The following is a 144,179-nucleotide window of genomic DNA, read 5'->3' as shown; positions in this document are numbered from 1 at the left end:
TCTCCAAGGAGGACATACAAAAGGCCCAGAAACATATGAAAAGATGCTCAGCACCAGTAGCCATCAGAGAGATGTGCATTAAAATCACAATGAAATACCACTTCACACCAGTGAGAATGGCCACCATAAATAAATCAACAAACAAGTGTTGGAGAGATTGTGGAGTAAACCAAACCCTAGTTCACTGTTGGTGGGAATGCAGACTGGTTTAGCCACTGTGGAAAACAGTATGGAATTGCCTCAGGAAACTAAAAATGAAACTGCCTTTTGACCCAGCAATCCCACTGTTGGGATTATAACTTAAGAAACTGAAACACCAGGTCAAAAGTACCTATGTACACCAATATTCATAGCAGCACAGTTTACAATAGCCAAGTTCTGAAAGCAACCTAAATGTCCATCAGTAAATTAGTATATCAAAAAAACTGTGGCACATTTACACAATTGAATACTATGCAGTAGAAAGAAAGAACTTCTGCCTTTCAAGACAGCATGGATGGAACTGAAGAGCATTATGTTAAGTGAAATAAGCCAGGTGGTGAAAAACAAATACCATATGATCTCAATTATAAGTAGAACCTAATCAACAGAACAAGCAAGCAAAATACAACCAGAAAAATTAAATAAAGAACAAACTGACAGTAACTAGAGAAGACAGGGGAGAAGGGTAGTAGGGGAAGGGCCATCAAGGAACATGTATAAAGGACATATGGACAAGGCCAAAAGGGGTAGGTTCAAGGGTGGGAGATGGGGATGGGTGGGGTTGGGGCCATGGTGGGGTGAAAATGGAGACAATGGTACTTGAACAACAATAAAAAATTAAAAATAAATAAATAGTAATTAAAAATAAAAACGGACAAAGAACTTTGTTACAGACATTTCTCTAAAGAAGGTAAACAAATGGCCAATAAACATAAAAATGTTCAGTATCACTAGACATTAGGGAAATGCAAATCAAATCTTCAATGAGATACCACTTAACACCTATTTAGATGGCTATTAGCAAAAAATAGGAAATAACAACAATTCATGAGGATGTAGAAAGATTGTAAGCCTTGTGTATTGTTGGTGGGAATTAAAATGGTGCAGACACTATGAAAAACTGTAGAGTTTCTTTAAAAAATCATAACAATTAACATAGGATGCTGTAAATCGACTCCAAGGTTTAGACACAAAAGAACTGAAAGCAGGGACTTGAACAGATATTGTACACTCATGTTCATGGCAGCATTGTTTCCAATAGCCAAAAGGTAAAAACAATCTAAATATCCATCAACAGATGAATGAACAAACAAAATGTGACACACATGCACAAGGAATATTATTCAGCCATAAAAAAGAAGGAAATTCTGAACCTTAAAAACATTATATTCAGTGAAATACCTACTTACAAAAATACAAATAGTATATGATTCCATTTATAACAGGTCCCAAGAACAGGCAAATTCAGAGATAAAAAGTAGAAAGGTGGGTGTCGGGGGCTAGGGAAAGAAAAATAGTATTAGTGTTTAATGGGGGCAAAGATTTTGTTTGGGGAGATTAAAATATTTCTGGAGATAAATGGTAGTGATAGTTGCACAAAATTTGAATGTACTTAATGCCACTGAAGTATACTCTTAAAAATGGTTAAAATGGTAAATTATGTTATGTGGATTTTAAAAAAATATTTTATTGTTCAATTACTGCATTTCCTCCAACGCCCCACCCCAGCCAAACGCACCTTCCTCCCTTGCTTCCACCCTCCCCGTTGGTTTTTTCCATGTGTCCTTTAGAGTAGTTCTTGAAAACCCTTCCCTCCACTATCCCCTCCCCCTGTCTCCGGTTATTGTTACTTTGTTTGCTTTTTTCTTTTGTTGATTTGCTTCCTGTTAAAGGTGAGATCATAAGGTATTTGTCCCTCACCATCTAGCTTATTTCACTTAGCATAATGCTCTCCAGTTCCATCCATGCTGTCATATGGGGTAGGAGCTCCCTTTTTCTCTGCTGCATAGTATTCCATTGTGTAAATGTACTATAGGTTTCTGATCCACTCATTTACTGATGGGCACTTAGGTTGCTTCTAGTACTTAGCTATTGTAAATTGCGCTGCTGTGGACATTGGGGTACATAGGTTCTTTTGTGGATTTTATCACAACAAAACAAAATTTACTAATAGGGAAGGAGAAAAAATCCAGGACCTCTGTAACTATGAAACCTGAAAGACAAAAGGGCCCACTGGGTGAGTTTTCCCTCACCTCCATCTGCACAAAAGCCCCCCTACCCACCACAACTACAAGCCTCAGTCTCCAGACCTGGAAGGAAACTCCTCAGGGAAGCAGTGGACTTGGCACTGACCAAACCATGGCTAAAAACTCATCAGAAACCAGAGATAATGGAAGATAATTTGTACTACAAGCTTCTCACATCTTCCAATGATTAGCCCTCCAACCTGTATGCTAACCAGTAAGAAAAATGTTTTTGAATAGAGGCAGAAACATCAGATCTTAACACTGAATTGCATTTATTCTGTTAGGATTTATAAGCAGAATAGTCCCTCCCAAGATATACACACCTTAATGCCAGAACCTGTGAATATGGCCAAGGGAATGAAGATTGCTAGGATCAGCTGACATTACAATGGAGATACTGTCCTAGATTAGGGGGAGACAATGTCATCACAAGGCTTCTTAAAAGTGAAAGAGAACAGTCAGAGGGAGGTGTGACTGTGGAAGAAAGGCACGATGCTGGTATTGAAGATGGAGAAAGGGAAGCAGGAGCTGAGGAATGTGGACACTGTCTTGAAGCTGAAAAAGCAAGGTGTATTCTCTCCTAGACACCTTGATTTTAGTCCATGAAACCCATGTCAGACTTCTGAGTTACAGAACTACAAGACAATAAATATGTGTTATTTTCAGAAGTATTGGCAAGGATGTAAAATGCTGCAGCCACTGTGAAAACAGCAAGAGATTCCTCAAAAATGTTTAAAATAGAACAATTACTGAACGTCCAAGATGGAGGCAATTACTCCTGTAAGACAACTGATCTCTGAATAAACAGCTTCTGAAAACAAACAAGAGAAAGAGACTGAATGGAGAGTCAGGAGCCCTCTGGGAGCTGCAGAAGGTCTCCATGGAAGGAGTGGGTGGCACAACTGTTGCCTCTCTCCCAACCCCACTATGTCAGCAGGAACAAGTCCCCCACTATGTCCCCACTATTTATGGGGACTTTGGCCCATCTGTAGGATCATTGCCTTGAGATTTTTTCTTCTAAACAAAGAGAGCAGGAACAACAGGGTGTCAGCACACCCACCTAATCTCTCTGTAGGGTGCTGCTCCACTTGGCAGATTGGTGACCCAGGTGCCAGAAGTGCCTGCTGGACTCCAAGCCCCTGAAGTATTGTCATATAGAGCCTCCCCCAACACCATTCTCCTTTCCTAGGTGAGGCCAAGAGACACTTCACAGCTGTTTTCTTGACATTTAAGCCAGAATTCTAAGCAGACTCTCATCAACCTTACCACATATTTGGGCTTAAATGCACTTCATAACTGATTTCAACCTTCATTACCAGAATAAGGACACATTCTTGAATTTCAGTCCCACACTCAAGAACAGCAGGCATCTCTTTATTCCACAAAATGTCTGTAGCAACTTACTTGCAATTAACAATAAATCAGGACCAGGGAGAATTCAGTCAGAACAGAATATCATACCAGGTGGAGAAGGGACTACTTCTACTCATCAACCCCTGCACTGATGGCAGTGGGCTCAGATTAAACACAGGGAAAATGAGCAAGGCTTCTCCTCATATTTACTTTAGCTTGGGGCTTCACTCAGGGACATCAAGAAACAGTCCACCGTGTTTAATCATGTCACAGAAGTTAAGCCTGTGATCCACAATTGATTTTGACAACAGCCTCCCTATGTCACCTCTGTTACACCAAAGCCTAATTCAATAAAGGTCACTGAGAAGGACAGGGCAATGTCCAAAAGCTACCACCTGAAAGTCAGTATAATAAAGTTCATATTTAATAAGCCACTGTGATATCAAAAGGAAGTCTCATTCTCTATGTTCTTTTCAATAATTCTTTTTCCCCTCAAGGTAGCCCCTCACCCCTGGATGAACAACCAACCAGGGTCAAAAATTCAGATAGATGGACTTGGTAGCAAAGATAAATCTTAAACCAGATGCAAGATTTTATGCACATTTCACTAGATTTTTACAATAGGCCTTGGTGCTACAAATCAGTATTTCCACTGGAAACAATGACTCTCAGCCAGGGGTTGGTGTGATATTTTTCCAGTAATAACTAAGAACCAGCTATGTGTCTTTTCCAAGAATCTTTTTCTTCTGAAGAAGAAAGAAAATGTTAGATATAAAAAAGTGGCCAAGTTCAATCTCTGAGGTAGCTCCAATCTTGTACTTTATTCACAGTTTCTCACACCTGCTCCACTATGTTGGAGGCTGGAATTCAAACCCCACACACCTGCACAAAAGTTGTCTCACTCTTTTGAAATTCCCGAATATCTAGATACCCTGGCTACATCTATATAATTATGGCCCAATAGTTCAAGAATAAACAAAAAAAGTTATGCTTTCTAGAGACATTTGTAATGCAATGCAAAGATGCTGATTCATTTATTCAACAAAATGTACAAAATGCTTAGTATGTGCAGGCCTTGTGCCAGATACCACAGACACCAGCACCAATAAGATCTAGTTCCTGTCCTCTGATTGCTTATTGAGCATACAAAAGGTGAGGCTCACAGCTCCACAGAGAATTAGCAAACCTTCATTATTGGTTTCTTGAATATTCAGTATATGTACATAGTCTCATCAGCACAAAAGAGGCTCTGTCAGTTTCACCATCTTCAACAGCAGAGGCTGGGAGGGCATCTGCTAGTTCTTCATGAGCAGCATTTCATAAACTTCTGTCACTAAGTATGTCACAGTCTTGGTATACCCATATACCATATGCTATGCATTAGTATTTAATAATTTTCTCTAAGTGCACTATTTTTTAGTTTAATTCAATGTACTTCAGAAGGAAATTTCCTACCATTACAAAACCCAGAAATAGAATCAGCTGCCATAAATGGCAGCTAATTATGTAAATAAACACAACAGAAGCAAAGTTAAAAAAGGCTTCACTTAAAAAATTGAAATTTAAAAATGTAAGTGCACATGTCTTTAAATCTGATCCATTTACAAAAATACATATTAGAAAATTAATTGCTTAAATATGAAAGATGAAATAATTTATAATTAGAAAGACCTTTTTTTTTCACAGTTGCCACTAATACTCAAATCCCATCACTTTATTCACCTTGGCAAAGTTTTAAAATTTTTATTTTCTGATATAAAGGCTTCAAAGGGAAGAAAAAAATTATAGCCCCTGAGATTCTACCTGCCAAGGTGCTTGGCTTCCCCTGGGTGCTAGGCTTCAAGGGAGGACATTTAACTCCTAGGGTGCCCACTGGGCACCCTATGGGCACAGGGCTCAACCTAGAACACCTAAAATCCCAAATGTCAGTGAGGAGAGGGTGAAGGAAACAGGTCCATGGTAATTAGTTGGGTTGAGACCTACTTCAAAGTTATGACCTTACAGGCCTTCTAACAGGTATCCCAGGAGACGGCCGCCTGGCATCATGACTCCAAACTGTCCTGTGTGACACTATGTTCCAGTCGCTAACATGTCAGAGCTTTTTCAGGGGCTTTCATGACTGATGGTTCCAAGGGATGACAATGAGCCTAAGATCATATTCCTACATAGTCCCCCCAACTCTGAAGGAGTCATGGATTCCCAGGGACTTTGAGAACCAGTCTCTTTCTCCTCACCTTTATTTCTTAATGAAGACACTCTTTTCCAGAGGAGTTTTCAACCATTCTCCAACAATATTCCTGCCTAGCCCTAATATTCCTCTTCTTCTCTATTTGTTCAGACCTTCTTTATTGTATTACTCATTCTATTAAACCAAGCCCTCATCTACTTCAGATACTGACTCCTTTATGGTTTGTGCCCCTCCTTTGGCATTTAGCATAAATGTGGTAAATTTATGTGGTAAATGTGGTGTGGTTGTCTTTGTCAGTGTAAATGGTCTTCCTTTCAACAAGGCTGTTAGGAATGTAGGACAGCAACAGTATTTTGTATGTCTTTGCATTCTACACAAGGCCTTACATCAAGCAGGAACTGATTTAAATATTTTATGTGAATTGCTTCAGTCACAGGGTAATAAGTGTGACTTTTCAGTGTGACTTATCCTGCCTGGTCAACCAATGCAACCCACAGAACCCCACAGGTGAGCCTCCATGAACTCTGACTTGGCAAGAACTGGAAATAGGGTGAGTGGAGCATTTGTAACCGAAACCCTCTCACCTGGCCAGTTCTAATGGAAACACTGAGTGTCTTTGGACTCCTGCTACATAATCAAAGGTGGAATTTTCAAGTTGTTAATGAGGAAGTTTCAGAATGTGAACTCAGGAAAAGAAATCCTAGAAGGTCTGCCAAAAAAAAAAAAAAAAACTCCCTGAACCACAAATATCAAGTTCTGAGGTACTCCAGTTCCAGACTTCTTATCAGAGCCACAAGAACATTTGCCCCTAAAGCAGACAGCCACAGTCCCCTGATTGAAGGCAGTTATCCTGTGACTAGAATAGGTCAAGTGGTCTCTGCTGAGGCAAAGAGGGGGAGGTCCCAGCACAGTAAGAGTTCAGTAAACTCACCTGAGTCAGATTGGGAACTCATACAAATAAAACCTATTTTAAGAAGTCATTGAATCACAACCTGGCTAAAACCAGAGAGATTGCCATTGTTTCATCAGACAACATCTGAATGAGCTCCCCAAAAGAAAAGCATACATCTTTGGAGGATGACAAAACCCTTCATTTAAACCCTGTACTGTTTCAAAACCACTATCAAATCAAGTGGCCTCCAGTCATTTGACCACCCCCCCATCCTTGGCATATATTTGGCTTTTGTCACATCATAGATTTGCACCTAGATTTTCATATCATTTTAGGTCCTGGCTCAGATCTTCCAAAGTACCTTGGTCTCTGTCTCCTCTTTTCCTTCCAAAAAATTCATTCAGTTGCCTTTACTGATCAGTCTGTTCTGGACTCCAAGCTTTAGTGTTAAGCCAGACACAAACCTCTAGCAGAGATGTCCAACCATTTGGTGTCTTTGGGCCACATTGGAAGAAGAGTTGTGTTGGGCCACATATGAAACACACAAACACTAACAAAAACTGATGAGCAAAAAAAAAGTTTTAGGTAAATTTACAATTTTATATTAGGCCCCATTCATAGCTATGTTGGGCTGCATGTGGCCCACAGGCCACAAATTGGACACCCTCCAAGGACTAAGCCACCCCCTCTAAAGCCCTTTCCTTCAAGAAAAGCTCTTATTGGAGCACTGGAGAGGACCCTGCGTTGGGAAACAGAAGTCTCAGAGTTCTCTTCAGTGCTTAGATCTGTTTTTGGCTGGTGAGCTGGCCGACCCCAGACACCACCATCCATGCCATCCTTTCCACAGAGCAGTCAGTCTGCCTCATGCTTTCTGCCTCATTTCTTCCAAAATGTTCCAAATGACAGCTAGTTACTGTGGGAGGAAGTCAGAAGAATCCTTTTCTCCCAAACAGGATCTCTTGTTTTCCCTTCTTCCAGATCTTCTGAATCCTCCATACTCTTTTTGTGGCTGTCTAACTAACAGAAATACTGTCAAGACAGAAAACAAAGTGAGGGATGAGGGAAGGTAACATGAGCAGACAGAATTCTAAGCTTCACAGAGAAGTTCACATAGAGGACCTGTAGCCATCATGGCCACCTGCACATTCTCAAAGCTGATGGCCACAGTCTTGACACCACACAATGACCAAAGTCTTGACTCTGGTGACAGACAATATGTACCTATCTGTGCAGATTAATAACAGATTTTTTAAATATTTTAACTGTTTTTATTGATGTTTGAATACAGTTGTCTCCATTTTCTTACCACCACTTTCCCCTGTCCTACCCACGCCCACCTCCCACCCTCAATCCCACCCCCACCCCTTGGCTCCATCCATGAGTCCTGAAGTCTAGCCTACCTTCAGGATTCGTGAAAACTGCTCTTCCTTCATTCTCTCAGAGAAAACAAAAAAGCACCATTTCCCCTAAAAGGCAAATGCCCAACTGCCTCATAGGGCTGCCCTACCATCACTATAGAAGTGATTAGTAAGGATTTTTTTTTTTTTTGGCTGGGGGGAGTTGCTTGTCTCTTCAATCATCCACCAGCACCATAAACTGTATAAGACATCTCACCAATGAGAGAAACACACCCCAAATCAGCAGCTATGTATTAGTGAAAGCTCACTGTGCAGGTGTCCTAATGTAAAAAGACTACCTCACAGTGCTAGAAAGCTCTGGTCCTGTTCCAGCCTGGGAGTAACATCCCTCTTGGCATATAGCTGGAACCCCAGTGGTATCTGAAGCAGACAACACATAACCCCAGAGGGATGGGGCAAGCATGCCTTCCTATCCTGCAAGGAAGTGGATTCCTCAAGGAAGCTGAAGAAATTAATCAGGAAATATAAAGTTCATATTAAAAGTTGCATTAGCCCTGGCTGGTATAACTCAGTGGATTGAGTGCTGGGCTGCAAACCAAAGGGTCTCTGGTTCAATTCCCAGTCAGAGCATACGCCTAGGCTGTTGGCCTGCTCCCCAGTTGGGGGCACATGAGAGCAACCACATATTGATGTTTCTCTACCTCTTTTTCTCCCTCCTTCCCCTCTCTCTAAAAATAAATAAATAAAATCTTTTAAAAAATTACATTAGCCTGCCCTGGCTGGTTTAGCTCAGTGGATTGAGCACAAGCCTCCAAACGAAAGGATTGCTGGTTGGATTCTCAGTAGGGACAAATGCCTGGGTTGCGGAGCAGGTCCCCAGCAGGGAACACATGAGAGGCAACCATGCATTGATGTTCTTCTTCCTCTTTTTCTCCCTCCTTCCCCTCCCTCTAAAAATTAAATAAATAAAGTCTTTTTTTAAAGTTACATTACTCTTACCCTTTTATTAAAAGAAATCACCATTCTCTAACTTTAGTCATGTGCTTTCTCTCTATTCAGAGGAATAATATTTCCTTTCTTCTGGAGCCTGGAAACAAGCCCCATGCACTGAGAAAATCTATGTGGTCCTATACCTTTGATATAAATCACAGGCCCTGCGCAGTTTGGCTTCCCAGTCCTCTGCACCTGTTCAATCACACTTAAATTTGCATCTTTTTCTGTTAAATTCACACATTAGGTCATGGTCACTACTTGCAAAGCCTCTCAGTGAGCCTCTTAAGGTAACCCTGATACATCAGTCTTCACACAGCCTAACCCACACAGTGACCAATAAATGAGAAAACACACCAGTCCTCTGATTTATATGGGTAGCGAATTTCCAGAGCAGTGCAGCCTGGAGCAGGAGGACCTCATCATCTCATTGATGGGATTCCCATAGGGAGTGAAATTCCACTTTGGCACTTAAAAGTCTAGACACCAGAAACATTTTATGATGACATCTTTGAAATAGTACTCAGTTAAACCAGGAGGGGCCTCAGGCTTTCCAGCACATTACTGGGGTGTTTCATGTTGGTATTATCATCCACTCTGTTTTTCAACTAATCTTAGTTGGATCACAGTGGATGACACATGGGCATGGCCATGGTGACAGATACTGTGGTGACAGATAATATGTACCTATATGGGCAGACAAATAACAGATATTTTTTATATTTTTATTGATGTTTGAATACAATTGTCTCCATTTTCCCACCACCACTTTCCCCTGCCCTACCCATGCCCACCTCCCACCCTCAATCCCACCCCCCTTGGCTCTGCCCATGGGTCCCTAATTCATGTCCATTTATGTCCCTTTCCCTGCTTTCCCACCTTACTTCCTTCTCCACTCCTCTCTGGTTACTCTCAGTTTGTTGTTGATTTCAGTTTCTCTGGCTATATTTTGCTTGCCAGTTTGTTTTGTTAATTAGGTTCCACTTAAAGGTGAAATCACATGGTATTTGTTTTTCACCACCTGGCTTACTTACTTAGCATAGTGCTTTCTAGTTCCATCCATGTTGTCACAAAGGGCAGGAGCTCCTTCTTTCTTTCTACTGCTTAGTATTCCACTGTGTAAATGTACCATAGTTTTTGATCCATTCATTTACTGATAGGTACCTAGGCTGCCTCCAACACTTGGCTGTTGTAAATTGTGCTGCTAAGAACATTGGGGTGCATAGGTTCTTTTGGACTGGTGTTTCAGGGTTCTTAGGGTATAATCACAGTAGTGGAATTGTGGGGTCAAAAAGCAGTTCCATTTTTAGTTTTCTGAGGAAATTACATACTGTTTTCCACAGTGGCTGCAACAGTCTACATTCCCACCAACAGTGGACTAGGGTTTCCTTTTTTCCACATCCTCTCTAACACCTGTGGTTTGTTGATTTGTTTATGATGGTCATTCTAACTGGTGTGAGGTGGTATCTCATTGTGGTTTTAATGTGTATCTCTCTGATGGCTAGTGATGCTGACCATCTTTTCATATATCTCTGGTCCTCTGTATGCCCTCTTTGGAGAATTGTCTGTTCAAGTCTTTTGCCCATTTTTTAACTGGGTTGTTGGTCTTCCTGGAGTGGAGTCATGTAAGTTCTTTATATATTTTGGAGACCAAACCCTTGTCCAAGATGTCATTGGCAAATGTTTTCCCACATAGTTTGTTCTCCTTTCATTTTAATGCTGTTTTCTTTAGCCACACAAAAGCTTTTTAATTTGATGAGGTCTCATTTGTTTATTCTTTCTTTTGTGTCCCTTGCTCCAGAGCACATATCAGTGAAAATATGGCTGTAATTAATATCTGAGATTTTCCTGCCTATCTACTCCTCTAGGACTTTTATGTTATCACAATTTATTTTTAAGTCTTTTATCCACCTTGAGTTTGGTTCCATATACATTTTTGAAGTTTTTGTTCTATCTCTGTGAAATATGTCATTGGTATTTTAATAGGGATTGTATTGAATCTATAAATTGCTTTGGGTAGTATAGACATTTTAATGACATTAATTCTTCCAATCCATGAATAGTATATGCTTCCATTCATTTGTGCCTTCCTTAAATTCTTTCTTTAATATTGTATAGTTTTCTGAGCACAGGTCTTTTACCTCTTTGGTTACGTTATTCCTAGGTATTTTATTTTTCATGCTGCTATATCAAAAGGGATTTTTTCCTGATTTCTGTTTCTGGTATTTCATTGTTTGTATACAAAAATGCCTCTGATTTATGACTAGTGACTTTGTATCCGCTATTTTGCCAAATTCACTTATTAGATTGGGTACTTTTTTGGTGGAGTCTATAGGATTTTCTATGTACACTATCATGTCATCTACAAACAATGACAGTTTTGCCTCCTCATTTCCAATTTGGATGCCTTTTCTTTCTTTTTCTTGTCTGATTGCTGTGTCTACGACTTCCAATACTATGTTAAATAGAAGTAGTGAAAATGGACATCCTTCTCTTGTTCCTGATCTTAATGAAAAAGCTTTTAGTTTATGTCCATTGAGTATATGTTGGCTGTACACCTTTTGTATGTGGCCTTTACTATGTTGAGGAATGTTCTCTCTATTCTCACTTTAATGAATGTTTTTATCATAAATTGGAGCTGTACCGTATCAAATGCTTTTTCTACATCTGTTGATATGGTTATATGATTTTTGTCTTTGCTTTTATGTGATGTATTACATTTATTGATTTGTGAATATTGTACCATCCTTGCATTCCTGGGATGAATCTCACTTGATCATGATATATGATCTTTTTAATGTATTGGTGGATGCTGTTTGCCAATATTTTGTTGAGGATTTTAACATTTATGTCTAATATTGGCCTGAAGTTTTCTTTCTTTCTTGTGTCTTTATTTGGTTTTGTGATTAGGATGATGCTGGTTTCATAAAAAGAGTCTGGGAGCCTTCTGTCTTCTTGGATTTTTTAAAAAGTCTGTGAAGAATGGAGCTTAACTCTTTCTTAACTGTTTTTGTAAAATTCTCTTGTGAACCCATCTGGTCCAAGGCTTTTGTGTGCTGGGAGTTTTTTTTATTACTGTTTCAATTTAATCAGCTGTTATTGGTCTGTTGAGGCTTTCTGCTTCTTCTTCATTCAGCTTTGGAAGATTATCTTTTTCTAAAAATTTGTCCATTTCATCTAGGTTTTCAAATTTCTTGGCATATAGTTCCTCATAGAAATTTCTTACAATTTTGTATTTCTGTGGTATCCATTGTAATTTCAATGCTTTGGTTTTTGATTGTGTTTTTTGAGTCCTCTCCCTTTTTCTCTTGATGAGACTGCTTAAAATCTTGTCAATTTTGTTTATCTTTTCAAAGAACCAGCTCCTGGGTTTACTGATCCTTTGAATTGTTTCTTTAGTCTCTATGTTATTTAATTCTGCTCTAATCTTGGTTATTTCCTTCCATGTACTTGCTCTGGGCTGTGTTTGTTGTTGTTCCTCGTGTTCTTGTAGATGTAGGGTTAGGTTGTTTATTTGAAAATTTTCTATCTTTTTTAGGTAGGCCTGTATCACTATGAACTTCCCTCTCATGACTGCCTTCACTGTGTCCCATAAGTTTTGGGTGGTTGTGAGATCATTTTCATTTGTTTCCAGAAATGTTTTTATTTATTCCGTGATATCATTCTTAACCCATTCATTGTTTAATAGCATGGTATTGTATCTCCATGAGTTTGAGTATTTTTGTGTTTTTCCTTGGAGGTTGCTTTCTAGTGTCAGGCCCTTGTAGTTTGAGAAGATGCTTGATATTATTTCAATTTTTTTAAAGATTTTATTTGTTTATTTTTAGAGAGGGAAGAGAGGAAGGGGGATAGAGGGAGAGAGAGAGAGAGAGAGAGAGAGAGAGAGAGAAACATCAATGTGCGGTTGCTGGGGGTTATGGCCTGCAACCCAGGAATGTACCCTGGCTGGGAATCGAACCTGGGGCACTTTGGTTCCCAGCCCATGCTCAATCCACTGAGCTATGCCAGCCAGGGCTATTATTTCAATTTTTTTTTAATTCTGTTGAGGCTTGTTTTGTGTCTTGTCATGTGATCTATCTTTGAAAATGGTCCATGTGCATTTGAAAAGAATGTGTATTTTGCTTTTTTTTTAAATTAAAGACCATTGAATATAAAGTCCATTTATCTAGGGCATTGTTCAATGCCTCAATATCTTTGGAAGATCTATCCATTTTTGAGAGTGGGGTGTTAAAATCCACTACTATATGTGTCTTTGTGTCTATATCTTTCTTGAAGTCCTCTAAAATTTTCCTTATGTATTTGGGTGCTCCTATGTTGTGTGCAGATTTGTTTATAATATTTATGTCTTCTTGATGTATTCTTCCCTTGAGTATTATGAAGTTCCTTTCTGTGTCTCTTTTTATGGCCTTTGTCTTGAAGTCTATTTTGTCAGATATAAATATTGCTTCCCTGGCTTTTTTCCCTGTTTGTTTCCATGAAATATTTTTTCCAGCCCTGCACTTTCAGTCTGTGGAGGTCTTTTGTTCTGATGTGGGTTTCTTGTAGGCAGCATATATGTGGATCATGTTTTCTTTTTTTTTTTAATTTTATTTTAATCATTGTTCAAGTACAGTTTTCTCCCTTTTACTCCCAATCCAGCCATGTTTTCTTATTTATTGAGCTACCCTATATCTTTTCATTGGAGCATTTAATCCATTTACATTTATGGCTCTTATTGATAGGTTCTTATTCATTGCCATTTTACTCCCTTTGTATCTTTGTTCCTTTCTCTCTCACTGTTTTTCTTCCTCTTCTTAAAGCAGTCCCTTTAGCATATCTTTTCAGAGCTGATTTGGTAGAATATTCTTGTCGACTTCTTTTGTCTTGGAATCTCCTTATTTGACCTTTCATTTTAATTGAGAGCCTTGCTGGATAGAGTATTCTTGGTTGCACGCCTTTGTCTTTCATTAGTTGGAATTTTTCTTGCCATTCTCTTTTGGTTTCTAATATTTTTTTTGCTGAGAAGTCAGCTGCTAGTCTTATCATGGCTCCCTTGTATGTTACTTCCTTTTTTAAAAAAAGATTTTATTTATTTATTTTTAGAGAGGGAAGGGAGGGAGAAAGAGAGAGAGAGAATCATCAATGTGTGGTTGCTGGGGGCCGTGGCCTGCAACCCAGGCATGTGCCCTGACTGGGAATCAAACCTGCGACAATTTGGTTCACAGCCCATGCTCAAACCACTGAGCTACACCAGCCAGGGGCTGTTACTTCCTTTTTCATCCCTGGCGCCTTTAAGATTCTCTCTTTGTTTTTAAATTTTGACATTTTAATTATGATGTGTTCTAAGTGGGCCTCTTTGGGTTCCTCTTGATTGGGACCCTCTGTGTTTCCTGGACTTGTGTGGCTTCTTCTTTCATCAAATCAGTTTTTCATCATTACTTTTGCAAACAGGTTTTCTATCCCTTGCTCCTCTTCTTCTCCTTCTGGTATCCCTATTAGACTGATATTATTCTGTTTCATATTATCTTGCATTTCCCTTAACCCCATTCAATCTTTTTTAGTCTTTTTCCTTTTTCTTGCTCTTTTGGGGATTTTTTTCTACTTTGTCCTCCAGCTTGCTGATTCAATCCTCTGCTTCATTGAGCCTGCTTTTGATTCCTTCTACTATGTCCTTTAATTCAGAAATTATATTCTTTATTTCTTCTTGGCCCTTGTTGATAGTTTCTATATCTGTTTTTATGCTGATATAGTTTTCAGTCAGTTCCTCATAATTTCCCTGTAGTTTTTGATAGTTTGCACTCAGCTCATTGAGCTTTCTCAGAACCATCATTTTGAACTCAATAACTAATTGTTGACTTGCCTCTATTTCATTTAGCATTTTTTTCTGAGGATTTCTCCTTTTTTTAAATTAAGAGGTTGTTTCTTTGTATTTCCATTGTTTGTGGGACTCTTCTTCTTTGCTTCTATTTCTTAAATTGATCAGTTTTGACTTTCTAACTTTGTGGTGTGAACTTCTATGGTGGGAGTCCTGTGAGATACAGTGGTACAGACTCTTGATCATCTGAACTTGATGTTCTTGGGATGTCTTTTGTGCCTTTTATGCTGGTTTTATGGATGTAATTGAGTTCTGATTGTTGTTAGGTCATTCTTTCGTGTGTCCTTCCCTATTGCTGCTTGCCTGAGGGTCACTTCGCTCACCATGTCTTGTGTGCTGTTCTGCTGGTGTTGCCTGAACAAAACCAGTGTCTGAGAAACAAACTCACTCCCATAAATATAACTTCCCCCCACAAACCCTCTATCAATATCTAAGGAACCAATATTAATAAGGGTGTACAAGATTAAGACTACTATAAAAAAAGAGAGTGGATAGGAAATGACCTACTGAAAGGGAAATTCTTTACAGAGGGTAGAGGGAGCTGAGCAAAAGGATATGAAATGACCCTTGACAAGAGAATTCATTTTGAGTGTCTGGACAGGAGAGAAATCATAAGAGTGTGATATGGAAACAAGTTGTAGCTAGAGAGAAAACCAAATTTGAAATGAGAATATTACAAGGAAAAAGGAAGGTAAGATAGGCCAAGGGAAGGGAGGGGCAAAATATGTGAATTGAAATACACTATAGCATAAAAATCTAGTGACTTACTATATACAAATTTGCTGGGCAAGAAATGAGTGTTCTGAAGATATACAGGAAAGAAAATATCACAAATCATGAAGAAGACCACAGTGGCTTTCATATCAGTAGTCTCTTGTATTTACCACTGTTTTTTTTCTTTCTTGGCCTGCCTTTGGTGATGTCAGATGTTGACCCCATCTGACCTTGGGCAGCCTGTTTGATACTTCCTGTGATCTGCTGTCACTGACTGCCTCCTTCAACTGTTAAGCTGGTCACTCTCCACTCAGCAGTCAGGTTTAAGCACCGTAGAGCAGAGCCAAATCCCTCCTGTGGTGGGGATTATTATTGTTTCCCCTCAGGCTACTGCTGCTTGGAGGGGAGTGGTCTGTCTGAGTTGGATGGCTGCTGTGTATGGGGGATGGCTCAGCATTGGAATCCCGGTGGCTACTTTCTTAGTTCTCTCCCCAAAGCCTCCATCCCCAGTCTCTGTTCAAGTCTCTCTAGTTCACTCTGCCCCACCTTTGCCAGTGATCTACTGATTCTGGCTATCTCCTTTGGGTGTTTATCTTGTCACTAGGACTCAGCAGTCAGGTTTAAGCACCAAGGGGCTGGGGAAGAGACCCTTCTGGGGTCGGAGCTATGGTTTCTCCTCAGGCTACTGCTGCTCAGAGAGGAGTGTTCTGCCTGAGCACAAAGGCTGCTTTGGTCTAGGGGGTGACTCAGCACCAAGATCCTGACAGTTACTCTCTCAGTTCTTTCCCCAAGGCTTCCATCCCCAGTGTCTCCTCAAGCATCTCCAGCCCACTCTTCCCCTGCCTTTGCCCAAGCCCCAGGTAAGTGGCTGCAAATGAAAATTTGTATGTTAGCCCTTTAAGTGGCCCTTGTTTCTCTAACCTTCTGTTTCTGGCAGAGAGCAACCCCACTGCTCTTTCCACTGGTTGTTATCTATGTACTCGTTGGGCTCTGGTGTTCTAGCCTGGGAATTCTAGCTTAGGGTTTAGACCCCAATCTTCTATGAGAGATCCAACCAGCTGCTTAACTATCTTACTGGCACTGTCACCAGTGGGCACCCAGCCAGCCCTCTCGAGTCTCCACTGCAATTCTTACCAAACCAGTTGTGCTAAAGTTGGGTCTGTATGTCTGAAATTATATGCTTCTCTCTGACTATTTCTCAGTAGTTTGTTCTAGGTGGTTTCTCCACAATTGAGTTGTAATTCCAGATTGGTCTTGGGAGGAGGTCAGTGTGACTTCCATTCACTCCTCCACCATCTTCTTTCCTCCTCATCCAAATCTTAATAGGAATTTCTTTGAATCGATAGATTGTTTGGGGTAACATCAACATTTAAACTAAAAAGATTTTGTACAGCAAAGGTAAATATCAACAAACTAAAAAGACAACCCATGGAGTGGGAGAAGATATTTAATGATACATCTGATAAGAGGCTAATATCTAATATTTATAAAGAACTTAGAAAACTCAACAGCAAAAACCCCCAAACAATCCAAATTAAAAAAAAAATGGGCAGAGGACCTGAATAGACACATCTCCCAAAAGGACATACAGATGGCCCATAGACATATGAAAAGATGCTCAATATCACTAATCATTCAAGAAATGCAAATTAAAACCACAATGAGATATCACCTTACACCTGCCAGAATGGGCATCATCATTAAATCAATAAACAATAGTGATGTCGAGGATGTGGAGAAAGAGGAAACTTTTTTGTACTGTTGGTGGGAATACAGACTGGTGCAGCCACTGTGGAAAGCAGTATGGAGATACCTCAAAAAATTAAAAATGGATCTGTGTTTTGACCCAACCATCCCCCTTCTGGAAATATATCAGAAGAAACCCAAAACACTGATTCAAAAGAATATAAGCACCCCTTTATTCACTTCACTGTTATTTTCAATTGCCATGATATGAAAGCAGCCCAAGTGTCCATCAGAAGATGAGGGGATAAGACAACTGTGGGACATTAACACAATGAAATACTACTCAGCCATAAAATGGAAGAATATTTTTACCCTTTCTGATAACATGGATAGAGCTGGAGAACATCATGCTAAGTGAACTAAGCTATTCAGAAGAAGACATATATAATATGGTTTTGTTCATATATAGAATGTAATAGCAAACTGAACTAACGAGGAAAATAGAGACAGACTGATAGAGAGCAGGATAACAGTTGGGGGGCGTGTTATGGGGTGGGGAGATTGAGCAAAAAGTAAAAACAATCATGGACATGGACAACAGTTTGGTGATTGTTGGGGAAAGTGGGGTAAGGGAAATTAATAGTAATGGGAAAAAATACAATAAAAATAAAAATAAAATTGAAAAAAATACTTGAGCTAGATCTTGTAAGTCTGAGCAGAACTGTGACCATTGGATGTAAATGAAAATGTCGTTCCACACAGTAAAAGACAGGAAGAAATAAGAAATCAAGGGGTATTCAGAGACAGAATAATGAAAGTGGCTGGACACAAGAGTTTGTGTAGGCCCAATAATGGGAGCCAGCTGATAAAGGGCCTTGAATATCTGCTTAAGAAATATGGACTTCATCCTCAAGACTTTAAGTTGTACATAGGAAAATTGTTAACTCATCATGCATTCAGAAGAATAGAGAATAGAAAAGAATGGGTAGATGAAAAAGCTATTTAAGAGATCAAAGCCAAAATTCTTGGTATGGGGAAATAGGAAAAGAAGCAACAATAGCTCCAAAGTTTCTAGGTCAAGTTACTGGGTGCTTGGTAATAGCTTTAGGAAAATCAGGAGTTCAGGAGGTATATCTCAGGCATGGAGGACTCATAGCCTCTGAGTGATGCTGGTGGAGTGCCTAGTGGAGAGCAGAACAGAGAGGACACCAGAAACTGAGGATTAGAGGTCATTAGAAAACATAACGAAGGTCAAAAATAGGAAGAACACTCCCTCAGCACCACCATCACAGCATGTATAGTGAGAGCACCATACAGTCTGGGTTGGAATAGTGGGTACTGCCAACAATTAGGGAATAATCTGAGATAAAGGAAAGCATCAGATTTATCATGCATCCCCATAATATATAATAATATATTATATATATTATTATATAAAAATATATTTCTATAATTTTATATTATATAAAATATATAATAATTTATATGTAAAAAAGCCTTACAAATACTTGCAATTGTGTAAAAGCAATGAAACTTTATTAAGTGCTTACTGTGTGCAAAGTACTATCTTAAGAGTATTCACTGACATGAAGATTATAATAATTTGTTAAAAATACCCTCAGGATTCCCAGCCAGGGTACATGCCTGGGTTGCAGGCCATAACCCCCAGCAACCGCACATTGATGTTTTTCTCTCTCTCTCTCTCTCTCTCCCTCCCTTCCCTCTCTAAAAATAAATAAATAAAATCTTTTTAAAAAGTACCCTCAGCATCAAAAGAGCCTCTTGAAAGGAGAAGGACACATGAAGGTACAAAAAATGCAAGGTTATGAGGTAAGTGAGTACACTGGGTTGAAAAGGAAGATAAGACTGGGGAAACCCCATGTGTGGCAACACAGTGTTGGTTGTGTACTGAATCTGCACTAGTCATCTCCTAACCAAAACGAAATGCAAATGGGTGTGGAGCAGGGGGTACACTTTTCAAAGTAGCAATGTGGTTGCTGTTAAAGAGTTCTACAGATTATGGGGAAACAAAAGATCAGAGAGAGGGAAGTGACATGGAAAATTCTGTTCAGTGTGACTCATGGTGGATATACCCAGTCCTTCACTCAGTCTTCCACATGGATCATGGGAAGACATTGCTACAGAAAAACAATTAAGTATAAACCATTCATGGACATGTTGGAACCCTCAAGTATACTCCCTATTTGCCTCTTCTTTCTTTAACATAATCTCTGAAGTCCTCTGCAGTGTCAAGTGCTAGAAAGCAAGAAGGATCATAGGATATGACCATGTCAAGTGCTCTGAAAGCACGCTTACCAGCAATACATACCAGCAATATTTCCCACTCTCTTTCCCACCATTCTGTATTTATATTCTGCAGAATGTAAATTTAGATTTAAACATTTAGATTTATAATTCAGATTTCAAATTATACTTTTTAAGTCCTTTCTTTTCAAAACTAATTTTCTTATCAAAGAAAAATTACACTTACCTAACAGCAATTCATGAGCTAAAAGCCACTCCCTGTTCAAGAGTCACAACCTATAATACACAATCAATAGTGTGTATGATACTTCCCTTACATGCACATGCTCACCACATATGTGATGTCTTCTCATCTTATCTATGGGTGAAGAAGAGTGTAGAAATATCCTAACGTGTACCACAATGCTCTGTTGTAGAAGTGGAAGTAACCCTCAGGTCTGCACGTTCTTATTGCAGCATTTAGCCAGAAAATTCTTACCTTCAAGATTGCTACTTTTGCAATTTTGCAAAAGCTGCTACTTTTTCATTTTGACTATGGTTTCTTTAGCTGTGCAGAAGCTTTTTTTAATTTGATGTAGCCCCATTTGTTTATTTTTTTTCTTTTATTCCCCTTACCCTAGGAGATACACTGGCAAAAATATCGCTAGGTGGGATATCTGAAATTTTACTGCCTATGTTTTCCCCTAGGACTTTTATGATATCATGATTTATATTTAAGTCTTTTATCCAGTTTGAGTTTACTTTGGTGTATGGTGTAAGTTGGTGGTCTAGTTTCATGGGGAGTTTTTTTGCATGTACCAGTCCAGTTTTCCCAACACCATTTGTTGAAGAGACTGTTTTTACCCCATTGTATGCTCATGTCCCCTTTGTCAAATATTAATTGACCATAGAGACATGGATTTATTTTTGGGCTCTCTATTCTGTTCCATTGATCTATGTCTGTTCTTATGCCAGTACCAGGCTGTTTTGCTTACAGTGGCCTTGTAGTATAGTTTTATATCAGGTATTGTGATCCCTCCAACTTCATTTTTCTTTCTCAAGATTGCTGAGGCTATTTGGGGTTTTTATCAAAATGAAAAGGGAAATGACTCTATGGGAAAACATATTTGCTAATGATATATTGGCCAAGGGTTTAAACTCCAAAATATATAAAGAATTCCTAAGACTCAACACCAGGAAGCTAAACAACCCAATTTTAAAAATGGGCAAAGGACCTGAATAGACACTTCTCTAATGAGGACATACAGATGGTCCATAGATATATGAAAAATGGTCAACATCACTAGCCATCAGAGAGATGCAAACTAAAACCACCATGAGATATCACCTCACACCTGTTAGAATGGGTGTCATCAATAAATCAACAAACAACAAGAGCTGAAGAGGATGTGGGGAAAAGGAAACCCTAGTAGTGCACTGTTGGTAGGAATGCAGACTGGTGCAGCCACTGTGGAAAACAGTATGGAATTGCCTCAAAAAAATTAAAAATGATCTACCTTTTGACCCAGTGATCCCACTGCTGGAAATATACCCTAAGAATCCAGAATCACCAATTCAAATGAACTTATGCACCCCTATGCTCAAAACAGTGCTATTTATAATAGCCAAATGCTGGAAGCAGCCTAAATGTCCATGAGTAGATGAATGGATCAAAAAACTGTGGTACATTTACACAATGGAATACAATGCAGCAGAATGAAAGAAGAAACATCTACCTTTTGCAACTGCATGGTTGGAACTGGGGAGTATTATGCTAAATGAAATAAGTCAATCAACAAAAGACAAATACTATATGATTTCACTTATAAGAGGAATCTAACGAACATAATAAACTAAGTAAAATAGAACCAGAGGCATGGGAACATGGAACAGACTAACTTCTGCCAGAGGACAAGGGAGAAGGGGAACAGTGGAAAGAAAGTGAAGGGATTAGTCAAAAAACATGCATAAATGAGTCATAGACATGGACAATGGTGTGGGGATTGACTATGGGAGCAGGGCATGGGCTGGGTGGAAGAGGGCAAAGGGGAAAAAATGAAACAACTGTAATAGAATAACAATAATAAAAAGATAAACAGCTAGTAAACACTGGGATGAATTTATGTTCAAATTTAATTGGCATGACATAAAGTTATAACATGATATATACCAAGACATCTAAAGGGTAGGGCAGTTTAACTTTTGGATAAAAAAAAATTGTTTTCCAAATTTTCCAAATTTATGTGAAAGAATAAAAATAAAAAAGTCCATGAGGTAAAATTGAAAATTAAAACAAATGAGAGTCTCCGAGGTTATGAACAGTGTAGGAAACCCAATCGACAGTTCATTAAGGGTTTTTCTCAAACCTAGAATTTATTGGAGCTGCTTGAAGAAAGGTAGCCCTTAACTTAAAGGATTGCTAGCTTCTGGATTTACAGAAAGGGAACAATATAGTTAACGGAAGCTGGTGATGATGAAAGCATGAAAGGGATTATCTTGAATCTTTATCTACATGGAAAGCACACTGTTTTTACTCAGAATCCCTGTTTATTTGGGGGTGGTAGATGGAGACTATGGGAGGAGCCATTAAGGCACTCAACCTCCTCCCCCTTCCTGTTGACAGACTTTATGATTGTAGTCTTTGCCCTAATCATTTAATTAAAAAGAAAAGTCCTATCCATTTGCTTTAGAATTAGGCGAGGTGGCATTTATATGTCAGAGATTCTGGGAGAAGAAAGCAGTAAAACTAATTGATAAAGAAAATAGAGGCCTCATGAAAACCTTGGCAGTGAATTAATAACAAAGCTTGTGCTAGCAGAGAAGGCTCCCTGGGGATTTTGGTTCCACTGTGATTATGAGCAGAGTCTCTCTGGTTAGGGTCTTAATGCCAAAGTGAATGGTCCAGAGGCTTCTCCAGCAGACTGACATGCAAAGGGGTCTCCAGCTAGTCTTGGGAATCTCCTTCTGGTGCCCAGAGTACACATTTGAGGTGGTTCCTCAGTCTGTGGAAATCTTAGAAAATTGGAGAACACAATCTTTTTGGAGACTAGTTATTGCTCTCAATTTATCTTAACTAAATTATTCCATCTCTATTGCTAATTGCTGGTACTTTGATTTATTGTTTTATACATGCTAGGCTTATCCTTTTCTAAAGTTTTCTATAAAAAAGACTTTATTTTAATACATATGTTATGATGTATATCACCTTCTGCTGCCCAGCTCTGTCTGAGATAGGCAAGGGGTAGCCTCCGGCAAGGAAACTAGTATTTCTTGGTACAGATTTACATACAGGGACAAAAATGTGACCCTCTTTGCTCCACTGCTCCCTGTGTATAACAATTATGTAAATTCTCTTGTGCAGCCTTAGAATGTGCCATGCACCTTTTTAGTGGGCCTGGAAAGGCAGCCTTTCTGGAGATGGTAGAAATATGATAATTAAATCATTTCAGATGATTTGAATGTAACATGGTGTTACTGTGCCCTCTTTGTAGTCTGCACTACTATCTTAAAGAAAGTCTTAGACTTGTGTCCTTCTCAAGATCTCTGGTTAGAACTTCTTATTTAAGAAGAGAGGTTGAACCTCTCATAAGAAACAGTTATAATTCAATGCCCCTCCATTTCCTCCAATATGTTTGCTGCTAGTGACACATCAGGAGCAGACTGAAACCCCAGATTTCAATAAAACCATCACTTTGGCAAAACAGAACAAATTAAAATTTGGCCTCAAGGAATCATGAGTCATCCCTATGATCCTTCCAGCTGTGCTTTGCAGTGGGGGTAATAAATCATGCACAAATAATAATCACCAAAATTAAATGTGTGCAAGTTGGATAATACTTTGTCATTGTCCCTCGCTAATAACAGTAATTTGGTTAAGTAAATTGTATTGATGTCAAATGTTCTTGGTAGGCAGCTTTCCATGAGCAGGTCATGCATTGCATCTCCAATGATGCAACCTTTCAATCATTATTTTTCCCCTGGTCATGTTATAAAGAATTTCTCTTCTGTTAGGTTCTTGATGGCTTCTTCTTTTTGGCTTTCTGGTCTAGTTCCCTTGTATATCAACACCTCATATGGCTGTGCCACTGTGAACAGCCCTGGTGAGCTGTCTAGCAGTATGGCTGTCACTACCCAGAAAGAATGGTACTGTGATGTAGTGCATCGTCCTCATTGCCATGCCAGTAGCCTCACTAAGAAGCATCACACTGTCACTGTGCACTATCTAATAGCTCACCCTGCTTTTCCAAGTGGGGCTTTGTTGGGAACCGCCCTGACTGGTATCAGAAGCTGAAACCCCCACCTAGGCTAAGGCTAAGGGAACGCCCTTGGAACCGTAAGCCAGCAAGGAGACAAAAGCTTATCTCCCTGGCAGGAATGCTGCTTCTGCTGCTTTATTCATAACTGAACCCCAAAAAGCTTGGTCGGTTAGCCAAAGACGGGTAAGATTCCCCACGGGGGGAACGACCTAAGACAGGTGTGATCACTTTGGGAGGCCCCCCAAAAGAAGGACTTGGGGGGCTGCAGCAAAAGGGGGTGATGGACCCTCGCTCCTTGGCTTTGACATAGCCTGAGTTCTCATCATCTGGGAGAAAATCTCCTTATCTCTTGGTTGCCTTAGTTCCCTTGCTCCACCTAAGCCTGAAACAATGACAGGGTGGTACAGCTCTGTGCTGAAAAGGGCGGATTCCCTGGGTGATCGGGCCTAAGAAAGAATATGTAAATTACTGTGAAAACTTCTTTGTTTAGAATTCTCTCAGTTGAATGAGAAGGGTCCTAGGAGGAGGTTAGCTTGTTCCTCCAAGTCTTACAGCTCTTTGACCCTGACTCAAAATAGACCGGCAGAGTTCCTTGTTTTCTGTGGTTCCTTACTTCCTTGTAATGAGTACTGTACTTGAATTATTATGCAAAACGAGCCCAATAAAAGCAGGTAAGGATGGTAAATTGGCGCGATCCCCACTAGAGGGGGTGGCCATTTGGTCCCTACTTCTCCACAGAAACTAGTTTGTCTCTGTGCATGTTTTTTTCTCACGTGTTTTCGTCGAGCCATCCGCAGTGTTCTGTGGTCACTGCTGGCCGGTGACCCATGCATCAGGGCTTAAACCCTGTCACTCATGATCACAGGTTTCACCTTTGTCCAATCCCAGCCAACAATCAGGCATAAGATTGAGTTTACTATTGAGGGCCATCTCAGGAGAAACTTCATGAATCTACAATACTTCACAGAGTACCCTTTGGTCTACATAGCAGCCCACACCTAATAGACTTTCCCACCCAGACTGGAAAGTTCACTCAAACAAGAGCTGAGCTGAACTATTTGTCAGACTCTGGTGATGCTGTTCTGACAGAAACTATGTCCCTTTTGGTCCCCAGTTCACACAGTGGCCTTTATGGCACATATCTTTCTTTACTCTCATAAAATAACAAAGGACTAGAACTGGAGGTGAAAAGATGTTGTTGCTCTGATGATTTGCTCTGAGCTACGGAGCAGATCAGAGGTGAAGAAGGAACCACACCAGGGCTTCATGTCCCGAGTACAGAGTTTGGTCCCCAAAGGTGTAAGTACTTGGGAATAACCCAAGCCATCATGTAACTACTCCTGTAGGGCTAGACAACATGTAGAAACCAGTTCTAAACTAAGTGTCTCATTTGGCAGACTCCTGGTCCCCAGCCCCACTCTTTCCTGGCTGCCTCTGCCTCCTATACAAAGTGGATCTCTGGGTGCAACTCAGGACTACCTACTTGGATTCTACATTAGGACTTCCTTTAGAAATATAATATGAGATGCAAACACATATCATAGATGTAATTTTTTAATTTTCTGATAGCCACATTTTAAAATGTAAAAAGAAATTGACAATATTAATTCCATTAATATATTTTATTTCACTGAATATATTCAAAGGAATATCATTACAAGGTGTGAACAATTCAAATATTATGAATGAGATACTTTTCATTCCTTTTTTCATACCAATCCCTTGACATCCAGTATGTAGTTTACATTTTGTAGTACACCTCTGTTTAGACCAGCCACATTTTTGTGCTCAGTAATCACAGGTGGCAAGTGACTGCCAAAGTGGAGTGCAAGGCCCAGCATTGGCTTTCCTTCCAGGAGCACAAGTGGCCTCACTGGATGCACTGGATGATGTCTACAGCGCACATGTCACCTGCTCACTCAGGAGCAGGCCCTGGCTGTTGACCCAGGAGCAGGCCCTAGCCACACTGCCCCCAGGAGATTCCTGGTTTCTAACTTCCCTTCAGGCCTTAAGAGGTCATAACAATGGTAGTAATTCTGAAACTGCTCATAGCCTGAGTCTGCTGTGAGCTGAGGCTGCTCACAACGTGAACTGTGGCTCTCCTCTATTAAAGTGTCTCCAGCTGTAAACTCTGTGGGCTACACACAGGAGGCCAAACACATCCATAACAGTCCCATTTGGCTAATCACAGCAAATATGTCCAAACCCAAATCAGAGCACTTTTGTACCATATGCGATGCAAAGACAGCAAAGGTACCTGGAGTATTACTGTTGTTTCTAATATTTTGTTGTTTTACAGTGGAAAAAAATGCTCTTCATTTCTCAATGGCACAATGGAATACAAGGGCCATCACGGGGTGAAGACAATCCATTATGTCACAGTGTAACTATTGAACTAATATTGTACTGATGTAGTGAAACTACCACCTATCTAGTCATTAATATATCTCCTGCTGTGAGAAAGCAAGACGACTTGAAATGAGTTACAGTCTATTTCAGACAGATCCCCTGAACAAAAAACTTTAAATCCATTCTGTTGGCAGTAGTGGCCCACAATACTTGCTGTTTATATGTCCTGAGACAGAGCAGTGTGGACTGGACTGGCCTGGACTGGCAGACCTTGTTTCCTTGAGAGAGTGGAACTCAGAGAAGAGAGCACAGGGAAGGGAAAACCAAGAGCCACCAGGAAGCATGACAGCTTGGAATCCAAGAAAAAAGCAGGAGAGGGGAGGGACAACAAAACAAGACTGAACACTACAGGAAACTAGTTATGAAAAAGTTTTGCAGTGGGCACTCGTAGTCACACCTCTGGAGAGGTGGGCACATGTGTCAGAATTACATAGAAAGGAAATACCTGGGAAGGGTCAGAGCTTCATGGAGATGCACCATCCCTGTGGGTTTTGGGCAGCAGGTGATGGGCCCCACTGCTCATAGTGAAAGTGACCGATCACTCTAAGCTCATCCATTCTTTCCCTAAATAGCTGACAGTTTTGCAATTACAATTATATTGCTAGCATAGTCTATGCTATTTCCTTCAAGTTCATGAGCTTCTAGTTCACTCAGAACAGCTGTGAGGCCCCATCAAAACAAAGAGCCAGAGAGAAGGGGGCTGGCCCCATATAGGCTAATCCTGGACAGATGAATCTTTCTCAGTCACCCAGGCTTCTGGGATACCTACAGTCAGAATGACCACACACTGGGTGTGCTAGGTCTGTAAAAATACATCTTCCAGGGACAGTGGTGACCTCAGTGGATAGAATGAGACAAAGGAAACCCTGTCACCCACTTTGTGACTCATGGACATCTTTCTTATCTTCAGGTCAGCTCTGGCAATACCCCTCCATCTACTTAGCAAGCGAAGAGCAATGCATTTTGAAGTTAGACTGATGATGTTACACGGCAACCTAACTAAAGAATATTTGTGAGGATCAAATGACTCCCATATGCCACATTGCTTGCACAGAAGAAGCCCTTGAGACACAGAATCCACCTTTATTTCATTCTTAGTACCGTGACTGTCACCTTCACCACTACCATTGCATTGTGCCAGTTATTTTCTAAAAACAAGGGTCTTTAGATAAGCATAGCCCAAAACTCATCCTGGAAAGGTTCCTGTATAGTGAGGACATGTGAGCCCATGGTGAACTTTCAACATGGAAGTGACAACAGGACAGGAAAATGACTGACTCTCAGGAAAGCAGGGCTGACACTCCAGCTCAGCTGGAAGGGAAGGACTAAGGCAGGACAGGGAAGGAGGGTCAAGGAAGCTCCCTGCCTTCCTGTGCTAGAGAGCCCAGCTCCAGAAGGGCCATCTGCAGCAGACTCCTCTCCTCCAGCTCTGCTGTGCCACACACCACTGCAGAAAATACAGCCTCTGACCCCTCACCTGTTGACCCCAACAGAAGTGCCCAGATATTTTGGTCATTTAAGTATTTTTAAAAATAGAAGAAAAAAAAAACAGGAAAATACATTAATATTTTAAATAGAAAATTCAAGGACTACACAATTGCAAAGGGCAGAGTGTAGCCAAGAGAGCTCTAGCCATGGTTTTGCTCAGGCCTCAGGGCAGACAGACCTGAGCACTGGAAAATCAAACCACACTGGGAGCAGAGGAGGTACAGATGGTTCTTGGGGTTTTGCCCTTTTAAATAGCAAGTGATCTTCTTGGGCAGAAACCCTACCCTGGGAGGGATCTTGCAGGGTATCCAGGCCTGAGACACAGGGTAGAGGTCCCTCTATGGTGGGAGGTGTCCCCACTGTCCAGGGCTTCTAGTGTGCTGGGAGCTCAGGATATTTCAGGTTGGCTCTGAGCACTGCTGACAAGCTGTTGGCCTCAAGATAGCAAATTGGTTGCTCTGGAGAAATAATAGAAATGTTAAATATCTGCTAGGCTCTGTTTCTCTTAGAGAATTGGGTGAGAAGCACCAAGCTGCCGAGGGGCATATTTAAAATGAAACAAGGAAAACACTTCAATCCAAAGATATGTTTTCTTTTGTGGTTTTTTCTGTATCAAAGGGAAACACTTCAGGAATGATAACCTAGTTATCAGAGCAGAAAATATAAACCCCAAGACAATGTGGGTCCTCCTAAAACTGGAAACAGTTGACTGATGCTCTGGCTCACAAAACTGCTCTAACATGTCTCTTTTTCCTTTGTTAACTATTTCAAAGTGCCTGAATTTGTGGGATCCTGGGGAAGCTGTAAAAAGACATCAAAAGAAACCATCCCTGCTCATTTCAGCCCCTCTACACCAGAGCTCCTACCCACTGATTACTGCAGGATGCCACTCACCTCTTATACCTGCTACTGAGTGGGACTGAGGTTAGCAAGGCAGAGGTGAGAAGGAGGTCCTGAGGCCAAACAAGATGGAGGATCAGGTATTCATAGCACAGGAGGCAGAAAGAGGAGAGTCTGAACACACCTCTTGCCCAGGCCCAGGAAGAACCTTGTTCCCTCCACTGAGCTCCATGGCCCTTCACACAATACCTGCTTTAGAAGTGCCCAAGGTGAGCAAAATTTCATGGATTAGATGTCTGGACCTCTGCTGGGAGCTCAATGTGTGTGGTGGGGGAATGGGATGACAGAAGGCTCCATATCTCGTGAGCCTCCTGTAGCTCAGCTCAGCCTGGATAGGCCTATTCAAAGAGTGAATGCACAGTTGACATGCTGATCAAGGGGACTTGGGAAAGTTATCCTAGGAAATCTGTCTTCTTTCTTCCTCTTTTTGAAAAATAAAATTGTTGGTGTAAGACTTCTAACATGCCTTCAAGTTTGCTGAGGTTTTATTAGAAGCAGTGCATGTTTGTCACAAAAAACATGGAGGACACTAAAGAGAAAGAGAGTGAACCAAATCCCCATATCCCACCCACCAAGACTGTGAGCCCAAGCTGGCATAGTTTCTTCCAGGATTTCAAAACCTGATCAAAACTAACATATATGTGTCCTGGCTGGTGTGGTTCAGTTGGATGGAGCATCATTCCATAGACCAAAGAGTTGCGGGTTCAATTCCCAGTCAAGGCACATACCCAGGTTGCAAGTTTGATGCCTGGTTGGGGCACATGTGAAAAGGCAAGCAATCAATGCTCCTCTCTTTCTTCCTCCTCCTCCTCCTTCTTCTTTCTTTTTCTTTCTTCTTTCTCCTCCTCCTTCTTCTTCTTCATCTTCGTCTTCTTTCTTCTCCTTCTCCTCCTTCTCCTCCTTCTTCTTCCCTCTCTCCTTCTCTCTCTCTCTCTTCCCCCAACCCTCTTCCTGCCCCTCTGAAAGCAATGAAAAAATGTGTCCTCAAGTGAGGATTTTTAAAAACTAACATTGTGCGTCCTTCATAGAATGAAATGAATGGGTTTGGGTTGGGGATAGAGTAATGTGAGAAATTTCAAGCTCCATTTAAAGAGTAATAATGTAATACCCTGCGAACAAAACCACACTGAAAAGTTAAGAAGCAGATATTTTGTGTCCCCAGAGTCATTTAATAACACTTAGGCAGCCCTCCTCAATCAGCTCAACCACAGTCTCCAAAGGCCCACTCCCACCTCCTCAAACCCTTACCTGTTACCAACTCTACTCCTCCCCACATTCACACACCACAAGCCATGGTCTCAGAGAACTTACCTTTTCTGTAAATTCAAATTTTATTCCCAGGAAATGACAAGTTGGTTCTGCCTGTTAGGTAAGATTTCACCAAGTGACTCCAACTGAGCATTGTCATGGAAACAGTGGGCCACACTTCTGTATAAAAATATGAAAATTAAGGAGACAGGCCTCAGCTCTAGGGTTCAGAGGGTATCCTGGGTTTGGGGAGCAAGGGAGAAAAAGTGGCACCAATCTAAAAATCACACCTCTTTGGTGGCACTAGATCACATTCCCTTCTAGCTGAACATTCTCCCTTTTCTAACTACTTAAGGAAAAAAGAAGTAGCTGTCTGTGTGGTCTTCCATGTCAGAATTGAGCCTGCTATCTGCCTGAAGGAAAGTCTTCCTGATTTCTCAAGCCTAACCAGTCATCATGCATTTTGCTAGACAGGCCTGACCCTCTTCCTGCATCCCATAACCCACAAGAACCCATCTCCTTAAACTTCAGATGTATGAGCATACATTTTCTCTAAGGTGAAAGCAACTTACTGGTTTCACTGGTCTTGGTGAACCCCTGGCCTTAGCACATGTGTGGCTTATAGAAGGCAATCAGCAATTTTGCTGAAAAGATGAATTAATTATAGCTTGGAAAATAAGTATACATTTTGTGTTTGCTTAAGTCTACTGTGGACTTGCCTGAACAAGTTCATTCACTTACCCTGAAAAATCTTTCCTTGTTCTAAAAAGTAAAATTTGGATCAAACTAATAATCAAATTCATTGTGTCCATAAATGGAAGGCATATTTCCTGTCTCAAAATCTGTACTACACTAAAAATAGGTCATTCATGTACCTTTCCCTCAAGACATCTGAGTGAAGAGATGGCCACCTATATAAACCCAACTCTCTATTAACAAGGTGGAAATTATCCTGAGTGAAAACAAGCTCATACTGCTTAAAAATAGACATTTCTAGATTCAGATATGTGGACATGTGTGTATGTCTGGACTATCTACATGTCAAAGTTTCTGTGGGCACTTGAAAAGAAACCAATGTTCTACCCCATCTAAATTACTTCTGCTGGTGTAAGGATCATCAGGTCAGAACACGAAGCTGACAAACAACAGCAGTAATAACTGTTTCTCCCAGAAACTAGAACCTTTGTATATGCCATCAGATAGGCTACTGAATGAACATTCATAGAGAAGTTGCTGTGGGGGCAGAACTAAACAAAAGGTGGAGTCAGCCTTGGCCAGCTGCCCTGCCCCTGCCTAATGCCTCATTCTCCCAGTCATTTATTCATTTATTTTTAAATTTTAAAAATATTTTTAATTTTACTTTACATTCAGTATTAGTTTCTATTAGCTTCAGGTGTACAGCATAGTAGTTAGACAATCATATACTTTACAAAGTGTTTCCCTAATAAATCTAGTACCCATCTGGCACCATACATAGTTATCACAATATTGTTGACTATATCTGCTATGCCATACTTTACATCCCTGTGACTACTTGTAACTACCAATTTTCACTTCTTAATCTTTTCACCTTTTTCATCCAGTTATTCAACCCCCTCTTCTCTGGCAACCATCAGTCTGTTCTCTGTAACTACAAGTCTGTTTCAATGATGTTTATTCATTTACTTTGTTCTATAGATTCTTCTTGTGAGTGAAATCATATATTCGTCTTTTACTGACTGATTTATTTCACTTAACACATTACCTTCCAGATTCATCCATGCTGTCACAAATATTAACATTTCTTTCTTTTTATGATCAAGTAATATTCCATTGTATATAGGTATCACTTTTTCTTTATCCACCCATCTATTGATAAAAACCTGGGTTGCTTCCAAATCTTGGCTATTGTAAATAATGCTTCAGTGAATATAGGGGTGCATATATTTTTTGAGTAGTGTTTTGTGTTTATTTGAATATATATCCAAGTGGAATTGGTGGATCATAAGGCTAATCCACTTTTAATTTGAACCTCCAAAATGTTTTCCATAGTGGCTGCACCAATCTGTACTCCCATCAACAGTGCATAGGGTTCCCATTTCTATACATCCTAACCAACACTTATTGTTTGTTGGTTTATTGATGATAACCACTCTGACAGGTATCAGGTGGTATTTCATGGTGGTTTTAATTTGTATTTATATGATGATTAGTGATGTTGAACAACCTCTGCCTATTTTTTAATTGAATTTTTCATTTGTTTGTTTTGGTATCGATTTGTGTGAATTCTTTATAAATTTTGGTTATTAACCCCCTATCAGGTACATCATTGGAGGATACTTCCCCCCATTCAGAATGTTATCTTTTCATTTTGCTGCTGGTTACCTTCCCTGTGCAAAAAAATTTTAGTTGGATGAAATCCCATTTGTTTATTTTTTTTCTTTCACTTGCCTTGACTGAGCAAATATATCATTAAAAAATATTGCTAAGAGAATTGTCAGAAATTTTAATGCTTATGTTTTTCTCTAGGAGTTTTATGGTTTCCAGTCTTACATTTAATTTTTTAATTCACTTTAAGTTTATTCTTGTATATGGTGTAAGAAGGAGGTCTTGTTCCATTTTTTTTTTGCATGTATGCTCCCAGTTTTTCCAACACCACTTATTGAATAGACTGTCTTTAGTCCATTGTATGTTCTTTCCTCCTTTGTCAAATATCAATTGACCATATACATGTGGGTTTATTTTGGGGCTTTCTAATCTTTTTCATTGATTTATATGTCTGGGTTTTTTTGTTTGTTTACTTTTTAAAACTGAATTTATTGTGGTTACATTGATTAATAAAATTATATGTGTGTGTGTGTGTGTGTGTATTTCAGATACACAATTCGACAATATATTATCTGTATATTGTATAGTGTGTTTACCACCCAAGTCCAGTCTTCTTGCACCATCACGTGTCCCCAGTTTTACCTTCTTTTACTTCCCCATAATCCTCTTTCCTCTGGCAATCACCAAACTGTTGTCTGTGTCTGAGTCTTTCATTTTTCCTTTGCTTAATCTCTGCATTCCTTTCATGCAGTCCCCAACACACTCCCTTCTGACAGCTGTCAGTCTGTTCTCTGTATCCATGAGCCTGTCTTTACTTTGTTTGTTTGTTTTAGATTCCATGTATAAGTTAAATGGTATGGCACATGTGTTTTTCTCACTGAATTATTTTACTTAGCATAATACTCTCCAAATTTATCCATACTGTCACAAAAAAAGTAAGATTTTCTTATTTTTTATGGCTGAGTGGTAGTCCATTATTTGAATATTCAAAGCTTTTTTATCTACTTATGTGCTTGTACACACTTGGCTGCTCCAAAATCTTGGGCATTGTAAATAATGCTGCTATGCACATAGGGATGCATATATTCTTTTGAATTAGTGTTTTGGTTTTGGTCATATAAAACCCCAGAAGTGGAATTGATGGGTCATAAGACAATTCAATTTTTAATTTTTTGAAGTAACTTAATACATTTTTCCACAGTGGCTGTACCACTCTCTATTCCCACAAACAGTACACAAGGGTTCTCTTATCTCCATATGCTCACCAACACTTGTTGTTTGTTAATTTGCTGACAATAGCCATTCTGAAAGGTGTGAAGTGATTATCTCATTGTGGTTTTCAACTGCATTTCTCTGAGGATTAGTGATGATGAGCACTCTTTCATATGTCTATTGGCTATCTGTATGTCCTCTTGGGAAGAATGTCTATTCAGGTCCTTTGCTCATATATTAATTGGATTGTTTGTCAGCTTTTTTTTTTGGTGTTGAGTTTTATAAGTTTCTTATAAATATTGCATATTAAGCCTTTTCAGATGTATTGGCAAATTTGTTCTCCCATTCAGTGGTTTTCTTTTCTTTTTTAAAGAAACATGTTTTTTGTTTATTTTTAGAGAGAGGGGAAGAGAGGGAGAAAGAGAAGGAGAGAAACATCAATGTTTGGTTGCCCCTCAAGTGCCCCATACTGGGAAATAGCCAGCAACCCAGGCACGTGCCTTGACTGGGAATCAAACTAGCAACCCTTTGGTTCACAGGCCAGCGCTCAATCCACTGAGCCACACCAGACAGGGCATCCATTCAGTGGTTTTCACTTTGTTGATGGCTTCCTTTGCTATGCAGAAATCTTTTTATTTTGATGTAGTCCCACTTGTTCATTTTCTCATTTATTTCCCTTGCCTGATGTGATATATCAGAAAAAATATTGCTACAAGAAATATCCACCATTTTTACTGTCTATGTTTTCTTCTAACATTTGTGTGCTTTCAAGTCTAATATTTAACCCTTTAATCCATTTTGAGTTTATTCATGTTTATCATGTAAGAATGTGGCATAGTTTCATTGTTCTGCAAGTATCTGTCCAATTTCCCCAGCACCATTTATTGAATACACAGTCATTATCCCATTGTATGTCATTTCTTCCTTCCTCAAATATTAATTAACCATAAAAGTGTGGATTGATTTCTGGGCTATTTTGTTCCATTGATCTAAATGTCTGCTTTTATGCCAGTGCTATGTTATTTGATTACTATGGCCTTCTAGTATAGCTTCATATCAGGTCACATGATTCCTCTAACTTTGTTTTTTATCAAGATAATTGTGACTTTTCTGTGTCATTTGTAGTTCCTTATAAATATCTGGAATATTTCTTCTAGTTCTGTGAAATACACCATTGGTATCTTGATAGGAATTGCAGTAATAATATAGATTGCTTTGGGGAATATGGGCATTTTAATGATGGTAATTCCTTCTATCCATGAATACACTATGTGCTACTACTTATTTGAATCTTCTCCAGTTTCTTCCTTCATTGTCTTATGATTTTCTGAGTATAGGTCTTTTACATCCTTAGTTAAATTTATTCCTAGATATTTTGTATCTTTTGAAGCAATTGTAAGTGAGATTGTTTTCTTAGTTTCACTTTCTGATAATCCATTGTTGGTGTGTAAAAATGAATCAGATTTCTGAATATTTATTTTCTATTGTTCTACTTTACTGAATTCACTTATCAGTCGTAGTAGTTTTTTGGTGGAATCATTAGAGTTCTCTATATACAGTAAAATGTCACCTGAAAATAATAGCAATTTTACTCCTTTCTTTCCAAATTGAATGACTTTTATTTCTCCTTCTTTGGCCCTGACTTCCATAAGTATGTTGAATAACAATGGTGAAAGCAGACATCCCTGTCTTGTTTTGATCTTAAGGGAAATGCTTTTAGATTTGTGCATTGAATATGATTTTTGGCTCTGTGTTGGTCATATGTGGCCTTTATTACATTAAGGCATGATCCCTCTATTCTCCCTTTGCTAACAGTCTTTATCATAACTGATGCTTGATTTTATCAAATGCTTTTTCTGCATCCATTGACATGATCATGTGGTTTTTATCCTCTATTTTTGTGGTTTATCAAATTTATTGATTTGTAGATATTATAATAACTGTGTATCCCAGGAATAAATCCCATTTGCTCATGTATGATCATTTTAATGTATTGCTGGACATCTTTCCTAAAGTTTTTGAAGATTTTACTATCTATATTTATTAGGATTTTGGTCTATATTTTTCTTTCTTTGCAGTGTCTTTATCGGTTTTGGGATTAAGATAACCCTGGCCCTGTAAAATGAGCTTGGCTGTCTGGTCTGGGACTTTTTTTTTTCCTGAGAGATTTTGATTACTTCTTCAGTTTTACTAGTTGTAATCTGTCTGTTCATTTAACTAATTCTTTCTGATTCAGTTTTGGAAGACTGCATGTTTCTATGAATTTATCCATTTCCTCTGGATTGTCCAATTTGTTAATATATAGTTATTTATAATATTTTCTTAGAATCCTTTATGTTTCTTTGATGCTGTTGTTACTTCTTATCCATTTCTCATATTTTTTGGATCACCTCTTTTTCCTTGATGAGGCTGGTTAAAGGTTAGTTGATCTTTTGTATCTTTTCAAAGAACCAGCTTTGTTTTATTGATGTTTTGTACTCATTATTTAGACTTTATTTCATTCATTTCTTCTCTGATCTTTCTTATTCCTTTTCTTCCACTCAGTCTCAGTTAATTTGTTGTTTTCTTCAGTTACCTTCAGTGTAAAGTTTCATTTACATTTAATTTTCCTCTAAGGGCTGTTTGTACTGTGTCCCATAGATTTTTGTGTTTTGTTTTCACTTTTCATTTATTTTGAGGTATCTTTTGATTTCTAACTTAATGTCATTGTTAACCCATTCATTATTTACTAACATTTTGTATAGCTTCTATGCAATATTTTTTCATTTTAATTGTTGCTCAAGGACAGTTTTCAGCCTTTTACTCCCATCCCAGTCCATACCTCCAGCCCTTCCCATCTCCCTCCTGTTTCCACCCCCCTCCCCTTGTTTTTGTCCAGGTGTCCTTTATACTTGTTCCTGTAAACCCTTCCCCTTTTCCCCTGAAATTCCCTCCCCACTCCCTTCTGGTCACTGTCAGCCTTTTCTCTGTTTCAGTGTCTTTGGTTATAATTTGCTTGTTTGTTTGTTTTGTTGTTGTTGTTTAGGTTCCTGTTAAAGGTGAGATCATACAGTATTTGTCTTTCACTGCCTGACTTATTTTGCTTAACATAATGCTTTCCAGTTCCCTCCATGCTGTTGCTAAGGGTAGGAAGGAGCTCCTTCTTTCTTTCTACTGCATAGAATTCCATTGTGTAAATGTATCATAGTATAGCTTCTATATGGTTTTAAGAGATTTTTACTGAATTTCTATGTTCAAAACATTGCATTCACAGAAGAGTGAAGATACTCAATATGATTTTATTTTTTAATTTTTCTTCTATCACAATTTTCCCAATTTTTCACCATTGCTTTCCCCTGCCCTGTTCAGGACCCATCCTACAGTCAAAGCCAACCCTGTTGTCCATGTCTCATGGGTCATTTATACCTGTTCATTGACTAGACCCTTCCCCTTCTTTTCCCTCTTGTCCCCTCTGACCTCCCCTCTGATTTCTGTAGCCTGTTGCTTGTTTTCATACCTCTGGTTCTATTTTGCTGGTTTGTTTGTCTTGTTCACTAGATTCTTCATAGGTGAGATCATATGGTATTTGTCTTTCACTAACTGGCTTATTTCACTTAGCATAATAGTCTCCAGTTTTGTCCATGCTATCGCACATGGTAGGAGTTCATTCTTTCTTTCAGCTGTGTTGTATTCCATTGTGAAAATGTACCGCAGTTTTTTGATCCACATATTTACTGATGGTCATTTAGACAGTTACCAGCACTTGGCTATTATAAACAGTGCTGCTATGAACATTGGGATGCATAGGTTATTTTGAATTGGTGTTTCAGGATTCTTAGGGTATAATCCCAGGAGTGGAATCAATGGGTCAAAATTCAGTTGCATTTTCAGTTTTCTGAGAAAATTCCACGGTTTTCCACAATGGCCGCACTAGTCTGCATTCCCACCAACAGTGTACTACCATTCCTTTTTTTCCACAACCTTGCCATCACTTTTTGTTTGTTGATTTGTTAATGATGTCCATTCTGACCATTGTGAAGTGGTATTTCATTGTGGTTTTAATTTGTATCTCTTTGATGGCTAGTGGTGTTGGGAATTCTTTCATATGACAATGGACCCTCTGTATGTCTTCCTTGGAAAAGTGACTGTTCAGGTCCTTTGTCCATTTTTTTAAATTGGATTGATCATCTTCCTGGCATAAAGTTGTATGATATATATTTTGAAGATCAAACCCTTGTCTTGAGTATCGTTGGCAAATGTGTTTTTTTTTATACGGTTCATTTCCCTTTCATTTTGATCATGTTTTCTTTAGTTATGTAGAAGGTTTTTAATTGGATGTAGTCCCATTTGTTTAGTCTTTCCTTTATTTCCCTTGCCCTAGATTATGTACGGGCAAAAACATTGCTATGTGGGATATCTGAAATTTTACTAGCTATGTTTTCCTCTAAGACTTTTATGGTGTCACACTTATGTTTAAGCCTTTTATCAATTTAGAGTTTATTGGTGTATAGTGTAAAATTGTGATTCAGTTTCATGTTTTTGCATGTACCGGTCCAGTTTTCCCAAAACCATCTTTTGAAGAGGCTATTTTTACTCCATTTTATGCTCCTGTCCCCTTTTCAAATATTAATTGACCATAGAGGTTTGGGTTTATTTCCGGGCTTTCTATTCTATTCCATTGGTCTATGTGTCTGTTCTTATGCCAGTACCAGACTATTATGATACAGTGTCCTGGTAATATACTTTGATATCATTTATTGTGATGCCTCATATTTTGTTATTCTTTGTCAAGATTGCTGAGGCTATTCAGGGTCATTTATGGTTCCCTATAAATTGTTGAAATATTTGTTCTAAATGTGTGAAGTACATCATTGATATTTTAATAGGGATTGAGTTGGATCTGTAGATTGCTTTGGGTAGTATGGACGTTTTAATGACATTAACTCTTCCATTCCATGAATGTAGTATATGCTTCCATATATTTGTATCTTCTTTAATTTATTTCTTCAGTTATGTATAGTTTTCTGAGTACAGGTCTTTTACTGCTTTGGTTAAGTTTATTCCTAGGTACTTCACTTTTCTTGTTACTATAGTAAATGGGATTTTTCCTAATTGCTATTTCTGATATTTCATTGTTGGTTTACAAAAATGCCTTTTGATTTCTGAATATTGACTTTGTGCTCCAGTGTTTTGCCAAATTTGCTTATTAGGTCAAGTAGTTTTTTGGCAGAGTCCATAGAATTTTCTGTGTACACTATCATGTCATCTTCAAATAATGGCTGTTTTACTATGTCCTTTAAAATTTGAATGCTTTTTTTTCTAGTCTGATCAATGTGGCTAGAACTTCCAAATCATGTTGAATGAAAGTGGTGAAAGCAGATGCCCTTGTAATTTCCCTGATTTTAGGGGGAAAGCTTTTAGATTTTGTCCATTGAGTATGATTTTGGCTGTAGGTTTCTCATATATGGCCTTTATTATTTTGAAATATGCTTGCTCTATTCCTACTTTGCTGAGTGTTTTTATCATAAATGGGTGCTCTACTTTATTAAATACTTTTTCATCACTTGTTGACATGATCATGTGGTGTTTGTCTTTCATTGTTTATGTGGTGTATTCCTTTTATTGATTAGTGAACATTATACCATCCGTGCATCCCTGGAATGAGTCTGACTTGGTCATGGTGTATGATCTTTTTAATTATTGCTGAAGGCTGTTGGCTAATATATTTTTTGGGATTTTAACATATATGTTCATCAGTGATATTGGCTATAGTTTTCTTTCTTTGTTGTGTCTTTATCTGGTTTTAGAATTAGGGTAATAGCTGCCTTCTAAAACAAGGTTAGGAGCCTTCCCTATTCCTCAATTTGTTGGAATAGTTTGAAAGGATAGGAGTTAGTTCTTCCCTAAATGTTTGATAAAATTGCCTGTGAAGTCATCCAGTCCAGGGTTTTTGTGTGCCAGGAGTTTTTTGACTACTGCTTCAATTTCACTAGTTGTTATCAGTCTGTTCAAGCTTTCTGCTGCTTCTTGATTCTGCTTTAGAAGATTATATGTTTCTAGACTTGTTTCCATTCTGCCAAGGTTGTCCAGTTTCTTGGCATATAGTTGTTCATAGCAATTTCTTACAATCCTTTGTATTGCTGTAGTATCATTTGTAATACAATTTTGTTTCTGATTTTATTTATTTGGATCTTCTCTCTTTTTTCTTGATGAATCTGCTTAAAGGTTTGTTGATTTTGTTTATCTTTTTAAAGAACCAGTTCCTGCATTTATTGATCCTTTGAATTGTTCTTTTAGTCTCTATATTGTTTAATACTCCTCTGATCTTGACTATTTTCTTTCTTCTACTTACTCTAGGCTTTGTTTGATCTGTTCCTTTAGTTTTTGTAGATGTAGGGTTAGGCTGTTTATTTGAAATGTTTCTATCTTTTTAGGTAGGTCTTTATTGATATGAACTTCCCTCTCAAAACTGCCCTCACTGTGTCCCATAGGTTTGGGGCTCTTGTTTGTTCATTTTCACTTTTTTCCAGAAACTTTTTGATGTCTTCCTTGATCTCATTGTTAACCCATTCATTATTTAATAGCATGTTATTCAGTCTCCATGAATCTGTATGTTGCTGAGTTTTTTCCTTGAGGTTGGTTTCTGGTTTCAAGCCTTTGTGATCCAAGAAGATGCTTGACATGATTTCAATTGCCTTGAATTTTTTAAAGCTTGTTTGAGTCCTATAATGTGTTCTATTTTTGAAAATGTTCCATGTGCATTTGAAAAGAATGTATAAATTGTTTCTTTGGGGTGAAAGGTTAGGTATATATCAATTAAGTTAATTTAATCTAGAGTACCATTCAATGCCACAATATCATTGCTCATTCTTTGCTTGGAATATCTATCCATTTTTGACAATGTTAAAATCCCCTACTATGAGTGTGTTGCTTTCAACATCTGTCTTGAAGTCTTCCAGGATTTTTCTTACATATTTGGGTGCTTCTGTGTTGGGTGCCCATATGTTTACAAGGGTTGTATCTTCTTGATGGATTATTCCCTTAAATATTATGAAGTGTTCTAATTTGTCTCTCTAATGCCCTAGTCTTGAAATCTATTTTGTCATACATATGTATTGTTACCCAGGTTTTTTCATGTTCATTTGCTTGGAATATTTTTTCCATCCCTTCATTTTCAGTCTGTGTAGAATTTTGGTTCTGAGGTAGGTCTCTTGTAGACAGTATATATGCATGTCTTTTTTTTTTTAATTGTTCGAGTACAGAGTACAGTTTTCTGCCCTTTCCCCCCACCTCTTCCCTCCACCCCAGCCCTCCCCACCCCCCGTTATTGTCCATGTGTCCTTTATAATTGTTCCTGCAAACCCTTGACCTTTTTCCCCCATTATCTCCTCCCCTCTCCCCTCTGATCACTGTCAGCCTGTTCTCAATTACAATGTCATTGGCTAATCATTCAACTGTCTATGTCTTTTGATTGGCACACTTAAACCAATTACATAAGGTTATTATTTTAGGTATTATTCTTGCCATTTTTCTCTGTGTACCTATGTTTCTTTTTCCCTCTTCCCTTTCCCTTTCCCTCTTCCACTCCCTCTCCCTTTCCCTCTCCCCATCTCGCTCATTCCTTCCCCTCCCTTTTTCTTCATCTTCTTACAGCAGTCCCCTTAGCATCTTTTGCAATGCTGGTTTGTAGGACATGCACTCTTTTAGCCTTTTTTTTTTTTTTTGCCTGGGAAACTCCTTATTTTGCACTCCATTTTATTTTTTTAGTTACTTTATTGTTGTTCAACTATAGTTGTCTGCATTAGCCCCCCACCATACCATCTAAACCCACCCAAACCAACCTCCCTTCCTTGCTTCCATTCTCCCCCTTGCTTTGTCAATGTGTCCTTTATAGTAGTTTCTGAAAAGCCTTTCCCCCATTGTCCCCTCCACCTTCCCCTCTGGTTATTGTTAGATTGTTCTTAATTTTAATGTCTATGGTTATATTTTGTTTGCTTTTTTTCTTTTGTTGATTATGTTCCAGTTAAAGGTGAGATCTTATGGTATTTGTCCCTCACTGCCTGCCTTATTTCACTTAACACAAATGTTCTCCAGTTCCATCCATGCTGTGGCAAAGGATAGGAGCTCCTTCTTTCTCTCTTCTGCTTAGTATTCCATTGTGTAAATGTATCATGGTTTTTGATCCATTCATGTACTTTTGGGCACTTAGATTGCTTCCAGCACTTTGCTGCTGTAAATTATACTTTTAGGGATGTTAGAGTGCATAGGTTTGTTTGGATTGGTGTCTCAGGGCTCTTCAGATATAGTACCAACAACAGTGGAATTGCTGGAACAAAAGGCAGTGCCATTTTTAGTTTTCTGAGGAAAGTCCACACTGTTTTCCACAGTGGCTGCACCAGTCTGCATTCACACCAACAGTGCAATAGGGTTCCCTTTTCTCCACATCCTCTCCAACATTTGTTGTGTGTTGATTTGTTTATGATGGCCATTCTTATTGGTTTGAAGAGGTATCTCATTGTGGTTTTAATTTGCATCTTTCTGGTGGTTAGTGATGCAGAGCATCTTTTGATATGTCTCTGGGGCCCTCTGTATGTCCTCCTTGGAGAAGTGTCTCTGGGCCCTCCTTGGAGATGTGTCTCTGGGCCCTCCTTGGAGATATGTCTCTGGGCCCTCCTTTGCCCAGTTTCTAATTGGGTTTTTTGTCTTCCTGGAGTAGAGTCATGTGCATTCTTTATATATTTTGGAGATCAAACCCTGGTCCAATGTATCATTGACAAATATGTTTTCCCATATAGTTAGTTGTCTTTTCATTGTAATGTTTTCTTTAGTCAGGCAGAAGCTTTTTAACTGATGAGGTCCCATTTGTTTATTCTTTCCTTTATACCCTTAGCTTTAGGGGACATATCAGTGAAGATGTTGATGCATGGAATGTCTCAGATTTCCCTGCCAGTGTTTTCCATTAGGACTTTTATGGTGTCATGACTTATATTTAAGTCTTTTATCCACCTTGAGTTTATTTTTGTGTATGGTGTAAGTTGGTAATCAAGTTTCATATTTTGCATGTAGCTGTCCAGCTTTTCTACCACAATTTGTTGAAGAGGTTATTTTTACTCCATTTTATGCTCCTGCCCCTTTGTCAAATATTATGTACACAGAGAATTGGTATTGTTTCTGAGCTTTATGTTCTGTTTCATTGGTCTATGTGCCTGTTCTTATGCCAGTACCAGGCTGTTTAGATTACAGTGGCCTTGTAGTATAGTTTGATATCAGGTGTTATGATCCCTCCTACCTTATTCTTTTTTCTCAAATGCTGCAGCTATTCAGGGTTGTTTATGGTTCCATATAAATTTCTAAAATGTTTTTTTCTATATCTTTGAAATATGTCATTGGTATTTTAACAGGGATTGCATTGAATCTATAAATTGCTTTCTGTAGTATAGAAATTATGATGATGTTAATTCTTTGATTCCATGAACATGGTACATGCTTCCATTTGTTTGTCTCTTTCTTAATATATTTCTTCAGTGTTGTATAGTTTTCTGAATACAGGTTTTTTACCTCCTAGGTTAGGTTTATTCCTAGGTGCTTTATTTTTCTTGTTGCTATGTCAAATGGGATTGTTTTCCTGATTTCCATTTCTGATATTTCATTGTTGGTGTGCAAAAATGTCTTTGATTTATGATATGGACTTTGTATCCCACTGTGTTTGGCAAATTAATTTATTAGGTAGAGTAGTTTTTTTGGTGGAGTCTATAGGATTTTTTATGTACACTATCATGTTCATCTGCAAACAATGACAATTTTACTTCCTCCTTTCCAATTTGGATGACTTTTATTTCTTTTTATTGTCTGATTACTGTCAGTAAGACTTCCAATACTATGTTGAATAGGAGTGGTGAAAGCAGGCATCCTTGTCTTGTTCCTGATGTTAGGGATAAAGCTCTAAGTTTTTGCCCATTAATTTTGATGTTGGCTGTAGATGTCTCTTATATGGCCTTTATTATGCTGAGGAATGCTACCTCTATTCCCACTTTTCTAAGTGCTTTTATCATAAATTGGTGCTGTATCTTATCAAAAGCTTTTTCCAAATCTATGGATATGGTCATGTGATTTTTGTCTTTCATATTGTTTATGTGATGTACTACCCTTATTGATTTGCAAATATTGTACCATCCTTGCATACCTGGGATAAAACTGTTAATGCTGTAAGATGTTTTTGACGTATTGCTGGATGCAATTCACCAATATTTTGTTGAGGATTTTAGTGTCTATGTTCCTCACTGACATTGGCCTGAAGTTTTCTTTCTTTGTTATGTCTTTATCTAGATGTGATTAGGATGATGCTGGCTTCATAAAAACAGTTTAGGAGTCTTCGGTCTTCTTAGATTTTTTGTAATAGTCTGTAAAGGATCAGGGTTAGCTCTTCCTTAAATGCTTTGTAAAATTCTCCTCTGAAACCATCTGGTCCAGGGCTTTCTTGTGTTGGATGCTTTTTTATTATTGTTTCAATTTCATCAACTATTATTCATATGTTCAGGATTTCTGCTTCTTCATTCAGTTTTGGAAGATTATCTTTTTCCAGTAATTTGCCCATTTCACCAAGGTTTTCAAATTTTTTGGCATATAAGTCTTTGTAGTAATTTCTTATGAATCTTTGTGTTTCTGTGCAATCAGATGTAATCTCTCCTCTTTCATTTCTGATCGTGTTTATTTGGGTCCTCTGTTTTTTTTCTTGATGAGTCTCCTTAAAGTCTTGTTGGTTTTGTTTATTTAAAAAAAAAAAAACAGCTCCTGGGTTTATTGATTCTTAGAATTGTGCTTTTAGCCTCTATGTTGTTTAATTCTACCCTGATCATGGTTGTTTCCTTTTTTCTACTTGTTCTGCCTGTATTTGTAGTTGTTCCTCAGGTTCTTACAGGTGTGGAGTTAGGTTGTTATTTGAAACATTTCTATCTTTTTTTGGTAGGCCTGTATCACCATGAACTTCCCTCTCAGGACTGCCTTTGCAGTGTCCCATAAGTTTTGGGTTGTTGTGAGTTCATTTTCATTTGTTTCCAGAAACTTTTTTATTTCTTCCCTAATTTCATTCTTTACTAATTCATTATTGAATAGCATGCTATTCAATCTCCTTGAGTTTGAGTGTTTGGGGGTTTTTCCTTTGAGGCTGGCTTATAGTTTCAGTCCCTGCTGGTAAGAGAAAATGCTTGATATGATTTCAATTTTCTTTAATTTGTTGAGGCTTGTTTTTGTGTTCTATCATGTGGTCTATCTTTGAAAATTGTCCATGTGCATTTGAAAAGAATTTGTATTTCATTGCTTTGGAATTAAAAGATAGATAGATAGATAGATAGATAGATAGATAGATAGATAGAGATATAGTTAAGTCCATCTCATCTAGGGCATTGTTCAATGCCATAATGTCCTTGTTACTATTTTGTCTGGAAGATCTATTCATTTTTTGACAATGGGATGTTAAAATCCCCTACTATAATTGTGCTGCTGTCAATATTTTTCTTGAAGTCCTACAAGATTTTTCTTATGTATTTGGGTGCTCCTATGTTGGTGCATATATATTTACAATGTTTTTGTCTTCTTAATGGATTCTCCCCTTTAGTACTATGAAGTGACCTTCTGGGTTTGTTTATATGGCTCTTTTTTTTTAGTCTATTTTTTCTGATATCAAAATTGCTGCCCCAGTTTTTTTTTTCTGTCCATTTTCCCAGAATATTTGTTTCAAGCCCTTCACTTTCAGTCTGTGTAGATCTTTTGTTCTGAGGTGAGTCTCTACTAGGCAACATATGTATTGGTCATGATTTCTTCTCCATTCAGCTGTTCTATGTCTTTTGATTGGGGCATTTAATCCATTTACACTTAAGGTTATTATTAATGGGTATTTATTCATTGCCTTTTATTCATACCTCTGTTCCTCTCTCTCTCACTGTTTTTCTTCCTGTTCTTAAAGTGGACCATTCAGCATCTCTTGAAGAACTGGTTGGGAGGAGGTATATTCTTTGAGGCTTGTTTTGTCTGGGAAGCTCCTTATTTGGCCCTCCATTTTAATTGAAATCCTTGCTGGAGAATGTAGTCTTGTTGCAAGCCTCTGGTTTTCATTACTTGAAATATTTCTTTCCAGTCCCTTCTGGCTTGGAGTGTTTCCATTGAGAAGTCAGCTGCTTGTCTTATCTGGGCTCCCTTATATGCTACTTCCTGTTTTTACCTTACTGCCTTTAAGATTCTCTTTGTCTTGGAATTTTGCCATTGTAATTATGATGTGTCTTGAAGTGGGCCTCTTTGGGTTCTCTTGATTGGTACTCTCTGTGTTTCCTGGGTTTGTGTGACTTTTTCTCTCATCAAATTAGGGAAGTTTTCCATCATTACTTTTTCAAATAGGTTTTCTATTTCCTGCTCTTCTTTTTCTTGTTTTGGTACCCTTATTATATGGGTATCATTGCATTTCATGTTGTCCTGCATTTCCCTTAACCCCTTTTCATTCTTACTGAGACTCTTTTCCTTTTGTTGCTCTTTCTGGGTGTTTTTTTCTACCTTGTCCTCCAACTCACTGATCCAATCTCTGCTTCATCTAGCCTGCTTTTGATTCCTTCTACTGTGTTCTTCAATTCCACAATTGTATTCTTCATTTCTTCTTGGCCTTTGTTGATAGTTTCTATTTCCTTTTTCAGGTTGATATGGTTTGCAGTGAGTTCACTGTAGTTTCTCTGTAATTTTTGGTAATGCTATGTGAGCTCATTGAGCTTCCTGATAACCATTGCTTTGAACTCAATATCTGATAGTTGAGTTTCCTCTATTTCATTTAGCATTCTTTCTGAAGCTTCCTCCTTTCCTTTCATTTGGGGATATTTCTTTGTATTCCCATTGTTTGTGAGACTCTTCTTGTTAGCCTCTGCTTCTTAAATTGATGTGTTCTAACTCCTTGGGTTTATGGTGTGAACTTCTTATGGTGAGAAAAATTTACCTCATAAATGAAAAGGGAGGGGAGAAGGCAGAATGGAATAAGGGAAGGGAAGCATACAGTATTAGATTTAAACAGAAATGTAAAAAAAAAGAGAGAGAGAAGAAAAAATATTAATGAAACTGGAGAAAAGGATCCCACACTGCACTATCAATAACAATGAGCAAAGATTATGATAGGCAGGAGGGGAATAAGAGGGGGAAAGAGAAAGAAAGAAAGAAAGAAAGAAAGAAAGAAAGAAAGAAAGAAAGAGAAATACAGAGAAAGAGAGAAAAAGGAAAGAAAGAAAGAAAGAAAGAAAGAAAGAAAAGAAAGATAAAGAGAGAAAAGAAAGAGAATGAAAGAAAGAAATAAAGATAAAGAGAGAAAAGAAAGAAAGAAAGAGAAAGAAAGAAAGAAAGAAAGAAAGAAAGAAAGAAAGAAAGAAAGAAAGAAAGAAAGAAAGAAAAGAAAGAAAGAAAGAAAGAAAGAAAGAAAGAAAGAAAGAAAGAAAGAAAGAAAGGAAAGAAAGATAAAGAGAGAAAAGAAAGAAAGAAAGAGAAAGAAAGAGGAAGGAAGGAAGGAAGGAAGGAAGGAAGACTTAAGAGATGTCTAGAGGAAAGAGAAGTGATTTCAATATGATAGAGAGAGAAGGAATACTGAGAGTGAGAAATAAAAACCAGGCTAAAATAGGGAACAATTAAAATTTAAAATAAAAACAAGAAAGGGCATGAGGAAAATGAAATGGACTAGGAGAGCGGAATGGTAAAATTGATACTTGAAATACAAAAACAGTGAAGATCCAGAAATAAAATTGGAGAAATGCAACAATAACAACCATATCCACACCTGATGAACAAAGGTTGATAAAGGTTAAGAGAGAGAAAGGGTATTTTAAGAATTGGAAAAAGTATGTGAGATGACAAATGAAGAGAAAAATGGTTTTGAGAAGGTGGAAGGCAGAGAAATAGTACAAGTGTGGAATGGAAATGAGTTATAGCAAGGGGAATATAAAATTTAAAACAAATATGAGAAGATGAAAAAAGATTGTAAAGTGGAGTAAGAGAAGGGGGAGCAAATATGAGATTTGAAATAAACTATAATATAAAAACTAGTGACTTAATATGCACAAACTTGAAGGACAAGAAAGGAATGTTAAAAAGCTATGCAGGATAGAAAAGAATGCAAATCATGAAGAAAACCGTGGTGGAATTCATCTTTGTTTTCTCTCTCTGGATCGGTCCCTAGTAATGTCAGATGGTGTGCCAGTTTGGTCTTAGGCAGCCTGCTGGAGGCTACCAGCAAGTTATTAATCTAGTCAATCTGTAATCAGCAGTCAAATTTAAGCACCATGGAGTGGGGCAGAGTAGTTCCTGTGGGTGGGGCTATAGCTTCCCCTTAGGCTGATACCACTTGGAGGGGACTGCACTGACTGAGCAAGAGAGTTCCTACAATATGGGGGATGACTCATCACAGGGATCCCCAGAATCTCCTCCAGCATCTCTAGTCCACTCTTATACCCTTTTGCCAGAGCCCACGGCAAGTGGCTGCAAATGAAATTATGTGTGTTGGCCCTTTAATAAGCTCTCTGTGACTCAAGCCATCTCTTTCAGACACAAACCCTGTTGCTTTTCACAGATGTATGTTATCTGGGTCCCTTTTCCAGCTCTGTGTTATAGGCTGGAAGCCCAGCTTGGAGTTCAGACCTGATACTTCTTAGTGGGAACCCCCAACCACTGAACTCCAGCACTTCAGCTGCCACCCATGAGAGCCCAGCCAGCTCTCTCATGTCTCCTACACATTCTGTACTGATCACATTAAGGTGAAGTGATTTCTTCCATCTGACCCTGGTTATAAGGTTTCTCTCCAGCTATTGTTCCATTGGTTATTCTGGATGATTTTTCTACTATTTATTTGTAATTCTAGGTCAGTCTTGGGAGGAGGTTAATGTAGCTTCTTCTACTTACCCCTCCATCTTGGATCTCCTGATATGATTTTAATCTTGATTTTATTGAGACTTATGTTGTTTCTTAATATGTGATATCTCCTACACAATGTTTCATAAGCACTTGAAAAGAATGTATATTCTGCTATTTTGGAGTAAAATGCTCTGAAAATATCAATTAAGTCTATCTGATCTTGTTTATTATTTAAGGCCACTGTTTCTTTGTTGATTACATACCTGAAAGTTCTCTCCATTGCTGTTAGTGGGGTGTTAAATCTCCCACTATGGTTGTTTAACTGTCAGTCTCTCCTTTTCTGTCCATCATGATTTGCTTTACATATTCAAGTGCTCAAATGCTGGGTGCATATATGTTTAAAAAAGTTATATCCCCCTGTTGAATTGCTCCCTTTATCATTATGTAGTGTCCTTCTTTGTCTCTTTCTATGACCTCTGTTTTAAAAACTATTATTCAAATATAAGTATTGCTACTTAAGTTTTTTGTTTTTAAATCTCATCTTTTATTTTCATTGTATTTTTCTTATTGCCATTTATCCCCCTTATATCCTCTTCCACTTCCACCCATTCTCCCCCTACCCACAATTACAACACTGCTGTCAGAGTCCAAGAGTCCTTTTAATTTTTGCTCAATCCCTCCACTCCACAAACCCCTAGAGCTGTGAGGCTACTCTCTATGAGTCTGTCTCCCTTTTGCTAGTTAGTTCAGTTTGTTCATTAGATTCCACACAAGTGAAATCATACGGTATTTGTGTTTCTCTGAGTGACTTATTTCACTTAGCATAATATTCTCCAGGTCCATCCATGCTGTCTCAAAGGGTAAAATTTTCTTCTTTACGGCCAAGTCGTATTCCATTGTATAAATGTACAATAGTTGTTTTATCCACTTGCCAACTGATAGACACGTGGGCTGCTTAAAAATCTTGGCTATCATAAATAGTACTGCAAGGAACATAGAGGTGCTTATATTATTTGAAACTGGTGTTTAAGTTTTCTCTGTATAAATTCTTAGAGCTGAAATTTCTGGTTAATAAGGTACAGCAATTTTTAATTTTTTGAGGTAATGCCATACTGCTTTCTACAGTGGCTGCACCAATATGCATTCCCATCAACACTACATGGGGGCTCCTCTTTCTCCACATCCTCACCACACTTGTTTATTGATTTGATGATAGTCTTCCTAAGAGATGTGAGGCGATATCTCATTATGGTTTCAATTTGTATTTCTCTAGTGATTAGTGCTTTTGAGCATCATTTCAGAAGACTATGGGCCATCTGTATGCCCTCTTTGGAGACATGTCTATTCAGGTCCTTTACCCATTTTTGAGTTGCATTGTTTATTTTTCTGGCATTGAGTTTTAAAAGTTCTTTATTTTGGATAATAACCCTATATTAGATGTATCAGCAAATATGTTCTCCCATTTTTTGGTTCTCTCTTTGTTTTGTTGATGATTTCCTTTGATGTGCAAAACTATTTTATTTTGGTGTAGTCCCATTTATTTATCTTTCTTTTTTCCCCTTGCCTAAAGAAGTATATCAGAAAAAAATATTACTAAAAGACATATCTGAGATTTTACTACCTATGTTTTCTTCCATGAGTTTTATGGTTTCAAAACTTAAATTTTTAATTCTTTTTGAATTTATTCTTCTGTGTGGTGTAAGAAGGTGATTTAATTTTATTTTTCTGCAAATATCCGCCCATTTTTCCCTACACCATTTATTGAATAAACTGTCTTAGCCCATTGTATGTGTTTGCTTCCTGTCAAATATTAATTGACTCTAAAGGGGAGGTTTATTTCTATTCCACTGATCTATGTGTCTGTTTTTATGCCAGTAGCATGCTGTTTTAATTACTATGTGCTTACAGTTTGATATTAAATAGTGTGATTCCTCCAAATTTGTTCTTCTTTCTCAAGATTGTTGTTGCTATTCAAGGTCTTTTGTGGTTCCATATAAATTTATGAAATATTTGTTCTAGTTCTGTGTAATACATCTTAGTATCTTGATAGGAACTGCATTGAATCTATAGATTTTGGGGAGTAGTATGGATATTTTAATGATGTTAATTCTTCCTATCTGTGAATATGGTATTGTGCTTCCACTTATTTGTATCTTTTTCAATTTCTTTCCTTGGTGTCATAATTTTCCAAGTATAGACCTTTTGTATTTTTAGTTAAATTTATTCCTAAGTATTTTATTCTATTTGACGATATTGAGAATAGGAATGTTTTCTTAATTTCCTTTTCTGGTAGTTCATTATTGGCATATAAAAAGGCAACTGATTTCTGGATATTAATTTTGTGTCATGCTACTTTACTTAACTTATTTATCAGTTCTAGTACTTTCTTGGTTCAGTCTTTATGGTTCTCTATGTATAGCAACTTGTCACTTACAGATAATGGTGTTATTACTTGTTCCTTTCCAATTTGGGTGCCATTTATTTCTTCTTGTCTGTACACTGTGGGTAAGACTTCCAACACTATGTTGTGTAAGAGGTAAAAGTGGGCATCCTTGTCTTTTCCTTATCTTAAGGTGAATGCTTGCAGTTTTTTGTCCCATTGAGTATGGTGTTAGCTGTGTGTTTGTCATGTATGGCCTTTATTTTGTTAAGATATGTTCCCTCTATCACCACTTTGCTGAGATTTTTATCATAAATCAGTGCTGGATTTTATCAAATAATTTTTCTGCATCTATTGGTATGATCACATGGTTTTTATTCTTCATTTTGTTTATGTGATATATCACATTTATTGATTTGTGTATATTACATCTACTTTCCACCCCTGTAGTAAATCCTACTTGGTCATGGTGTATGATCTCTTTGATATATTGTTATTTTTGAATTGCTAATATTTTGTTGAGTTTTTTAACATCTGTACTTATCACAGATATTGACCTATTATTTTTTTGTAGTGTCTTTATTTGGTTTTGAATTCAGGGTCATCCTGGTCTTGTAAAATTAGGTTGGGAGTCCTTCCTCCCCTTAAAATTTTTAAGATACTTTGAGAATAGGTGTTAGTTCTCCTTCAAATGTTTAGTAAAATTCACCTATGAAGACATCTGCTCCAGGGCTTTTTTTTTCTTGGGATATTTTCTTATTATTGCTTCAGTTTCACTAGGTATAATCTGTCTATTCAGATTGTCTGAGTATTATTTGTTTTAGTTTTTGAAGATTGTATGTTCTAAAAATTTATTCATTTTATTCAGATTGTCAAATTTTGGGCATATAGTTGATCATAATATTTTGGTGTCTGTTCTAATTTCTCTTTGCTTTATGATTTTATTTATTTGGGTCCACTCTATTTTTTTTCTTGATGAGTCTAGTTAAGGATTGTCAATCTTCCTTATCTTTTAAAAGAACCAGCTCTATGATTCATTAATCTCTTATGTTAATTTAGACTCTATTTCATTTATTTCTGCTCTGATATTTATTATTTCCTTCCTTATTTTCTGTTTGGGTATGTTTGTTGTTTGTTTTCAAGTTCCTGTAAATGTAAAGTTATATAGTTTATTTGAGCTTTTTCTTGCTTCTTTTTTCTTTACCTTTTTCATTGATTTTCAAATACAGTTGTCTCCATTTTCCCACCACCACTTTCCCTGACCCTACCCATGCCCACCTTGCACCCTCAATCACAACCACCCTTGGCTCCATCTATGGGTACCCCATATTTGTTCATTTATTTCCCTCTACCCTCCCCTCTGGTTACTGTCAGTTTGTTGTCAATTTCAATGCCTTGGGCTATAGTTTGCTTGTCAGTTTGTTTTGTTAATTAGACTCCACTTATAGGTGAAATCATATGGTATTTGTTTTTCACCACCTGGCTTACTTCACTTAGCATAATACTTTCTACTTCCATTGATGTTCTCGCAAGGGTGGGAACGCCTTCTTTCTTTCTACTGTGTAGTATTTCATGGTATAAATGTATCATAGTTTATTGATCCACTCATTTACCAATGGACATCTAGGCTGCTTCCAACACTTTACTATTATAAATTGTGCTATGAACATTGGGGTGCATAGGGTTCTTTCAATTAGTGTTTCAGGATTCATAAGGTATGAACACAGCAGTGGAATTGCTGGGTGAAAAGGCAATTCCATTTTCAGTTTCTTGAAGAAATTCCATACTGTTTTCCACAGTGGTTGCACCAGTCTGTATTCCCCACCAACAGTGCACTGGGATTACCTTTTCTCCACAACCTCTCCAACACTTGTTGATTTGTTTATGATGGCCATTCTCACTGGTGTGAAGAGGTTTTCTTGCTGTGGTTTTAATTTGTATCTCTCTGATGGCTAGTGATAGTGAGCATCCTTTCATATGTCTCTGGGCCCTCTATATGTGCTTCTTAGAGAAGTGTCTATTCAAGTCCTTTACACATTTTTTAATTGGGTTGTTTGTCTTCCCAGAGTGGAGTCATGTGAGTTCTTTATATATTTTATAAATCAAACCCTTTTCTGAATTCTCATTTGCAAATATATATTCCAAAGCATTTGGTTCCTTTTTCATTTTGCTAATGTTTTCTTCTTGTTTCTTGATATGATCCTTAATACAGTGAGTCTTTGTTCTGTTTTCTTTGTGTTCCACAGATTTTGGGTTGTTGTGTTCTCATTATCATTTCTTTCAAGGTATGTTTTGATTTTTTTCCCTTAGTTTATACAAACCTATGTCTGAGGTATTATTGGCAAACATGATTTCTGATATGGTTGGAGCTCTTTTCATTTTAATGTTGTTCTCTTTAGCTGTGCAGAAGCTTTTTATTTTAATGAGATCCCATTTGTTCATTCTTTTTTTTATGTCCCTTGCTCTAGGGGACATATCATTGAAAATGTTGCTGCATGGAATATCTGAGACTTCCCTGCTTATGTTCTTCTGAAGGAGTTTTATGGTGTCACAACTTACATTTCAGTCTTTTATCCAACTGGAATTTATTTTCGTGCATGGTATAAGTTGCTGATCAAGTTTCATTTTTTTTGTATGTACCTATTCAGATCTCCCAACACCATTTGTTGGAGAGGCAATTTTTACTCCATTTTATGCTGTTTCCACCTTTGTCAAATATTAATTGACCATAGAAACTTATGATTATTTCTGGGCTCTCTATGCTGTTCCATTAGTCCATGGGTCTGTTCTTTTGACAGTACCACTCTGTATTGATTACAATGGCCTTATGATACAGTTTGGTATTAAGTATTGTGATGCCTCCTATTTTGTTCTTCTTTTTCAAAATTCATGTGACTATTTGGGGTCATTTATGGTCCCATATAATTTTTGAATTGTTTGTTCTATATCTGTGAAATATGCCATTGGGAATGTAATAGGTATTGCATCGAATCTATAAACTGCTTTGGATAATACGTACATTTTGATTATGTTAATTCTTTCAATCCATCAACACAGTATATGCTTCCATTTGTGTCTTCCTTAATTTCTTTCTTCAGTGTTGTGTAGATATCTGAGTACAGCTCTTTTATATCCTTGGTTAGGTTTATTCCTAGGTATTTTCTTTTTATTGTTGATATGTCAAATGAGATTTTTTTCCTGATTTGTGTTTCTGATATTTCATTGTTGGTATACAAAAATGCCTTTGATTTCTTGATATTGACTTTGTATCCCACTGTTTTGCCAAATTCATTTACTAGGTCAAGCAGTTTTGGGGTGGAGCCTACAGGATTTTCTATGTACACTATCATGCCAACTGCAAACAATGACAGTTTTGTTTCCTTCTTTCGAATTTGGATGCCTTTTATTTCCTTTTCTTTACTGATTGCTATGGCTAGGACTTCCAATACTATGTTGAATAGAAGTGGTGAAAGTGGACAGCCTTGTCTTGTTCCTAATCTTAGTGGGGAAGATTTTAGTTTTTGACCATTGAGTATGATGTTGGCTGTAGGTCTCTCATATATGGCCTTTATTATGTTGAGGAATGCTCCCTCTATTCCCACTTTGCTGAGTGTATTTATCATAAGTGGGTGCTGTACCTTATCAAATGCTTTTTCTGCATTTGCTGATATGATCACGTGATTTTTGTCTTTCTTTTGATTATGTGATGTATTATGTTTATTGATTTGTGAATATTGTACCACCCTTGCATCCCTGGGATGAAACCCACTTGATCATTCTGTAAGATGTTTTTAATGTATTACTGAAAGCAGTTTGCCAATATATTGTGAGGTTTTAGCATCTATGTTCATCAGTGATATTGGCCTGAAGTTTTCTTTCTTTGTTATGTCTTTATCTAGACTTGCGATTAGTATGGTGCTGGCTTCATAAAAAAGTTTTGGAGTCTTCCATCTTCTTGGTTTTTTGGAATAGTCTGTGAAGAATAGTTCATCCTTAAGCACTATGTGAAATTTCCCATGAAACCATCTGGTCCAGCGCTTTTGTGTCTCAGGAGTTTTTTGATTACTGCTTCAATTTCATCAGCTGTTATTGCTCTCTTTAGGCTTTCTGCTTCCTCTTCATTCAGTTTTGACAGATTATCTTTTTCTAGGAATTTTTCCATTTCACCTAGGTTTTCAAATTTCTTTGCATATAGTTCTTCATAGTAGTTTCTTACAATCCTTCATGTTTCTGTGCAATCAGATATAATATCTCTTCTTTGGTTTCTGATTGTGTTTATTTGGGTCCTCTGTCTTTTTTTCTTGATGAGTCTGCTTAAAGACTTGTTGATTTTGTTTATCTTTCTGAGTAACAAGCTCCTGAATTTATTGATCCTTAGAATTGTGCTTTTAGTCTCCATAATGATTAATTCTGGTCTGATCTTGGTTATTTCCTTCCTTCTACTTGCTTTGGGTTGTCTTTGTTGTTGTTCTTCAAGTTCTTGTAGGTGTAGGGTTAGATTGTTATGTGAAATGTATCTATCTTTTTTAGGTATGCCTGTATCACTATTAACTTCCCTCTCAGGACTGCCTTCACTGTGTCCCATGAGTTTTGGGTGGTTGTGAGTTCATTTTAATTTCTTTCTGGAAACTTCTTGATTTCTTCCTTAATCTCATTTTGGACCCATTCATTGCCCAATAGCATACTTACTATTCAATCTCCATGAGTTTGAATGTTTGGGGGGGTTTTCTTTGAGGTTGGTTTCTAATTTCAGTCCCTTCTGGCCAGAGAAAATGCTTAATATGATTTCATTTTTCTTGAATTATGTAGAGGCTTGCTTGTGTCCTCACACAAAGATAGATGTGGTCTGTCTTTGGAAATGGTCCATGTGCATTTGAAAAGAATGACTATTTTGCTTCTTTGTGATGAAAGTTAAGTCCGTTTGTTCTAGGGCATTGTTCAATGCCACAATACCTTTGTTGATATCTTGTTTGGAGGAATTATCCATTTTTGACAGTGGGGTGTTAAAGTCCCACACTATAATTGTGTTTCTGTGAATATATTTCTGGAGCTCCTCTAAGATTTTCTTTATGTATTTGGGTGCTCCTATGTTGAGTGCATATATATTTACAATGTTTATGTCTTCTTGGTGGATTCTTTCCTTGAGTATTATGAAGTGACCTTCTGGGTCTCTTTTTATGCAAAAAGGGGGGGGTCCCTTCTCCCCCCTTTTTTTGATGCCTATTTTGTCTGATATGAGTATTGCTACCCCAGGTTTTCTTTCTTGTTTATTTGCTTGGAATATTTGTTTCTAGCCCTTCAATTTCAGTCTGTGTGCATCTTTTTTTCTGAGTTGGATCCCTTGTAAGAAGCAGATATGTTGGTCATGATTTCGTATCCATTCAGCTATTCTATGTCTTTTGATTGGAGCATTGAATGTATTTACATTGAAGGTTGTTATGATAGGTACTATTCATTGCAATTTTTCTTTCCTGTGTTCCTGTCTCTCTCTCTCTCTCACTCTTTTTTTTTTCCTTTTCTTATGGCAGACCGTTTTGAGAGCCTTGTTGGATGGAGCAGTCTTGGTTTCAGACCTTTGTTTTTCATTACCTGGAATATATCTTGCTAGTCCCTTCTGACTTGGAGCATTTCTATTGAGAACTCAGCTGCTAGTCTTATCAAGTCTCCCTTATATGTTAGTTCATGTTTCTCCCTTGCTGCCTTTAAGATTCTATTTTTGTCTTGGAATTTTTCCATTTTAATTATGATGTGTCTTATAGTGGGTCTCTTTGGGTTTCTCTTTATTGGGACTCTCCGTGTTTTCTGGATTGGTATGACTTTTTCCCTCATGAAATTAGGAAACTTTTCCATCATTACTTTTTCAAACGGGTTTTGTATCACTTGCTCTTCTTTTTCTCTTCTGGTATCCTTATTATACAGATATTATTATATTTCCTGTTGTCTTGCAGCTCCCTTACTACCTCTTCATTCTTACTGAGTCTTTTTTTCCTTTTCTTGCTTTTTCTGGGTGTTTTTTTCTACTTTTTCCTCCAGCTCACTGATTCATTCCATCCTTGCTTTATCCAGTCTGTTTGTAATTCCTTCTAGTGTGTTTTTTTTTTATTTCTGAGATTCTACTTTTCATTTCTTCCTGGGTTTTGTTTATAGTTTCTATTTCCTTTTTCAAACTGTTGTAGTTCTCACTCAATTCCTTGTAGTTGTCTGTGAGTTCCTTGAGCATCTTTGTAAACATTATTTTGAATTCTGTATCTGATAGTTTCCTTACCTCATTCAGCTCTTTTAGTGGGGAGTCTTTCATTACTTTTGATTACAGGTTTGATTTTTGTCTTACAGGTTCTATTTTTCTCTCCCCATTTTAAGTGACTTTTTTCTTGTATTTGTAATTCCTGTTGTCTCACTTTGCTAGTTGTCTTTATAGGGTGAACTTCTATGGTAGGAATTCTATGGAGTTCAGTTGTGTGGTCTCTTTGATCTCCTTGTGTGGATGCTATAGATTTGCCCTTTCCTCTGTTTGTGTGGGCTCTCTTGTTGTACTTGTGTTTTTACCATTTGGTGCTTCCTCTGTTGGTGGTTTCTCTGCCCCAGCAGGTATACTGATGTTCTCAGCTCCTACTTATTCCTCTATGTGATTGGTAGCAAGTGGGAGGCAAAATGAATTAAGACAATGGGAGAGTATTTTATAAGGTTTAAAGTACCAGCGAGTAGAGAAAAGATAGGATAGTCTTTGGATAAGTATAGTGTTAACTGTTATATTTCACCCAACTAGCCATTTTTTTTATAAAAGGTGAAAGAGAAATAAGACTCTTTTTAGAGGTGGGAGGATTGTGGGCTGAATCCAGAAAACAGTGTTTGTGCAAGGTTAGATGATGAGATATCATGAGAGTAAAGGATAGAAAGTAGGTGTAGTGTGAGAGAGAATAGAGTTAACCACAAAAATGATAATGTTCCAGGATTAAAGTGAAATGGGCTAAGATCAGGGAGGTTGCTGTGTAGTATGTACAATTGTACAGAACAACAATTATTTACAATAGTACTGGAACAACAATAATATGACAAGAAATATATGATTTGTACAACCAAACTAGAAAGTACACAATCAAGAGTAGTGCATTATTGGAACACAAGTGAAGTAAAAGAAGGAAAATTAAAATACAACAAAAACAGCGAATAAGGAAAACTAGTCAAACAATGCAATTAAATAGAGAAATAAAACAAGGAAAACTAAACATAAGGAAGAGAAATAAAAAATCTAATAAAAAGTGGTAAAAATAATGAAAATAATAATAATAATAATAATAATAATAATAATACACATAAACAATAAAATTCCAGCTCTATGGAATAGAAAGGTGACATTTGTCTCAGTTTCTCAATTTTGGGGGTTGTCCTTATGCTCCCTCTTTGGATCTGCCTCTGGACCCTTCATACCTCCATGTCTTATTGTCTCACTTGGGGGAAGAAAAAAAGGGAAAAAAAGGAGAGGGGAAAGAAATAAATAAGCCTCCTGCTGGCTTTAAACCCATTGAGCAAGTTCTGCTGGTCTTCCTGGATGCCACAGGAAGAGGGGGGCTGGGCTTCACTTTTCTCCCTTCCTATGGTTTTCAGAAAATAAGGACCAGGTCTGGGCTGTATTAGTCACAGTTGCCCAGCCTCTGACCCAGGTCCTCTGTGAGCTGCCAGGCTCAAATAAGGCACTCAGTCTCTGGGCATGCAGTTCCAATCATCCTCAGGGCGAGCCAGCTGCTGCTCTAGAGTTCCTTACAAAACAGCTGCCCACCATTCTTAACAAGTGAACAGCTTTTCACACAGCCCAACTTTTTAACCAGTCTGGAGACTAACCGAGTCAGGGTCTGACATGACCCAACTCTTCCCTTCTCCAGATGTCATGTGGCACCCCAATTTCTCTGGTGCCAGTGTCCACAGTCCCAGCAGATGTATACTGCCTCTGTGTGTCCCCCACTTAATTTCTATTCCCTCCAGTGACTTCCAGCATCCAGGTCCCTCCTGGTACCCGGCTACCCTCCTTAGTCTGGTAGGGGAGGGAGCTGGTGATCTAACTCTCCTCCCAGTATCCTGCAACAGGTGCCAGACCAGAGCCACATAGGCCTAGGTCCCTATGTAGATCCCAGGGACCTTACTGTCCCAGCACAATCACCTCACTTTCTGTTTTTCAATGTCCTCTGCCATTTTTGGCCTCCAAACATCATATAAGCTGGGATTTCATTGGCTCTTCACTCTGTTCCTCAGAAGATCTGCTAGGTGTTACAGCTGGCCACAGGAAGAATTGGGTTACACTCCCACCCACCTCACCACCATCTTCCTACCTTGCCACCATCTTCCCATCTTTTAATACTATATTAGTTTCAAGTTTACAGCATAATGTTTTCACATCTATATAATTTACAAAGCCATCCCCCTACTAATTAGAGAACCAAGCTGATACCATACGCAGTTATTACAATACTGTTAACTACATTCTCTATGCTGTACTTGTAACCACCAATTTGTACTTCATTTTTCTTTTGTTGTTCAAGTACAATCGTCTCCATTTTCACCCCACCTATGCCCAACTCCCACCATTGGACACACCCCCTTAGGCATTGCCCATATGTCCTTGATACAGGTTCCTTGATGTGTCCCCCAATATCCGCTATCATGCCTCTCCCTGTTCCTCTCTGGTTACTGTCACGTTGTTCTTTATTTTCAATGTCTCTAGTTGTATTTTGCTTGTTCATTTGTTTTGTTGATTAGGTTCAACTTCCAGGTGAGATCATATGGTATTTCTCTTTCACTGCCAGGCTGATTTCACTTAGCATAGTGCTCTCCAGCTCCACCCATGCTGTCACAAATGAGCTCCTTCTTTCTTTCTGCTGCATGGTATTACATTGTGTAAATGTACCACAGTTTTTGGTCTGTTCATTTACTGGTGAGCACTTAAGTAGCTTCCAACTCTTGGATATTGTAAATTGTGCTACATGAACATTGGGGTGCATAGGTTCTTTTGAATTGGTGTTTCAGTGTTCTTAGGGTATAATCCCAAAAGTGATATTGCTGGGTCTAAAGGCAATTCGATTTTTAGTTTCCTGAGGAAATTCCATACTGTTTTGCACAATGGCTAAATCAGTCTGTATTCCCACCAACAGTGCACTAGGATTCCCTTTTCTCCAACAACCTCTCCAACACTTGTTGTTTGTTGATTTGTTTATGATGGCCATTCTCACTGGTGTGAAGAGGTATCTCACTGTGGTTTTAATTTGCATCTCTCTGATGGCTAGTGATACTGAGCATCCTTTCATTTGTCTCTCAGCCCTCTGTATGTCCTCCTTGGAGAAATGTCTGTTCAGGTCCTTTGCCCACTTTTTAATTGGGTTGTTTGTGTTCCTGGAATGGAGTCATGTGAGTTCTTTATATATTTTGGAGACCAAACCCTTGTTGAAGGTATCACTGGCAAATATGTTTTCCCATACATTTGGTTCTCTTTCCATTTTAATGCTCTTTCCCTCAGCCATGCAGAAGCTTTTTATTTTGATGAGATCCTCTTTGTTTGTTCTTTCCTTTATGTCTCTTGCCCTATGGGACCTATCAGTTAAAATATTACTGCATGGAATAGCTGAGATTTTCCTGCCTATGTTCTCCTGAAGGACTTTTATGGTGTCAGTCTTATATTTAAGTCTTTTATCCATTTGAGTTTATTTTTGTGTATGGTGTAAGTTGATGATCGAGTTTCATTTATTTATTTTTTTTTTTGCATGTAGCTGTCCAGTTCTCCTAACACCATTTTTTGAAGAGGCTATTTTTATTCCATTTTATGCTTCTTTCCCCTTTTTCAAATGTTAATTGACCATAAAGACTTGGGTTTATTTCTGGGTTCTCTATTCTGTTCCATTGTTCTGTGTGTCTGTTCCTGTGCCAGTACCATACTGTGTTGATTACAGTAGCCTCATAATATAGATTTATAGTTTTATAGCATTATGATCTGAAAAGATGCTTGATATGATTTCAATCTTCTTAAATTCATTGAGATTTGTTTTGTATCCTAACATGTGGTTTATGCTAGAAAACATTCCATGTGCACTTGAAAAAAATGTATATTCTGCTGCTTTGGGGTAAAATGCTGTGAAGCTATCAATTAAATCAATTTGATCTAGTGTGTCATTTAACGCCACTGTATCCTTGTTGATTTTCTGACTCGAAGATCTATCCATTGAAGTCAATGGACTGTTAAAATTTCTCACTATAACTGTGTTTCTATCAATCTCTCCCTTTATGTTCATCAAGATTTGTTTTACATATTTAGGTGTTCCAATGCTCATTGCATAAATGTTTACTAGTGTTGTGACCTCTTGTTGAATTTTTCCTTTTATCATTGTGCAATGTACTTCTTTGTCCCTTATTATAGCCTTGTTTTTAACAGCTAGTTTTTCAGATTTAAGTATTGCTACCCCAGCTATTTTTTCCTGTCCATTTGCATGAAATATCTTTTTATGTCCCTTTACTCTTTGTTTGTGTGTATCTTTTATTCTGAGGTGGGCCTCTTGGAGACAGAATATATATTGGTCTTGCTTTGTTTTCTATTCAGTCCCTTAGATGTTTTGATTGAACCATTTAAGTCATTTACATTTAAAGTAATTATTAATTGATAGGTACATATATAGTCATTTTATTTTTTTAACTATGTTCCTCTGCTTTTCTGCTACTCATTTGATTATAACAAACTAATTTATCTTTTTCTTTTCTGGGAAGTTCTTTACTTCTTCAATTTTAAAGGATTGCCTAACTAGGCAATATTGGTGGTAGGCCCTTTTTTAAAATTACCTTGAATATTTAATGCCAATTCTCTCTTGTATGAAAGTTTCTGCTGAGAAATCAGCTGACAGTGTTATGGGAGGTCCTTTATAGGGAACTAAGTGTTTTTCTCTTGCTGATCTTAAGATTTTTCCTTTGTTTTTGATCTTTGACATTTTAACTATGATGTTTCTTGGTGTGTGCCTCCTTAGTTTCATCTTGTTTGGGACTCTCTGCACTTCCTGACCTGTGCCGCTTTTTCTTTCACAGGGAAGCTTTTAGTCATTATATGCTCAAATATGTTTTTGAGCACTTAATCTCTCTTCTCCTTCTGGTGGTACCCTTGTGATGCAGATCTTATTGGGTGTTTTTGTTTTACTTTGTCCTCTAAATTGGTGACTCAGTTCTCTGCTACATCCAGCTAACTTTTTATTCTTTCTTGTGTATTTTTTATGTAGGATATGGTATTCTTTATTTACAACTGATTTTCTTTCATGGTTTCTCTGGCCTTCTTTGTGCTCTTATAGTTCTCACTATGTTCCTTAAGTGTCCTTATAATCATTACTTTGAACAGTATATTTGATAAATTGCTTGCATAAATTTCATTTACCTCTTTTTTTCTGGAGAGTTCTACTGTTCTTTCATTTGAGGACTGTTTCCTTGTCCCCCTATTTTTGCTGCCTCTTTGTGTTTGTTTTTATGTATTAGATAGATCTGCTCTGACTCCCATTCTTCATGGGGTGACCTTATGTAGTAGGTGTCCTGTAGAACTTGGTGGCACAATTTCCTAGATCAAACAAACTGGGTGCTCTAGGAATGTCTCTTGTGTGGGTTATGTGGGCTTTCCTGTTGTAATTGACCTTTTACTGCTAATGTCCCATTCATGTGTGGAAATAACAGAGGTTTGCTTACCATAGGCTCAACCCTGACCACAACATGCAAGCTGCTCTGCAGGTGCTTTACTACCTGCTGAGATTTGCCTTTGAATACATTGTTTATGAATCTTACTGGTTCTTGCTCTGATGTTGTCTGATGTTGCACTGGGTCTTTTGATTCTGAGCCTCTTGGGAGTGACTCTGGTGCAGACCAATGTCAGATACTGTCTGTGCCTGGCCCTCAACAATTTATTTGGAGTTACAAGATGTCCACAATTTGTAGCTGCCTTCCTATATGGATGCACATTGGAAGGACCAAGGTGTGCACCAATTTTAGCTTTTATCTTCTCCGGGCATGGGGGCAAGTCAGCAAAAGTCCCTAGATATACCAATGGGATCTGCCTCCACCTGCCTCTACATATCAGTTGCCTGTTGGTCTCAGTCACTGAAAGAGCCTCTGGCAGAGATAGAATGATGGGGCTGGTGGATCTTCTGTGAAAGGTAGATGTTGTTCAGGTTTAAGGAAGGTGAACGTTGTGGCCACCTCCCCACCAAGAGCCACAAGACTCAGTCTGTCCCAAATTTTGCCCAGGCCTCAGCAGGGTAGAGCCACTAGAACTCAAATGAGAGGGTCCTTGGAGCCTGGAGGTTGGGTCTTCCAAAGCCAGGAATGTGGTTGTATTGTATCTTCCATGAAAGGGAAATATCAGTCTAGTTTGTGGGACAGTGAGGAATGGTCCCTGCCCCAAAGTCAGACAGCTCAGTCACTGACACTCCTGAGTTGCCCCCAACCTCTATACCTGGTCAAGGTAGCTGACTGCTCAGCAGGGCCTAAGCTCCATGGGGTGTGGTGTGAGTGAGAGTAAGGCAATGACTTTTCTCCAGCCTGATGTTGCACAGAAGAGATTGCTCCACCTGAGAAAAATGGTAACTGATGTGTTGTAGAATGACTCAGCACAGCAATCCTGGTGGCTGTCTTTTCACCTTCCTCCCAGAGCTAGAAACCCCAGACTTGACTCTAGTCTGCTCTGTCCTCCCTCTTCTAGAGACCAGGGTGAGTGGCTGCAAACAAAATTTTATGTGTTGGCCCTTTAAGAGAGTGCTTGTGTCTCTAGCAATTTCTGTCTCTCCCTGGCAGAAATCCCACTCCTTTTCACAGCCAGGTATTATCTGGGCACCTATTCCTGGCTCTGGTGCTCTGGGACAGAGAGCCCATCTTGGAGTTTAGGCTGCACACATTTCAGAGGAACCCCCTACAGCTGACATACTCCTCTGGAAATTTAGCCACCACCCATGAGAGCAGGACTAGCCTTTCTAGAGTCTCTTCTCTTCCTACCAATTTCAATGTGGCTTTTTCTGTAAATCTTTGGTCAAAAGATTCCTCTTTAACTAGTCTTCACTTTGTTATTCAGAAAAATTATTCTTTAATTTAGTTGTAATTCCAGTTTGGTCCTTGAAGGAGGTGATTGTAGCTTCCAACTATTCTTGTGCCTTCTTGATATCTCCAAGACACATATACAGGGTCCAGCACAAATAACATCCTTTTTTATTATAAAATCTTTTATTACAAAATCATAAGCATATAATTCTGTAACATAAGAATATCACACTCAAGCACATTATATGACATTTTAGTTGAAATGTTCAAATTGCTGTCCATCTTGTGCAAAACATTCATGTATCCTACCAACCACACTCAAGCAATCCTTACTTCTGCTGGACCCTATATATGTATGTTTTTATGCCACCATCATGCTGTTTTGATTACTATAGTTAGTATAATTTGATATCAGGTAGCATGATACCTTCCACTTTGCTCTTTTTTTTCTCAAGATTCCTGTGGCTATCCTGGATATTTTTTGCTGTTCTGTATAATTTTTTATTTATTTGTTCTAATGTTGAAGAATACACAATTTGTGTTTTGGTACCAATTGTGTTGAGTCTACAGATTGATTTGGGTAATATGGGCATTTTCATTATGTTAATGCTTCCTAACCATGAGCATGGTATATGCTTCCATTTATTAATATCTTCTTAAATTTCTTTATTCAGTGTCATAATTTTCCAAATACAAGTTTTTTACTTTCTTGGTTAAATTTATCTTATGTATTTTTGAGGAAACTGTAAATGTGATTGTTTTCCTATTTTTACTTTCTAGTTTTATAAAAGCACCATTGATTTCAGAATATTATTTTTTGCATCATGCTACTTTACTGAATTCACTTATCAGTTCTAGTAATTTTTTGATACAATCATTAGGATTCTTTACATACACTATCATGTCATCTGCAAGTAATGACAGTTTTACTTCTTCATTTCCAATTTGGATGATATTTATTTCTTCTTTTTGTCAGATTTCAATGGCTAGAACTTCTAGTACTATGATGAATAAGAGTGGTTAAAGCAAATATCCTTGTCTTCTTCCTGATCTTAGGAAATGTTTTTAGTTTTTGCCTATTCAGTATATTCTTGGCTGTGGGTTCGGTCACACATAGTCATTATTATATTAAGGTATATTTCTTCTATTCCCACTTTGCTGAGAGTTTTTATCCTAAGTGGGTGCTGTATTTTCTGAAATGCTTTTTCTATATCTGTTGGTACAATCATATGATTTTTATTTATTTTGTTTACATAGTGTGCCATGTTATTTTATTTGCAGATATTGTACCAACCTTGATATTTTTTATGTATTACTGAATTTAGATTGTTAATATTTTGTTGAGAATTTTTGTGGCTGTATTCACCAGGAATATTGTCCTATAATTTCCTTTCCTGGAAGTATTTTTATCTTGTTTTGGAATTAGGAAAATGCTGGTTTCATAAAATGAGCATGGAAAATTTCCCTCCTCTTGAATATTTTGGGAAAGTATTAGAAAAAATAAGGGTTATTTTTTTTTTAATGTTTGGTAAAACTCACTTTTGTTCTTTGGTAGTTTTTTGATTAGTGCTTTGATTTTTGTTAGTTGTAATTGGTCTGTTTACATTTTCTGTTTCTTTTTATTTAGTTTTGAAAGATTGCATATTATTACAAAGTTGTCCATTTCTTTCACATTGTCCAATTTGTTGGCATATACTTGTTTACAGTATTTTCTTATAATCCTTTGTACTTCTGTGGTGTCAGTTGTCAACATCTCTTTCATTTCTTTTTAAGTATATTTTATTGATTATGTTATTACAGTTTTCCCAACTTTTTCTTCCCATTATCCCCCTCCTCCCTGTACCCTTCACCCTCCAGTATTCCCCCACTTAATTCCTTCCTTCCTTTTGCTTCCTTTTGATCTCATAAAAGAGTAAGTGGGAGCTATGAACAGTTGTATCCCTGGAGAAAGGGGAAACCCACCAACAAAGGAACCACCAACAGAAAATAATGGAAGAAGATGAAGGAGTGAGTGAAAGCCACACTAACCTCCACCTAGGACCAATCTGGAATTACAACTAAATGGTGGAGAAATTACCCAGAACAAACAAATGAACAAGAGAAAGAGAGGAGCCTCAAAACTTTGGACAGACAGAAGAACCAGCTTTGATACAACCTGTCTGCACCTACACAGCAGCATATAAGATGTGGTGGACAGAGTGACCCTCAGTTAGCCAGCAGGAAGGAAGGACACACCAAAGACTCAACAACAATCAAAACCCAAATACAACCAAACAGCCAACATACATGACAGACGAAGAGCAGCAAATTCAAGAGATCAAGGAGAACACAACACTGAATCTCACAGCTACTCTACCACAGAAATTCACACCAAAAACCCCGGGAGTCAGAGCAGATCAATTTAAAAAGCAGCGGCTAACAAGAAGTGTCTCAAAAACAATGGGAAGGCAAAGAACAAACCTTAAATGAGTGGAAAGGAGGAAGACTCAGAAAGAATGCAAAATGAAATAGAGGCAAGCCAACTATCAGATATTGAGTTCAAAGCAATGGTTATAAGGAAGCTCAATGCACTCACAGATAATTACCAAAAACTACAGTGAAACTATGATGAACTCACTACAAACTATATCAACCTGAAAAATAAAATATAAACTATCAACAAGGGCCAAGAAGAATACAATTTCTGAATTGAAGTACACAATAGAAGGACTCAAAAGCAGGCTGGATGAATCAGAGAATCGAACTAGCAGGAGGACAAGGTAGAAAAAAACAACAAGAAAGAGCAAGAAAAGGAAAGGAGACTCAGAAAGAATGAAGAGTGGTTAAGGGAAATTCAGTAAAACATGAAACATAGTAATATCCATATAATAGGATACCAGAAGGAGGAGAAGAAGAGCAAGGGATAGAAAACCTGTCTGAAAAAGTAATGATGGGAAACTACTTTAATTTCATGAAAGAAGTCACACAAATCCAGGAAACACAGAGAGACCCAATTGAGGGGAACACAAAGAGATCCACTGCAAGACACATCATAATTAAAATGGTAAAATTCCAAGACAAAGAGAGAACCTTGATGGCAGCAAGTGAGAAACAGGAAGTGACCTACAAGGGAGCCCCAATAAGATGAGCAGCTGATTTCTCAATGGAAATGATCCAAGCCAGAAAAGGTTGGCAGGGAATGTTCAAAGTAATAAAAACCAAAGGCCCGCAACCAGGACTACTTTATCCACCAAGGCGCTCAATTAAAATAGAAGACCAAATAAGGAGTTTTCCAGACAAAAGAAGTCTAACAGAATACACATCATCCAAACCAGCTCTCCATGAGATCCCAAAGGGTCTGCTTTAAGAATGAAAAGAAAAACAGTGAGAGAGGAACATAGGTACAAAATAATGGCAATGAATAAGTACCTATCGATAATAACCTTAAATGCAAATAGATTAAAGGCACCAATCTAAAGTCATAGGGTAGCTAAATGATAAGAAATTATGACCCACACATATGCTGCATACAAGAGACCCACCACAGAAAAAAAAAATTCCTACACAGACTGAAAGCGAAAGACTGAAAACAAATATTCAAAGCAAATGGACAGGAATAAAAACCTGAGATAGCAATACTCATATCAGACAAAATAGACTTTAAAAAGGACCATAAAAATATACCCAGAAGGTCACTTCATAATACTCAAGGGAAGAATCCACCAGGAAGACATAAATATTGTAAATATATATGCACCAAACAGAGGAGCACCAAAATACATAAAGAAAATCTTGGAGGACTAAAAGAAGAATATTGACAGCAACACAATTATAGTACGGGATTTTAGCACCCCACTGTCAAAAATGGACAGATCTTCCAAACAAAATGCCAACAAAGGTATTGAGACATCGAACATTTCCCTAGAACAAATGGACTTAACTGATATATATAGAGCCTTTCATGCCAAAGAAGAAAAATACACATTCCTTTCAAATGTACATGGAATGTTTTCAAAGACAGATTACAAGATAAGACACAAAACAAGCCTCAACGTAATTCAAGAAAATTGAAATTGTATCAAGCATATTCTACAACCATAAGGGACTGAAACTAGGAACTAACCACAAGGAAAAAACTCAAAAACATTCAAACTCATGGAGATTGAACAGCATGCTATTAAACAATGAATGGGTCAAAAATGATATCAAGGAAGAAATCAAAAAGTTTCCAGAAAGAAATTAAAATGAACCCACAGCAGTCCCAAACTTATGAGACACAGTGAAGGCAGTCCTGAGTGGGAACTTCATAGCAATACAGGCCTACCTAAAAAAGATAGATACATTTCAAATAAACAACCTAACCCTACACCTACAAGAATTCAAGGAATGACAACAAAGACAGCCCAGAGCAAGTAGAAGGAAGGAAATAACCAAGATCAGAGCAGAATTAAATATCATAGAGACTAAAAGCACAATTCTAAGGATCAATATATCCAGGAGCTTGTTACTCAGAAAGAAACAAAATCAACAAGTCTTTAAGCAGACTCATCAAGAAAAAAAGACAGAGGACCCAAATAAACACAATCAGAAACCAAAGAAGAGATATTATATCTGATTGCACAGAAACATGAAGGAATGTATGAAATGACTATAAAGAACTATATGCCAAGAAATTTGAAAACCTAGGTGAAATGGAAAAATTCCTAGAAAAAGATAATCTGCCAAAACTGAATGAAGAAGAAACAGAAAGCCTGAAGAGAGCAATAACAGCTGATGAAATTGAAGCAGTAATCAAAAAACTCCTGAGACACAAAAGCGCTGGACCAGATGGTTTCACAGGAAATTTCACAAAGTGCTTAAGGATGAACTATTCTTCACAGACTATTCCAAAAAATCCAAGAAGATGGAAGACTCCAAAACTCTTTTTATGAAGCCAGCATCACCCTAATCCCAGAACCAGATGATGACAAAATGAACAAAGAAAACTCAGGCCAATATTACTGATGAACATGGACACTAAAACCTCAACAAAATATTGATGAATTGTATCCAGCAATATGTTAAAAACATCTTACAGCATGACCAAGTGGGTTTCATCCCAGGGATGCAAGGATGGTAGAATATTCACAAATCAATAAACATAATACATCACATAAACAAAAGAAAAACAAAAATCACACGATCATATCAGCAGATGCAGAAAAAGCATGTGATAAGGTACAGCACCAATTTATCCTAAAAAAAAAAAAACAGCAAAGTGGGAATAGAGGTAGCATTCTTCAACATAATAAAGTCCATATATGGGAGACCTACAGCCAACATCATACTCAATGAGAAAAAAACTTAGAGTTTTCCCACTAAGATTAAGAACAAAACAAGGATGCCCACTTTCACCACTCCTATTCAATATATATTGGAAGTACTAGCCAAAGCAATCAGACAAGAAAAAGAAATAAACTACACCCAAATTGTAAAACAGGAAGCAAAACTGTCATTGTTTGCAGATGACATGATAGTGTACACAGAAAATCCTACAGTCTCCACCAAAAACTTCTTGACCTAATAAGTGAATTTGGCAAAATAGGGGGTTACAATGTCAATATTCAGAAATCAAAAGCATTTTTGTACACCAACAATGCAATATCAGAAACAGAAATCTGGAAAAAAAATCCCAGTTGGCATAGCCACAAGAAAAATAAAGTATCTAGCAATAAACCAAACCAAGGATGTAGAAGACCTGTACTCAGAAAACTACACAACAGTGAAGAAAGAAATTAAGGGTGACACAAACAAATGAAAGCATGTATCATGCTCATGGGTTGGAAGAATATCATCAAAATGTCCATACTATCGAAAGCAATTCATGCATTTGATGCAATTCCCATTAAAGTACCAATGACATATTTCAAAGATATAAAACAAACATTTCAGCAATTTATATGGAATCATAAACAACCTCAAATAGCTGCAACAATTTTGAGAAAGAAGAACAAAGTAGGACGAATCACAATACCTAATATCAAACTGTATTACAAGGGTCACTGTAATCAAAACAACCTGGTACTGGCATAAGTACATACACATAGACTAATGGAACAGAATAGAGTCCACAAATAAACCCATGTCTATATGGTCAATTAATATTTGACAAGGGTGGAAGAAGCATAAAATGGTGTGAAAATAGCCTCTTCAACAAATCTTTTTGGTAGATCTGGACAGCATCATGTGAAAAAATGAAACTCAATCACCAACTTACACCATACACAAAAATAAATTCAAGGTGGATAAAAGACTTCAATATAAGTTGTGACAACATAAAAGTCCTAGAGGGAAACATCCACAGAAAAACCTCAGACATTCCATGCAGCAACATCTTCACTGATATGCTCCCTAAAGCAAGGGACAAAAAGAAAATAATAAACAAATGGTACCTCATCAAATTAAAAAGCTTCTTTACTGCTAAAGAAAACAGTATTACAATGAAAAGAGAACTAACTATATGGGAAAACATATTTGCCAATGACACCTCGGACAAGGGTTTGATCTCCAAAATATATGAAGAACTCACAATACTCCACTCCAGGAAGACAAACAACTCAATTTTTAAAAATGGGCAAGAGATTTGAACAGACACTCCTCCAAGGAGGACATACAGAGGGCCCAGAGGCATATGAAAAGGTTCTCAGCATTACTAGTCATCAGGGAGATGCAAATTAAAACCACAATGAGATATCACTTCACAGCAGTGAGAATGGCCATCATAAAAAAATCAACAAACAAGTGTTGGAGAGGATGTGGAGAAAAGGGAACCCTTCTGCACTGTTGGTTGGAATGCAGACTGGTGCAACCCCTGTGGAAAGCAGTATGGAATTTCCTCAGAAAACTAAAAATAAAACTGCCTTTTGACCCAGCAATTTCACTGCTGGGATTATATCCTAATAACCTTGAAACATCAATCCAAAAGAAGCTATGTACAGCAATGTTCATAGCAGCACAGTTTACAATATCCAAGTACTGGAAACAACCTAAGTGCCCATCAGTAAATGAATGGATCAAACAACTATGGTACCTTTACACAATGGAATACTAAGCAGCAGAGACAAAGAAGGAGCTCCTACCCTTTGCAACTGTATGGATGGAACTGGGGAGCATTATGCTTAGTGAAATAAGCCAAGCAGTGAGGGACAAATACCATATGATCTCACCTTTAACTGGAACCTAATCAGTTTCTCACCTAATCTTTTGTTGAAAAGGAAAAAAAAAAAACAAGCCAAATATAACCAGAGATAAGGAAATTAAGAACAATCTGACAGTAACCAGGGAGGGAGGTTTGAGGGGATAATGGGGGAATGGTTTTCAAGAACAACTCTAAAGGACACACAGAAAAAACCAAGTGGGGATTGAAATCAAAGGAGCGACATGGATTTGGCTAAGGTGGATGGTGGGGTAGTCATGGGTGGTAAATGCAGACAACTGTAATTGGACAATAATAAAATAATTTTTAAAAACAGTGTGTTTTGGTGTGGGCCTCTTCAAGTTAATCTTGTTTGGGACTTTCTATGCTTCTTTGATTTGTGTGTCTTTTTTATTTCACTAGGTTAAGTACATTTTCTATCATTATTTCTTCAAATAGGTTCTCAACACTTGCTCTCTCTCTTCTCTTTCAGGTACCCCTATAATGAAGATGTTGTAACACTTCACCTTAACCAAAAGATTCCTTAAAATATTTTCATTATTTTAATTATTTTTTTCCATGCTCTGAATGGGTGTTTTCTGCTACCTTGTCTTCCAAATCACTGCTTCATCTAATCTGCTATTGATCCTTTCTGGTGTTTTCTTCACTTTATTTATTGTGTTTGTAACTTCTGATGTCTTCTTTTTTACGGTTTCTATTTCTTTTTAATGCTACTAGCTCTTTGTTGAGGTTCTCATTGAATTCATCCAATCTTTCCCTAAGTTTATTGAACTTTCTTATAACCATTTTTTTAACTCTGTATTTGGTAGATCGCTAGCCTCCATTTTATTTAGTTCTTTTTCTGAGGATTTCTCCTTTGTTTATTTGTGGCTTGATTCTTTGTGTCCCCATTTTGGCTTCCTCTCTGTGGAAGATCAACTGAAATGATGCCAAAGGCCCTCATGTGCCACCCTGTGTAAGAAGTTTCATAACTGAAACCAGAACCTGAGCTAAATTCGTTTCCATTTTAAGCACTTTCTCTAAGAACACAGGTCTTCTCTTCTTGACATAAAGCTACAATGTTCTATTTCTGCATTCCCCAAGTGCAAAATTCAGTCACTTGTTCATTTAACTCTTTCCACTAATTCTAAAAATATGTTTAAGAACTATTTTTCTGGGAATAAATAGTAATCAAGACAACAACTCACTCGTGAATTAATGATTTGACCACCACCTACTGTAAGCACCCCTGGACACTAGGCTTAATGGCGTATACAGAACAGCATAGCCTGCATCACAAGCTCAAAGTCCAACAAAAAAGCCAGGCATAAAACAATAAACAGAAATATAGCTAGAAGCTGGATACATGCTTAAAAAGAAAACTTGTGTGGATTTTAATAGACTTCCCTACTTTACATGTAATGTGAGGAAAGGCCTCTGTGAATAAATACATTTTGAGTTGAGACCAAAGGCTGAGAGGTAGTTAGCAGGTGAAGAAGAGGAGCCTTCGGAGGTAAAGAATATCTCATGTGTATGTTTCGTAGCAGAAAAAAATCTGGTGTGCAATGACAAAGAAAGAGGAAAAAAGTGAGTCTATGAGGATGATTGGGGATATGTTTTCAACAGCCAACAGGCCAGCTAAAGCTTTCATTTCATCAGAGTGCAATGGCAAACACCATATTTTTTTTTTTAAGATTTCTATGGCCACTCCATAGAGACTGAATTGGAACACAATTATCCTCATTTAGCAAGCAGATGTCTCTCACTTTCAAATCCACCTCTCTTGCCCCTGATTGTGAAACTTGGTCTTCTTTGTCTGCTGCTACTCCCTCCACCATAAACTCTATCAAGGGAGACCCTACTGGGATGGTAGAAGGCTCAAAACTAAGGGACAGGGAAGCAGTGAATGGACTTGCCAACTTCTTGCCAGCTTGATCTAGAAACACACATCTTCAGCCCAACTCTTCAGCAAGAATTGATTTTACCTTTTTGTGCATTCCTAGAGCCAGCTTCATTTGGTCACTTCAGAGATACCTGCACCTGATAAGCAGGGCCTCCTCCTCACAGATATGAATCTCAGGATTGTTGGGGCCCATCAAGATTCTGGGTTTAATAGTGCAAATTCAGTCTTCTTTTTGTCAGTCTTGGACAACAAAAATAATGACCTAATGCATGTGCAGTTGTATCCACTGAAGGACAAACAATATTTAAAGAAAGAATGATCAAGATGTGTTTAACAAAAACATTTTTTAAAAAAGAGTCACAATAAAGATTCCCATGGCTTCACTGCTGAAACCTACTGAACAGTAAAAGTATACATTATGCCAATATTGTACAAACTTTTTCAGAAAATTGGGAAAAGGAGAACAACTCCTGGCTTATCTTTTAAAATTGCATGATCCTAATACCAAAATCAAACAAAAGGTTATCTCTTCATCCTCTCCATCACTAGGTACTTAGTGAATGTGGATTCAAAAATCCTTAACAAAATATTAGCAAATTAAGTCAAACCAATAAATATATTAAAGTGATAGTATCATGACTTTCTATCAATACATCAAGTGAATTAGGCTGAGAATATAAGTTTGGCTTAGCATTCAACAGACTATGCAAGAAAAGCCATAAGATTATCACAATACAAACATAACACCCATGCATGATTTAAAAAAACTCTCAGTGAACTAGAAATCGAAAGGATTTCCATCAGTTTGAAAAAAGGGATTATACAAAAAATATAGTAGCTAACATCATACTTAATAATAAAACACTGAATTCTATTCCTGTAGGATTGGGAGCCAGGCAAGAAGTCTCATCTATTCATTGTGGTACTGAAGCCTCAGTGCATGAAACAAAAAAGAAAATAAAATATGTAAATATTGGATAATAATAAAACTATTTATTCACTTGCAATGTGAATACAGAAAATCCTGAAGTCTATAAAAAACTACTACAATGAATAAGTGTAAAGTCATAAGACACAAGGTCAATATAAAAACTATGTGTGGTATTTTATATACCAGTAACAAATGATATGGAAATATATTTAAAAGACAGTGGTGGTAAAATGGAGACAACTGTACTTGAACAACAATAAGAAAGAAAGAATCACATTAAAGCATAAAATCTAGGAGGGATGCACTTTAAAAAATAGGTACAAGACCTATACACTGAAAACAGTAAAGTATATCTTAGAGAAATACAAAAGAAAAGACCTAAATAAATGGAAAAATATACCATGTTTTGGGGTTGAAAGATCCACTCAGTATTGCAAAAATATGAGTTCTCAAATTCATCTACAGATTTTACACAATCTTCAGAAAAATCCCAGCAAGCTTTTGCTTTTTCACAGAAATTTAAGGTCTTTTTAAAAAGTTTTATGGCATGCCAAAAAAAGAATTAGAATAACCAATACATTCTCTGTTTTTGTCTTGCTGTAAGTTAATATGTCAGTATGGCATTGAGGTAAAGATAAACAAATACACCTCTGGAAAAGAACAGAGGACAGAAACAGACTCACACAGTAAATTAATTTTCAATAATTGAGTTAAAATAACTCGATGGAGAAAGGAAAGCCATTCCAACAATTGATGCTAAAACAACTGGATATCTATTTGAAACAGATGAAGATCAATTCCTGCTTCATGTCTTACACAAGAGGTAATTTAATAAGGACAGTATATTTACATGTAGAAGCTATGGCTATACAGCTTATAGAAGAAAATATGTACGGCCTTACATAATACATAAAAATTAACTCAGAATGGATTAAAGAGTTGAATGTGAGAGCCAGAATTATGAAACTTCTTGAAGAAAACATAAAAATAAATCTCCTCAACATAGGGTTTGGCAATAATTTTTTGGATAATGACACCTACAGCACAAACAAAAAAATAAAAAGTAAGCAAGTGGCATGACATCAAAGAAAGAAGCTTCTTCACAGCAAAGGAACCATCAACAAAGTGACGAATCAATCTACCAAATGAGAGAAAATATTTGCACATCATTTCTCAGATATGGGGTTAATATTCAAAGAAACTGTACAACTGAATAGCAAAAAATTAATTAAAAAATGGACAGATCTGAATAGACATTTTTCCATGGAAGACATATAGATGGCCAACAGGTACATGGAAAGATGCTCATCACCAATCATCAAGGAAAATCAAAACAAAACCACAATGAGATACTATCTCACACTTATCAGAATGGCTGTTATCAAAAAGCCAAGAAATAACAAGTATTGACAAAATGTGGAGAAAAGGGAACTCATGTGCACTGTTGGTAGAAATGTAAATTGGTGCAGCCACTATGGAAAACAGCATGGAAGCTCCTCAACAAGTTAAAAATAAAACTACCTTATGACCCAGTAGTTCCACTTCTGGGTATTTATTCAAATAAAATGAAAGCATTAATTCTAGAAGGTATATGCACTCTAATGTTTATTACAGCATTATTTACAATAGCAAAGGTATGGAAACAAAGTGTCCATCAATAAATGACTGGATAAAGAAAATGTGGTATATATTTACATATACATCTATACAATGGAATGTTATTCAGCCATAAAAAAGAGTGATATCTTGTCATTTGCAACATCATAGGTGGACCTAAAAGGTATTATGCTTAGTGAAATAAGTCAAAAAGAAAGACAAATGCCATATGGTTTCACTTTATGTGGAATCTTAAAAAATAAACAAGTCAACAAAAACTGAACTCACAGATACAGAGAACAGATTGGTGACAACAAGAAATGTAGACAAAAGGGGGCCATGTGCTAAGCATGACAAGCTCAGGGGACGTCTGTGTGACAGCCTTGCATAGTAGGAGACCTAAAGTAACCACATAACATGGTCTGAAGTTAAAATTTTTCTAACCAAAAGCAGGTCATAATGGGTAGTCATTGTCCTAGGCTAGAATATTCTGCAATAAGTCAATCTTTTCCTTAACTGAGCCCACTGTCTTTTTGCATCTAAGATAACATATCTTTGGAATGTTAAAGTAATTTGGCTTTTACTAAATCCCTGGGGCACAACTACTGCACCAGAGAAAGGCCACAAATCCCCTTATTGCTATTGTTATTGTTATTTCATTAATTGTTGACTGTTAATGATTCTGTACCCACCTATGTAAAAGAAGTATTTGCCTATCATTTCACTTTTTATCCAATCCCAGCTGTCTCTTCACTTTACTTTCTCCCACCTCTCCAATCTATTACCAGTGTATTTCATGTAATCCACTTACACCTCCTCTTTTGAAGGTAATGGATAAAATAAAGTGCAAAACTTCCATTTTCCAGAGCATTTTCTTCATCATTGAGGTTTTACTTCCCAGAAATTGTCATCAGTTTGGCTCAAATAAACTCATAATTATTATTATAGGTCTAGATGTTACTTACTTTGACAGAGGTAAGGGTAGGGATGGGCCAAATTCATGAAGGGGTCAAAAGGTACTAACTTCCAGTTATAAAATAAGTAAGTCCTGGGAATGTAATGTATAGCATGTTGATTGTCAATAATAATACCATGTTGCACATTTGAAAGCTGCTTAGAGTAAATCTTAAAAGCTCTCATCACAAGATGAAAACTGGAATTATGTGTAGTGATGGACATTAACTAGACTTACTGTGGTGAACATTTTATAGTTTATACAAATAATCAAATCATTATGTTTTATACCTGACATTAATATAATGTTGTATGTCAATTATACCTCAATTTGAAAAATTTAGAGAAGAAAATACAGGAAACCACATTTTCAAATATCAGTTAAAAAACTCTCTTAGAACACAAAAAAACATTAACCATTAAGAAAAAACACTTCATCTACTTCAAAAACATCAGTAACTGAACAAGAAGCAGATACCAGCTTGGGGGAAACTTTACAATATGTAACAAAAGACTTCTATCTAAAATGCAGAAGAACTATGACAACTTTATGAAAATACAAATACCCCAATTAAAAGTGGATTCCTTCCCTACCTCTACAACAGCATGGATATATCTGGAGAGCATTATGCTCAATGAAATAGGCCAGGTGGTAAAAGACAAATACCATATGATATCACCTATAAGTGGAACCTAAACAGACAAAAGAGCAAAATATAACCAGAGATATTGAAATTAAGAACAAACTGACAGTAATCAGAGGGGAGGGGGAGGGATGATGGGGGTGGGGGAACAGGGAAGTGTGAAGAACGTGTCTAAAGGGCACATGGACAAAGGCAAAGGCGGGTAGACTTGAGGGTGGGAGGTGGGGATGGTTGGGGCAGAGAGAAGTGGTGCAGAGAAAATGGAGACAACTGTACTTGAACAACAATAAAAAAAAGGGCTAAAAAATAAGATGAGACACTTCGCAAAGCAAGATACATGACTCACCAATATTCCCATGATGAATACTCAGCATAATTAGTTCCTGGAAACAGGGATAGGTAGGAAAACTATAGGGAAATGCCACTGTAGGTCCTCTGGAATGGCTAAAGTTAAAAAGACTGACACCACCAGTGATTTCATGACTTGTAACTAAGACTTCCATACATTGTTGGTGAGCATATAAAATAAAATGGTGTGATTAGTGGAAAGCTGCCACTTTTTTACAAAGTTAAACATACACCTATGCTTTGACCTGACATTTCTACTTCTAGATATTTACCCATTAAAACATATGTTTTAAAAATAAAACACACAAACAAAACTTTGTGAGGGCGTAGGGGATAATGGGAGACAAAAGGGGAAGGGTCAAGTCAAGGAACATGTATAAAAAGGACCCATGGACAAGGACAAGAGTGGGGGAGGATTGAATGTGGAAGAAGGTAGGTGGGCAGGCCAGGGGAGGGGAAAGCAATGGGGGGTGGGAAATAGGGACAACTGAAATTGAACAATTTAAAAATTTTTTAAAGACGTGAAATCCTTAATACATCCCAAGTTGGAAACAACTGTAATTTCCATCAAGAGAATAAATAAACAAATTGTGGTATATTTATATAATTGACTCCACTAAGGAATAAAAGAAGAAACCAGCCCTTGTTGGTGTGGCTTAGTGGATTGAGCACTGGCCTGGGACCCAAAGAGTCGCTGGTTCAATTCCCAGTCAGGGTACAAGCCTGGGTTGCAGACCAGGTTCCCAGTAGGGGGCACATGTAAGGTAACCACACATTGATGTTTCTCTCCCACTCTTTCTCCTTCCCTTTTTCTAAAAATTAATGAATAAGATCTTTTTTTAAGACAAAACTATTAATTTCATTGATCACAAGATGAATCTCAAAAACATAATGTTGAGAGGGAAAACCAAGGTGCTGAAAGTACATAGTTCGATTTATGAGAACATCTAGACAAGGCAAAACTTATCTACATTAATAGAATTCAGTTCTATAGCTACAGCTGGAAAGAGTTTGGGGAGAGACTTAGAAAAGGGCTGTGAGAAGTTTCTGTTATAAAAGATATCATCTGTGACTGGATTGGAGGTGACAAACACATTTGTCACACTCATCAAACTGCACACTCAAGATATTGGGTTGGCCAAAAAGTCTGTTTAGTTTTTCTGTAAAATAAAAGACACATTTTTTTTATTTTCACCAATAACTTTATTGATTTGTATATTTTGACTATGTTGGCCATCTTCTGCTATTGGCTTCTAGTGGATAGAGGCCAGAGGTGCTGCCAAACATCTCCCAATGCATGAAACAGCCCCACAGCAAAGAATTATTTGGCCAAATTGTCAATAATATGAAGAAATTTCACAAACCACTTTTGATGTATTCAATCAGTGATGAATGATGAAAGATTTGTGCATCATCTCACACACTCCACAAATCTTTTTTGACTTTTCAGTTGCATTTTTACCTTTCTTGAAATAACAAATCATAATACACTGAAAAATGTTGTATATTCTTACATCTACAATGTTAAAATTTTGGCACAAAAATTAACCAATTTTGATGAGTTTTTAATCATTTTTATTAATGTTTGAATACCATTGTCTCCCTTTTCCCATATTCACTTTCTCCCAAACCCCATGCCTACCTCCCACTCTCAATCCTACCCTGCTTTAGCTTTGTCCATGGGTCCTTTATACATGTTCATTAATGACCCTTCCCCCTCCTTCCCCCACTTATCCCTCCCCACTCCCCTCTGGTTACTATCAGTTTGTTCTTAATTTCAATCAATGTCTTTATTATATTTTCCTTGCTTATTTTTCTCATTGATCAGGTTCCACTTATAGATGGGATCATATGGTATTTGTTTTTCACTGCTTGACTTACTTCACTTAGAATAATCCTCTCCAGTTCCATCCATGTTGATGCAAAGAGTAGGAGACATACTCCTACTCTTTCTTTCTTTCTGATGCTTCTTTCTTTCTGCTGAGTAGTATTCCATTGTATAAATGTACCACAGTTTTTCATCCACTCATTTACGGATGGGTACCTAGGTTGTGTTCAGCACTTCACTATTGTAAATTGTGCTCCTATGAACATTGGGGTGCATAGGTTCTTTTAAATTAGTGTTTCACTATTCTTAGGGTATAAACCCAGCAGTGAAATTGCTGGGTCAAAAGGCAATTTATTTTAGTTTTTGAGGAAATTGCATACTGTTTTCCACAGTGGCTGCACCAGTCTTCATTCCCAGCAGCAATGTACTGGGTTTCTTTTTCTCCACAACCTCACCAGCACTTATTGTTTGTTGACTTGTTTATGATGGCCATTGTCACTGGTGTGAAGTGGTATCTCATTGTGGTTTTAATTTTCATCTCACTGATGGTTAGTAATGCAGAGCATCCTTTGATATATCTCTGGGCCTTCTGTATGTCTTTCTTGGAAAAGTGTCTGTTCAGGTCCTTTGCCCATTTTTTAATTGGATTGTTTGTCTTCTGGGAGTGGAATAGTGTGAGTTTCTTATTTATTTTGGAAATCAAACACTTGTCTGAGATATCTTAGGCAAATATAGTTTCCCTTACAGTCAATTCCCTTTTCATTTTGCCAAGTGTTTCTTAGCTGTGCAGAAGCTTTTTATTTTGGTGTCTTATTTGTTTATTCTTTCCTTTATGTACCTTGCTCTAAGGGCCATATTGGCCATACTGGTGCATAGAATATCTGAGTTTTTCCAGTCTATGTTTTCCACTAGGACTTAAGATGTCACAACTTACACTGTAGTCTTTTATCCATCTTGAGGTTGCTGGGGTTTTTTTTGTTTTTGTTTTTGTTTTTTGGTTTTTTTTGTATGGTGTAAGTTGTTGGTCAAGTTTCATTTTTTGCACATAGAGCTGTCCAGATCTCCCAACATCATTTGTTGAAGTGGCTATTGTTACTCCATTTTATGCTTCTCCCCCCTTTATCGAACATTAATTGACCATATGACTTGGGTTTATTTCTGGGCTCTATATTCTGTTCCATTGATGTATGTGTCCATTCTTATGCCAGCACCAGGCTGTTTTGATTACCATGACCATGTAATATACTGTGATGTCAAGTATGATGATCCCACCTACTTTGTTCTTCTTTCTCAAAATTGCTGCAGCTATTTGGGGTCATGTATGGTCCCATATAAATTTTTGAAATGTTTGTTCTATATCTCTGAAATATGTCATTGGTATATTAATAAAGATTTTGTTAAACCTATAAATTGCATTGTATAATATGGACATTTGATGATGTTTATTCTTCCAATCATGAACACAGTATATGCTTCCATTTATTTGTGCCTTCCTTAATTTCTTTCTTCAGTGTTGTGTAGTTTTCTGAATATACCAGTAGATCTTTTACCTCCTTGGTTAGGCTTATTCCTAGGTGCTTTATTTTTCTTGTTGTTATAGCAAGTGGGATTTTTTTTTCTGATTTCTGTTTCTGGTATTTATTGTTGGTGTACAAAAATTCCTTCTATTTCTGAATATTGACTTTATACCCCTCTGTTTTGCCAAATTCACTTATTAGGTCAAGTAGTTTTTTGGAGGAGTCTATAGGGTTTTGTATGTACACTTTCAGGTCATTTGCAAACAATGACAGTTTTACATCCTCCTTTTCAATTTGGATGCTTTTTATTTCTCTTTCTCATTTGATCATTGTGGCTAGGAATTCCAATACTATATTGAATAGAAGTAATGAAAATGGACATCCTTGTCTTGTTCTTAATCTTAGTAGGAAAGTTTTTAGTTTTGTCCATTGAGTATAATGTTGTCTCTAGGTTTTCTATACATGGCCTTTATTATGTGGTTGTATGCTCCCTCCACTTCCACTTTGCTGAGCATTTTTTTAATCATAAATAGGTACTGTACATTATCAAATGCTTTTTCTGCATCTATTGATATGATCTTTGATATTTTTCTTTAGTTTATGTGATGTATTACATTTATTGATTAGCGAATATTGTACCATCATTGCATCCCTGGGATGAATCCCACTTGATCATGGTATATGATCTTTTTGACATATTGCTGGGTGCAGTTTGCCAGCACTTTATTGAGGATTTTAACATCAATGTTCATCAGCGATATTGGCCTATACTTTTCTTTCCTTGTTGTGTCTCTCCCTGGTTTTGGAATTAGGATGATGCTGGACTCATAAAAAGAGTTTGGGAGTCTTCCATCATTTTGATATTTTTTGAATAGTCTGTGCAGGGTGGGGTTAGCTCTTCCTTAAAGGCTTTGTAGAATTCTCCTGTGAGCACATCTGATACAGGGCTTTTGTGTGTCAGGAGTTTTTTTTTATTACTATTTCAATTTCTCCAGCTGTTATGAATCTGTTGAGGCTTTTTGTTTCTTCTTCACTCAGTTTTGGAAGATTATATTTTTCTAGAAATTTGTCCACTTCACCTAGATTTTCAGATTTCTTAGTATATTGCCCTTTATAGTAATTTCTTACAATCCTTTATATTTCTGTGGTATCAATTGTAATCTCTCTCCTCTTTCATTTCTGGTTTTGTTTATTTTGGTCCTCTCTCTTTTTTTTCTAAATGAGTCTACTTAAAGCCTTGTTGATTTTGTTTATCTTTTCAAAGAAACAATTCCTGGATTTATTGACCATTTGAACTGTTTTTTTAGTCTCTATGTCATGTAATTTTGTTCTGGTTTTGGTTATTTCATTCCTCATACCCATTCTGGGCTTTGTCTGTTGTTATTCTTCCAGTACTTGTAGATGTAGGTTACTTATACAAATAAGGTTACTTATTTGAAATGTTGCTATCTTTTTTACATAGACCTGTATGGCTATGAACTTCCCTCTCAGGACTGCCTTTACTGTGTCCCATAAATTTTTGATGGATGTGAGTTCCTTTACAATTGTTTCTAGAAACTTCTTGATTTACTACTTGATCTCATCCTTAACCCATTCCTTGTTTCATAGCATGCTATTCCGTCTACATGAATTTGAGTATTTTTATGTTTTTTTCTTTGAGGTTAGTTTCTAGCTTCAGATCTTGTGGTCTGAGAAGATGCTTCATATGATTTCAATTTTCTTGAATTTTCTGAGGCTTGTTTTGTGTCCTATCATGTGGTCTATCTTTGAAAATGTCCCATGTGCATTTGAAAGGAATTTGTATTTTCCTTCTTTCGGATGAAAGGTTCTCTCTCTCTCTCTCTCTCTCTCTCTCTCTCTCTCTCTCTCTCTCTCTCTCTCTCTCTCTCTCTCTTTATATATATATATATATATATATATATAAAATTAGTTAAGTTTATTTGGTTTATGACATTGTTCATTGCCACAATATTCTTGTTGATATTTTGTTTGGAAGATCTATCCATTGTTGACAGTGGGGTGTAATACCCTAGTATAAGTGTGTTGCTGTCTATACCTTTCTTGAAGTCTTCCGAGATTTTCCTTATATATTTGGTTGCTCTTATGTTTAGTGCATGCATATTTATAATGTTTATGTCTTCTTGATGGATTCTTCCCTTGATTATTATGAAGTACCCTTCTGGGTCTCTTTTTATGGCCATTGTTTTGAAGTTCATTTTGTCAGGTATAAGTATTGCTACACTGAATTTTTTTTCTGTCCATTTTCTTGGAATATTTGTTTCCAACCCTTCACTTTCATCTGTGTAGGTGTTTTGTTCTAAGGTGGGTCTCTTGTAGGCAGCATATGTGCTGGTCATGTTTTCTTATCCATTCAGTTATCCTGTGTCTTTTGACTGGAGCACTTAATCCATTTATATTTATGGTTATTATTGATAGGTTCTTATTCATTGCCATTTTACTCCCTTTGTACCGTTGTTCCTTTCTCTCTCACTGTTTTTCTTCCTCTTCTTGAAGTAGTCCTTTTAGTATGTCTTCCAATGTGGGTTTGGTGGAGGTGTATTCTTTTAGCCTTCTCTTTTCTGGGAAGCTCCTTATTTCATCTTCCATTTTCCTTGAGAGCCTTGCTAGGTAAAGTACTCTTGGTTGCAAGCCTTTGCTTTTCATTACTGGGAATACTTTTTTCCATTCCCTTTTATCTAGAAATCAGCTGCTAGCCATATCAGGGATCCCTTGTATGTTACTTCCTGTCTCTCCCTTTTTGCCTTTAAGATTCTATCTTTGTCTTTAAATTTTGCCATTTTAATTATGATGTGCCTTGAAGTAGGCCTTTTTGGGTTCCTCTTGATTGGGACCCTCTCTTCTTCCTGGACTTGTATGGCTTTTTCTCTCCTCTATTAGGGAAGTTTTCCATCATTACTTTTTCAAACTTATTTTCTATTCCTTTCTTCTCTTTTTCTCCTTCTGGTATCCCTATTATATGGATATTTTTCCATTTCATATTGTAGTGCATTTCCCTTAACCTCTCTTCATTCTTTTTGAGTCTTTTTTTCCTTTTCTTGCTCTTTTTGGGATTTTCTTCTACCTTGTTTCCCAGTTCACTGATTCAATCCTCTGCTTCATCGCGCCAGTTGTTTATTCTTTCTACCATGTTCTTTAATTCAGAAATTGTACTCTTTATTTCCTCTTGACCCTTATTGACTGTTTCTATGTCCTTTTTTATGCTGATATATTTTGCAGTAAGTTCTTCACAATTTCCCTGTAGTTTTTGGTAATTCACAATGAGCTTGTTGAGCTTCCTTATAACCAGTGTTTTGAACCAAATATATGACAGTTAACTTTCCTCTATTTCATTTAGCATTCTTTCTGAGGATTCCTGCTTTCTTTTTTATCAGGAGTCATTTCTTTGTCTTCCCATTATTTTCAGGACTCTACTTGTTTGCTTCTGCCTCTTAGATTGATCTGTTTTGACTTTACTTTGTGGTGTGAACTTCTATCATAGGAGGCCTGTGAGATTCAATGTTGCAGTCTCCTTGACCACCTGAAATTGATGCTTTTGGGATTCCCTTTATGCCTTTTATGCTGGTTCTCTGGGTATAATTGGGTTTTGATAGTTGTTGGGTCATTCTTTCTTGGGTCCTTCCTTCCACTGGTTGACTGAGGGTCACTCTGCCCACCACCTTGTGTGCTGTTATGCAGGTGCTACAAGAACAAAACCACAGTGTCTAAGAAACAAACCCACACCTGCAAATATAACTCCCCCACCTAATCCAGCTGTCAACAGAAAATGAACCAGTATTAATTAGGGCATAATGAGATATAGACTATTATAAGAAAGGAGAGTGGATATGAGATGACCTACTGAAAGAAAAATGATTTCAGGATGGTAGAGGAAGGAGCACTAATAAGACTTGGGAATTGGATCAATGGAAAGAGAAATGGTAAAACTTACCTCATGAATAAAAAAGGGAATGAAAAATGTGGACTGGAGTATGAAAAGGGAAGTGTATAAGATTAGGTTTAAATAGAAGTTAAAATAATATAATATAAAATAAAGTAATGTTACAGTACAAAAGGGGGGGCAAGGGCAGTGGAGGCAACATACTATTACCTGAAAGGAACCCCCCAGGTTTGTTATGTCCACCACCAGAGGAAAGACATCTCTCAATGTCCGAGATTCGTGAATAGGAAAGGAATTTATTATTCATTTGAAATAACACTAACTAAATTTCCCCACAAATGCACACAGTCCTCCCAGCACCCTCCACGTGGCAAAAGGGAGCACCTCCAAAGCCTCATAGTCCTGACTCTCACCCAATCCTCATGGTCCCAACCAAGACACCAAAGCTGCATAGTCCTAAACAGACGCATGGTCCCAAAAAGAGAGACTCCAAATGGCTTCTGTGCCTCCATTTAAATCCCAGCACTAATCTTCCTCTGCAGTCCCATTTTCGGTTCCTCTCACAATTAGCCACAGCTGCTCGCATTCTGGGCAGGTGTGGCCCTGTGGTGTGGAGCCAATTATCTCCAAGCTCTTCTGGACCCTATTACAAATCCCTATTTGGGACTCCCTTTTTGACTGTACCCTGTTATAGTAAGACAGAGGGGAAAAAAAGGAAGGAAAAATATTAAATAATTAATTAAAATATAGGAGCCCAGTTGGTGTGAAAGATTTACCACAATATTATCAACAACAAATCAGCTAAAGTTAATTTAGGTGTATGGGAATAATATGGAATTGAGAAACCAAAAAAGTCTAAGAGATGTTTAGAGGAATAGGAAGTGATTTTGAAATGATGGAGAAGGAAAGGAACAAAAACCAGGCTAAGAGAGGGAAAAATTAAAATTTGGGATGTAAGGAGGAAAAAGTGAAAAAAAAAGAATAATAAAAACTAAAAGGGAAGGATGAAAGGGAAAAATAAAAGGGAAGACAAAGAGAAAAAAGAAAAAAACAGACTAAGATGGCAAAATTAAAATTTGAGATGAAAAAATAAGTAGGAGAGGGGACCAGTAGAATTTGATGTTTGAAATACAGAATTTTTTAAGTTCTAGAGATAAAATTGAATAAACAAAGCAACAGCATCTACCCTACCCAAAACCAACTATCAAAGATTTTTAAAGGTGGGAAGAGAATATAGGTATTTTAAGGGCAGAGCCCTAAGATGTGAAATGACTCTTGACAAGATAATTGGTTATGTGTATCTGGACAGGGGAGAAATAGTAAGAGTGTAGAATGGAAACAAGTATTAGCTAGAGAGAAAACAAAATTTGAAATAAAAATCATGTGAGGAAGGAGGAAAGTAAAATGGGCTAAGAGGAGGGAGGGGAAAAATATGTGAATTGAAATACACTATAGTATAGCCCTGGCTGGCGTAGCTCAGTGGATTGAGCACGGGCTGCGAACCAAAGTGTCGCACATTCGATTCCCAGTCAGGGTACATGCCTGGGTTGCAGGCCATGGGCCCCAGCAACCACACATTGATGTTTCTCTCTCTCTCTCTCTTTCTCCCTCCCTTCCCTCTCTAAAAATAAATAAATAAAATCTTAAAAAAAAAAAGAAATACACTATAGTATAAAATCTAGTGATTTAATATATGTACAAACTTTCTGGACAAGAAATGAATGTTAAGAAGCTATTCAGGAAAGAATATACCACAAACCATGAAGACCACAGTGGCTTTTGTATTAGTAGCCTCTTGTATTTACCACTGGTTTTTTTTTTTTCTTTCTTGGCCTGCCTCTGGTGATGTCAGATGCTGACCCCATCTGACCTTAGGCAGCCTGTTTGATACTTCCTATGATCTGCTGTCCCTGGCTGTCTCCTTCAATTGTTAAGCTGGTCACTCTGCACTCAGCAGTCAGGTTTAAGCACCATAGGAAAAGGCCAAATACCTCCTACAGTGGTGGTTATTGGTATCCCTCAGGCTTCTGCTGCTTAGAGGGAGTGATCTGCCTGAGCAGGATGGTTGCTTAGAATGATGGTTGGCTCAGCACTGGGATCCCTGTGTCCACTCTCTCAGTTCTCTCCCCTCGGCCTCTTCCCCAGTCTCTCCTCAAGTCTCTCTAGTCCACTCTGCACCACCACCACCCCTCCCCATTTCCAAGGATCTACTACCTGACTATCTCCTTCAGTTGTTAATCTAGTCACTCTAGTCAGCAGTCAGCCTTAAGCACCACAGGACCAGGGCAGAGACCCTCCTGGGGTTGGGGCTATTGTTTCCCCTCAGGCTACTGCCACTCAAAGGACAGTGGTCTGCCTGAACATGATGGCTGCTGGTGGATGTCTGGGGGATATCTCAGCCTCATGATCCCAGTGGTATCTACTGTCTCAGATATCTGCCCACAAGCTTCAGTTCTCAGTCTCTCTTCAAGCATCACCAGCCCACTCTGCCCCTACCTTTGTCAGAGCCCAGGAGAAGTGGTTGCAAATGAAAATTTGTATTGGAACTGTACTTGAACAATTAAAATTAAAATATAAAAAGAATTAAAAAAAGAAAATTTATGTTGGCCCTTTAAATGGCTCTCCATCTCTGGCAGAGAGCAACCCTTCCACTTTTCACTGCTGGTTGTTATCTGTGTACATTTTGGGTCTAGTGCTCTAGGCTAGGAATCCTAGCTTAGGGTTTAGGCCCCCATTGTTCTCAGGGGGGTCCAACTGGCTGCTTAATTATCACTCTGGTGTTTCCACCTGTGGGCAGCCAGCCAGCCCTCTCAAGTCTCTACAGCACTTACCAGATAGGTTGTACCAAAGCTGGATTTTCTGTCTGTGTGAAACTATATGGTTTCTTTCTGGCTATTGCTCAGTTGTTTGTTCTGGGTGGTTCCTCCACAATTGGGTTGTAATTCCAAACTGGCACTGGGAGGAGGTTAGTATTAGTCTTCCATTCACTTCTCTGCCATCTTCCCCCCTTATATGTTTTTTTACTAACTGCACATTGATACGACAGCTCTCACAATACGATCTAACAAAATTGTTTCAAATGAAGTTAAAGACAACTAAGCAGTACTAGAGCCATTGTACAGAAAAAAACTAAATGACCTTTTGTCCAACCCAATGCGTGAACATCACTATATATAAATTATACCCCAAAGAATTCATTAAAAGTATGTCTAATAATTTTGAAAGGAGAATTTGGTATCTTCAAAAAGATTACAGTTCCCTCTTCCCCCAAGTCAGCTTTCAATGAAAATATCCATATGTATACCACATTCCTAAAGAATGACTGAACTGTCAACAGAAGGGTTTATCTACATCAAGTGTGGCACCCATCAAAAATATTACAGTTATTATAATACTACAAAAATAATTAATCATGTAAGAAATTCATTTGAGTGAAAATTTTAGCTTATTAAATATGATACACAGTCTGAGTCCCAATTTGGAAAATGTGTGTCCTGTATACTTACAGGAAAAAAGGTTGGAAAAATTTGCACCAAACTGTTATCTATTTCTGAGTAGTGGAATTATGTGTGATTTTAATTTTATTTCTTGATGCTTTTGGCATTTCAAAATTGTCATCCATGAGTGCATATTAACATTATAGTGAGGGGGAAATTACTTTGAAAAAGTAAAATAAAAAACAATAGTAAATACAAGAAGCTTAAACTCTGACAGTACCTAGCCTCCCCTTCTCCTACTCTTTCTGTCCCATTTTCTTCAAACTTAAAATGAAAATATCTATTATCCTCACCTACATAACAATGTTGCTGCAAAGATGACAAAATTTCAAATTATCTGCACAAGCAATTTCAAAAGCCTAAGGCATTGCAAAACTGTGAGATCAAGCTGACAGACAGCTTTCTGTGTTCCCTGTGCCATCCCCACCACTTCTGCCTGGACTATCTATTTACCCAGCTGATCCAACCACTGCTGGGTCCATTCTGAGCTTGGAACCAGCCTCTTACTTGAGTTACTGAGCTAATTTATAAGGTTTAAAGGAAAACGCATTCCTCAAAATTAATTCTGCATAATAAGCATAGATGATACACTTTTAAGACTATTGCCAGCTGGAAGGACTGGCAGGTGGGGCTGGCCACATTCTGAAAAATGGCAAGCCGACACACCTGAGGGCAAAGAAAGACTGTCAATCAAAGGGGGAAGGAGTCACTACTATCCAAATGAATGTGGTGCATATACAAGTGAGATGTCTTTTCCTGTTCCATATGAGTGCATGACATCAAAACAGATGCCATTCTCAAGACAGAAACTCTGGGAAAGCAATACAATGGTACTTTTTATTAAATAAAAAAGGAAGAGTGTTTTTGTCACATTAAATTTTCATATTAATCGCACAGTAACAAAAGGTATGGTCTTTGAAACAATGAGGTGTGGGATCAAATTCCAACATTTCCATTTTGTTTTTTGTGAAGAATATTGTTTTATTTTATTTATTTTTTACCAATTTTTTAAATTTTAATTGCTGTTCAAGTACAGTCTTCTGCCTTTTACTCCAATCCCAGCACACGCCCCCAGCCATCCCATTTCCACAACACACCCCCCCTTGTTTTTGTCCATGTGTCCTTTATACTTGTTCCTGTAAACCCTTCCTCTTTTCCCCTGAAATTCCCTCCCCTCTCCCATCTGGTCACTATCAGCCTGCTCTCTATTTCAGTGTCCTTAGTTATATTTCCCTTGTTTATTTGTTTTGTTGTTTAGGTTCCTGTTACAGGTGAGATCATATAGTATTTGTCTTTCACCACCTGGCTTATTTCACTTAGCATAATGCTTTCCACTTCCCTCCATGCTGTTGCAAAGGGTAGGAACTTCTTTATTTCTGCTCTACAGAATTCCATTGTATAAATGTCCCATAGTTTTTTGATCCATTCATTTGCTGATGGGCACCTAGGTTGCTTCCAGCACTTGGCTATTGTAAATTGTGCTGCTATGAACATTGGGGTGCATAGGTTCTTTTAGATTGGTGTTTCAGGGTTGTTAGGATATAATACTAACAGTGGAATTGCTCGGTCAAAAGGCAGATCCATTTTTAGTTTTCTGAGAAAATTTCATACTGTTTTCCATAGTGGTTGTACCAGTCTGCAGTCCCACCAACAGCGCTCTAGGGTTCCCTTTTCTCCACAGCCTCTCCAACACTTGTTGTTTGTTGCTTTGTTTATGATGGTCATTCTGACTGGTGTGAAGTGGTATCTCATTATGGTTTTAATTTGCAACACTCTGATAACTAGCAATACTGAGCATCTTTCCATGTGTCTTTGGATCCTCTGTATGTCCTCCTTGGAGAAGTGTCGGTTCAAGCCCTTTGCCCATTATTAATTGGGTTGCTTGTCTTCTTAGAGTGGAGTCATGTAACTTCTTCATATAGTTTGGAGACTAAACCCTTGTCTGAGATATCATTGGCAAATATTTTTTCCCATACAGTTTGGTTCTCTTCTTATTTTAATACTGTTTTCTTTAGCCATGCAGAAGCTTTTTATTTTGATGAGATCCCATTTGTTTATTCTTTCCTTTATGTCCCTGGCTCTAGGGGACATACCAGTGAAAATGTTGCTATGTGAAATATCTGAGGTTTTCCTGCCTATGTTATCCTCTAGGACTTTAATGGTGTCACAGCTTATATTTAAATCTTTTAGCCACCTTCAATTTATTTTTCTGTATGGTGTAAGTTGGTGCTCGAGTTTCTTTTTTTTGCATATAGCTGTCCAGTTCTCCCAACACCATTTGTGAAGAGGCTATTTTTACTCCATTTTGTGTTGCTGCCCCCTTTCTCAAATATTAATTGATGATAGAAACTTCGGTTTACTTCTGGGCTCTCTGTTTTGTTCCATTGGTCTGTGTGCCTGTTTTTATGCCAGTACCAGACTGTTTTGATAACAGTGGCCTTGTAGTATAGTTTAGTGTCAGGTATTGTGATCCCTCCTACTTTGCTCTTCTTTCTCAAAATTGCAGAAGCTAATTGGGGTCATTTATGGTTCCACATAAACTTCTGAAGTGTTGTTCTGTCTCTGCGAAATATGCTATTGGTACTTTAATAGGTATTGCATTGAATCTGTAAAGTTCTTTGGGCGGTATGGACATTTTGATGATGTTAATTCTTCTGATCTATGAACACGGTGTGTGTTTCCATTTGTTTGTGTCTTCTTTGATTTTTCTTCCATCTTGTGTAGTTTTCTGCATGCAGGTGTTTTATCTCCTTGGTTAGGTTTATTCCTACGTATTTTATTTTTCTTTTTGCTATATAGAATGGGATTTTTTTTCTTGATTTCTACTTTTGCTGTTTCATTGTTGGTATGCAAAAATGCCTTTGATTTCTGGATATTGACTTTCTATCCTGCTGTTTTGCCAAATTCATTTATTAGGTCGAGCAGTTTTTTGGTGGATTTTCTAAGTACACTATCATGTCATCTGCAAACAATGACAGTTTTGTTTCCTACTTTCCGATTTGGGTATCTTTTATTTCCTTTTCTTTTCTGATCACTGTGGCTAAAACTTCCAATACCATTTTGAATAGAAGTGATGAAAGTTGACAACTTTGTCTTGTTCCTGATCTTAGTGGAAAAGATTTTACTTTTGCCCATTGAGTATGATGTTGGCTGTAGGTCTCTCATATATGGCCTTTATTATCTTGAGGAATGCTCCCTCTATTCCCACTTCGCTGAGTGTTTTTATTATACATGGGTGCTGTACCTTATCAAATCCTTTTTCTGCATCTATTGATATGATCATGTGATTTTTTGTCTTTGTTTTTGTTCATGTAACATATTTCATTAATTGATTTGTGAATATTGTACCATCCTTCCATCCCTGGGACGAATCCCACTTGGTCATGGAGTATGATCTTTTTAATGTATTGTTGGATGTGGTTTCCAATATTTTCTTGAGGATTTTAGCATCTATGTTTAACAGCAATACTGGCCTGAAGTTTTCTTTTTTTGTTGTGTCTTTATCTGGTTTTGAAATTAGGATGATGCTGGTTTCATAAAAAGAGTTTGGGAGTCTTCCATCATTTTGACATTTTTTTGAATAGTCTGTGCAGGATGGGGTTAGCTCTTCCTTAAATGCTTTGTAGAATTCTCCTGTGAAACCACCTGATCCAGGACTTTTTGGTGTCAGGGGTTTTTTGATTACTGCTTCAATTTCTTCTGCTGTTATTGGTCTGCCGAGGCTTTCTACTTCTTCTTAATTAAGTTTTGGAAGATTATATTTTTCTAGAAATGTGTCCATTTCATGTAGGTTTTCAAATTTCTTGGCATACAGTTCTTTGCAGTAACTCCTTACAATCCTTTGGATTTCTGTATACCATTTGTAATCTCTCCTCTTTCATTTCTGATTGTGTTTATTTGGGACCTCTCACTTTTTTTCTTGATGAGCCTGCTTAAAGTCTTGTCAATTATCTTTATCTTTTCAAAGAACCAGCTCCTTAATTCATTGATTCTTACAGTTGTGCTTTTAGTCTCTATGTCATTTAATGCTGCTCTGATTGTGGTTATTTCCTTCCTTCTACTTGCTCTGGGCTGTCTTTGTTATTGTTCCTCGAGTTCTTATAGGTGTAGGGTTAGGTTGTTTGTTTGGAATTTTTCTCTTTCTTAGGTACACCTATATTGCTATGAACTTCCCCCTCAGGACTGCCTTTGCTGTGTCCCATAGGTTTGGGGCTGTTGTGTATTCCTTTTTATTTGTTTCCAGAAACTTTTTGATTTCTCCCTTGATCTCATTGTTAACCCATTCATTGTTTAATAACACGTTATTCCATCTCCAAGAGTTTTAATGTTCTTGAGTTTTTTCCTTGACATGGGTTTCTAGTTTCAAGTCCTTGTGGTCCAAAAAAATGCTTGATATAATTTAAATTTTCTTGAATTTCTTGAGGCTTGTTTTGTGTCCTATCATGTGGTCTACCTCTGAAAATGTTTCAGGTGCATTTGAATAGAGTGTATTTTGCTTTCTTTGGGATGAAAGGTTCATATATATCAGTTAAGTCCATTTCATCTAGGGCATTGTTCAATGCCACAATATCCTTCTTGATATTTTATTTGGAAGATCTATATCCATTTTTGACAATGGGGTGTTAAAATCCGTTACTCTACAGGTGTTGCTGTCAGTATCTTCCTTGAAGTCCTCCCAGATTTTCCCTATATGTTTGGGTGCTCCTATGTTGGGTGCATATGTATTTATAATGTTTACGTCTTCTTGATGGATTCCTCCCTTGAGTATTATGTAATGCCCTTCTGTGTCTTTTTTATGGCCTTTGTTTTGAAGTCTATTTTGTCTGATATGAGTACTGCTAACCCGGCTTTTTTTCCTGTCCATTTGCTTGGAAAATTTGCTTCCAGCCTTTCACTTTCAGTCTGTGTAGGTCTTTTGTCCTGAGGTGGGTCTCCTATAGGCAGCATATGTGTGGGTCATGCTTTCTTATCCATTCAACTATTCTGTGTCTTTTGATTATAGCATTTAATCCATTTATATTTAAGGTTATTATTGATAGGTACTTATTCTTTGCCATTTTTGTATCTGTGCTCCTCTCCCTCTCTCTCTTTTCCTTCCCTTCCTTAAAGCAATCCCTTTAGCATCTCTTGCAGAGCTGGTTTGATGGAGGTGTATTCTTTTAGACCTCTTTTGTCTGGGAAGCTCTTTATTTGACTTTCTGTCTTGATTGAGAGCCTAGCTGGGTAAAGTAGCCTTGGTTGTGGGCCTCTGGTAGTCATTACTTGGAATATTTCTTGCCATTCTCTTCTGGCTTGGAGCATTTCCATTGGGAAGTCAGCTGCTAACCTTATTGGGGCATCCTTGTATGTTACTTCCTGTTTCTCCCTTGCTGCCTTTAAGATTCTCTCTTTGTCTTGAAATTTTGCCATTTTAATTATGATGTGTCTTGAAGTGAGCCTCTTTGGGTTTCTCTTGATTGGGACTCTCTGTGTTTCCTGGATTTGTGTGACTTTTTCTCTCATCAGATTAGGAAATTTTTCCATCATTACGTTTTCAAATAGGTTTTCTATCCCTTGCACTTCTTTTCCTTCTGGTATCCCTATTACACGAATATTATTATGTTTCATATTGTCCTGCATTTCCCTTAATCCCTCTTCATTCTTTCCGAACCTCTTTTCCTTTTCTTGCTCTTTCAGGATTTTTTTTTCTATTTTGTCCTCCAGCTCACTGATCTGATCTTCTGCTTCATCAATCCTGCTTTTGACTCCTTCTATTGTGTTCTTCAGTTCAGAAATTGCATTCTTCATCTCCTCTTGGCCCTTGTTGATAATTCTATTTCCTTTTTCATGTTGATATAGTATGCAGTGAGTTCGTTGTAGCTTCCCTGCAGTTTCTGCTAATTCACTGTGAGCTCATCGAGCTTCCTGATAACCATTGCTTTGAACTCAATATCTGATAGTTGACTTGCCTCTATTTTATTTAGCATTCTTTCTGAGGCTTCCTCCTCTCCTTTCATTTGAGGATTGTTTCTTTGTCTTTCCATTGTTTGTGAGGCCCTTCTTGTTAGCCTCAGCTTCTTAAATTGATCTGTTCTGACTGCCGAGGTTTATGGTGTGAACTTCTAAGGTAGAATAGCTGTGAGATTCAGTGGTGCAGTCTCCTTGATCTCAGGAGCTCACTGGTCTTGGGCTGTCATTTACCTTGGCTCTGTGTTTGTCTTTGGGTGTTGATTGTTGTTGGGTCTTTCTTTGTTGGGCTCTTCCCACCAACTGGTTAACTGAGGATCACTCTGTCCACCACCTCTTGTATTTTGTTGTGCTGGTAAGGGCAGTTTTTGTTGAAGCTGGTTCTTCTTTATGCACTAGGTTTCGAGGATTCTCTCTTGCTCCTGTTCAGTTATTTGTTCTGGGTAATTTCTCCACTATTTAGTTGTATTTCCAGGTAAGTCCTGGATTGAGGTTAGTGTGGCTTCCCCTCCCTCCTTCACCTTCTTCTATTGTTATCTGTTGGTGGTTCCTTTGTTTTTGGGTATCCCCTTCCATTGGGTATCCTGGTGTTCACAGCTTTCATCTACTCTTTTTTTGTGATCAGTTGGAGGAGGAAGGCAAAATCGTTTAAGACTGCAAGAGAGTATTCTATGATATTTACAGCAATATCTGGTAGAGAAGAGATAGGAGATCCTTTGGCTATGTATAGTGTTAACTGTGATATTCCACCCAACTATCCACTTTCTGGAAAGGATGGAAAAAAGTTAAGACTCTTGTTGGGGAAGGAAGGGTTGTGAGTTGGGTCTAGAAGGCAGTGTGGTTGTGGGAGGTCAGATTCTGAGGTAAGGTGTGAGTAAAGGGTAGTAAATAGGTGTAGTGTGTGAGAGAAAAGAGTTAACCACTACAGTAATAGAGTTCAGGAAACTGTGAAGTGGGTTAAGATCTGTGAGGGGTGTTATATAGTATGTACATTTGTATGGAACAGCTATTATTTATAATAATATTAGAGCAACAATTATATGACATAATCTATGTGATCTGGATAACAAGAATAGGGAGTATAGGACCTTGAGTAGTGTGCTAATGGAATACAAGTGAAGTGAAGGACAGTAAATTAGCAATACACTATGAAAGAGAGAACAAGAGGAACCTGTCAAATGATACAATTTAACCAGACAAGCAAAGAAGACTGAACAGAAAGAAGAGGAATACAAAAATATTATTAAAATAAAAGATATAAGAATAATGAAAATAATAATAATACAAATATGCAATAAGTTGCAGGTTCTCTGTAACAGCAAAGTGAAATCTGTCTCACTGTCTCAACTGTTGGGATGCCCCCTCTTTGGGTCCAACTCTGGTCTTTTCAGTTCCAGGTTTTTTCTTTGTTTCACTTGTGGGTATTTGAAAAAAGAGGAGGAGGAGGAGGAAGAAGAAGAAAGAAGAAGAGGAAGAGGAAGAAGAAGAGGAAGAAGAGGAAAAAGAAGAGGAGGAGGAGGGAGAAGAAGAAGGAAGACGAGGGGAAGGGAGGAAAAAGAGATAAAATTGGAAAGAAAGGAAGAAGGAATAAAACAAGAAAGAAGTAAAGAGTGGAAAATGAATTGAGAGATAAAAATATAATTAAAATTTAAAAATAAAGAATTACTTTTTTTAAAAAAAGCCTCTTGCTGGTTTCAAACTGCCCAAACCAGTTTTTCTGGTCTGGCTGGCTGCTGAGGGGTGATTGGTTTCACTTTTCTCCCTTCCTGAGGTGTGCTTAGTCAGCCTCTCAGGCAGTCTCCCCAGGGCTAGCCTGGTGCCTCTCCCCAGGGATTTGGGTGTGAGATCCAGGCCTTCCCCAGAACACAGGCTCCCTGGGGTTAGGGGTGCGGGTTCAGGGCCTTTCACAGAGCGCACTCTTCTTTGGTTGCGGGCCCATGCTTGGCCAGGCCACCTTTGGTCTCTCAGGTTTGGGTGCGTACCCTTCCCAGGGTTATGGGAGTGCACACAAGGCCTTTCACACCACCTTAAGAACACTGCCTATCTGGGTGGGGAGGAGGCCAGAGTGATTGCTGCAGAATTCCCCAAACAGTGTCTGTTTTTTCACTTTTTCTTTTTGAGAAATTCCTCCTACTCAAGCCTGCCACTCCATACAATGGCCTGGCCTCTGGCACAGCCCAACTTTCCAGCCAGATGGGGGACTTTTCGGGGTCAGGGCCCTTCACAGCCTGACTTTCAACTCTCCCCCGCCACTGTCCACAGACTCTGTGGGTGTTCATAGTCCCTGTGTGTTTGCCACTTAGTTCTTATTCCACTCTCTGCAACTTCAAGCAGCCAGATCTCTCCTGGTGCTGCTCAAACTTTGTTTGGCGAGGGAGGGAGCAATTGACCCAGCTCTCTCCCAAGAATCCTGTGGCAGACCCCAAGGGCGCAGGGCCTGGGGCTGCAGCCGCCCTGATGCACTGGTCCCAGGGACCCTATTGTCCTGAAGCACACTCCTTACTGTCTGGTTTTTCAATGTCTGCTACAATTTTTGGTCTCCTATTTTCATATATGCTGGGGAACTGTTGGCTGTTTGTTCTGTTCCTCTGTAGATCCTCCATTTCCATTTTTTAACACTATGATCATGCGCAAATTACTTTATGCTTCCCTCACCATCTCAGCCTCACCATCTACAAAAGAAGGACAATGACACCTATTTTTGAGAGGCACAGGGAAGAATATGTTTGAAGTATCTGCCAGTTTTATTATCTGTCTCTCTGTTACTTTGTAAGTGATGAAACCAGGTACTTTGCTTGTTTCTCTGTAGCATCCCTAGAACTTAGAATGGCACCCTACACATGGTGGTCCTCAATTATAATTAATGAATAAATTAATGAAAATTATGCAAAAGTAGGACAAACTTGTGCTTGGACATCTAAACAATTTCACTGAAAAATCTAAAAACAAAGAGCTTATTCTTTAGCATAGGTCATAGTGTATTTGGGGGTATTTCATGGCTGCCTCCTCACTGAGGCATGACTCTGAACAGGCAGATACTTTGCCTATTTCTGTCCCTGCAGGTACCCTCAGCACCAACATGTTCCCTGAGCTGTCCAGACTGTCAATACATATATACTAAATAAATAAATGAGAGATGTTTTTTAACAACAGCAGCAAAATACCTTTGACCTTTTTGGTATTTTCTCTGTTTTTCAAACCATGCCAAGTTACCATTTCCTTCTTGAGATTTTTACTCAGATTCCTTAGATCCATCACTAGCTCCCATCACCGTAAGCCATGCCCCATGTATGAGGCTAGAGAACTGCCTAAAACTAGGCAACTGCCTGAAGAATAAGGAGCTGCCTGAAATTGAGAAGAACCAGAAAGATACACATACTGGGTGTGGATCCTAGTGTGATAGGATTATTTGATGGATGAACAAGATTGTGCTAGAATCACATGGTTATGGCTACTCATATTAAAATTATCTTCTCAGCCTTGTGTAGTCTATGTTTTCATATTTTTCTTCCCCTAAAATTACATACAAGCACTTTCTCCCTTAGCTCTAAGATCAGCCACATTTTCCCAAATTTTCCACCTTCCCATCCCCCTTGGTGCCTTGCTCAGGGTCCCTAAGCTCATTTTCATTGTCTATGTTTAAGCCTTATGACATGTTACTCTAGGTTCATGTTGATGCTTAAAGCTCACCAAAAATAAAAACTTAAAAAGAAAATGTTATAATCTCTCCAACTTTCATTAAATACTTGCCCAGCCCAGTTGTCCAGTTTAAGAAAATTCTCACTGCTGAGTATGAGCTGCCACATGTGATTGGCAGGGACAAATTTATTTATGTTTTTTTAATTATTGATAATTCTTTTATTTCTTTTTTAAAAGATTTTATTTATTTATTTTTAGAGAGGGAAGGAGGGAGAAAGAGAGAGAGAGAAGCATCAATGTGCGGTTGCTGGGGGTCATGGCCTGCGACCCAGGCATGTACCCTGGCTGGGAATCAAACCTGCAACACTTTGGTTCACAGCCTGCACTCAATCCACTGAGCTATGCCAGCCTGGGCCAGCAAGGACAAATTTAAATTGTGTAACTCTATTGCTTTTTCTAATGTGATTTTTTTAGCCAGGACATGGTAAGATGTGGAGCAGGAAAGTGAAGTGACTTTTTCATTTCAAGGTCAGCATAGTTATAAAACTGTCTCTTTTAGCTCTCCTTCTGGGAAATTTTCAATCTTGAAAATGTCAAAAATGACTCAAATCAATTGCCTAGTGCATGATAGAGATTACCCTGAATTTAAAGGCCAGTCTGGAAAATCCAAGATTGACTGCAAGAACCTTGATAGAAAGAAAAAAAACTATAAAAAGAAAATCATGAGTGTGACTGACAATCACAGATAAAATTTACAGTGACCACATACATCCTGACATGCTACCTATTTAGGATAGATTAATAGATAAGCTTCTCAAAGCTAGAAAGAGACACATTTTTGCTCAGAGACACATGGCTGCCAGCTTTGTCAAAGGACATTAATAAAGGCCTTACAGCAGCAGAATTTCCAGAATTAATGCCCAAAGATATACCAGCAATACTTCAAATACCAAGTTAGTTCTCAAAACTTTGTTTAATGTATGCCTAATTACAGACACCAAATTTATGGTGGTGATGATGCCACCTAGTCCTTCTTGAGTAGACAGACATAGAGGCAGCTTCTTCATATGTTATGAAAACTTGCACAGCAGTTCTTCCTATGTGTGTGTATGTGTGTTTTGTGTGCATCTGAGTACATGTGTGCATGTGATCATGGGTATATGGTGTGTGCATGTGTGATGTGTTTGCATGCATATACAGGTGTGTGCAGGTATGTGTTGTGTGTGCATGTGTGCTGTCTCTGTGTGTGCGCATATGTTCTGTGCACTTGTGTGTATGAGGGTGTGTGCACGTACATGTATGCTGTGTGGAGGGTGCGTTTGTGTGTTGCATGTGTGTCCCATACATGCATGCGTGTGCTGTGTGTGCATATGTTTGCAAGTGCAGCTTGAAGCAGAATCTATATATTTCTATGTCCACCCTGATAGACGGCTCTTACATATATGAACAGGTTAGCATATCCCACTACTTAAAAGGCAAATGACTTGAGGCCATGTTGCATGTAAAGGGCAGGCAGTAAATATTTATTACTTGAAAGTGAAGTAGTTTGCTCTCTCTGGGCACTGATGATCTCTCTTGTAAAATGCAAGTATCTTATCTGCACAAAGCTACCACTGCCAGACATATGTCTCATATGAAGATTCAATGTAAAGATCATTTTGAAGCCCTGGCTGGCATAGCTCAGTGGATTGAGCACGGGCTGGGAACCAAAGTGTCCCAGGTTTGATTCCCAGCCAGGGTACATTCCTGGGTTGCAGGCCATAAGCCCCAGCAACCGCACATTGATGTTTCTCTCTCTCTCTCTATCTCCCTCCCTTCCCCCTCTAAAAATAAATAAATAAATAAATTTTTAAAAAAGATCATTTTGATAAGCTTTTATTCAGACTTTCTGACTTTTAATTGACTAAAAAGTAACAAAGTGAAATCCATGAGTATAACTATGGAACGTAAACTAATATACAGGACCTTATGTACTTTCCTCCCTTACCCCCTCCCCATAACTTAGTGGTCAAGATCCACCTGCTTGTGTGCATTCCCCAGATGAATCAGACATTGAAGCAGCCCAGGCCCTTGGAGAGTCACCTCACATCAAAAGGTGCCCAAGTTATGCACAAAATGTTCTACTTAGTATCTTCTGCAGAACAATTGCTCAACTGCTGTCCATAACAGAGCCTCTAGAAGCACCTCAAAAATAAATCCACAGCATCCTTCTGAGGCCAGTCAACACCAGGCTGGATGCCAGTGTTGATACACTGGGATGTGGTCCACATGCATATATGGGCTCTTCCCTGACAGTTTGCAGCTGCTTCTACCCTCAACCATGACTCAGTAGAGTTCTCCTGAGTGTTCTCTGATGCCTCCATAAACAGTGTTCTTAGGGTTGAAAGTAATTTGGAGGTCTTGTTCATAATCTCAGAGAACAGATCACTGCATTCTCACTTGGCTATCCCCATGCTGGCCAAGATGTTTGCTTGCTGATGTTGGAGCACAGTGTTTGTCTTCTGTGACTCATTTCTGGAGCATTCTGGGAATACCTGCTGCTCTTGGCCCAAGGGAACATCAACTGTCTTCATGCAGCTCACTGAACACACAGGAAAGCAGACACAAATGATAATGCCACAAATAAGTCCAATTTCACTTTTGATCTTTCAGTTTGTTTGTATGAAGTAAAGTAATGCATTGTTGAGAGAGACAATGACTTCTCACATAGTCACCACAGAATCCTGGGGATCTAGTATCATATAGAAATAAATGGAAACAAGGACATGCTGCAATATACAATTTCCCCCTTCCACCTTCAGCAGGTGCAGCTGTCCAGGCCCAGTGTAGGAAGGAAAAACAATGGTCATCACCCATGGGTGGGCGGTCTGGAGAGGAGCGGGATGACCAGTGTGGAAAGCCTGTCTTGTGCTCACCAGGGGAAAATAAAACAGAAAACTTGAATGAACCTGTGTTCATAGTTAGAGCTTGAACATTGACTGCTAATATATGTAGCACAAACCTTAGTGAATATAAAGCTGTTCTAGACAAGGTATCTGCACTTTCTCATTAAACTTCACCCTCTTTACCTCACCTTCCACAGGAATTCTATATGATAGGTGCCCTCATTTCAAAGCAAAGGAACTCAGAATTCAGACTGGTTAGTGTAATAATTTGAATGTTTGTCCCCTCAAAATTCATATGTTGAAACGTAACCCCCCATGTGATATATAAGGAGGCAGGGTTTTTGGAAAGTGATCAGATCATGAGGGTGGAGTCCTCATGAAAGGAATTAGTGTCCTTATAAAAGAGACACTGAGAGCTCCCGTGTCCCTTCCTCCTTGTGATGATACAGGTAAAAGACTGCCATCTATGAACAAGGAAGTGGCTCTCACCACACATGGAATGTGCCAGTTCATTCCATCTTGGACTTCTTGGACTCCCTAGCCTTCAGAACCATGAAAAATAAATTTCTGTTGTTTATAAGCTACCAAGAAAATGGCATTTTTGTAACTTAACTACATCACACATTTTATAAGTAGCGGGATAGGAATTTGATCCCAAGCAGTGAAATTCCAGAGGCAGCTGCAAGGTCAGTAAGGTGACAACTGGGTCTTCCTTTGTCATTGAACATCCAGTTAAACTCCATCAGCAGCCATTTTTCTATTTAACAGGAATTTGTTAGTATAAATACTTTTTAAATAGCCTCATGATATTTGAAATAAAAGATGTGACTTATTATTTTTGCTTTTCTTCAGTGCAGATTATTAATAGGGCTAGTGTTTAAGGTTCAGCCAGCAGCCTCAGCAAAACAGGAGTGATATTTAATCTTGTTTTTAACATACTTGGGTCTTGGGAATATTTTTCCCAACTTCTGTGTATGATTCAATATGTTCACATTAAATCACAGCAGCATCATGTTTTATAAAAACAAAAGACTGTGGCCTTAAAATGGAAATAGTTACAAATACTTAAAAGAGACACAAAGAAAATAAGCATTTTCTATAATTATTTTCTATTCTGGGTGTGTGAATACATTTTTTAAAACCAGGAAGAAAGTATGGGCCAACACTTAAATTCTGTGAGGCAGAGCCATAAAGGTGTCAGTGGGTTCTTTATAGACACCAAGGCCCTTTGATTGTGAAAATAAAAAAAAAAATCATTAAAGGAAACAAATTTGGAGAATTTTATTGTGTACAGAGTATGTATATAATGAACTTATTAAATTCTACTCAGGATCACAAAATACTTTTTAGGGCAAGATTCTGTGCCATGTGGAAGCATTTCCCTGACTTGGCACCTGAAACAGGATTCACTGCAGTCCCAGCCCATGAAGTACCAGAGTACCAAGAGTTAGCAGTGCCCACTGGGGCTGGTCATCTTTGGTACACACTTGAAGAGGGGCTGTGCACCATCTGTTCTATCTGGTACACACAAGTTCCCAGAATATTGTCTCCTAGAAAAGTAACCTGTGCATAAAATCCAGAGACATGTCATGGGAAGACAACAGAAAAGGCAAATGCTTCTTCTTTGGGGCCCCAGTCATGGGGACCAGAGCATCAGGCATCATGGGTTGTGATTCCTCCAGGCAGTGTCAAACATGCACTCACTTCCAGCAAGTTGGATGCCTGTTTCACATCTAAACATTACAAGCTTCTTGCCAAGACTCCAGAGCTCACTCTGAGAACATTAACCTGACACTGATGTTCCTGGGAGAACCTGTTTGCTTCTGGAAATCTTGAGAAGCAGAGATGCAGAGAAAAAATGTTGGCTTAAATACAAAATCCTTCAGAGTTTATACAACATGAGTACCTCTATCACTGGGAAGTGTTGACTTTCCTAGTGAAGATGGTACTCTTCCTCAGAGCCACATCCTGGGTCTTTAGTTATCCTGATAATGCTGATGTGATGACAAGGATCTGGAATAAAACACACACAGCATTGGAGTCTTGTTCTACAGCCACCCTCAAAACCAAACACCAGTCATTTTTTGTTTTTGTGTTTTAGGGCAAGTTTTAGTTTACTTGGGAACAGAAATAGAAAAAAAAATGATTCTTATATGAAAGATGAGATGCACTTGAGAATAAAGAGGACAATGTTATTCAGGCTATTGCAACAGGGAGAAAGTCCATTAATGAGAAACATGGGGGTTTTATGAAGGCAACTAAATAAAAGAGTCATGGTAAGTATCATGGGAGTCACATAAGAAGGATAGAGATGGTCATATCCAAGAATGTGAGAGAGTAAGGTGGTCTTCTGTGGTTAGCCATTGATGGGAAGATTTAATAACCACAGCTGTTTTCCACAAAGCACAGGTCTTAGGTAAATTTAACATTGTCACCTACCTACAGATCTCTAGGAGCAATGAAGATGATACCTCATGTGAAGTACCTGGAATAGGACATATGTCCCAAGAAACCATTAGGTGGACCAGAGCTGGGCACTAGTCCCAATGACAATCAATGAATTAGCTGAAATGAACCTCTGTGGGTCCTAAATGAAATCTCTGTTCACCCAGGGACACAATACAAACAGGGCTAACCAGAATCTTCTTTCTTCAGGAAGTTGAACTAGAGATGCAAAGGGAGGACACAAGCCACCCAACAGAGGACACAGATACTGCAAAGCCATGTGGACAAAGGCATGAGGCAGCAAGGCCATGTGATATCTAGAGGATGCCCTCAGGAAGCAGTAGCCAAAACAGAAGAAGAGGCTGGAGTAGAAGGGATAGCACAAACAGACACAATGACATGACACTCGAGTCGCCACATGGCAGGGTACTAAACACCTCCATCAGCTAAAGGCAGAAACACTCAGGGTGCTTGTCTGACACGTGCAGTAATAGTCCAAGACATGTCCTTTAGAGCTGCCCCTCCTCTAAAATAATGTATGTAATTCTTTTAAAATAATTTTGACAACTTTTTGAATACCCACATAACCAAAAAATTTTTAAATCATCCTTTTAATTTCACTAAGGCATTTCTCCTATATTTACCCAGATATACTTAACCTGTCATGTATTTTGGTCCCTCCTTTATCAGAAGTTTAAAAAGTAAAATGAGCCCATAATAAAGTAAGAAAATGTAGTAAGCTTTACGCAATTAAAATATAGCCTATTTAAAGGATTCATTTATTTACAAATTAGGAGCCTTAGCTTTCTGAATATTTTAATGTTGAAATTGTGTTTCTTTTATGAATGATACAGAGATTATAGGTTGGAGGGGGCTATTTGTTTATCTGATTTTGGTCTGGGTTTGTTTTATTTTATTTTTTATATTTCTAACGTTTTCTATAGCAAAATTAAAAAATTGAAAAATATGTCAGTATTCTAATGTTTGGGAAATTTTACTGCTGTATGAAATCCCAAGTCTGAGAACTACTTCCCTGGACTGCTTACTATACGGAAATTGAGGACACCCAAGTGTGCTCTCCATAACAGTGTGACAATTACAAAGAAAGCTCCGAATTCCCACTCCCACATTCAAATTGGCTTTATTTCAGAAACCCAGATTTATACTACAGCTCAAGGATTTGGAGAATCAGAACCACTGCATCAAATGTAAAATATTATTTTATTTATTAAGTGTTAATGACATCACCATCTATGTGCATGCCATGATACTTCAGTGTTTAAAAGGGTCTCTTAACCATTTTGGGAAAGATGGTATATTTCCCACCTTATGGAATAAATTGCAGACACAGTTTTACCTAGAGAAAAAAAAAAGCAAGCTCAACATATCCCAAACCTTCGTATTATACCCAAAGTTTATAACTGAAAAGAAGGGAAAATTACTGAACTCACATACTAACAGGTGGTGACATCTAGCAGAGAGAAGGGAGGGGAGAGAGAGTGAGAGATAGAGAGAGAGAGACAGGAACCCCATGGGGCATCATCAATCTTTTTGAAGCCCTTTCTGAACTTTAAAAGCCCATGATTTTTCAATTAGCCATTAAAATCACTGCTGCCATGTACTATAAGTTCTTCTCCTAAAGAGATTTATAATAGATGAGGGAAAAATGGGAAGATAAAAGGAGGCCTGATGGTTGGAGTCAGCAACTGTGTCTATCAAAGGGTTAAAATTGTTCTAACAAATTATCTTCCAGGAGAGTGCAATGGTCCCAAGGGGGTTGTAGATGGAAAGCTCCTACCCCCTTTCCCCTAAGACTAGATGTGCTATAACTACTAAACTAAGCTACTCAATAGGATACAGATATTTTTTCCAGGCCAGAACTTTGAATAAGCAGCAGACAGTGTTCCATAAATTATTTTAGAGCAATTCTATTTTTTTCATCCAAACATACACAGACTTGAATTCAAATCTCTTCTTAACTTCTTTGAGCCTTAGTGTAAAATACTAAAATGCTTATCCTGCCCACCTCAAGCACAGTGTGATACTCACCCACAGGCCTGTGCCTGGAAGAAGCTTCTACCTGTCAGGAGGATTCCAAAATGGCTGAAGAATAGATGGAAGCTACACTCACCTGCTCCCAGCCCCAAATCTGATATATAGCTAAATTATGAGCAATCAACCTGAATAACCAACTGAATGCTAGCTGAAAGGAAATATAACCAAGGATTTACAGAAGAAGCCACACAGAGACTAGCAAGAAGGGTGGAAATGCAGAAAAAACTGGCCCCCCACACACATGTGTGACATCTGATAAGCCAGAAGGGTATCTCGGCTGCAAACTTCTATTTCCCCAGTAGTGTGGGGTCTCAACACCATCCAGGAATCCCCAACCCAGAGCCACAGAGACAAGAAGAGGAGCCAGCATAGCATCTGGTGGTGAAAATCAGTTGGGATTCAGTCTGCCTTGGAATAAAGGGATTCCATTAGAGACACAGACACTACCTTCCCAGAGTTGAACAGCCCTATTGTTGCAGCACCATCCTGGGGCATACACTGGTGGTTTTCCAACTACTGGTGACACCACTCTGCTGTGCTCAGGTCCTGCAGAAGGGTCTGCTGGCTGCACTCAGAAGGGACCTTTGGGGGGTTGTTTTTCTGAGGAAGCTCTTGGCAGAGCTCAATGATTGAATGGTGCAGTTTTGGAAAAGAGATCATTCTTTCCCACATCAAGTGCGTAATCAGCCCTCCCATACACACCCCACCTGTTGAATCACTCATCCTGTTTTATCACTCTGTGGCCCAACCCTATGAGTTCAGTCATGTGGGGGAATCAAAGAGCTACAGAGAACTGAAACTCTCAGAGCCCCATTTCCCAAGAAGGTTTTTGTCCAGGAGTCAGACTGGTTGGTGCTCAGTCGTGAGGCTACATCATGGGAGGGCACTCCAACATCCCCTGTGAGCTCAGACTGAGCTACTCCAGAAGAGGAGGAAGTGTCCATACCCCTTTTACAAGCTTGTCAACACCACCACCAATGGAAAACTGTTTGGATCTGCCCCTACAAGTGCTGGTGGCCCACCCCTGATGAATGCAGTTCCCAGGGGGAAGGGAGGGCTGCTCAGAGCTGAAACATTCATAGTGTGTCTCCCTCTGAGGCTATTGTCTGGGACAAAAACAAAGTATTTGGCCTTCTCCTGCCAGTTTGGCCAGAACCACTACCAACAGGAGACTCTTTTGATCTGTCTCCTCCAATCCCCGGTGTCTCTGAGCAGTTGAGTTTACTTCTGTGAAAGTGATGACTGCCTATACCCAATCTGTACATGCAGCATGTTCCTCCTAGGGAAGCTAGAGTTGAAGACTCTGGCAAGGACTGAGTGCTTTGGCTTAAGAGTAGGAGCCACTTTTCCCTCATTGAGTGCCTGAACACATAACCCCTAAATAAGAGAACCACTAGCTCTATCCTCCTGACCACAGTCACCCAGCCCTACTGAGCTCATAGCCTGTGGAAGGGTCTGTGAGGGACAGCAGCCTGGGCCTCTACAATCTTTCTTTGAAAGGCTCTGGTGGAAGACTAGGTAAATTCAGGGGAAGGTGGAGTAGCTGACAGATGAAGGCAGACCTCCAGGCCCAGAAGATATAGCTACAAACAGAAAATAGCATGGTACCTTCTGACAGGTAGCCTAAGGCTGGTTACTCACAATGTCTGACAGCAACTGGTATCTGAACCACACCCAAATGTACCTAGAATCAACACAGCCAGTGGTGGGCTTCAGACCACACCAGAGCTTGATCCAACTAGCCAAAAAGGGGATTTCAACAGGTATTTGTTAGTAACAACTCTGCTTCAAGGGTAGCCTCTGCACAGGATCTCATACATGGTGACTGAGGTTTACCCTTACAGTCAGCCAGACTGAAGGATTAATTTCATCCATGAAAAGGTCATGAGCATTCAAGACTCAACTACAACAAGAGAGTGCACATAATCCACAAGAAAATCTGCTGGAGCATGAAGCTCAGATGATCTATAAGACTGTGAGGCTGAGCCCAACAACACACATCACAAAGCTATCATAACCTGCTTGGGAGTCATAACAGATCTTCCAAATACACAGAGACAATATGGGGAGCCAAATAAATATTCCCCTAAGTGAAAGAATAGAAGAAATCCCCAGGAAAAATAAGTAAATAAAATGAAGCAACCAAACTACCAGATACAGAGTTTACAACAATGGTCATAAGGATGCTCAAGGATCCTAAAGAAAGCATAGATAATCTAAGCAAGCACTTAAACAAAGAAATAGTAAGCATTAAAAAGGACATAGAAACCATAAAAAGGGAATCAGTCTGAAATGAAGTTGATAATATCTGAAATGAAGGATACTCGAGAAGGAATCAACATCAGGTTAGATGAAGCAGAGGACTGAATCAGAGAATAAGAGGACAAGATAACAGTAACCACTCAAGGAGAGCATCAATAAGAAAAAATAACTTTTAAAATGAAGAAAGTCTAAGAGACCTCTGGATCAACATCAATAATAAAAATATCCACATTGTAGTAGTTTCAGAAGGATGAGAGAGTGAACAAAGATGTTTGAAGAAATAATGGCTGAAAACTTTTCTAACTTAATGAGAAAAAGTAACATAAATTCAGGAAGAACAAAGAGTCTCAATCAAGATAATCCCAAAGAAGCCCAAACCAAGACACATCATAATTAAAATGCCAAAGTTTAAAGACAAGGAATCTTAAAATCAGTAAGAGAAAAGAAATTTGTTACTTACAAAGAAGATCCCATAAGGCTGTCAGGTGATTTCTCAGCAGAAATACTTCAGGCCAGAAGGGATTGGCATAATGTGTTAGTGATGAAAAGCAAGGACCTACAACCAAGCTATTTTAGCCAACAAGACCATTATTTAAAATTGAAGGTGAAGTAAAGAGCTTCACAAACAAAAAAAAAAGTAAAACAGTTCCTTACCAACAAACCAAATTACAAGAAATGTTAAAGGGCCTGGTACAAGATGAGGAAAGAAAAAGAGAAAGGAACGTGGTTATAAAGAATAAAATGGCAATTAAAAGTACTTATCAATAATGAACTTAAATGTAAATGGATTAAATGCTCCAATAAAAAGACATAGTATAGCTGAATGAATAAGAAAACATGATACATATCTATGCTGTCTAAAAGAGATCCATCTCAGAGTAGAAGATACACATAGACTGAAAGTGAAGAGATGGAAACATATTCCATGCAAATAGAAACAAAAGAAAAGCTAGGGGTAGCAATACTTATATCAGATGAAATGGACTTCAAAACAAAGGCCACAACAAAAAACAACAAAGGTCACTACATAGTATTGAAGGAATCAATCCAACAATATATATAACCCTTGCAAACATATATGCATTCAACATAGGAGCACCTAAACATATAAAGAACATCTTGGTATACATTAAGGGAGAGATCAACAACAATACAATCATAGTTGGGGATTTTAACACCCCACTGACATCAATGGATAGATCTTCCAGACAAAAAAAAATCAACAGGGCAACAGGGACTTTAAATGACAACTGGACTGGATCAAATGGATTTCATTGATATTTGCAAAACATTTTATCTCAAAGGAATAGAATGTACATACTTCTCAAGTGCACATGGAACATTCTCAAAGATAGACCATATGTTACTATGCAATAAGTCTTAATGAATTCAAGAAGATTGAAGTCATATCAAGCATCTTCTCTCACCACAATGGTATGAAACTAGAAATCAACTACAATAAAAATACTGAAATACATTCAAACACAAGGTGGCTAAATAGCATATTATTAAACAATGAATGTGTAAACAATAAGATTAAGAAATAAATCAAAAGTTACTAGGAAACACCCCTGGCTGGTATGGCTTAGTGGATTGAGCACCAGCCTGAGAACCAAAGGGCCACTGGTTCAATTCCCAGTCAGGGCACATGCTTGGGTTGCAAGCCAGGTCTGCAGGTGGGCATGTGTGAGAGGCAACCACATAATGATGTTTCTCTCCCTCTCTTTCTCCTTCCCTTCCCCTCTGTCTAAAAATAAATAAATAAAATCCTTAAAAGTAATAGCTACCAGGAAACAAATGCAAATGAACACACAACTAAAAATCTGTGGGACACAGCAAAAGCAGTCCTGAGAAGGAAGTTCATAGCATTACAGGCAAGAAAAATCTCAAATAAACAATCTAACTTTACACCTAAAAGAACTAGAAAAAGAACAAAAAACAAAGCCCAGAGTAAGCAAAAGGAAAGAAATAATAAAAATCAGAGTGTAAATAAATGGCATAGAGAATAATGAAACAATACAAAATGTTGATAAAACAAAGAACTGGTTCTTTGAAAAAATAAATGAGATTAGCCCTGGCTGGCATAGCTCAGTGGATTGAGCACGGGCTGGGAACCAAAGTGTCCCAGGTTCGATTCCCAGCCAGGGTACATTCCTGGGTTGCAGGCCATAACCCCCAGCAACTGCACATTGATGTTTCTGTCTTTCTCTCTCTCTCTCTCTCTCTCTCTCTCTCTCTCTCTCTCTCTCCCTCCCTTCCCTCCCTAAAAATAAATAAATAAAATCTTTAAAAAAAAGAAAGAAAGAAAAAAAGAGAAGACTTTATTAAAAAAAAAAAAGATAAATGAGATTAACAAACCTTTGACCTGACTCATCAAGAAAAAAGGAGAGCAGACCCAAATAAATGAAATCAGAAATGAAAGAAAATTAACAACTGACACCACAGAAATAAAAACAATTGTAAGAAAATACTATGAACAACTATATGTCAACAGACTGGACAACCTAGGAATTGACAAATATCTAGAAACATACAGTCTTGCAAAACTGAATCAGAAAAAAATCAAAAAACCTAAATAGACTGATTACAACTAATGAAACTGAAACACAAACAAATAACTCCCAGCAAACAAAATTCCTGGACCTGATGCCTTCACAGGTGAATCTGACCAAACATTCAAAGAAGAACTAACACCTATCCTTCTCAAACTATTCCAAAAATTGCAAGTAGTGGAAAGACTTTCTAGTTTATTTGATGAAGCCAGCATTATCCTAATTCCAAAATGAGATAAAGACACTACAAAGAAAAGTATGGGCCAATGTCCCTGATGAACATAGATGCTAAAATACTCAGAAAAAATATTAGCAACCCAGATTCAGCAATATATTTAAAAGATCATAAACCAGGGCAAGTGTTTATTCTGGGGATGCAAGTCTGGTATAATATTCACAAATCTGTTAATGTAATGTATTGCATAAACAAAATGAAAGAAGAAAATCACATGATTGTATACAAAGGCAGAAATAAGCATTTGGTAAAATCCAGCACTCATATGTGATAAAAAAATTTTCAACAAAGTGGGAACAGGGGGATCATACCTCAAAATAATAAAGACCATATATGACAAACCTACAGCCAACATCATATTCAATGGGGAAATAACTGAAAGTGTTTCCCTTAAGATCAGGAACAAAGTAGGGCTGTCTGCTTTCACCTCTCCTATTCAACATAGTACTGAAAGTCCTTCCCTCAGAATTCAGAAAAGAAGAAGAAATAAGAGGCATCCAAATTGGAAAAGAAGAAGTAAAACTGTCATTATTCAAAGATGACATGATATTGTACTTAGAAAACCCTAAAGACTTTAGCAAAAAACTATTCCAGCCATGGAGAAATGGTGGGTAGTACCTGTGACTACATCTTTTCTTTCATGAGAAGCTAGAACTCCAGGTTTTGTTGTGACACTTCCCAATGTCCAAATATTGACATATTTTCACATTCACACCACTGTACTAGCCAACATTGCCTCCTCAACCAAAAGTGTCTATACAAAATCAGCCCAAGTTTTAATGGGTTTACCCTATACAGTTTGTCTTCCCACCACCCCCAAATCTAAGGCTAATTGTCAGCTGCCACATGTACTCTAAAATGTAGCCCAATTAAATATATATGTATATATTTTGCATATACAAGACAATGTCATCATTTACCATTTATCATGTTTATTTACAAAAAAAATACGGATAATACCATGAAAAAGTTTCTGAAAATGTTTAACATTTTAAATTTTTACCTAAAATGAACGTGCCATGAGGGCAACTGTTTGCCTTTGGTGCCTGAATGGTGTCTCAAACACAACAAGGGGCAATTAACAAATAAAAATAAAGGTGATCATAGTGGAAAAAATGCTTCTGGTATACAAATCAAATTGTGTTACTATTAGTTGAGTCTGTTTTTCAGAAACTGCCTATCCATCTTTTTTATAAACATTTCCTAAGAACAAAAATATTTCTGAACATATGGGCCATGTCTCTGTTTTCGATGAAAAAACTTGTGGCATTTTACTGACTTTATTTCATTCTGAGTCACTCTCTCATTGGCTATAAACATCAGGTTATTTTGATCAATTAGAAATGACAGAGATACTTTGAACATAGCATTGCTATCACTATCTTTCCCAAGTGAGTAATGAATTGTCCAATGTACTGTCCTCCTAATTATTTTTAAATTCATATTTTTATTTATTTATTGTTCCTGAAACAGATGATCTGTGTAGATTATTTTGTTAAACTTTAAATGAAATGCTGCCTAGTGCAGTGCTCACCGCTTCTTAAACTAAGACAGTCTGTCTAAGCTTTAAGGGACCTTGTTAACTTCATCATCACTCTCAAATTTAGAGGATCTGTAACAGAGAACTTGGAATCCTTGTATGGGTAACCTCTACAACTCCGTAAGTTCAAGTAACAAATGGGCTTTCAAGATCTTGCTCACCATATTCAGGTCTGCTGTGCCTTGGAATTGAGAAACTTGGGAGTCTCACAGGTGTGTGCTTAGATATACACAGACAACACACATAAACACATTCATCCTTTCATTGGAAAAAAATTATCAAATACTAATCAAAATCCCAGAACAGACACGATTCGGAAGTACAGAATAACATAGTGACCAAGAAAAACAAAATCTTAGTTCTCATGCAACTTAAATTGTAACAAGAAAGGCAGACAAAGATGTGGAAAATAACAATTTCAAGTGTCTAAAATTTCCCTGAAAGTATAAATAATACAACTTGAAGGAACACAAATATGAAGGAGTGAAGAGTACTTCAAGATCAGATAGTTTTTCTCACTTTTAAGCAGAAATGTATATGATGTGAGGGAGCAAGCAATAATCCAGGTAGAGCAAACAGCAAATGCTAAAACCTGAGGTGATTATGAGCTTAGTCCATTCTATGAACAGAAAAATATTCCTTGAGCTGGTAGGTGGATTCTGCATACTGGGAAAACAAGAAATTGAATGGACTGTACCTCTTGACCCAAAGATCCCAAGATTGGGTCTTCCAAAATAATGGGCAGCCCACTGGAATCTGATGTTCCAAACCTGTCATCTCCCCATTCATTCCAGGCTTTCATCTCAGTGGCTGTATTCTGATTAAGTCATTTCCTGTACTAAAGCCAGCTGGCCTCCAGGCTGTCAGTCCAGCCCACATTCTGCTGTGCACAGTTCCATATTGGGAGGAAGCAGGTGAAGGATATCTTTTCAAAATGTAGGAAAAAAACCTGAGACATCAAGAAAGCCCCTCTGCTCTAAATTTCTTGAATCTTCCAACTGAATTCCATAAATCAACCTATGATATTCCATCAATCAAGCCAAGTCAACTAAGCAGGATGTCTCCACCTTGGCACCACTGTCCTTTTAGACCATTGCTCTGTGAATTTTAGGTTTTTAACAGCATTCCTGTGCTCTACCCCCAGATAAAGTCCACCCAACTGTGAAAATCAAAAATGTCTTCAATGTAAAAAAAAAATCAGCTGAATAAATTTTAAAGATCTCATTGGCTTTATTCAATGACTCATGAATTGGGCAGTATTCAATCTCATGCATAGAAAGGAGTTCAGAGGAGCCATACATGACACAGATACTGGCCTGCAATATCTACAGTGCTGCAGATGGTCGAGATATGACATAAATACACACGGACTACTGAGTCCTGTGGAGGAATAGGGTTGGCACAGCCACTATCTCTAAAGGAGAGAGAGCGCCCCGCCACCTTGCCTGAACAGGCTTTTACTAGGTAGTTTTGGGTAGGAATAAAGATGCAGCTTATTAACCATTGTCTGGCAGTTAGGATCAAACAAATAGATAACATTCAAAGAGCTAAAAAGGACTCACACTGAGTTGGGGACTTATAACCTAAAAAACTACAGAACTTAAGGGGCTAAATACATTTCCTGCCTGGGCCTTCATAATCTAATTAAGAGCATCCTCAGCAAAGCAGGTTCCACAGGATTCTACATATCCTCTCTCAAGCCTGATTACCCTGGGAATCCGATTTCTAGCATAGGACTGCACTGCCTCTTGTCACTGTTACAGGCTTGAGTCAGCCAGAGGAGACAAGGCAGCCAAGAGGTTTGAGACTTATTGCAGGCAGAATGAGAACTCAGGCTTTGTCAAAGCTGCGGGGTGAGGGTCAATCACCCTCATTTTCTACAGCCCCCCAAGTCCTTCCCTAAGGGCCTTTCCACATGATCATACCTGTCTTAGGTCCATCCTCCTCTGAGGAATCTTACCTGTCATTAGCTAACTGACCAAGCAATGGGGACGAGGCAAGGAGCAGGCAGTGCTCCTCCCAGGGAGATAAGCTTGTCTCCTTAGTGTCTCTTGGTCTGGAGGTCTCTCATTCAGCCTTAGCCATGGGGGGTTACAGCTCCTGAAACCAGGCAGGGTGGTTCCCAACACATACAAGAGGAAAAACCTTTATAGGCAGAAGGGAGAAAGAACAAGGAGGTTATACTAGCAAAAAGTGACTTGATTCAGTTAAAGTTACTTTCCCTCAGGGGAAGGCAGGGATCCACCAGGCATATGACCTCACTAGTGCTAACTGGGTGATTCCTGATTGACTGGTTTAAGAGTTCATTTCTGGGAGAGCTGACACTATAATTAAGTTTATCACACTATATTCTCAGTTTATTGATGTTGAACTGGAATATGTGACTCCATTTAGGTGTGTTGGCTTGTTTTTTAAAATACTCTACACTGTCCAAAGTCCCCTGAGAACACAGTCCACCATGAGTCTTCCTGCTGTATCCAGATCCCAAGCCATTCTTCCCTGGGGGACCACAGAGACTTACTGTGACACCACAGCTCCCCCTAGAGGGAGTGGACCCTGAACCCTACCTGGGAGTGACATGCATTTTTCATAACTTGTCAATTCATTTTCATCTTGAAATCTAATTGATTTCCTAGTTTTCTTTCTCTTTCCCTACTCTTTTTTTAAGGTTTTATTTATTTCCTTTTAGAGAGGGAAGGGAGAGAGAGAGAGAGAGAGAGAGAGAGAGAGACATCAATGTGTAGTTGCTGGGTGCCATGGCCTGCAACCTAGGCATGTGCCCTGACTGGGACTCGAACCTGCGATGCCTGGTTCGCAGCCCATGCTCAACCCACTGAGCTATGCCAGCCAGGGCACCCTACTCTTGATATTAACTCTACATAAATCATATAGCAACAACACTAATTCTGAATCTTAGTTTTATTATCTGCAAAATAAGCATTAAACAACACCCCCTGTGAATATTTTGTGAGAATTAAATAAGAAAATGTAGATAAATGCACTACCTGACACAACGTCATTTTTCCATGCAGTGAAGGGTTTTTTTTTCCCAACCTAAAAATGCATGGCCACAGATCAGAACTGAATGCCCAATGTCCTAGTTCCATGGCTCCTCTCTGTGTCCTCTGGGACCAGAGTTTGCTACAAGATTCTCGGATGCCCATAACTAACAAGGTCCTTTTCTCCACTGAAATGTTTGAGAGGGAAGTTCAAGTGGATTCTTCTACTTATGCATTGCCCTCAGACACTTACTACAGGATACAGTCTTACTTTATACAGAGAAGGAAAATGCCTAAAGAAAACTGTTAATTTTCTAAAGTAATTCAACAGCAAAGAAAAGTTTTCAGGTTCTTTTTAATCATCATCTTTTTTATGATCACTGGCACCCAAAGTAAGACTATTCAGGCCTTAACAAAGACACATCAAAAAAGATGATGAGTAGGGCTGGAGTTAGGATGTCATTTGGAAACAAGTGCCTCCTCTCCAAACCCTACAATTTCATTTTGTCCATTGCTTTGGCTCTGACTGCAGTAAAGAGGTAAAATTTCATCCATGAAGTCTATAATGACATAAAATCATCTTCATATGGCAGTTTATTCTGACATAGTTGTCAATATTTGGAGAGGTCTCCTGGGAATGAAAGTATAGTCAAGCTTTTCTGCAAAACTTTCACAAAGCTCACTTTTCCAAAATGGAAAGCCCTCTGTAAGGCTTATCACCCTGCATTCACCACAGCTTTCTGAGGCCCCTAAAAATGTCAGCTGGTTGAGTGTCAATCCTTACAGTGACCTTACCTTACTTTCTTTAAACCAAGAAACCTCCCATGGCCACTGGAGAAACCATTGAGGCAGTGAAGACTAATTGAAGGATTTCGACAGTATTGAGAATTAAGTCTCGGTCTTTGATATTTTTAACACTACCTGATGTCACCAAGTCAGAGCCCCAGAGCTGAGCACCAGCTCCTATATGGCTTTTTTTTTTTTTGTCAAAGTACAGACAGGTACTCTGTGCACTTCTTGGTGGGCCACATGCTCACCTTTTTCTGGGAAGTGGTTCTCCGACCACAAACTATAAGAGGACACATGCTGTGGTTTTATTTCCTCTCAAACATGTGGCAGCATATGAACTACCACTTTTTCACACTGTTACTATTAGCTCTTTAAAAAAAAAAGAGTAGGACCAAAGTGTCGGCTTGTTAAATAGGCCCTAGCTCACAGCTTCCCTGCTTTGTCCCATGAAGGGTGGATGAGCATCAGGAATGCCAATGGAACCGTTCTCTATACCAGTGATGCACCAGAGCAAAAGCGAACAGGAATGCAAATAAATCTCAGCTCACACTTTTGTTACTATTTTTGCTCATATCACACACACACATACACACACACACACACCTAGTTAAACAAACATTTTTGAGCACTTCGTGTGCCAGATACCGCAAAATAAATGGTGATAACAGTGGTTCCCCCCACAGAATGCCCAGCTGATAATCATTTTCATATTTACTACATAGTTTTCTCTCCTAACATCCTAAAAAGGTAAGACTGTATTATCTATGTTTTACAGAGAAGAAACCGAGGAGCAGAGACTGAACATCTCCCTAAGGCCACTACCCAGAAAGTGTCAGAAACCTAGTTTGAACCTCATGTGTCAATACACAAGGCACCACCTCCCTGAGTCTCTCCTCACATCTACTCAGCCTATGAGCTTGAAATGCCAGACCCTTTAAAACAATTTAAATTTGAGGTAAATTCTGTGGGAAACTGATCAACTCTCTTATCTGACAAATGTGAAATATTCAGACCACATTCTTTCCAGACCTTTACATTTCCATAATATTTCTCTTCCAATGTTTTTAGATGGAATTTAAGAGGTACCTATGCACACACACTGACTTGCTCCAGGGCAGTAAAAAAATAGTGACACATGAGAAACGACAGAAAGCTTGCTTTGTTTCAAACATTGTCTCAGTTCAGACCTCTGTGATAACAATAAAGAAATCAATTGTAATCACATATTAACGTGCATGACTGTGTGAGCATAAGTGACTGCTTAAGGCAAGGAGTACTGTTTGACATATTATTAATAAACATCCATTTAGTTCCTGGGCTTAGACAGCTAGAATTCAATACACCTGAAATATTTGATTCCAGGGTTTCTGAACATATAGTGATTGATGGAGGAGAGCAGGGAATTTATCCCAAATCTATCTGACCTCTGAAGACAACAGAAATTGGGAAAGAAGAGAGAGTAGCAAAGTACATGTAACCATGACCTGATGTCTGTCTATCAGTTCAACTGAAATCATGGGTTTTTATCCTTTTGTCTGTTGTGTTTAATTAGGAGCCCTATCTCCAAATCAAATCAAATACAGAAGCCTATAAAGAGATATAGAGAGAGCTGCTCTAGGCTCAGTATCTGAGGCTGTGGGAACCCTGGGAGATCTTTGGAGTCCCAGAAATAGTGTCATCTTTCTGTGAAAGTACAAAGCCCTGCATAGACACCAGAATTGAAGACAACGTAAAAACAATAATGACATTGTTCACTATGAGTTGAAGTGCTCTGAAAAGAGAAGTATTCTATGAAGAAAAAGCAAATGATGAATAAAAGTTGGACAGAAAGAAATGAGGGGGTAAGGTGGGGCAGAGAGAGAGGGTGAAAGAGAGAAAGACAGACAGAGAGACACACAGAAACAGAGACTCAGAGACACAGAGGGAAAGGGAATGATTTCAAGCCAAACATGTGAGAGCTGATCTAAACTGCTTTTTATAACTCAAGTAAACTTTGATCTTACATTTTAAATTTTGGTTTTAACAGATAACAACCTAAGAAAAAATTATAAGATGACAAAACACATGAAGGATTATAGGGATACAATATGGTCAATGTAATTTTCAAAAGTCCCTTTTTTGTGAGGAATTAAGGTAAATTCCTCTGTAACACAAAAGGACTTGGAGTAACTGTGCTACATGGCCAGGCTGCTCAGTGATGCCAGGGTCAGAGCTATTATTATACTGTCAGCAAGCATGCCTCTTTTTTTATGTATCTTCTACCTATTCACAGAAAATTCTGCCTCCAAAATACTTTAAAATTCGCTAATGAAGAGGGCCATTATGAACTTTGGAAAGTCATGCTGTTATGTGGCCCAGGAATCTTACTATATAAATGAAACATATTCTACACCATTTTTCCTTTTTTTTTCCCCAACTCTTTTTTCTACTTTTCCCACAAGAGCTATAAATAAAGTGTCTCCATTTTGGAAGGAGAATAAAAGTGTTTATCCCTCTAATTCTTTAAAACAGATTTTGGGGGACAACTACATATGTCAACTAGTTCATATATTTATCAGGTCATGCATTCCAATTTAGCATTTGGAAAAGATGTCCCCATGTGATTCTAGATGCAATAGCAGAGAGAGCAGAGTAGGTCAGGGGAGAAAATGTTTGAAGTTCAGCTGCAGGGAACACATGTCAGCAAATGCTGTTCATGCTGCTTGGTCAGCAAACGCTGCCCGCATCTGCACTGGGCACCCAGCACTGTGCTAGCCACAGGGAGAAAGAGGCAAACCCTACAAAATCCCTCACCTATGATAGTTACTGCCTTGGCCTGACTGCCTCTAAAGTTGTACCCTATAACCCACCTCACCTCTGCAACCAGAATAATTGTCCCAAAATGCCCATTGGCCATGTCACACTCCTGGTCCCGAGAGTATCCTCTTCTCTCCCCCTTGCACTGTGAAGACACTCCCTCCTATACCTAGACTTTCATACATGCTACATTCCTGGACTAATATGTCCTGTACCCCTCATCACTCAGCTAATCCACTTTCTCTCTCTTAAGGGTTCTGCCAAGGATTAAAACCTCATCAAAAACTTTCCTGATGATATTGTTTCCCTCATTCACTCACCCAGGTCTAAGTGAGGAAGCTGTTTAGATGTTATTCATTGTAACTGGTGCCCAAATTACTTAATAATTTATTAGACTATGATTATCTGGAATTTTGTTGTTATTTTTAGTTAATGTTTTACATTTTTCAAGCAGCTTTCAGTTTACAAAAACATTGAGCAGAAAGCACCATATGTCCTCAGATACCTGATTGTTCCCCAACCCCCACCACATTTCCTTACTATTAATATCCTGCACTTATGTTTCCTTTATTTAGCTCACTTATTATTAGCCTTTGTCTGGATGGACCAGTTTGTTTATCCACCACCTATTGAAGGACATCTTGGTTGCTATCACTACTTAACAATTAGGAATAAAACTGCTACGAACATTCATGTGCAGGGTGTTTTAATATTATTTTTTTAAATTTTACTGTTGTTCAAGTATAGTTGTCTGCATTTTCCCCCCACCATTCCCCCCCCACCACAGCTATCCCCACCTCCCTCCTCTGATTCTATCCCCTACTTGTTTTTTTCCATGTGTCCTTTATAGTTGTTTCTGAAAACCCCTCCCCACATCCCCTCATTATCCCCTCCCACCTCCCTTCTGGTTACTGTCAGATTGTTCTTAATTTCAATATCGCTGGTTATATTTTGCTTATTTGTTCATTTTTTTGACTAGGTTTCACTTAAAGGTGAGATCAAATGGTATTTGTCTTTCACCACCTGGCTTATTTCACTTAGCATAATGCTCTGCAGTTCCATCCATGCTGTCGCAAAGTGTAGGAGCTCCTTCTTTCTTTCTGCTGCGTAGTATTCCATCAAGTAAATGTACCATCGATTTTTGATCCACTCATTTTCTGATGGGCACTTAGGTTGCTTCCAGCACTTGGCTATTGTAATTTGTGCTGCTATGAACATTGGGGTGCATAGGTTCCTTTGGATTGGTGTTTCAGGGCCCTTACAGTATAATCCCAGCAGTGAAATTGCCAGGTCAAAAGTCAGTTCCATTTTTAGTTTTCTGAGGAAATTCCATACTGTTTTCCACAGTGGCTACACCAGTCTGCATTCCCACTAACAGTGCATTAGGGTTCCCTTTTCTCCGTATCTTCTCCAACACTTGTTTGTTGCTTTGTTTATGATCGCTATTCCCAATGGTGTGAAATGGTATCTCATTGTGGTTTTAATGTGCATCTCTCTGATAGCTAGTGATACTGAGCATATTTTCATATGTCTCTGGGCCCTCTGTATGGCCTCCTTGGAGAAGTGTCTGATCAGGTCTTTTGCCCTTTTTTAAATTGGGTTGTATGTCTTCCTGGAGTGGACTTGTGTTAGTTCTTTACATATTTTGTAGATCAAACCCTTGTCTGAGACATCATTGGCAAATATGTTTTCCCACACAGTTGCCTCTCTTTTCATTTTAATATTGTTTTCTTTAGCACTGCAGAAGCTTTTTATTTTCATGAGATCCCATTTGTTTATTCTTTCCTTTATGTCCCTTTCTCTAGAGGATATATCAGTGAAAATATTGCTGTGTGGGATATCTGAGATTTTCTTGCCTAAGTTTTCCTCTAGGACTTTAATGGTGTCATGACATGTGCAGGTTTTAGTGTGGCCATGTTTTCAACTCATTTGGGTAAATAACAAGGAGCATGATTGCTGGATTGTATTTTGGGGGTATGTTTAATTTCATAAGAAACTGTCAAAATGTCTTCCAAAGTGGTTGCACCATTTTATATTGCCACCAGCAATGAATGAGAGTTCCTGGTGCTCCCCATTGTCACCTGCATTGGTGTGGTCACTGTTCTTGATTTTTGCCATTCTGATAGGTGGTAGTAGTATTTCCTTCTTTTAATTTGCCATGCCTTAAAGATATATGACATTGAACATTCTTTTTATGTGCTTAGTTGTAATTTATATATCTTTGGTGAGCTGACTTGTTCAGATCTTTTGCCCATTTTATTATTTGGGTGATCTGTTTTCACATTGTTGAATTTGAAAAGTTCTTTATTCTGAATAACAGTCCATTATCAGGTATGAATGTTGAAAATATATTTTCCCCGTGTGTGACTTATCTTTTCAAGCTCTTAATTTTGTTATGTTTTAATCTGTCTCAAGCTCCCAAGCTTAGTCCAATTTATCTTGGTAAATCTCTCCTTCATCAACTTTGGGCTTGTCCATCTTCAGACACCAGCTCAACCTGTTGGCAGTAGAGAGCCTTGTTCACTGGTCACCACTGCTGGGGAGGACACTTGCCCCATGAGGTCTTTAGTAGTGAAGTGGGATTTTATTTGCATTTTGAAGCCTGACTTAAGGAGGCTCTTTCCATACAAGTGGCTTGACTATGAGTGGAGATGGACCACAGTGTAGTAGTTTAAGACTAACAAAGCAACAAGACAAAGGTTTGACGTGAAAGGTAAACTGGCAGCCAATTCTCTGTTGAAGAGGGCATAGATCTTTCTGGAAGTTCCTGAAATGAATAAGGTTATATGACAGGGTAAGCATTTCCACAAATAGCAACATTGTATTAACAAAGACAATGCAATCATGAAATTTCATTGTGGGGAGTGTGTGTTATTTAGTGATATTTAGTATACTCAGAGAGATTTAGGCAGGTGGACAGAGAGACAACAATGAAGTGAGTCTCAGTATACCATTTCTCATCAGTCCAGTTCAGTACACCAATAACCTTTTTGTCTTCTCAAGTCTTGCTTTCTTAGACAGAAAACACTGTGCAGCAAGGACATTCCAGAAAGATCCATGAGACATCTGTTTATCTCACCCAGGCCATTTTTACCATTAGCTGACTCCTAAATTTTCTCCTCTTTTAAATGGCAATGATGAAAGGCATCTATAAAATACCACTCATAACTCTACTAAATCCATAGAATTCAGCTTCTAACATCTTGCTGCACATTCATTACATTTCCAGGATTATCTTGTGTAATCTCTGAGTACTGAAAAGTGCTAAAACTACACCTGAAGGCTTTCTGTGTTTATTGCAATCCCAGGATTCCTCTTTAATACAATCTTCTGATGTAGGGGTGAACATGATGGGGGGAGTGAGGATGTCATCCACATTATTCTCATTTACAGAGCTTGAACTCTCTAATGGTTATCATACTTAGAAGTTATGTCTGAGGCTTCCCTACCTCCCTTAAATATAGAGTTTTTTTGTTTTTATAATAACATTTTTTGTGATGTTTGGCATGAGATATGCTTCCACTGGTGATTTCCTCATCACTGTGTGTGTATGAGTGTCTGGTTCTGACCTCCAGTCCCTGACCACCATCCATCTCCTGCCCTTACTGCCTCCCATTCCCCACTAGATCACAAAACTCTTGCAAATAGTGGTGTCATTTCTGTTACTCAAACTTTCAGGACCCATTCCCATCTCAGGACCTTTGCAAATGTTGCTTTTTTCTCATCATTTAGTTCTTCCTCAATGAGCCTTCTTTGACCCTAATGGAAGCAACCACCACTCACTTCCTCACAGGCTATCTTTCTGGTGGCCCTATCTTATGTGGTGCATAGATCTCTTCATTATCTAATATAATCCTGTGTGATTCATTTGTGTGTGGATGTATTATCTGTTCCATCCCAGAAAAAAATGAAAATTATCTTAAGGGCTGGGCATCATCTTATTCACACATGTGTCCCAAGCATTAAACCAATGCCTGGTATACAGATTAACTCAGTGTCTGTTTAGTGGTCAGACACAGAAGTTTAAACTAAAGGATGCCTTGTGAGTTCACATTTAATATTCCTCCCTTACTTTAATGTTTAATAGGGGATATAATACCCCTGCAACACAAAGTCCCATGCACAACTTTCATAATGTATGTCTTTCCATTATGAAAGCTCTGTTGGGAAACAAAGATGATGTTTCTTGATGGCGTCTGCATGGACATTAGACACCCCACATGCCCTCAAAGCATCCATACCTGAGGTTGAATAGGGAAGAAAGGTGTTCAGGTCTCAGCCTTCACCAAGATGATTCTCTCATTTGTATATTTATGACACCTTCAGTTTTTTTTTTCTATTGAGTTCTTTATTACATTAGTGTAACTCTGTCCCCAAATGACTACAGAGCCTCACTGTCTTCTTTTTCTTTTTATATTAGCACTTAGTACTGTGCTTTCTACATGAAAGGTGTTCAACCAATGTTTGTAAAATTAACAAAGAAAGGCTTTCTCTTTTATTTATTGTTTGATGACTTCAGAGATAAGGTCATTAATTGAAGATTTTCTCACATATACCTGAATTTATAGATTTTCTTTTTTCCCCAAAGTCTAAGGTGTTCAGTAAAAGCTGCATGGGGATAAAGATGGTCTCCAAGAAAATTTGCTCAGTGAACACTTTGGGACTGGGCCCTCTTGCACATAGCTGCTGTGGTCAGTAAAAGGAATGTAAGTGGAATAATGAACTAAGAAACTTAAGTTCTATTAAAAGGTAAACCAGAGCATTTATAGTCCCAAAACCTCTATGTCACATCTGTATCCACCACAATCCCAATCAACACAAATAAGTACAGGGTCTAGACCCATCAGCTGCTTACTACTTGGTGAGGATGACAATTTTGATAGAAGCATACACTTATTCTACCCAAAAAGCTTGTGAGGTATGGTTTGTCACCTTCCAGTCTCATATATACTGCTCAAAAAAGACCATCCATAAGCTAGGAGGGAACAGTCAGTGAGAGAGTCACTTTTCTTAGAGATTTCCTTTATTTTTATACTTTGTTAGAGATAGGATGGTGCTGCCTGACACTTAACATTCATATTGGAGATTCAGGACTTAAATTAAAAATAATTGATGACTCATTTCTTTTGTTCCAGAAGGATATTAAGACTAAGAGAATTATTTACTCTCTTATCCACATGGTGATAACAAAAGATTAGAGAGAAAAACAAAGATGGTGTTAGCAGGGCACTTGTTCATTAGACATCACACTGTGGCCTTTTTCAAGCAGAAAGCACCTGAACTGAAGACCAAATAGTATAACCTGGCAATCCAGTCAATTGTTTAAATAAATGTGTCAAATTCTCATGATGTCACCCATGCATGATTTTTAAATGTATTCAGTAAATGCTCAGAACATCAACTTGGAGTCTCTTGTTAAATAGAAAATATCAGAGCTAAAAGCTCCCTTGCCTCACAAATAAACATCTTAAGCTCTGTTTTTTTCCACTTTCAGATTAAAAACTCTGACAACAAAACAGGGAGTTTTCTGTGCTTCCCAAAGCAATCACTTTCAAATTTTCCTTTCTTTTTTGTTTAGTAGTTATTCAGACTTCACACCAAATAGACTGTGTGGGCCTTCCAAAGCCAACTGAGTGTATTAGTAGGATTATATACAATTTCCAGTCTTCATGACAAATGCACAGTTTTTTGCAAACAAGTTCAGATTGCAATAATGCAGAACCAATGGCATCACACATTTTCTCTGGATCTTTCATTTTGAAATGATAAAGCTTATTTTCCTGGCACAGACTAAGCAGCTCAGAGTTAAAGAAATTAAAAATAAAATTATTTTCTTAAGTTATGCCTCCTGACCATTCTTTAACGAAATTAGTTATTTTATTGCACTTTTTCTCTTTACTATTAAGAGGAATTAATAAATATTACATTGTTATCCTCTAAGAAAGTTACCTACTTTCATGCCACTTGGGTCACCTTGGAGCATGGCTGTCACACTCATTTTCACCAGAGACCACATCAGCCTCGCAGTTGCCTTCAAAAGGCCAAGTGTAATTTCAACTCCTTAACAGTTAAAGAGTAGTTACATTAAATGGTCTTAAAATTACTTTGGCCCTATGAAGGCAACTGCAAAGCTGATGTGGCTCCCGGTGAATATGAATTTGACACTCCTGCCTTAGGGGATACATTTTAGGAACCAAGTGTGGACAGAAGACAACAGCCCTTCAACCTTTCAAGAGCTGGATGGATATTTGTTCCTTTTTTTTTTTACTGTTTTCTTTTACTGTTGTCCCAATTTTCCCCCATTTGCCCTCCTCCACCTAGCCAACCCCCACTCCCACAGTCCATCCCCACACCATTGTCCATGTCCATGGGTCATTCATACATGTTCTTTGATTATTCCCTTCCTCTTCTTCTCCTTATTCCCCTTCCTCTGGCAGCTGCCAATCTGTTCCCTGTTTCCATGCCCCTAGTTCTGTTTCACTCATTAGTTTATTTTGTTCATTTGATTCTTCTTATAAGTGAGATAATATGGTATTTTTCTTTCACTGACTGGCTTATTTCACTTAGCACAATATTCTCCAATTCCATTCATGCAGTTGCAAAGGATAGTGTCTACAAAAGGAAGGCTCTTCCATCATTCTGCTCTCAGGATGCTTTTATGTCCCCATTCCACAATGAAATAAGCTTGAATTACCTAGATCACTTGGAAGAAGTCCCTTTCCTCCCAGAACTGAGAATACAACTACTGAGAAGGATGATGAAGCCAATAAGGTACCAACCAACCAAATCTTCCTCTAGGCAGTAAAAGAAAAAGAAGATGCTAATACTACATGCTAGATCCCTGCTATCCAGTTGGGTGGCCACTAGCCACAAGTAGACATTAAGCCCTTGAAACATGGCTTCTGTAAATATGGTTATGCTACAAGAGTAATCAGCATCAAACTTCCAAGTCTCCAAATGAGAAAAATAATGTAAATGTCCCATTAATTTTTATAGTGAGCAGTTATTGAAATGACAATATTTGAATATATTAGTTTGTAAAAATATATTGTTAAAATTAATTTCACCAATAAGCCAGTCAGAGAAAGACAAATACCATATGATTTCACTCATATGTGGAACCTAATGAACAAACCAAACCAACAAGTAAAGTAGAGACAGAGTCATAGACAGAAAGCAGGATGACAGCTAAGGTAGAGGGGAGTTTAGGAGGTGGAGGGATTGAGCAACAAAAAAAAGAACTCACGGACATGGACAACAGTATGGAGGGGAGGGAAGATGTGGGTGGAGATGAAAGGGAGTATAGGGGTATAAATTGTAATAGAAAAAATAAAATTAAAATGAACTATTAAAAATTAAATCCACCAATTTAAATTTACTTGTTTCATGTGTCCACTAGACAATTTTGCATTATAAATATGGCTCACAATATATTTTTACTGGACAGGGCTACTCTAGAGCAGGGCTAGATAGTAAATGATTTAGGCTTTATAAACCAAAGCATCTCTATTGCAATTACTGCACACTACTGTTATAAGAAAAGTAGCCATAGACAATATGTTAACAGGTAACCATGGGTGTGTCCTAACATAACTATATATGCAAAACCCAGTGGTGGGCCCATGATACAAAGGCTGCTGAATCTGCTGTAGAGCGTAACCAGCATTTTAAAATTAACATGCCATTTTTCAACAATCTGTTTTTACTTAGCAGTCTTAATGAGCCACTAATAAATAATAAAGAATGAGACCTTAGAGTCTCCCGTAGGTATGCAAGAAACAGCCATGTAGAGTGCAATGTTAAGAACCTCTGACACTTCCCACCAAGATGAAGGCATAGGTAGACACACACTGTGACTCCTCACACAACCAAAAGAAGGACAACAACAAATTTAAAAACAAAAAACAACCAGAACAGACAGAAAATCAACTTTATGGAAATCTGACAACCAAGGAGTTAAAGAAGAAATATTCATCCAGGCAGGTAGGAGGGGTGGAGATGGGCAGCCAGGTGGAGAGGACTCGAGGCAAGATGGTGGCTGGCAGATGAGGCAGTACCACATTCATGTGCAGATAAACCAGGAGGAACAACTGGGGAGCAACACAGACTGCACAACCCAGGGTTCCAGGATAGCAAATAAAGCCTCAAAGCCTCTGACTAAAAAAACCTTTAGGGGTTGAAGCAGCAGTGGGAGAAACTGCAAGCCTCACAGGAGAGTTCCTTGGAGAGACCCACAGGGTCCTAGAATGTACACAAACCCATAAACCTAGGAATCAGCACCAGAAGGGCCAATTACTTGTAGGTAGCAGGAGAACTGACTGAAAACTGGCAGAGAGCAGAGCAAGCAGCATTGTTCCCTCTTGGACCCCTCCTCCACATACAGCATCACAATGCAACAGTGTGGGTTGCTCCACCCTGGTGAACACCTAAACCTCTGCCCCTTACTACGTAACAGGAATGCTAAGACAAAAAAAAAAGTGGCCCAAATGAAAGAACAGATGAAAGCTCCAGGAAAAAATTCAACTAAGTGACAAAGAGATAGCCAACTTATCAGATGCACAGTTCAAAACACAGGTAATCAGGATGCTCACAGACTTGGTTGAATATGGTCATAAATTAGAGGGAAAAAATGAAGGCTATGCTAATTGAATAATGGAAAATATTCAGGGAACCAAAAGTGACAGGAGGGAAAGTGTGACTCAAATCAATGGTGTGAACCAGAAGGAAGAAAGAAACATTCAAACAGAATAGAATGAAGAAACAAGAATTCAAAAAAATGAGGAGAGGCTTAGAAACCTCCAGAACATCTTTAAACATTCCGACATCTGAATCATATGGGTGCCAGAAGGAGAAGAACAAGAGCAAGGAATTGAAAACTTATTTGAACAAATAATGAAGGAGAACTTCTCCCAATATGGTGAAGGAAATAAACTCCCAGGAAGTCCAGGAAGCCCAGAGAGTCCCAAAGAAGTTGGGCCCAAGGAAGCACACACCAAGGCACATCAGAATTACATTACCCAAGATTAAAGATAGGAAGAGAATCTTAAAAGCAGCAAGAGAAAAGGAGACAGCTACAAAGAAGCTCCCTCAAGACTATCAGCTGATTTTCAAAAGAAACCTTACAGGCAAAAGGGGGCTGGAAAGATGTACTTGAAGTCATCAAAGGGAAGGCCCTACATCCAAGATGACTCTATCCAGCAAAGCTTTCATTCACAATGGAAGGGCAGATAAAGTGCTTCCCAGATAAGGTCAAGTTAAAGGAGTTCATCCTCACCAAGCCCTTATTATATGAAATGTTAAATGAACTTATCTAAGAAAAAGAACATCAAAAATGGGAACAGTAAAATAGCAATAAACTCACAGTTATTAACAACTGAACCTAAAACAAAAACAAGCTAAGCAAACAACTAAAACAGGAAGAGAATCACAGAAATTGAGATCACATGGAGGGTTATCAGCAGGGAAGGGTAAGGGGAGAGAAGGAGAAAAGGTATAGAGAATAAGTAGCATAAATGGTAGGTAGAAAATAGGGGGAAGTTAAGAATAGTATAGGAATTTCTCTATCACTGTCTGGCTTATTTCACTTAGCATAATGCTTTCCAGCTCCATCCATGCTGTCACAAAGGGTAGGAGCTCCTTCTTTTTTTCTGCTGCATAGAATTCCATTGTATAAATGTACCATAGTTTTTTGATCCATTCATTTGCTGATGGGCACCTACATTGCTTCCAGCACTTGGTTATTGTAAATTGTGCTGCTATGAACATTGGGGTGCATAGATTCTTTTGGATTGGTGTTTCAGGGTTCTTAGGATATTATACCATATGATCTCACCTTTAACAGGAACCTAAACAACAAAACAAACAAACAAGTAAAATATAGCCAAAGACACTGAAATAGAGAACAGGCTGCTAGTGACCAGAGGGGAGAGGGGAGGCAATTTTAGGGGAATTTCAGGGGAGAATGGGAAGGGTTTACAGGAACAAATATAAAGGACACATGGACAAAAACTGGGGGCGGGGGGGGGGTGGAAATGGGAGGGAGGTGGGGGAGGATGGGTGGGTGGGCTGGAATGGGAGTAAAGGACAGAAAACTGTACTTGAACAACTATTTAAAATAAAATAATAAAATAAAATAAAGTTAAAATAAAATAAAATAAAATAAAATAAAATAAAATAAAATAAAATAAAATAAAATAAAATAAAATAAAATAAAATAAAATAAAATAAAATAAAATAAAATAAAATAAAATAAAATAAATAGTATAGGAAATGTAGAAGCCAAAGAACTTATATGTATGACCCATGGACCCATGGGGGAATGAGGGTGGGAGGGGCTATGCAGGGCAGAAGGGAATAAAAGAGGGAAATGGGACAACTATAATAGCATAATCAATAAAATATATATATTTTTAAAAAGGCCCCTGGCCCTGCATGTCCCAGGAACCTGGTTCATTCTCACCATCATCACCAGCTCTCATTTCAAGCCACCCACCAGGCAATTAACTGACCACTATTCTTCATGACACAGGACATACTCAGGCACTCTTGCAGCAACAAGCTTTCTCTGGTGGAAAGAAATGCCCCACAAAAGCTCAGGAGCAAGTCCTCTCCCAAGCCAGTGCAGTGATGTCACTCATGAGCCAGCACTATCTTGAAGCACTCCCTGTGCTCTCATCACCCCTTGACTGCCTACTTTGTTAACAGCCCAAATCTGAAATTCAAAGTTGTTTTTGGACAGTGTGACCTGATTTCACTGACAATATCAAGAATGTCCCTTTTATAGGGACATTCTGGAGTTTCTGGGGCAAATTGCAAAGTCACACAAGTCATCCCATCAGAAAAGATCCAAAAAAGGGTGAGTGGCTGAAAGTGAGAAGAAAGGAAACATCACAGAGGGCAGCACATTGAGATCTCAGGAGAACTTATGATTGTCTACATTAGACATACTTATCTTTACCAACACATTTGCAACCTCAGTTACATTTTTCTTGCTCAATGGCAATTAATATTTGCATGCTTAACTCCACAGAAAATCAAATTTCCCCAATAATGGCAGAAGAGCAAGTAGAAACAGAAGGTGAGCTGCCTCCATGCTCCTTGCATCATTTCTCTGCTCATTTTAAACAGAGGTAAACAGGTTACAACTTTAAAAAATAAGCAAAATAAATCATTAGTGATACCAATTACCACCAGTTTACTTTTCTTCCTCTTTTTTATTTACATAGATGCTGAAATGTATAAGCTTTAAGTAAATTGAATGACCACTTGTATTTGTTTGCTTGTGGCAAACCCTGAAACCACAGCAATAGTCACAATATGTTAGAAATGGCAAAATTGACATGAATTCTAGAATTAACAATGACAGATGGAAACCCTTACACAGACATTCACCCTACTTTCAAGGAGCCGGGAGAATTGGAAACTTCACCAGCAGTTTGCAACACAGGTGACATTGGAAGAGGATGTGCCCAGTCCATGAGTCCCCATGGGCACCCAAGCACATGACCACCATAGTGTGGCTTATTAGCAATGCATATCCCAATCATCACCTTTCTTTAAGATGCTAGCCCAGAAGCAGAGTTGCTTGTGGTTGTGCATTAAGAGCTCTCTGGTCTTTGAAGTCTGTGCCCTGCCACAGAAGCCCTGCAATGGACTTAGGGATGAAGTTCAGGGCTGGGATCCACAGGACTGCTGGATGACACCTGGTAAGTCATGTATCCACTAATAGTTAATCATGCCTACAACACCTCAAGGGTTTTGTGTTCAACATTGTGAACAAATACTATCTAAGTATACTTTGACTGTAAATGCCATGTCCTTTCAAGATGGGAGTCATTTTAGGAACTCCCTTCCAGTTATCACCTTTTTTACAATTCAGAATTTACCATGTGTCTGTGTATCCGTGGGTAATGAGTAAGGTGAGCAGCTCCCACACTGATTTCTGCATCCTTCACCAGCATATGTTTCCAGCCCCTCACTGCTCCAGCACCTCACTGAGTCCTGGAAACACAGACACACACTCACTGAGAGCAATATCTGCTCTCTTAGACCTTAGACTTTTTTGTGCAGGAAAACAGGTAAATGTTTAGGAAATAAATCCCCTTGGGATGTGAAATCTTTTATAACAGAGGTTTGGAAAGTGTGCATGAGGTTATGACACTTAAGATCTTTGAGCAGCCAGTTCTGTCTGGAGGGAACAAGAGAGAGCTTAGGGATAAGCATGTGCTGCATGTGGGTCCCTGAAGAGTGTCGTGGAGAATGTCACATGGTGGAAGTGATAAAAGAGGGGAGGACGTGAGCCTCCCTGGGGGGCAGAGGGCACCAGGAAAGAGAGAAGATCCACAAGGAGACATTTACAAAACCAACTGCTTGTTTCAAATATCTATTTTGACATAATAATGATATTTTCACAGTAATGCTTTGCTGAATAAAATTAGTGAAATTACAAGTTACTATGTCTGCCTACAGTTAACTGTTTTATCTTAAAGATAACCTACATTTAAAAATTTTTTTAATCTAAAAACTTGTACCTTCTTCATGTTAAAGTGCATCATGTGGTCAGGAAAATGCTGTGGTTTTTTTAAATAATACATTCCTTAAAAGCATTTGACTTTTCTACCAACCTCAGACCTTCTCCCTTTCCTCCTCTAGGTCTCTTCCTGCCACTCTGTCTGAGCACTTCAGACTACTTATGTGATCATATTCCCTTAAGCAAGAAAAAGGCTCTGTCCTGCCCATTGATTGCAACCCACAAAATTGCTTTCCAGTTCAAAATCATGTCATGAATAGCGGAGTGAATGCCAAGGGCTCAGCAACAACAGGATTCCTTTTTGGTCAGCAGTATCAGTTTGCTCACCTGAGATCTTGACTGTCACCATCAGTAGTCACTGTCCTTTGTAATGGAAGAAGTCACTGCTGGCCATAGTGCTCACTAGCTCAAGGAGGATAAAGATCCTGGTTGGAGGAGGGTGTAGACAGCCCTGATCTTCAACCTCCATTTTCTTCTGGTTTCCACAGGACAGGTCAAGCAGAGCTGGGACATTCTTTAGTGTCAGCTCTTATACACAGATGTCCTTGTGTGTGCCCAGATCATCTGAGATGCAGTTTTGCTTTAAAGAAGAAAATTGCCATGCACAAAATTCCTTCCCTCCTACTCCTGTTCTCCACCTACCTTGGGACTTCTGTGAGACAGTCCCTTCCCAGGGCTAACCCCCACCATTAGAAGGATTCACTCAAAGATAAAATGAGCAAGGAGTCAGGGCAAAGGGGTAGGGTTTATACAGGAATCAAGTAGGGGTCATTCATTTCAACCTACGGAGGCTTTTTCCTGCCAACACACACAGAATGGTATTTTTTGGATGATGAAACCATGTCACAGAGCTCAGCATTTGCCTTATGCTACACAGATACCCCAAGAATGCCTCTTGGGTCTTCCAAAGGCCCCAGGTCACTGGCACAGTCTAAGGGGTTAGGAATGCAGGTTTTATTTGGGAGGCTCAAATTATAAGATCCTGTAGATTAGAATGTCCCAAACTCACGTGCCCAGAATTACCAGAAAAGCTTAAAAATATTTACTACACAAGACTAGGCCCTGTGCTAGACCCACTGAACCAACAACAGCTTATCAGGGAAAATGCTTCCCTGTCTCCTATTCTCAGCTTGATTTTTGTCATAAATAAATGAATACATAGCAAAACTAGGGTGCATCTGTGGTCCTTTATAGTCAATAAATGCAAAAGTAGCTTCTCACTGCAAGACAGAAATCAGTGTTCTTCTCACTGCCATCTCTGCAGCACACACATCTGTCCCTCTCCACCTCCACCAATCAGAATCTCCACAGCTAAAGCTAGAAAATGTCTTTTCAAAAAATCTCTGTGCCTGTTCTGATATATGGCCACTGGGTGAGCATCTCAAAGACTGCATTCAGACTTTGCCTCACTTGATGGACATATGTGTTCTACTGGGATGCGGTCAAAACAAACCCTATTCTGGGTCACTCCAACCTAAGTGATCCAGAATGACACCTGAGTGACTCAGCAGTACTCCTCAAAGACTTATTTCAGCAGAGACACCAAGCTGTCCTTCTGAGAATGCTGGTTCCAGTAGAGGTCTATTCACCTTAGGACACTCAGAACCAGGGGGAATGCCTGCTATGGGTCCACTCCCAGTTTCTAAGATGAAGCTGGTCCTTCACCCTCTACAGGGTATACTCTACAGGATGTGTCTCTCATTGTTCTCACCAGCTTCTTTCACAGCTCTTGGGGCACCTGAGATCTCTCTGGTTACTTATTGGGGACCTACTATGCACCACCCACTGCGATAACCTCCTTAATTTCATTCACTATTAAATATTTAATTTTAATAATTACTCAAATAACCATGTGTGGAAGGGTTTATCAAACCTTCTCCAGACCAGCACCAGCTTCCTGGAAGTAAATGAGTAACTTCAACAAGTATACTTTCAACAAGTAAATGAGACTCTGAGTGTTTCTGTGATGAAGGTGTTGCCCCAGAAAAAAGTGGAGGATGATTCCTTGTGCACTCTCAACATTCCAGCTGACACATGTTCTTTTAATAAAAGTTTATTTCAATAATGTATCTTGTTACAGGGTGCAGCTAAGAGGGGGGACCCCAAATAGGCATTTGAAATGGGGTCCAGAAGTCAAGGTGTCCAGGAGATTTTAGGATGTCCTCACCGCCGCCCCCCTCCCGCCAGGTGTGGGTTGGGGGAAGGGACAAATGGAGCAGGGCCTTTGAGAGCTGTTTCACATAGCAACAGCCTTGTAGCTAACCTATGGTATGGTCATTTAACATATCTATAGCCTTTGGCTGGTCGCTTAGATATGTTAAATAGCTGTGGCCATGCTCTGAGCCAGGGGAATGAAAGTAACTACCTCACCAAGGCGTATCTGGGGGGCAGGTCCCCCGAGTTACAGCACCTGCATGGGAGCTTGGAGAAGATTGGCTCCCTGACATGGGGCCACACCTGTCCAGACTCATGATGGCAGTCCAGTAAAGCTGGAAGGATATGACTTCTGGCATGTGAAGCCAAGTGTGGGAGGAGTCAGAAATGGGGCTGCAGAGGAAGAATGGCACGGGGATTTAAACCGAGATGCAGCAGCCCTGAGGGAGAGAACCACACAGCTTTAGCAGAGTGAAGACTCCTGCAGCCCTGCAAGAGAGAATCACCATGCGGCTTTAGCAGAGAACCGCCCCCGCCCCTTGCAGCCATTGTGCAAGGGGAGAAGCACACAGCTTTGGCAGAGTGGGGACTCCCGTGGCCCTGGGAGAGAGGACCATGTGCCTCTGCCAGGGTGGGGACCCCTGCAGCTTTAGAAGGGTGAACCACCACCTGGTTTTAGCAGAGATCCCGGTGACTCAGCTGAGGGTGCTGGAAACCCAGGGAGGTCTCCCAGTCGAGACAGAGTACTAACTGGGAATAACCAGAGGACTGCCTGAGTCATGGACTTCTATTTCCTTTCCTGAGATACGGTACTCTGGACTGGGCAAAGGGGGAAGGAAGGAAGGACTGTGTCTGTTTGTAGGTGTTTTAAGGGACTTTGGGATTTTGGCAAAGACATTAGGTCACTACTTTAAGTTTGTATAGCATAAAATAAATGTTTCCTTTCCTTTTCATGAATCTCTGGAATTGAGAGACGCCTTTCCTCTGGCGGCAGACATAATGGACCTGGGGGCTTCTTTTAGTAATAGTATATCGTCCCAGGCCCCCCCTTGTTTGTTCTGTAACAATCTCACATATCATTGTAGCTTCTTCTGACTTTGGCTCCACCCTGTATAGATAAATCTAGCTATGGCTTTGGGCTACATTAGAAAAGGCTCATTTTTGGACCTATAAATGGCTCCACTGAATAAACATTACTATAATTCACCAAGTTCCTCAGAATTTATTTAATTTAGCAGGTAAATAACCAGTAATGTATATTGATTAGCTCAGGCTGTACAGAAAGTCACTGATAGCATTAATTATGATGATAACATCAATTTAGCACATTTACTTTTCCAGGGACTGTGACAAGTCCTTGTAAAGCTGTGTGGATGCAATTTAATTTTCTGTAATCCTCAGATTAACTCTGTGAGTTAGCTGCTAATGTTATCCCCACTTTTAGGAGTCAGGAGTATGACGGCGTAAGTGAACCACTCATGATCATGTGCAGGATATGGGCAGCTTCAAATCCATGGACAGTCAAATGACACTATGCTCTAAACATTCCTGGAAAAAAAAGTCCAGACTGCCAAATTATTCCTTACCTATACCTTACAATACCACTTCCCAGGGGGGTTCAAAGATGGCGGCTTTGCTTGAGGGAGCATGATTCTCTTCTTCTGTGCAGGGGAGAGAAACTCGCAGATCAGCAGAGGAACAGAGCAAGTGGCCTAAGTTACCGAAACATTTTTGAAAAAAAGGACATCAAAAATTATAGTGGACATTGAAAAATCAGACAATTAGGAAACTGCTTCAGGACAACAGGGACCCAGGGATCAGCTCAGGGACCAGGGGGGTTGCAGCCCCCAGGCCCAGTGCTCCCAGGTCTGCCTCAGGGCACCCAGGAGAGCAGAGTCACTGCTCCCTCCCAGGACAATGGGGGTTGAGCAACACCAGGGGAGACCATGTGGCTTGAAGGCACAGAGAGGGGAGTTGAACTGGGAGACAATCGCCCAGGGGCTGCAAGCACCCACCCATAGCCCTGGGAAAAGTGAGTGTCTCCAGCCAGCATGACCAGGGGTGGCCTGGACATGCACCCGCACCCCCAGCCAGGTGGGTGTGTGGATCGGTGGAAAACCCAGACCTTGTGACCCTGAACCAGGAAAGGGTGTGGGTGTTCTCGGGTTTCTGGAGCTTGCGGTGGTGAACTGTGGAAGTGGCGCCCCCTTGGGAATCCTGACTCTCGAGTTGTGAACCCGGAAGGGATGCAGTGCTTAGAGGGTTCCTAGAGCCCAAAACTGAAAAATTGGTAGAAATGCGTGCCCCTTTACGATCCCCAGAGCTTGCACCATAAATCCAGAAAAGATGTGGGTGCTTCCCGAGAACATAGTGCCCGTGGTGAAATTTGGGGGAAGGGAGCGTCTCCTTGTGATCCTGGAGCTTGCATTGTGAACCCAGAAAAGATGCAGGAGCTCTGCAGGGCCCAGAGCCCGGGAGACCTTGGCAGTGAGCTCTGGAGAGAGTGCTCAGGAGTGCCTAGGGTCCTGTAGGGGAAAGTCAGATTGGCTCTGGGGAGAGTGCCCTGCTGGCCCTGGGGACAGTACCTGAGAGACTTTCTGAGTTTTCACTGGGAAGAGTGATAAGCATTTCAAACACCCCTCAGCCTGCTGAAGCCAGGAAGACCAGAAAAACTGGTCTGGCCAGTTAGAAACCAACAAGAGGTTTTCAGGGGTTTTTTTGTCTTCTTCTTCTTTTTCTTTTTCTCTTTTTTTTTTTTTTTGGCTGTTGTTGGTTGATTGATTTTATCTTATGTTTTAAGTGACTTTTTATTTTTCAATTCTTATTATTTTTATATCTCTCAATCCCTTATGTTTCTCTTCCATTCATCCTAGTATGATTCCTTCCACTCCAAATTTATCTGTACTGCACTCCATCTTCTGCTTTTTTTCCCTTTTTTTTGAGCTTGCAAGTTATTACAAATTTGTATTATCTTTTTCTCACTTTTCTGACATTTTTTATTTTAATAGTATTTTGGTATTCTTTTCATTTCTGTATAATCTTCTTTGCTTGGCTGATTATACTGTCATTTGATAGGTTCCCCCTGTTATCTCAGTCACAGTGTGTTGATAATTTACTATCCTTCATTTGTGTTCCATTAGTACACCTCTCAAGGTTCTATACTCCTTATTCTTGTTATCTAGATCTCATAGATTCTGCCACATGATTCTTGCTTTAATATTACTGTAAATAAGACCTATTTCATACAATTGTAAATACTACTCAACACCTCTACCTGATCTCAGCCCACTTAGCAATTTCCTGAACTATATTATTGTGGGGGTTGTCTCTATTCTTTTACACACTACTCCTATTTACTAACCTTTATTCCAACCCTACCTCAGAATCTCACCTCCCATAGCCTCACAGCTTTCTAGATCCAACTAACAATCCTTTTGTCCCCAATAAGAGTTTTATCTTCTTTCCATCCTTTCTAAAACATGGCTAGTGGGGTGGAAGATCACCGTTAACACTATACATAGCCAAAGGATATCCCATCTCTTCTCTACTGGCTGTTAATGTAAATATCATAGAACACTGTCTTGCTGTCTTAAACCATTTTGCCTTGCTCCTCCAATTGATCACAAAAAAGAGTAGGGGGAAGCTGTGAACACCAGGATACACGAAGGAGAATGCACCACTGAATCTCACAGGTATTCTACCACAGAAGTTCACACCATAAGCACAGGAAACCAGAACAGATCAATTTAAGAAACAGAGGCTAACAAGAAGAGTCTCACGAACAATGAGAAGACAAAGAAACAATCCCCAAATGAAGGGAAAGGAGGAAGCCTCAGAAAGAATGCTAAATGAAATAGAGGCAACTCAACTATCAGATATTGAGTTCAAAACAATGATTATCAGGAAGCTCAATGAATTCACAATGAGCTACCAGAAACAAGAGGGAAGCTATAACAAACTCATTGCAAACTATGAGACCTACAGCCAACATCATACTCAAGGAGCAAAAATTAAAACCTTTTCCACTAAGATGAGGAAGAAAACAAGGCTTTCCACTTTCACCACTTCTATTCTACATAGTATTGGAACATTTAGCCACAGCGATCAGAAAGGAAAAGGAAATAAAAGGCATCCAAATTGAAAAGGAAGAAACAAAACTGTCACTGTTTGCAGATGACATGATAGTGTACATAGAAAATCCTATAGACTCCACCAAAAAACTGCTTGACCTCATAAATGAATTTGGCAAGACAGCGGGACACAAAGTGAATAATCAGAAATCAAAGGCATTTCTGTGCACCAACAATGAAACAGCAGAAGCAGAAATCAAGAAAAATATTCCATTTGAAATAGCAAAAATAAAAATAAAACACCTAGGAATAAACCTAACCAAAAAAGGTAAAAGACCTTATTTAGAAAACTACATAACACTCAGGAAAGAAATCAAGGAAGACACAAACAAATGGAAACATATACCGGGTTCATGGATTGGAAGAATTAATATCATCAAAATGCCCATACTACCCAAAGCAATTTACACATTCAATGCAATTCCTATTAAAGTACCAATGGCTTATTTCACAGACATAGAACAAACACTTCAAAAATTTATATGGAATCATAAACAACCCTGAATAGCTGCTGCAATTTTGAGAAAGAAGAGTAAAGTAGGAGGGATCACAATATCTGACACTAAACTATACTACAAGGCAACTGTAATCAAAACAGCCTGGTACTGGCATAAAAATAGGCACATGGACCAATGGAAGAGAACAGAGAGCCCAGAAATAAACCCAAGTCTTTATGGTCAATTAATATTGACAAAGGAGGTAGCAACATAAAATGGAGTAAAAATATCCTCTTCAACAAATGGTGTTGGGAGAACTGGACAGCTATGTGCAAAAAATGAAACTTGAGCACCAACTTACACCTTATACAAAAATAAATTCAAGGTGGATAAAAGACTTAAGTACAAGCTGTGACACCATTAAAGTCCTAGAGGAGACTGTAGGTAGGAAAATCTCAGATATTTCACACAGAAACGTTTTTATTGACATGTCCCCTAGAATGAGGGATATAAAGGAAAGAATAAACAAATGGGACCTCATCAAAATTAAAAGCTTCTGCACAGCTAAAGAAAACAGTATCAAAATTAAAAGAGAACCAACTGTATGGGAAATCATATTTGCCAATGATACCTCAGACAAGGGTTTAATCTCCAAAATATAGAAAGAACTTACACAACTCCACTCTAAGAAGACAAGGAACCGAATTAAAAATGGGCAAAGGACTTGAACAGACACTTCTCCGAGGAGGACATACAGAGGATCCAGAGACACATGAAATGATGTTCAATATCGCTAGCTATCAGAGACATGCAAATTAAAACCACAGTGAGATACAACTTCACACCAGTCAGAATGGCCATCATAAACAAAGCCACAAACAACAAGTGTTGGAGAGGTTGTGGAGAAAAGGGGACCCTAGTGTACTGTTGGTGGGACTGCAGACTGGTACAACCACTATGGAAAGCAGTATGGAACTCCCTCAGAAAACTAAAAATGGATCTGCCTTTCGACCCAGCAATTCCACTGGTGGGACTCTATCCTAAGAACACTAAAACACCAATCCAAAAGAACCTATGCACCCCAATGTTCATAGCAGCACAATTTACAATAGCTAGATGCTGGAAGCAACCAAGATGCCCATCAGTAAATGAATGGATCACAAAACTATGGTACATTTACACAATGGAATTCCTTGCAGCAGAAAGAAAGAAGGAGCTCCTACCCTTTGCAACAGCTTGGATGGAGCTGGAGGGCATTATGCTAAGTGAAATAAGCCAGGTGGTGAAAGACAAATACTATATGATCTCACCTTTAATAGGAACCTAAACAACAAAACAAAGAAACAAGCAAAATATAACCAAAGACACTGAAATAGAGGACAGACTGACAGTGACCAGAGGGGAGAGAAGAGGGAATTTCAGGAGAGAATGGGAAGGGTTTACAGGAACAAATTTAAAGGACACATGGACAAAAACTAGGGGGAGGGTAGTAATGGGAGGGAAGTGGGGAGGGTTGGGTGGGTGGGCTGGATTGGGATTAAAAGGGAGAAAATTGTACTTGAACAATGATTAAAATTTAAAAAAAAAAGAAAAGAAAAAGAATTCATAAAAAAATACCACTTCCCAATTCCCAAATCCATAAATTCTAGGTTTAGAAATGGACCTTCCACTTTATTTTAGGTCAGTATTGTATCCTACTTCTAATCTGCCTGTTGGATAAAAATCCCCTGTGATGTTTCCACATTTCTTAGTCCCAACAAATAGGATGATTATGGGGGGCGGGGGGGGGCGCATAGAAATAAAAAGTCTTGTAAGAAAATAGTAACTAAATTCCATTAAAAACGCTAAAAAATGCCATGCCCAACTGTTGATTCAGGCTGTAGAAACAAAACTCAGAAAAAGTAAAAAGAAAAACTTATCTTCTCTCTGCTTCTCAGGAAAATGCCATATTAAACAGCTATTAAAACCCTTTTGGAACATGGAAGACTCCCAAACTCTTTTAATGAGGCCTGCATCATCCTAATTCCAAAACCGGATACAGACACAACAAAGAAAGAAAACAACAGGCCAATATTGCTGATGAACATAGACGCTAAAATACTCAACAAACAGGAATCTAATCAACAAAACAAACAAGCAAATTAACCAAAGACACTGAAATTAAGAGCAGGCTGACAGTGACCAGAGGGGAGAGGGCAGGAATTTTCAGGGGAAGGGGGAAGGGTTTGCCAGAGCTAGTATTGGGACACATGGACAATAACAAGAAGGGAGTGGAGACGAGAAGGAGGAGGGAAGGGTTGGGAGGTGGGCTGGGGTGGGAGTAAAGGATAGAAAATTGTACTTGAACAATGATTAAAATAAAAATTAAAAAAAGAAAAAATACTCAACAAAATGTTGGCAAACCACATCCATCAATACAATAAAAATGTCATATGCCATGACCAAGAAGGACTCATACCAGGAATTTAAGGATTATGCAATATTCACAAATCAATAACTATAAAACATCACATAAACAAAATGAAAGACAAAAATCACATGATCATATCAATGGATGCAAATAAAGCATTTGACAATATCCAGCACCCATTTATGATAAAAACACTCAGCAAAGTGGGAATAGAGGGAGCATTTCTCAATATAATAAAGGCCATAGACAAGAAAACTACAGCCAATATCATACTCAATGGGCAAAAAATAAAACCTTTCTCACTAAGATAAGAACAAGACAAGGGTGTCCACTTTCAACACTTATATTCAACAGAGTATTGGAAGTCCTAGCCACAGCAATCAGACAAGAAAAAGAAATAAAAGGCATCCAATTGGAAAAGGAGAAGTAAAATTGTCACTATTTGAAGAAGACATGATAGAGTACATAGAACACCCTATAGACTCCACCAAAAAACTACTTGAGCTAATAAGGGAATTTGGCAAAAGAGTGTGATACAAATATTTGCCAATATCAAATATTTGTCACTATTCAGAAAGCAAAGGCATTTTTGTACACCAACAACAAAATGTCAGAAACTAAATTAAAGGAAAAATCCCATTTGCAATAACAAGAAAAATAAAGAACTTAGGAATAAACCTAACCAAGGAGGTAAAAGACCTGTACTCAGAAAAGTATACAACAATGAAGAAAGAAATTAAGGAAGGCACAAATAAAGGGAAGCATATACCATGTTCAAGGATTGGAAAAATTAACATCATCAAAATCTCCATAATATCCAAAGCAATTTATAGATTCAATGCAATCCCTATTATAATACAAATTATGTATTTCACAGATACAGAACAAACATTTCAAAAATGCATATGAAACCATAAACAACCCCAAATAGCCACAGCAATTTTGAGAAAGAAGAGTAAAGTAAGAGGAATCACAATACTTAATATCAAACTATATTATAAGGCTACAGTTATCAAAACAGTCTGCTACTGGCATAAGAAAGGACACATAGATCAATGGAACAGAATAGAGAGCCCAGAAATAATCCCAAGTCTCTATGGTCAATTAATATGTGAAAAAAGGGGCAGAAGCATAAAATGGAGTAAAAATAGTCTCTTCAACCAATAATGTTGGGAGAGCTGGACAACTACATGCAAAAACATGAAACTTGATCACCATCTTACACCATATACAAAAATAAACCCAAGCTGGATAAAAGACTTAAGTATAAGTTGTGACACCATAAAAGTACTAGAAGAGAGTACAGACAGGAAAATTTCAAATATCCCAGGCAGCAATATTTTCACCAATATGTTCCCTACAGCAAGGGATATAAAGGAAAGACTAAACAAATGGGACTACATCAAATTAGAAATCTTCTGCCCAGCTAAAGAAAACAGCACTAAAATGAAAAGAGAGCCAACTGTATGGGAAAACATACATTTATTTACAAATATATACAAATAAAACAAATATTTGCCAATGATACCTTGGACAAGGGTTTGATCTCCAAAATATAGAAAGAACTCACACGAGTTCACTCCAGGAGGACAAACAATCCCATTAAAAAATGGGCAAAAGACCTGATCAGACACTTCTCCAAGGAGGCCATACAGAGGGTCCAGAGACATATGATAAGATGCTGAGCATCACTAGCTGTCGAAGAGATGCACATTAAGACTATAATGAGATAACATTTCACATCAGTCAAAATGGCCATCATAAACAAATCAACAAACAATTAGTACGGTCGAGGTTGTAGAGAAAGGGGAACCCTAGTGCACTGTTGGTGGGAGTACACACTGGTGTAGCCACTGTGGAAAACTGTATGGAGTTTCCTCAGAAATCCAAAAATGAGGGGACTGTTGGGGGGGAAATGGAGATAATTGCACTTGAACAATAATAAAAAAAATAATGAATAAATAAATAAAAGTAAATAAAATATTTTTTAAAAAATCTAAAAATGAAACTGTTTTTTCACCTGGCAATTCCATTGCTGGGATTGTAGCCTAAAAATCCTGAAACACTAATTCAAAATAACCTATACACCCCAATGTTCATAGCAGCACTATTTACAATAGCCAAGTGCTGGAAACAGCCTAAGTGCCCAACAGTAAATGAGTGGATCAAAAAACTGTGGTAAGTTTATACAACAGAATACTATACAGTAAAAAGAAAGAAGGAACTCCTACCCTTTGCAACAGCATGGATGGAACTGGAGAGTATTATGTGAAGTGAAATAAGAAAGGCAGTGAAAGACAAGTACCATATGATTTGACCTAAATGGGGAGCCAGCAATACAAAAAGTGAGCAAAATGGAACCAGAGACATTGAAATAAAGAACAAACTGACAGTGACCAGAAGGAGTGGAGGGGGACAATGGAGAAAAGAAGGGGAAAGGTCAAGTCAATGGACATACATAAAGGACCCATGGACAAAGACAATGGGGTGGGGAGTATTTAATGTGGGAGGTGTAGGACAGAGTAGCATAAAGGGGGGGGGGTATGGAGACAACTGTAATTGAACAATAATAAAAAAAAACCTTTTAGGTAAAGAATTCATTGCACTTGGCTATTTACAAGGCATGTTTATCTCAAGATATAAATGCAATAAAAGTATGACACAGAATTAAAGATGAGATACTTAGAGATTATTTCTCAGGGAAACTATCAAAAAACATAAAATTATATGTGACTCATACTTCCAACTCTCATGACTAAACAGAGGCATCTGTACAACAGTTGGCAAACAGGACACTGTCTGATGGTCCTGGACCACTCATAGCCTCCTCTAAACATGAAGAAAGGCTCCCTTGTTTCAGTTAATATAAGTCTGAAAGCTGTATAGCTTTGTGTTTGTCAGAGGCTATAGTATACAGCAAACCTAAAACACAGAATGAGTTTGTGTTCCAGAAGGTTTTTTCTCTTTCTATGAAACCAAAGCCAAAGTACAAAATCTTTTCAGATTCTTGAAGCCCCAAAGTCTCACCTGATGCCTAAGCTAGAGTTTTCCTACAAAATTGTACCCAAAAATTATTGTGGGGAATCGTAAACCTCCACTAGTCTCTACCTAGTGCCAAAATAGCAAGAAGAAACTTATACAAAATGTTTGGTCTTTTGAATTAATAAGGCTCTTCCTGGTCCCTCTCACTAGAGTAAAACTTCTCCAGATGAAACCTTGGGCATCCTTCATGACTGGGTTCCATGTCATCCCTCAGCTCTCCTAACTCAGCCAGAGCAGTATTCCAAAGAGTCTGCCTCTCTGGCCCTTCCAACAATAGTATGATGAAAAAATATTGGTAACATTTTACTGGCTGCTTTGCTGATCAATTGTGAGACATCAAACTTGTATATGTGAACATTGATAATTCTATTCACAAGAGCAGAGTTTTCCAGTTACCATATAATGGTTCTCCATACACTAACATCCCAGTACTCATCTTGGAAAATGCTTACCAGGTGATAACAATAAAGTTGGATTTATTGAGTATTGTATTTATAGGGTGGGGGTGGATTGGGAGGTGGCAATACTATGGTTTCCTCAGGAATCCATCAAAGAACCTCAGTGGATTTCATTTAGAAGCCAGCCATTTGACCTAAATAGTTCAAGGGACCAAAAACAATTAAAGATTAAGTGAAACCTAATCTACAAAACAAACAAACAAGCAAAATAGAACAAGAGACATGGAAATAAAGAACAAACTGACAGTAACCAGAGCAGACAGGGAGAGGAATAATGGGGGTCAAGTCAAGGAACATGTATAGAGGACCCATGGACAAAGACAACAGGGAGTAGCAGGGAGGATTGAATGTGGGAGGTGGGAGATAGGTAGGGCAGAGGAGACTAATAGGGGGAAGGGAATGAGGAACAGTAACTGAACAACAATATTTTTTTTTAATTCCTAGAAACATACAATCTTCCAGAACTGAATCAGGCAGAATCTGAAAACCTGAATTGACTGATTGCAACTAATTAAATTGAAGCAGTCATAAAAAAGAAAATAAGTCCCAGCAAACAAAATTCCTAAACCAAATGGCTTCACAGGAAAATTTTACCAAATATTCAAAGAAGAACTAACACCTATCCTTCTCAAGCTATTCTAAAAAATACAAGAGCCAGGAGATTTCTAAGCTCTTTTTCTGATGCCAGTATCATCCTAATTCCAAAACTTTCACAACAAAGAAAGAAAATTATAGGCCAATAACCCTGATGAACATAAATCCTAAAATTCTCAACAAAACACTAGCAAACCAGTTCCAGCAATACCTTAAAAAGATTATACACCATGATCTAATCTTATGTACACAGGGGATCCAAGATTGGTACAATATTTGCAAATACATATGTGTAATACAACCCATAAACCACAAAATAAATAATAAAAACCACATGATCATGTTAATAGACTCAAAAAAGCATTTAATAAAATTCATCACCATTTATGATAAAAACTCTCAGCAAAAGGGGAATAAAGGA

This window comes from Phyllostomus hastatus, unplaced genomic scaffold (genome assembly GCF_019186645.2).
Source record: "Phyllostomus hastatus isolate PE091 unplaced genomic scaffold, TTU_PhHast_1.1 phas_contig_41, whole genome shotgun sequence".
In the NCBI taxonomy this organism is placed as follows: Eukaryota; Metazoa; Chordata; class Mammalia; order Chiroptera; family Phyllostomidae; genus Phyllostomus; species Phyllostomus hastatus.
The sequence above is the reverse complement of the archived record's forward strand: the minus strand, read 5'-3'. Positions refer to the sequence as shown.